Below are 144,179 nucleotides of genomic sequence, written 5' to 3'. Positions count from 1 at the left end.
GTTAGCATTGTGTGCCATTACGTGTAGCTTCATCCACAAAGTTACCCAACTTCACGGTGACCATCGCGTCGATCACGTCGTAGAAGCACTTTGTTAAGTGAGCTAACAGCAGTTAGCCACATCGCTAACTGAGTAAGCTTCTCAAACGAGTCCTGTGGACGGAGGGGCTAAGTAGCTAGCCGTGGAGACGAGCTCGGCTAACCTTAGCAGGCTACATTTGTTTCTTTATGGCTAGACAAAACTTAAACAAGCTGGTTCATTTACCGGTGGTCTTCCTAAAGCGGGTCGCTGTCCCGATCCATTGATTGCAGCTTGTTGTGGAGTTGAGTAAAGGTTGTTTATCTGAGGCTCTGATAAACATACATTGGAGGTCTGAGTGATGTTGCAAGGCGGAGGGGTGGTTATTATTTGGAAATAAGTTGTGTTGGATAAAGCGGGGTTAAGTCGATCTGAGAGGGTTGTTAAAATGATATTATTGTCCAGAGCAGAGCTTCCGACCCCCGCTAAAAACACTTTGTCCGGAGCCGAGGAGATCCCTCTTCTCATCTTGGTAGGACTCGGGTAACCCTTCTGCCTCCGTTCTTTTAAACACGTTTCACAGCTAATCGGCTGCAAAAATATAAAAAATAATCAGACCGAAGTTCAGATGGGAATCTGATTTATCGGCTGTTAATGCGTATTTTTCGATAGGCAATTGCATTTAGGCAGATGCAACGGATTATAAAGTAGCTCAACTCTCGACTCCTCCGTCTAGAAATGGCTTCAGGAAACGGACTGATGAATGAAGGGATACGGTTTACGCGCTCAAGAGCTCCCGCGAAACTCAGATTTCCCGGGAGTTTTTCAAAAATAATGTACAGGTCGAACGCGATTGGCCGTTCAGAGCCGCAACACCGCCTTTATTGATGCAGCTCTGGCCAATGGCGGCCAAGCGTTCACCGCGCCACGTGTTCATTGGGTGGTTGTAAACAGGCCGCGTCACTCTGGTCACGCGTGTGTGTTTCTGACAGCTCGGTAGATGGTGCCCTAAACTAACTTTACACCACAAGGAGATGATATGATGTGTGGGTTGTGTGTCACTCCGATGGTCACTGATATAACATACATGAAATATCATTGACTTTTAAAAGTCATCACATTTTTCCCTTTCTGAATTGGTTCTATGTGGCCAATATGTTAACATCTTTCGTGTGTGTGCGTGTGCGTGCGTGTGTGCGTTTATGTGTGTCTGTGGGTGTCTGTGTGACTGTGTGTTATCTCGTTGACAGGATGAACCACACATACATTACTCTGACCCCCAGACCATCATGTGCAGCCTATGACTGAAGTGTCTGTTAAACCCGGGAACGCGATTCAAAATTGAGTTGTGCTACATCATCGTATCTCTGCGGTCCTGACTCCCATTTTCTAAGAGTGAGCTCCACGTTTTCGGTCATTTGGATGAAGGTTTGACTATGGGCGGGGAGGGCGCCGGTAGATCAAACGGAGAGATCCGGTCAGAGTGGCGGCCTGAACGACCACTGAGAGCCGAGGCGCGGACAGAGAGAGCGAGATCGAGGGAAACAGAGTGAGAGAGGGCTCCAGAGTACCACAGTCACTTAAAGGACGGTTTCACTTGTCCCCTTGGCGCCTCTGACAACCTCCTGCACAAATAAATTAATTAAACGATACGACACCCAATGTAGACGGATTCAAAGTAATATCTATAGGGGCTGAATGAAGCGATAAGCAAAGGTGGGTACCGTTTATTATCACTCAACTCAACCGTGGAGTGTTTTTGAGGAGAGGATGCAGGATGGGCGACCGGGTGGACGCGGCGTTTAAGACTACTGGATCAAAGCTGCTCCTGCCTGTCAGTGAATTCTTCGGGTTTCCTCTCGATCAAGTGGGTATCTGTTTCTACTTTTCTTTTGCTAGCAACAAAAGTGTGGAAAACTTCCTCCTGCCCTCGTGTTTTTGTAAAAATGCAGTCATTTTGAGCCAGCTCTGCTTCAGATCACTGTTATTACCAACAACTTGTGCTTCAGGTCTGCTTCTGATACTAAATTGTGATAATCTCTCAGCCACCCGCCCATGGATCTAATTCAATTGGAAAATCTGCGCCCTAACACTTTACATTTAAAGAAAAGCCCAACATCATATCTCTCCAGCCCTGGCTAAGAGAAGGGGGGTCAACACCCTGACCATTTTTCATTCGTCAGCCTAAACTTTTTTATTTTCCTAAATCCATACAGGTCAACTTTTTAGCCTGTCAGGTGTTTGCTCTTGCGGCTGCCTTCTGGTTCCGTCTCTACCTCGGGCCCCGCCACGCCAGTCCCCTGCTCAGGCATGCCGTGGCTATACTGTTTGGCGTTGCCTTTGTCATCTTCTGCTTTGGCTGGTGAGTTGTTTCTTATTAGACCACAGCAAGGTGACTAGGCGACCTAAAACCAAACTATTGTCATAATTAAATTCTTCTAAATCCAAAACAGAAATTGTAAAATTGTGTGTGTGTTTCTGTGTGTGTGCTTCTGTGACTGTGCGTGGTGCTGCATGCGTGTCCCTCCCTCCAGGTATTCAGTCCATATAGTAATCCTCGTTATGCTGAGCTACACGGTCATCATCACATCGGACATCAGTAACGTACACCGGTAAGATCTTGTGAATGAAGTGGTGAATGTAGGAAAACCACACGTGGCACAGAGCACGGCCGTCTTCCAGTGGAACTAATTTGACAGGCATGAAGGCCATAACGTCTGCATGACTGGGACAGAGGAGAAGATGTTGTCTGGTTGAGTTCATACTGGTTCATTGAGTCTCAAAGGGCCCACTTTCCGTTGAAATCTATTTTAGAGATGGTGTTCGGGGCTGCTATCATGCCTAGCAGTGCATATAGTGTAATATCAAAGTTTTAATTTAAGTGGTAGTCAGCACAAAGTGAAGGACAATCTAAACAGAAATAATTCTTGAGCTTAGACCAATCCAATCTGAGCCGGCGGTTACAATTAAACCAATGCAATGTCTTCATGTGAAGGATATCTTTATTTGTGTGTAAGTACATCACCCATGAGTCGTTCTTTTAAATATCTTCACTCACATCTCCCTGAGGGCTGCCTTTGTGCCTTTGGTCGAAAGTGGGTTCGTGACGCCAAAAGGTGCAGTCCCCGAACAAAGAAAAAGATCCAGCCAGTGATAGCCAGACTTTCTATCTGTGGTTCCCATTTTCTTTCTCATGTTTTGTATCCGTTTAATCTTGTGTCAAATAGTATTATGTTTTAAAGTACGCATGTGTGTATGTGTGCTGAGACATTTTCAGCACCTTCAACGTATTTAAAGGGTCAGCCATGCAAGTCAGTGGTAAGGCGTCTTGAAGCTAATGCTGGGAGGAACTGGGGAATGGACCAAGATAACACTCAGCATTACGCCTGCTGATCTGTTTACACTGTCTAGTCGCTACAGAAATTAACACTAATTCATCCAAAAAATGTAATCTTCAGTTTCATATCTGCATAAATAATTCAGTTTCCATGCACAAGGGAATGACTTGATGAGCAGTTAAATATTTGTGAGTAAATAATTTGTATTTTGTCGATCATTCCTAGGATACAACATTCTCACATCTTGGAATTTAACTGACTGATATTTTAACATTTTTAAGACTTGAGGATTGGTTCCTTGTTCAAATGAATACATTTTACAATTAAGATACAGTGTTTTACTGGTAAATCTGAGCATTCATAACCTTACTAGCACAGAACTAATACATATAAATATCTATGAATTGATTGAGTCCAATGTTGTTTACTCCACATAGGTATTCACTGGTGTTGTCCATGGGCTATCTGACTGTGTGCCAAATCAGCAGAGTCTTCATCTACAACTATGGGATATTGTCCACAGACTTCTCTGGGTAAGAAGATGCACTAAGTCACACACTTCTGAAATCCTTGTCGTGTCTTTCATTTCATGTCCTATTTGCCATCTCGGCACATCCCTGCGCATTAGTCCCCTGAAACTTTCAGGACAGTTTCTCTGTTGTCTCTTGATGTCTCTGGACATGTTCCCTGTCCGCTCGCACAGGCACAGTGGTTTGGGTCAGTCAAACAAGTCCACGTTGCTGCAGCTGCTTAACTATGACTTGACTTTTCATAGCAACACTGAAGTAAATGTTGTTGTGTTCTATAACGTTGGTGACTATATAGGCATCTGCAGTTTGGCTCTCTGCGGGGCAGTTTACCTATTTTGGTGCTAGGGTTTGATGTCTGTGCACTTTGACCCCTGTGGATGAACGTAGTGACTGTTATAGTTTATCACAGAGCAACAGATAACTCAGGCTAGGCAATGATTGTATTTGTTCCACTTTGGTTGTGTTGAGAAGATTTGACAGATTCCTCGACTTATGTCATCAATATACAAAGCAGTGGATGGATATCCGTTAAATATCCACGCGGTTCCCTCACTGATATAGTAATGCACACACACTGATTAAGCTAATAATTAGGTAAAAATAATTCACTATTGCTCTGGACCTACACGTAGAAATTAGATAATCCTTTTTACTGTTACGAAGCGTGCAAGAAGAACAGTGACCAGCAGATGTAAATGTTGGCATCACAACATGACTCTCTTTATTGGGCTGACAGCACAAGGTCTCTGCTGTTGAAAAGGTGGCCCTCCTATTGGCTCCCAGTGCAGGACTCTCGTGACCAGCGAGGCAGCCGTTCTCAATATCCTCAGCACAGATGACAATTCAATACATTTAAGCATCACATGTTACCGGCACACAGTGGACAGTGGTCAGCTGATCCGGCACACAATTATACGACATACCATGCTATAACCGGGAGTGTTTCAGGTTGTTAGCATGTTAACAAGGAGGAATGTTACTAGTGTTCATCGCACACTTCACGACAAATTCTCACTTCAAGTCAAACAACTTTTTTTTCTTTTCTGGGGGGAAAATCGATGCAGCATGTAACCGAAATTGTCACCGGCGGCGACAATTTCAAACAAGTTTTCAATGCTGATGTTTGTTCCTTCCCGTTCAACAAACCAGCCTTTTTGAACCCAGTCCACCAAGAGACTGCGTAGCGGCAGCAAGAGTAAAAGCCCAGACTGCAGAGCGGGGCAGACCGTCACTGATGCGTCTGCCAAGCCCTTCAGTGACCTGGCACTACCAGCCACACTGCCTGCCTCACTCCGGCTGCTCCTTCGTCTGCACAAAAGCTCTAGCACACTGCCCTCTTTGTGAGTGTGTTTGTGCGTGCGTGTGTGTGCGTTGAGTGCACGTGTGAGTGTGTGTGCATGTGTGTGTGTGTTCGTGCTTGTGCGATAGAGGCAGGAAGGGGACAGATAAACAGATTGTACGATAACATATATGCCAGGGTGCTCATATTAACCAGATTCCCAAGATGGAAGAGACCATTCAGTGGAGGGAGAATATAGATGGGAATAGATCAGGGGATAGTGTAGTGGACAGGGTTGTGTGTTCAGGGTGTGGTACCTGGGTCAGGGCCCTGTTTTCTGCAGCCTACCTGTAGAAATCCTTCAGTACGCTCCCTAACTTCCACCTGTTCCGAAATGACACGCATCTGAATAAAGACACCTTTAGAAGCAAGTGTCTGCTAAGTAGGGACTTTGTAGTTGACGACTTGTATAGGGAAAAGTAGAGTTGCTGAAAGAAAAAACGATGGTCTCCTATTGCTGCTTTAAAACAGTGGAAGAACTGAATGAAGGAGGCAAAATAGGGAAAAACATTGCATTGCTTCATCGTCCATTGGTCAGCCAATGAGGATCCAAGGATGCTCTTGTGACAAAATTAGACTTTAAATGTATCTCTAAAGTGTGATGGCAAACAAGCTCCAATAGTGGGGAAGGGGGAATTTCACTATCTTTCGATTCAAATCTGTTTTTACCAATCATGTGGCTGGTGATAATTGATTGGTTGATTGGGAAACACGAGCTTGGCCTGAAGTAAACTGTGAAAAGGCAAAAAAGGCCTTGCAGTTTCTGGTGTCAGCCCCAGACTCTATGCCGTCTCCCTCATAGAGTTCTGCTATAACATTGTAGGAGTGCTGGAGGCGAGATTATTAGAGTGGTAATACTTGAATAATTCATGGTTATAAGTAATATACAACTTTTCCTTTTCCTTCAGGCCTCTTATGATAGTCACCCAGAAGATCACCACTCTGGCTTTCCAGTTGCATGATGGTAACCCACACGCGCACACACACACACACACACACACACACACACACACACACACACACACACACACACACACACACACACACACACACACACACACACATACACATACACACACCCACACACATATACGTACACATACACATACACACACACACACGCACGCATACACACACACACAGCCACACACACACACACATACACACACACATACACACACACACACACACACAAAAACATACACACACACACACACACACAAAAACATAGACACATACACAGACACACACAGACACACACATACACACACGTGCGTGCGGCTACTTAAAATTCATCAAGTGGCTGCTCATCTCAAATGCTAAAAGAGAGACATTTAACTAGCCCCCCTCGTTTATGTTGTGATTCTATGTAATCTTATGGGTTTATGGTTATGGTTAGACGTTTCGTGAACTATGTAACACTATTCAATAACGTCAGAAGGAACATTTGCGAGGCCCTACAAAACTGTATCAGGAAAGAAATTCCCTGAATTTCTCGCAGGGAACGTAATGTTGTCTACCTGATGACCTTATCATGTTCTTGATCTAATTTGTTGACCGAAATTGCTATTTTCTGGGGGAAAAAACTAAACTTTACTTGGGATAACATCAGTTTATTAATCCTGTGAGGGAAAGTCAATAAAAAAATGAAATCACATGAAGGAAAGCAGCCAGGGAAATGATAAGAATGCCAAAGAGAAACATCTTAGAAAAGAGAACATGATGAATGATGACTACACTGCCCATGTCTTACAGGTATTGGCAAGAAGCCAGAAGAACTAACCTTGGATCAGAAGCGACTGGCTCTAATGTATGTATACCTCTTCCTTGATCCACCTCTGATTACTTTAGGATGAGGTCATTTCAAGTATAAGTCATTTTATATGAGATTCCCTCTATGCATTCCCTCAATGCAATGCATCAAGTCACGGATACAGTCTCAAGGGGCTACACAGGCCACATTTAAAGCCAGTTAAATAACAGTTTGTTTTTACTCATTTTTTTCTAAGCCCCAATGTCATGGAGAAGGAGATGCAGCTTTGGTGGCTAACTTGCATTTTTTAAGCAACAAATGCAAAAACATATGAAGTGAACCTGGAAAATAACCTTTGCATCTTTGCATCGCTTATGTTGTATCCATCATGCCATGCCATGCTAAGACTGACTACACCGTATTTCCAATTATTACAGCTCCGAAAAAGTTGATACTACAAACTGTAGAACTCATTCATTCATTCATTTTCTAGGCAATTATAAGAATTCCCAAATCCCTCCCCAATTAACTTGTAAATGGTACATGTCTTGAAATCAAACATGATTTGAAATTGGCAATTTTTTCTCATTTATTCTCTTCTTCATTTACATAATCCCTGTCCTGCGACCGTCCCATGTTTCCCTGCAGCCAGCGGCCGTCTCTGGTGGAGTACCTGAGCTACAACCTGAACTTCCTCAGCGTGCTGGTGGGGCCCTGCAGCAACTACCAGGACTACGTGGACTTCATAGAGGGCCGACACATCCACAGGAGGCTCAGGCAGCAGGCCGAGGGGGCGGGCAACGGCCACCTCAACGGCTCCGACAAGAGCCCCGACCTCTCCCCTCTGGTACGGACGACGGTGCTCTGGAGACCAGTCAATTCTCATTTTGAATTCAAGAGTGATTGAAGCAGCTTGCAGCTTTTGGAGACCAGAGCTGCAAGCTGCTTCAATCACTCTTGAATTCAAAATCGGAAATTGACCCAGAAAAAGTTTGAGCGCCCGGTGCATTGCGCCTGGAAACCTTGTTGACAACTCTGGTCCCTTGTTGTAGTAGTTTTGGCCTGACCGTTGGAAAAGCTGAGTGTTGCCTGTTTACAGCATATTTTGATTATTGATGTGGTGGTAAGTAGGGCATATGATGTAAAATGAAATTCAATATTTTTGGAAGTGGGACATTTCGATAAAAACTGTTTAAAATGTGTTCGATAAGACCCCTACTGAATTGATAGTATTTAACACGAATGCATTTGGTGTGATCCTAAATCAACATCGTCTACTAATCTGCTTGGCACATTCATCGATCACTATCCTTACACAGTCCGCTATCTTTTTTCATTCACTAGAAATAGACCAAATTAAATGTTAACCAAACATAAAAAAACAAAAAAGAGTTTCATGAAGACGGCGAGTTGCTCATGGTTATACAGAGACACAGGGCCGATGACCCCTCCCTCCCTCCAGGGGGCAGTGTGTTCCAAGCTGCTGCTGTGCGGCGGCTGCATGCTCTTCTTCCTCACCGTCACCCGCTCGCTGCCCATCATGCACAACGTGGACACCCACTTCATCGGCCACGCCCCCTTCCTCACCAGACTCGTCTACGCCTTCTTCTCAATACAGGCGGCCAGGCCCAAGTTCTACTTCGCCTGGACGCTAGGTAAAGGCACGGTAGTGTTACCCTGGGTCAAACACTTTTTCGTTGCGTTGCGATGCGAGAGGTTTCTATGTGTGACATTTTGTCGTCTTGTTCTGCTAAATAGACGAACACATCACCCAACATTAGTAAATGGATTAGTTTGTTAAGATATTTTGGGGTTTGGTTGTTATATTAGCCACTACAGCTATTCTAGTCGACTTGTAGTCACAAGTAGAAAGTCGTACAGGAAAGGCAATAGAATCGCTGGATGTTTTAAAATGCACAGTTTTAGGCCTGCCTATACATCAAGGAAGGAAATGATGCCTGAAAGATTAGAAATGTCTCTTGACTCAATGGTTAGCCAATTTGCAAAGAACCACTAGGGGTGCAACACAAGGCAGTTTTCCGTCCCTCCTTTAATGGAAAAAATTAGTCCCACTTATAACATTGACATAAGTAGATAGATAGATATATACTTTATTAATCCCGGGGGAAATTAAATTCAAAAGTAGTCTCATCTTCTAAATAATGCATGTATTGTCTACCTAGATTTGACGATATTTCGACTGCATGTTCCTTTAAGTTATCTTCAGACAAGTACATCGCACAATTTGTGTTAATTGCATCACATTTAATTTGAACAATACCCCACCACCATAACGTATTCACGCATTTAACTGGCATGACATGAGTATTGATTGGCAACCTAAAATGTCTATCATTAATACCTCCTTTAAAACTGAAATCCTATTTTACCCTAATTTACAAAGTGGCTGCTGCTTTTCTGGGGTGTTTCTCCTTCAGTTAGCGACCTATTTCTTTTATGCCTTTAGCCGATGCCATCAACAATGCGGCAGGGTACGGTTTCAAGGGGATGGATGCCAACGGAAAGCCTTCCTGGGACCTGATCTGCAATCTCAACATCTGGGGAATTGAGGTATGTGGGCAGAAACCAGTTCATGTCCGAACTCCTCTTTAGAAAATGCAGTCACACCCAAAACAAACACCCAAAACAAAATGTTAAAATATATTGTCATAATCTTGCAATGATCTTTGGCGCATACGATGTTTCATTTTCGTCAACTGGCAGTTTGAAATGTTGGAATAACATTATTGTTCTTCCAGGGTAGCATTTTAAGGTGCTTATAAGACACTATTGGATAAAATCCCAAACCTTCTTCAGCGAATATCTCGAGGAGACATTTACACATATCCTTGTAACCCTCATTAAATTGTTTTTCAGACCGCTACAAGCTTTAAGACATTCATAGACAACTGGAATATTCAAACCGGAGTCTGGCTCAAATCGTAAGTCATATTTTGGTTAAAGGTCATCATGCACTGTTTAGAAGTTGTAATTACAGTGATTGTGCATTGAGAAGTATTTTGTTTTTGTTTGTCGTTGGCCTCTTGTTGAATGAAGGTGAAATTGCTCTGTGTCGTGGGTTCCCTCTTCAGATTTAACACCTCTCCCTTGCTCTACACCCTCTGCATGCTTGTATTATCCTTTATATCTAGGGTATACTAGGGATACCTGTACCTCTGAGTCTGAAATGAACAAAATGGGGCCATTTGTAATTTGGTGGTCCATATATGAGCCAAATATCTGATGTCATTTCTAAAATAATAAAGGGACATATTTACGTTTTGCCTATTTAAATGATGGTAACATCCTCAATGGTTTAACCTATGCATTGGTAACCTTCATTACTTGTTGTAATGTGTTGACCTGCACTGTCCTGATAACAATTGTAGAGAATTAAGTTATAAATACATTTTTGGTCCACCACTTCATTCAGTCAGTGAGTTATTGGTGCAAACTGAAACGCCGCCTAGCGTCTAGAACCAGGTCAGGGTCTGACCTGGTAAGGAACATGCCCCTCCCTTACACAAAACCCCCCAGCCAATCACCAGACTCCCTGCCCTCCTCTCTCTCCCTAGTGTGTGCTACGACCGAGCTCCTCACCATCCCATGGCGATGACCTTTGTCCTTTCGGCGCTGTGGCACGGAGTGTATCCCGGGTACTACTTCACCTTCATCACGGCCATCCCCATCACCGCAGCCGCGAGGGCCGTGAGTGGACGCGCTCGAGTTGAAGGATGATCAAACGCAGAATAAATGCACGTAGTCGGTGTGACAAGGCACTGTCTGGGTTTTCAGTTCCACAATGACAGGTGTTGGTTTTTGGTGGTCATGTGTTCATGTGTGTGTCTGCATCGGACGGTTTGTTTCAAATATTAAAGTGATCACAGGTAGCATAATAATCGCAGTGTTTAATTAGTTAGTAACTGGCTCACGTAACTAAAACAAATGAGTTGTTGGTCCTGATCTTTCCGTTTGCCATCTTCCCTCCCTTCCCTCCCTCCCTCCCTCCCTTCCCTCCCATCTCTCCCTCCCTCCCTCCCTCCCTCCCATGCCCTCCCTCTGTCGCCGTCTCAGGTGCGCCGGTGTGTCCGGCACCACTTCCTGTGCTCCAGAGGTGTGAAGCGGCTCTATGACATCACGACCTGGGCGGCCACCCAGCTAGCCATCTGCTACACCGTCATGCCCTTCCTACTGCTGGCAGTGGAGCCCACCGTGGTGTATTACAGGTCCGCTGCTGGGAGCGCAGGGACGCGGAGCTCAGCTGGGATTTCATGTTTCGTGCTTGGACCTCATTTGTTGTTCCTTATGTTTGTTGTTTTTTTGGCGTATGGGGAAATCTTCCTGCTACTTGAGCTTAGAGCTTCATTAACCCTGAATCAATTTTACGTTTTGACTTGGGATAGTTTTTATATGCATAGCCAAAGAAAACAAGTCTATTTAAATGTACTACTTAATTTTCTGGAGAAAAGGATGACGAAGAAAGTTTGTTTCATGCTGGCAGCACTTTTCCCTCCCTATTTTTCCTCAAGTACAGCCGGTCTCCATCTGCCTCTCTTCCAGGTCCATGTTCTTCCACGTCCACCTCATCAGCATGCTGGTGGCGATCGCCCTGCATTCAAAACACGCACCGGCCCCCAGACCACCACCCTCTTCCTCCAGCGCCCCCTCCCCCCTATCACCCGACCGGCCCCACTGCCAGGACCCTCATTCAAACAACAACCTCAAGGCAGAATGAACCCCCCCACCCACCACAACCAACCACCACCACCACCACTGCCCCCACCACTGCCCCTCTCTGCCTCCCCAAACAGGGACCCCAGAGGTCCCCTCTTGGCAAACACAAACCCCTTCCCCATGAGAACTTGGGGAAGAAGAAGGGCTCTTCTGTGACCCGACACCACTGGGGAATGTGCTTGGGAAGCATCGCTGTAACCATTACTTGAAATGACGGAAATGTTAAGAATGGCAGACGTTGCAGTCTGATAGTAGGGATTCCAGCTTGAGTGCTTCGAATGTGCCACTAATGTGCCACAAATGTTCGTCCGGGAGCACACGCCGGCTCTGTTTCCCAGCATCCTCTTGGGGTTGAGCTTACCGATGGCGTTAAGGGTCCAGCTTTTTTTTCCAAATATGGTGCGTTTTGTTCACATAAAGGAAGGGCGAATTCACCTACAATACCACTTTTGTTACGGTTGACGTCTATGCCAAGGGCCAGTCTGTTGTAGTACATTTCCTACTGTAGTCCATCCTAAGTGAACTCCTTTCATTTTGTAGTCCATCCTAGCTCCTGTCCATTTCTGCTGCCAATCCATATTGCAGTCAATTTTCTACTGTAGTCCATAACTTACTATAGTCCATTCCCTACTTTAGTCCATTCCTATTGTAGTTCATCCATATTGGAGTAAATTCCCTCCTGTAGTCCATTCCCTCCTGTAGTCCATTCCCTCCTGTAGTCCATTCCCTCCTGTAGTCCATTCCCTCCTGTAGTCCATTCCGTACTGTAGTCCATTCCGTACTGTAGTACTGTAGTAGGAAATGGACTACAGTACATCGCTCTACATGCCAGCCCATTCGAAAGGACAATGGGACAATGCGAAGACCTCTCTCTACTGCTGCTACTTGCTCTTCTATGAGTTGGGCGCTACACAGAATAGTGTCTGACATTAACTTATGAATACACAATGGTACGCACACACACACACGCACGCACACACACACACACACACCACAACACACCATGAACTCAAAAGACCATACACCCGGGCGAGTGCATGCATAAATTGCTCCTGCCAACAACAAAAACAAAAACACACACAGAGAAAGACACACACACACATGCTTTGTGCGACTGAACAAAAAGGACTTGCACAGAAGAGGGAGACGAGGCTGTTTGTCTGCCTCCACTCGCCCCGGGTGTGCGTTTGAGTCCTCCGGGTGTGAGCTAGTCCAGCACACCCGTCCCTCGACTCCCCCCCCCCACAGCAGACTCTCCCGGCTCAAGCCTCCCAGACTACTAACAGCCGCCCCTTATAGACCTCTGAGGCTCCGGTTCCCTCGGTCAAATGTCCCTGGGAAATAACATGGGGTTTTTGAATGATCGTACGTAACAAACTCTGTAGGTGGCGAAGAAGTAAAAGCTGCGTCGCGTTTGACCGAGGGAACCGGAGCCTCGGAGGCGGGACTTATTCCTCAGAGGTGCATAAAGAGACACTCCTGCCTCCCATTGGCTGTGGCCTCTGGCGGCTAGGGGTCAGTCACCAGGTTAACACAGGTGTATCTCATCATATAATTATTCAATATACCGCATCTTATTAATTAGCGGTGTGTTCCCACCAAGTGAGCTGGCCAATCACCAGCAGAAACTAGTGAAGAAGCTGCATGTTGTTCAACTTAATGGAAAAAAATAGGGGTGGAATGGTTCACAAAATTCACGGTTCGGTTCATATCACGGTTTTGGGGCCATGGTTTTTCGCTGTGCCTAAATCTTTTTTTGACAGATACAACAAACCCATGAGTTGTTAATACACTCCTGGTTCAGCCAACTAACAGCTGATTGCTGATGAGGGTTCTCAGTGTAACTGTGGGTGTAATCTGGTGTGTGGATAAGAGAAGGAAAGGAGAGGACAGCGCACGCTCTCTGAGGAAGGGATTGAATGCCACCATGGTTATTAATGATAGAAAATCATGTTTTAAAACTCAGAAGACTACAGTAGAGTTAATGAGACGGACTGCAAACTGATGCTTGTGCCAATCAGGAGCGCTATGACCTCCGCTCAAATTAGGTTACAAGACGTTGTAACCTAATGTTACAACGTTACAAGAAACTATACACGTGTTTATTGTTTGACGGAATGCTACGTGTCAAATGCGTCATATAAAAAACGAGGAAAAATTGAAATGTTGTCAGTGACCAGCACTGGATCATTTGATAGGATGTATGTTTTAAGCTCAGAGATGCATACTCGTCTGCACACAATATGGTTTGAAATGTTTGTTGAGTGGTTCAGCTTAGTGTCCGGAACATTGAGCTTTGTGTTTATGAGTTGGTGACGAACTGTGAGTGAACAGAACCATTCAACAGGGCCTTGACTAATAACTGATGCGAGTTTTCAGGATATGCAGCTATTTTAACTGAACACCTTTTTTTTGAAAATTGAAGATTAATATTTTTGTATGTTCATGCTGATAGGTTTAATACGAATGTGGATTTAAATGTTTAGAGCTGTATCTAATGATGTCTAATAAAGTTGAATATGTTCATCAAAATCAAATTGTCCTCGAGGCCCCCGAGGGCCAAAGAGTCCTCCACGATGGGAGATGAAAAAATGCAAAAATAAAAGGAAAAATGCTTGCTCTTGATAATTATTGAATCATTTCGATAATTAGCAGGTGTTATGGCGCGTTTCACATTGCTGGGAATTAGGGGGAAAACATTTTCTAAATAAATAAATAATGTTTTTCTAACTACAAGCTAGCTAAAAGGTTAAATTCGATTTTAAACCGTTTTGTTCCCTACAGTATAGGAATATATGAATGTCTAACTAACTGAATATATAAATAACTAACTTAATATGCTTCTAACCTGGAACTAAAGTCGACAAGAGTTTATGGGGACATTTTTTGGAAAATATATTTTAGCTTGGTCTTATCCAAGGTTGACAAATATCCAAAGATTAGTGTGAAGCTTGGGGTCGCAAGCGCACACTGAGGGCATTTATACATTAATTTCTGTACTTGAAGTAAAGAACAGCTATTCCTATGTTTCATAACCACTTATTCTAACCCCCACCATGAGAAATGACCATAGGAATTAAAACCTTTTGGCCACCAGAGGGATCAGCGACCTGATCAATGATCACCACTGACCACCAGGTCTGGGACTTTTTGACCAAGACCTTGACAGGCGGTCCCACAGAACAGTATTTTAAAAAAAACAATCAAAACAAGACCATAGGTTTAGAAATTGTATTCCAGAACCCCCAACAGTATTGATTTATAAAATGTGGTATTTTGTATGTTATTGTAATGTACTTTTTATCTGTTGATTGTGAATCGACTGCATTGGTTATGTTCAAGCAACCCAAAACAAATTGTATTTAGGCCTATTGGTTCAAATTAGAATCTGACCAAATTATATTTCTTATTCGTTTTTATTGGGGGGCAGCAGGTGGGGCCCATGGGTAGTATAGCACCGGGGCCCTTAATGGCCTACATATGCCGCTGTCAACTTGCCACAACTTATGTCAACGAAAGGCGATTGACGTGCTCCGCGTAATTTAGCTTACGTCCAAAATGACTGTGGGCCGATCGGAAAACTAGGGCTGAAACTCACAGTGGTACAGCACGGTACTTTGGGTGTAGACTGCTCTGTCTGTTGGCAGCCAGACTTTTCATTTCACTGTATACTTGTATGCATGTGACAAATAAAATAAATGAAAACTCTTGAATCAAGGTCAAGTTACAAAGCCTTTTGCACATTTCTAACAGAGCCTGGGGCATCATTCATTAAACTATATGCAGGGTTATAATATATAAAAAAATAAAGCATGATATTATCCACTGGTCTTTTCGACTTGTAGGAATGGTGTCGAGGGGCAGTCGGACAAAATGTAGGAAACCTTCAACAACTAGTAGTAGATGTCCAGAGATGTCCAACGTGAAGCCTGAAGGGCTCCAACTTGACAGGGGGTACATTTTTATGTTAAATACATTATTAAACAATCAATATTTCTTTCCCTGGCACAATCTGTCCTCCACATAATCCAGCCTTGTCAATTATGAGCACAACCTATTCACATAGACGTTTGGTTTAGAATGGATTATTCAGAAAATAGTCAAGTCCTTGTATCACAAGGTCAAAACTGAGAAGAGCACGCACAGCAGATCAGTAATTACGGGCTCATCCAACTAATAGGCACAGTTTAATTAATAAAATCAGTGTGGCTTTACTGGCTTATGACGACTAAACTGCAAAGCTTCACAATAAGGGTACACTTATCCATCATTGATTACCATTTTTTAACGCTGTGATAATCATTATTATATTACTTTGGTTTTGAGTTAACCCTCACCCTATTAATACAAGTATATATAATACCTTCGTTAACATGGAAACCATACCTTAGTTAACATGAACAGCAATAGTAAACACAAACACCATGAGTTAACTGTGAGTTAAATGTAAGTTAATTCTTATGGCATTAAATAAAGTCAGTTAAGGGTTAACACATGATGGACCCTTATTGTAAACTTGAGTAGAAATGTAACTACATAACCATCGTTATATGTGCAATAAATGGTCAAAAAAATCCATTAAATAGGGAAGGCCTGGGAATCAGGGAAATAAATGGTGTCATAGGCCTAGTCCACTCTGACCCATACATTAGACCAAGCATTTGGCTTTTCTCAAACCAATGTAGGGCACTGAAATAACATGAAGGCTACAGCCATTGAGGAAGGACCAGAGTTTTAAATAGATCATTTTTATGGTCATAAAATATTTGAACTCCCCAATTCAAAAATACATCTCAAAGACTTTCTGGCAAGGCTTGTTTTATTTCACAAATAGGTGCCCTTTTAAATACATTCATTGCTCTCAGTAATAATTGGGCTCTATGCTCCATTGTGGTGCAAACTAATCCAGTATGGCCCAAGCTGAATTCCCCTGTCTGCTATCCGTCGCAAGGACTCCATCTGTTGGTGCAGAGTTCACACTTTACCCTGAAGCTAATGGAGAGCAAGTGTCTAACAAGACCTGTTTGGCTTCACAAACAACACTGCTCTTCTTGAGGCTTAAAACAAACATGATCACCTGTAGAAAGTCTGCCTTGTTCTTAGCCGTCTCTAGGACTGCTTTTCAGGACTATGTCGCTTGTGTTGGTCTCAAAGCATGTGGGAGCGCGAGCATGTGCATGGCTCTGTCCTTCACTGGTGCTTATCTGTGTTGCCATTCCTCGTGTTTTTAATTGTTTATGTTATCTGACTTTTTAGGTCTTTGATCATTCAGCAGCAGTCATTCAGAAGGACAAGGGAGATTTTTAGAGGACCAGGAAAAAGAGTTTAGGAGACTTATTTAACTCTGGGTGACTTATCCCAGTGTTTCTAATACATTGAGCAGGGGCTGTTTCACGTTGTGAGCCTCTGAACTAGGCACTGAACTAGGAAGATGACTGATTATGTAGCCACCAATGCATCATGGGAAAAGATTCCAGCAAAGTCTAGTTTTAAAAACATGTTTTGGGACACACACATCATGGTCCATAATCAGGTCAGCTGACAAGATCAGTGTAAAACTCACTTTTGTCTCTTAAACACACAGGGAATGTTTTACAAAATAGACAAAAGGTCTTCGATTTTGTTTTAAATCTTTATTACAAACGATATACATGCACCATATAGTTCAGGGGGATTAGATGGAAGAGGCCTAACTAGTCATTAATTCATGTTCCTCCTTCATTTATCATAGTGGATGTTCATCAACACCCAGGTCCTCAATAAATACCTTGTAACATCATGACTCTCTAAATGTAAATAAATATGTTTTTTTCGCACATGTGCAGTGAGTATAGTATAGTTAAGCAGTGTATAGCTGGAGACCCCTCGGTCCTTCATGGGGGAGGACATGCAGGTAGACTCCAGAGCATCTCAGATTCCCCTCAGTGAGGAATCAAGACGACAATCAAACATGAAATGATTATCTGCTTTATAAAGTGGATCTTGAGAACACTAGATCAAACTAGAACTGAACAAAACAAGACCTTTAATCCCGTACAAGACTTAAACATATTGAATATATTAAACGATTTAACGCTTAAAGAAACAAATGAAGGCAGAGATCCTTAACCTAACGTGTTTATATATTTATGGGAGCATGAGGGATCATCGACATGTAAGCCTTGTATGCGACTTGTACGTTCAAGACGGCTCCAATCTTTAAGGTAGGACATTTGCGTATAATTTTAGACGTTGGGTATCGTAGGAAGAATACAATTGTGTTATACTATCTGCCAACAAACGATTTGATCTAAAATGAAAGTTTGTTTTGGACTGATGTACAGCCTATCTCTAGGCAATGACCGCCTCTGAGTTCTAGGTTGTATTGTTCTCCATGATGCCAATCAAACATAATAAATAAAACATTTGGAAAATGAACGAGTTGTTTTGAGCGCATCGTTGTTTATGAAGCGCTGTGCAGTCAACAGAGCTGTACTTCCAACATGACCCCTGTGTTTATCTCTTCCAGTTTATTACCTTATCCAGTAAGCCAGGATATCCCAAAAAAAAAAAAAACGGTAAACACGATTGTGCTCATAAAGTACTGTTGTATTAGTGCCACCATTTTAACTTGCCATTTTAGACGCAAACTACACCCTCCTGTTCAGCCTCCTGAAGAGAAGCATGGGAATTTGGAGCGCGGCCATACAAGCACTTCTTAATAAATGTCAGAGGGAGCAGGCTCCAGCCGTGTTAATCCCTCGTGTCTTCAAACACCTGCTGCCCCCACACTCGTTATTGCTTGGCAACAATTCATACTCTTAAGTTGTCCCCCCTTCGGTTTTGCTTTTCCATCACTTTCAAAACATATTTTTATTCTGCCATACCTCTGAATGTTTGATTTCATATGCAAGGGAGGCTGTATTGTATAACAGTGCCAGTCATGCACATCATTCACTTCATGTCATTTAAGATCAAATATCATGTTTTAAAAAGTATAACACAGTATGGCCAAATGACAAACACATCAAAATCACTGAATAGAATAAATAAATGCATAAAAGCCTTTGTTTGATAAAGTTTGATCAGGAATCATCCAAGCAGACATTAGTCTAGTTATCACTCTTCAAATAGGGCAGCAATGTTTGGTCCTGTTCAAGAGGTTGTAAAGGAAGCAGACATGCTTGGTATGTCGTTGTACTGTTTTTTAAGTTATTACAAAGATGGGTGCATAGTATCGATATGCAAAATAAATACTACCTGCTTCCGAGTCCTCTCTTTCAGTGAGTTGAGGTTCACAAGATGCAGAAGAGGTAACAACGGTGTGTAGCGAGATGAATAAAAGAGTCACACACCATGGTCTATGGACCCATGTCACAATGTGTTGTCATGCTGTGCTTTTGTCCAGTTAACTCTGGTGTCAGGATGAACAGTCTCAAAATAATAGTCTTTGTTCAGTCAATTCATCTTTGAAAATTAATTTCTTTTTTCTTTGAGAATTATATCAGCCCTTTTTTTTTTTCCTTCCGCCGGGCTTCATATAAGATCTTGCTTAACACTTTTCCAAATGGATATATGTGGTTGTACATGTTTAAGGATTCTATCCCACAATAAAAAAAAAGTTTGAAAAGCCACCGGTGACTATGAGCTAACTCTACGTGTGGAATGGATTCAGAGGTCTCTAGGCAGTAGAGACGGGAGGAGATACGTTTGTTCTTTTTTTATGATGATGATGATGATGATCAGGATTACTCCACAACCCCCAGGTGATGAAGGTCAGAGCCCGCGGTAAAAGTCCACCTGCCGCAGAGTAGCAGCAGTTGTCCGGGGAGCCATCAGTCCGAGAGGGAAGGGTGACGCCATGCATGAGTCCCACTCGTATTACAAATCTCTTATCCAAGAATCAAACCTCTCTCGTGGAATATCTCCGTCAATATCTCCGATTATATGTTTCTTTTTTCCAGCAATCCATCTCGGGGCAGGATCCATCGATCCCAGACAAAAATGACCGTATAATGACAAAATGAAAAAATAAAATGAAATAGTAATACGTCTCTTGTGCAGGCACGAAACCTCATTATTTGCCGACTTCTGCGAGAACCAGGGTTTGTGTCTCCGCGATGCCCGCCTTCGCTGCCTCCTCCCTCGCTGCTGCCTCCTCCCTCGCTGCTGCCTCCTCCCTCGCTGCTGCCTCCTCCTCCTTCTTCTTCTTCTTCTTCTCGTCGTCCTTGAAGAAGAGGAGGGGGAACATGCCCAGGATGCAGCCGATGCCCACGCCGATGCCCTTACCCTGAACAGGTGGAGAGGGGTCCACACCACGTTAGATAAGATAAGATAAGATACTTTATTTGTCAGACAGGTCAGACATTTTTTATGTCACACACCACAAACAGAAAACAGAAAAACACAAACACATAGAAGACATAAACATAAAAGTCCCTTCACCTTCTCCTTGATCTAGAGCAGGGGTCAGCAACCTTTTCAACATCCAGTGCCAGTTTGACATTTTCTCGTTAATGAGTGTGCCTTAAGCAACAATATATTAAATATTAAGATGATTTATGACCAAAAACATTTCCAGAAGATCTGGAATTGTTTTATTTCCATATAGTCCACAATCATGCATCCACATTTTAAATGTTTTTTTTGTTGTTATATTTGCTACATGGGCTTACAAATAATAATTACACATGTCCCATCTTAAAACACCACTTTCAGAAAGTCATTCAAAAACATATTTGCACTGTGAGTAATGTAAAAAACAAGAATAGATGAGAATATTGGAACCATCCCCATCAATATCTTTAAGACCTGTACAGCTTTGCAAACCAATGTGAAGGCGATGCATACAGGCCACTTGCAACAATATTTTAAATATTTTCTTCTCAATTTATCCCATTTCAGAACACTGCTTTCAGTGTAATCATATTTGCACTGGGAGGAAATGCCAAAAACAGAATAAAGTGCAAAATAAATCTGTAGTAATAATTATGCTGCCGTATTGTGCGGTGAATAATAATAATAATAAAATACAATTTAAAAAATTTGTTTTTTTATGTGTGTCAATGATTATGCTGCCATGTGCCAGTGGTGGCACTCGTGCCTAGGGTCGCCGACCCCTGATCTAGAGGTTGATTCAGTGTTGAGCATGTGGATTGATTGATGCACAAAAGAGTGTTTCAGGTTGATCTTGTTAGGACGGTAGGACAGATACAAGCTGCCTTTAAAGGGTTCCTTCACAGTGGCCCTGAGTTAGGACGGTAGGACAGATACAAGCTGCCTTTAAAGGGTTCCTTCACAGTGGCCCTGAGTTAGGACGGTAGGACAGATACAAGCTGCCTTTAAAGGGTTCCTTCACAGTGGCCCTGAGTTAGGACGGTAGGACAGATACAAGCTGCCTTTAAAGGGTTCCTTCACAGTGGCCCTGAGTTAGGACGGTAGGACAGATACAAGCTGCCTTTAAAGGGTTCCTTCACAGTGGCCCTGAGTTAGAGACGGTAGGACAGATACAAGCTGCCTTTAAAGGGTTCCTTCACAGTGGCCCTGCGTTAGAGACGGTAGGACAGATACAAGCTGCCTTTAAAGGGTTCCTTCACAGTGGCCCTGAGTTAGAGACGGTAGGACAGATACAAGCTGCCTTTAAAGGGTTCCTTCACAGTGGCCCTGAGTTAGGACGGTAGGACAGATACAAGCTGCCTTTAAAGGGTTCCTTCACAGTGGCCCTGAGTTAGAGACGGTAGGACAGATACAAGCTGCCTTTAAAGGGTTCCTTCACAGTGGCCCTGAGTTAGGACGGTAGGACGGATACAAGCTGCCTTTAAAGGGTTCCTTCACAGTGGCCCTGAGTTAGGACGGTAGGACGGATACAAGCTGCCTTTAAAGGGTTCCTTCACAGTGGCCCTGAGTTAGGACGGTAGGACAGATACAAGCTGCCTTTAAAGGGTTCCTTCACAGTGGCCCTGAGTTAGGACGGTAGGACAGATACAAGCTGCCTTTAAAGGGTTCCTTCACAGTGGCCCTGAGTTAGGACGGTAGGACAGATACAAGCTGCCTTTAAAGGGTTCCTTCACAGTGGCCCTGAGTTAGAGACGGTAGGACAGATACAAGCTGCCTTTAAAGGGTTCCTTCACAGTGGCCCTGCGTTAGGACGGTAGGACAGATACAAGCTGCCTTTAAAGGGTTCCTTCACAGTGGCCCTGAGTTAGGACGGTAGGACAGATACAAGCTGCCTTTAAAGGGTTCCTTCACAGTGGCCCTGCGTTAGGACGGGGAACTGTGGCAAAGGTACAAGCTGCGCTTGATGGGTTTCTGCACCTACGCTCGACGTCGCTAGTGTCAAACTAAAGGTGTTCTAAATTTTGGTTGCACCACCATAACTTAAGATGTAACGTTACTAGTAGTGCATAAATTGTACCAGTGTCGCTTTTAATGACGTTTAGATAATTTCAAGCCAATCATTGACAGCTAACAATGTAAACAGGAAATACCGGCAAGTTTCCACCTTATCCGAGTGAAGACGCGTTAGCACCCAAATGAGAGGGCAAACGAAACAGCTTCAGTAATTTATTCTTTAAAATTTGCTTGGACTGTATAGGCGTGAGGTTAAGCTATTTGATGGCGGATTTTATAATAAATAAATAAATAAAATATTCCGCCCGGCAAAACCGAAATCGCGCATATAATTCAACATCATCATAATAAAGATCGATACGGTCACGGACAATCCGTTCCCGGCGCAAACCGCGTTGAAACTCCTCTTCCCATTGCTCAAAACGAATAGCCCTCTTTACCCTGCCTTAGTGTTGAAATCTTTTTACGTTTTTTTCTTTTAACGGTTCCTATCGTTAGTATGGAACTTACACCAGCTAGAGGGGAGGTGTAAAAGATAAGTTATAACTTAGTGTTACGTTGAAACTATCTGCTTGGTGCAACTGCTATTTTTTTAGTAGAGTGTAAAGTCGAACGTTTGGGTGATTAACGTTCAACGTAGCCTAAGTGGGACCTTACGTTCTGCTGGTGCAACCAGCTGCTGCCATCTAAAGTTGGAAATTAAGTGTGCTAAAGAGAACAAGGCATTGGTGCATTGGCTGCATATCTAATGTGACTATCGATATAGTGTGCTTCATTTAGTTTGTCTTTTTCAATCATATGTTTAAGAGATTAAACTTAAACAGATGACATCTATTAATTGGTACTCACGTTAAGAGCTTTTTTTTTTCCCATTAGTTATCTACTGGCAGCTTTTCAAAATGATTCATGAAGTATACTTTTACAAGAACACAGCCATGAGTTAATATTAACTTCAATTACAATCCAGAACTGCATGTATAGGAACAGTTCATATCATGTTGCGGATCCTAATTAAACCAGCTGAATGTACACTGTAGCACTAGCAAAGTCACACCATGTAAGAAATGTAAGCTCTCCTTTTCTGGCATAATGAACACCTGGTTACAGGGCACTGTTATGTGGCTGCCCTGATTCTGTCCAAAATGCTGTGACTTATTTTGATGTTTAAAATGCGTTGCACTCGTTTAATATACTCTTCACATTAGTTTCAGTTGCTGTAAAATATCAGAACCCACTGCCGTTTGATCCTAGTACGTGTTGCTTGCAATGCAATACAAGCATTTCAGGACCTTTAATGACTTCCACTGTTGTGATTGTCCACTGATCTGATGTCCATCTGAAGGACATCAGATGGTTCTCATTTAACGGAGAATACCATGAGTCGAATTTGAGTGTTTTCCCCAAAAAATATAGGTTTTTAGTTGTATGAATTATACTCTTTGTGTTTATTTGTAAGTAAACATTTCATTGATTTGTGCTGTTTGTGAGTGTATCTTGTATTTTCTCAGTGAAACTTGCTGTTTACATTTTTATTTATTTAAATGTACCCAGGAGACATTAAACGCAGTGGCTAGTGACCTCACATGGAACTGAGCCAATCAGAAGGAGCCTGCACCAACAATGCGGTTGGAGCTGCCCCAGATGTTTATCAACTTTAGTTAGGAGGGGGGGTTATTTTAAGGGGACTTTGCGACACTCATGACTGTCACTGCACCCCCCTTCTGAACCCCATCCTGTAACATTAATCTATTCTCTCACATATTGTTTTCCATTTGTTCCTCTTTATACTTTGAACTCTGCCAGCTATTTTATTCACCATTTTTGTATTTTATTATGCCCTACATTTGATCAATTAAATGATTCATTACTTTATAAATAGATTTTGAACTCATATTCACTGATAGACTTCATTTTATATTGATTCGAATAAGCCGAATAAACCTTGGGGAATGACATTGAGGAAAAAAGAAAAGTATTAAAAAAATCGATATCATGAGAAGAAAACGACAACAACCTAGAAATGTACCAGAAAATCAACAACATCAAACAAGCACTCGACTTGAGAGGGAAAACCGAAAAGAGCAGGAGCTCAGAGCTCAAAGACTCACTGCGTGAGAGCTGACTCTCGTCTGCCACATGTCTGCCTGCTTGGGGTTGAGGTCTGGGATCTGCATGCCCAGCCGACAGGCCAGCACCTCCACGTAGCCTGCCAGGCTAGGGAGACCAGAGACACACACAGGAGGGGAGGGAGTAGAGAGTGATTAATGAGGGAATGTGTGCTGAGATATAACACGCCAAAACCGTCACTTCTCCACACCGAAGGCGAAGAAGAAGAACCTTGAGCGTACACATCAATCATACTGTGGATAGACTCAATAGATACAAACAATTTCATAAAACGGATGATATTTACAGTAATAGAATATAATGTACTATAAAAATAATATGAGTGTTTCTCTAACTGGCTGATGTTTAGGTATTAAAGTGCCTCTACGACAAACACATAATATTAAACCTTAAGCATACACACATCAGTCAAACTGTGGATAAACTCAATAGATACAAACAATCTGTATTTAAAAAATGTGAGGTTTGCGATAGACTACAGCATAATGTCGTAAAATGGCTGACATTTACAGTAATAGAATATAATGTACCATTATAATAATAACACAAGTGCTTCTCTGGCTGAATGCCTAACGCAGAAACACAAAATATACTCAAATTGTCATTTGTGAGGCAGGCACAATCCCTCAAATGAACACACACACACACACACACACACACACACACACACACACACACACACACACACACACACACACACACACACACACACACACACACACACACACACACACACACACACACACACACACACACACACACACACACACACAATTACATTTCAGAGCGCCGCAAACTAAAAGCAGCAATCGGAACGGAGACGCCGGCACCAACAGCTGGTCCACTTGTGGCCCGTGCCTGTGGGGCTGACATTTTGAATGCCGACGTTCTAAACAGCGTGACGTCCTTCCCCGCGGCGCACAAGGCCCCCCGAGTTAACAATCAGGGGCCTCACTGACAACCCAACACCCAGGCGCCCTCATGAATATTGATATCGGAGAATAGATGCCGTCTCCCGTCCCCCCCCAACCCCCAGCATCTGAGACGGATACAGCGGGATTTGCATGCACGCATCAAAAGGGGTGGAGAAACGTCCATCAAGGGTGTTATTGTAGACTTTTGCTGTTACTTTATACAGACGTGTGTGCATAGAGGTTATAAAAAAATCCACCATTAGACAACGAGTAGAGAAAACAATCGTAGATCAGCTTGCACTGTCTGAGTAGTATTGAGGCCGTGTGGTTCGTCTGCACGGATAAACACAAGCCTCACGCATTTAAACAGATGAGTGTGCTGAACGGAAATGTAATTAGGTTCCAAGAAACCCTCTCCGATCCGTCTATCAGGAACCGATAGGGTATATGTCTGCGTTGTTACTGGGTGTTCAGTGTTGAGTCAGCTGGACCTCTGAGGAGTACTAGGAGGGGTCTCTCCCCCCTACAGAGCCACTGGGGTGTGTCATTAATGTCTGGCTTAGCGCCCAAGGTGGAGGGGACGATATCTTTATTAGATCTCTACCCACAACCGCATCGTTACTATACTGCATTACCATACAGTACACACAGTCCTCGATCATACAACAACCATGCCAGTACCATACCTCTACCACACAACCACAAACCATTCCGCAACCACACTTCAACAACACTACCATACCTCAATCACACACCAGTCCATAACCCCACCACAATCACACCACTATAGCACAACCACTAACCATACCGCAACAACACTACAATCACAGCACTACCATACCTCAATCACAGAACCCCAACACAACAACATAACAACAATAATCCATGCCAGGACATCACAAACATACCACAATTCCTAACCAACAAGATAGTGTTTGTCGGTAAGCACACACATGCTGTTGATCATTTCCCCATGATTAAAAGGAAGGCCGTTATCATTATTATTTCATGGGCTGTAATTAGGTATGCTGGAGTGTTAGTACTTGAGCACCCTCACACAGACAATGGTTAACGGTGTTGGGCACAGCATAACGTAGAGCAATGTTAAGGTGGAAAAACAGCGGGCTAGCCGACACACACATTAAAAGATGAAATATTATAATGGACGCAATTGCAGGGGAATATACTTGCTTACTTTCCCACGGATTGGTGTCTATACAAGCCGCCCCCTGTGGGGAGATCATAATGGATTGTTGGACCCATGTTCAAATATTGTGTTGGCTCTCGGTGTGGATATTAACTCTGATTGTTGTATAGCGGAGGGAGGGAGTGAGGACGGGCTCACAGATATAAAACTTTATCATCACTGGAGAAGGCTGCTGGCTCACTCATTGTGATGATGCTGAATCAGACACACACACGCGCACACACACACACACACACACACACACACACACACACAGAGACACAGGTGTGCGTGCGATATGGACACACACACTGTTTTCATAAACTCACTCTCACACACACTAACACATTCTGACACACACACACACACACACACACACACACACACACACACACACACACACACACGCATACACACACACACACACAGGCATACACACACACACACACATGCACACACACACACACACACACACACACACACACACACACACACACACACACACACACACACACACAATCACCAAAGAGACACACACACACACACACACACAAACTCACACGTAATTTGCAGAACACAGTGTGAGGCCCAACCGTGGCTTTGATACATTTCGCCCAATATCTCAGAAACCCGAAGCTGAGAGCAGACAAAAGTATTGACTCAAATTCCATCTCCTAACTTATGAGCGGTTAGATGTCGGGTGGGTTTTGCTTGACGCATCGTACAGATTTAAAATGCTGCAGTTTGAGGCTTGATATTGAAGACGGTGGGACTCATTTATTGCGGTTTGGCATCAGTGGTCAGCATGATCACTTCATGGTGTAGAAGGTAGTGTGTGCACCTTTATCCATGTACGTGTATATATATGTAAAATGTTCCCCAGGTTTACTACTGGTTTAGTCTCAATAAAATGAATATTGCATGATGGAATTACATGGAACACATATGGAACGCATAATGTATCGTTCTTCAGTAGTTGTTTTTGTGTCACTGTGCGTCTGTTTGGCCTGTGCTGCGTGTGTCTGATCTGTGCTTGTATTACATGTGTCGGTGTAGTTAGTTTGAGTGTGTGTGGGTGTGCAGGCACGCTTCAGACTTAATTATTCACTGCGACCGGTTAACCGTAAAGTTATTCAGGGTTTTATTTAGCTAACGCTATTTCACATCTATTTTTGGCAAATTAGCATTTCGACGAGCGTGTCTTAAATATCGTGAACTAGAGCGTCAACGAGGAGAGATCCATTAGTTAGACAGTTGCTCAGACGAACCAGCAGGGGGCAGTGTGGTGTATTATGCTTCATTACGAGACGGACTTAAGAATATAAAAGGCCATGACGTCGCGTCATCCATCCATCTTCTCAACCTGCACGTCTCTCGAGGTTACAGGGTGGTCAGGGGCATGGGGAGGGGGACGACAAGAACAACGATGACATTTAGAAACAGCGCCATGAGATGTCCATTTTCCGGCTTGTCACAGCTGTGGCCCACTAATTAACGGGCACACCCAAGTGCTTGTTTTTTACCTTGAAGCTCACGCGGGAGTCGAGTGGAGACGGAGGGTTTTCCAGCGTCCCGGCATTTACGCGCACAAAATGCTTCAGTTCATGTAGAAAAGTTTGCATCAGTACGATAGATAGTTTTTTAACAATTGTTTTTATAGAATATATTTTTCAAACGTAAGTTATATTAAACAAATATTAAAAAAGTAGTGTTTTGGTAAAACATTTTTTTAAGAGTCCATCAAACACAAACAAAAAAACGGACAGATGAGTTAAATTAAATGCCAGAGCATCGTCAAATTTATGCAAACCACAGAAGTGGAACAAATGATGGTCTGGGAGGAATCTGGTCTCTGGAGCTCCAGGTGGCTCTCATGGCTAGAGTCTCCTCGTCTTGGCGCTCCTCTAATCTAGTCCAGCCTCCAAGGACTCTGGTTCACCTGGGGATCTGCAGTCTGACATGATGGATCGGCCCCACACCATCCACAGTCATCAAGAGGCACAGCCCTGCATACCGATGAGTAGTGGGTAGTGGGTCCACTTCAGGCCTTCAGGCCCTCTTTATGTTTTACTGTTCAGTATTTATGACCATTCTTATCCTTAAACACAAATTGTTGTCGTTTTCAATTTGAGGTTGGCATGATGAATAATTCATCAATTGTGGTGGGTGAGAGACTTTGATACTCCCTCTGGCCTTGCACACTAACGCAGACAGACAGACAGACAGACAGACAGACAGACAGACAGACAGACAGACAGACAGACACAGACACAGACACACGGACACACACACACAAACACAAACACGCACACTTGAGCTGAGGAGCCACATTCATCCAGCAAATTGCGGTGGATGAAGAGACTCCTACGTACTGGTCGTGGGAAGGACTGGCCTAATGGACCTCCATCCAGCCTGAGTGCCACTCAACAAGCCCCTTCGGATTTATACCGCAAGGGCGACCCAGAATGGGTCTGTTTGTGTCGGCCTGTAGGTCTAGGTGTAGGGCTGTCTGTCTGAAGGTATCTCTGTGGTTAGAGTGTGTGTGCGTGTCTTACCCCAGTCCTGCAAGATCCGACACCAAGTTACCCAGGGCAGCGGCTACAGAGAGAGAGAGAGAGAGAGAGAGAGAGAGAGAGAGAGAGCCAGAGAGAGAACGTCTGAAATAATCAAAATTCAAGAAAAACCCATAAAACATCCTTCAAATTATCTGTTAATTTCTTACCAATACTCAATCAACAAGAGCTCAAAGTGTTCCTGGAAAGCTCTGCATGTCTGAAAGCATCCATAACTCCAAGCAGTCTAAGTGGCACAGTTTGTGGCACAGATGCTGTGGTCAAAGAGTGATGTACAGATCCTCTAACCTGACCCTTTGAGCAGAATCTAGCATTGGCCTCCTGGGATACGGATAGCTTCAATGCTAATAAAGCTCCTCCAGCCATGGGGTAGCTAATGGAGGAGGTTAGCTCGGTTGTGCGGTCTGGAGCTAACCTCCAGCCCACCAGGCCGTGTGTGAAGTCATTGGAGAGAGACACAGAGGGAAGGGAGGAATAAAAACGTGGAGAAAATCCCCACTCAGAGTACCGAGTGTCTGAATACTTTTTGACTGGTGTAGAATCGTTAGCGAACAGGTGCATCTTCTTTATCTACGCCCCCGAAGGCTTAGTAAAAACGACATCCTACCTCTGGGAATTAGAGTGAATAATTCAAAGAATAAAATGAGAGCAAAGACACACCGGGCGGTATCTCTTGGCTCATATCCTTCTCTCTCCTAAACACACACAACACCCACACCCAATGAAATGTACTAATTGGAATGCAGATGAGTTCTAGCAGCAGACGCAGTCCTCTCTCTGTCTGTCTGTCTCTGTCTCGTGGTCTGTCTGTCTCTGTCTCGTTGTCTGACCCAGGTAGTCCTGTTTCTTTTCCCCGTCGTGGACTCGTGAATCCCCCGGCAGCTGCTGTTACTTGGTTTGTGATTTCAAGAAAAAACATTTCATCTTTGTCGGGTATCAGTGGAGCTAAACACTTACTGGCTGCTGATAAAAGCTGAAAAATAAAGACTTCGATTCTGAAATGAAAGTGTAAAATCGGATAGAAGTGTGCATTTTTGGATTAAAAAACATCCATCATGTACGCTGTGAATAGTTAAGAAAAGAAAAACACATAACTGCAAAGGCACAACCACATTCAATACATCACTACATCATCCGGTAGTGAGTGGGCGAGATCTATTGGACCGATAACCTATAGCCGGAGAGCTTTGTGACTTCACTGTGTTTTCGCACCAGTAATCACCTTTCCAGCCGGCCAGGGCTTGAGGCTTGAGGGCTTTGACTCAGCGGCTTGTCTGATTCAATACAAACCTACAACTAGCCGAGCAAAACACTGACACACAAACACAAACACACTTTGAGGAGTAATGGGAGTGTCTCATGACAGTTTGCCAGAGTGAACGGTGGGACATTTAACGTGGTTAGATGACTCCATCACTCACACTAATCAAACGGTGAGCGCAAGGGAGAGAACAAGACGGAGACAGAGCTACCTCCATCCTTCTCCTGCCTTTCCTGTTAAACAACACAGGGTTGGAGGAAGGTTGGCCTTTATGTGAGAAAAACCTCAGCCACAAATAACTAAACCGGGCAGATAACACAAACACTTAAGAGTTGTTTGTCGACCGGATGGATTGGATTGTGTTTGTTGCTGCCCAGTAAAAAAGAAATTCATAATACTATAAATAACAGTCTGTCTTCAAAAATGGTGGTGCATTTCTATTGCTCATTATAACCGAGAGCTGCCAGGGACAATATGTAAAGGGTTATGCAAACACATTGGATCCCTTGTCAGCCTGGTTCTAGATTGAAACACAAAATCAACTTAATATAATAAGAGTAAATGAGCTTTAGTAACAGCACATTATCTTTGCACCAAATACATTTTGTAATTTGATCGTACAATGAGGCGGTGAGGACATGATTGGGTCAAACCAGGCGAGAGGGTCTGTGTGTGTGTGTGTGTGTGCTTGTGTGTGTGTGTGCTTGTGTGTGTGTGTGTGTGTGTGTGTGTGTGTGTGTGTGTGTGTGTGTGTGTGTGTGTGTGTGTGTGTGTGTGTGCGTGTGCGTGTGTGGGTCTGTGTGTGTGTGTGTGTGTGTGTGTGTGTGCCTGTTATCTTTGCACCATAGGCTGTGAGGACATGATCAGGTCAAACCAGGGGAGTGGGTCTGTGTGTGGTTGTGTATGTTTTTGTTTGTGTATGTATGTCTCTGTGTGTTTGCGTGTGTGTGCGTTTGCGTGCGTGTGTGACCTGCAGGAGGCACAGAACCCAATTGCCGTTGAATGTTTTCAAAGGAAGAGATTTCCCCTTCATGCCTCACTCTGCTCATTTTGTTTTCCATCACCCATTCATTGTTCATCTTCTCGACCATCCGACCGTATATCTCCCATCACTGGCTTTATTTATGAAAGGTAGTGAAGAAAATATAAAGGCCATCATTTCCTGAAATGTCCCCTAACAACTCTCTACTCAATGCCAACATATTAACCTTGAGGCCAGTCAGGATTGTTCTCTGATCTTCCCTCCCCCTTCGTTAACTCCCTGATGAGGCAATACGCTGTAGATTAGTCCTTCCTCGATGGCCTAAAGGCCCGCTATTCAACGAACATCAGTGCAGTTGCTATATTTCGGTATATGGCTGCTGGTTAAGACCGTCCATCGCTGCGGGACTGTGTGACTGAATGATTACACAGTTCAGTTGTACTTATTTTCTGCTGAAAAAGCCAACCGTCAGCAGATAGTTTTCCCTATGTGTGTTCTGGCTTCATGGTTTTGGTCATTCGGCAAGACAAATGGACAAAAACCTCCAAAACAGACTTAGATGATGTGAATCCGGATTTCACCACCTTTCGATTTTATAACTAGCAATACAGGGATTGGATATATTAAATCCCATAAACCATAGGGGATGACATTCCATAACCTCAAGCCACGCGCAAACTAATGTATGCATGAGATGGAGATGAAAATAAATTGTAAATCCATGCAGCTGATCTGGAGGAACCAGGACAGATTTAAAGACTTAAAGGTTCCTAGCAAGAACCCACTGAAAATCTTCAACGGTTTTTGACCAACGTTTTCTACCACCACTCGTTTGTCGGATCCAATAACTGAGCGCTCAGTCCAAAAACGTTGGCTCTCCTCCGTTATTGAACCCTGACCATAAGCCTCCACTGGCAATAATCCTCCATACCTGCCTTATTGTTAACCTAGGACCTATCACAACCATGCCATTCAAACGCTCATCTTTAAACCCATCCCCCTCTGTAGGTCAGCTCTACCGCTGGAGAGTAGGAATGCAGAACACACAATGTAAAGGATTGCAGATCGGGAATTGAAGTCTTAAATGATTGCCCTCTCGGTTCAATGGCGTATTCAATCAGTGGTGGTGGGAGTCACAGCTCCGAAAAAACCCTGATGTAAAATGTGTTGGTGTTTGTGCCCCAGAGCACATCATGTCTGTGTGACTGACTGGCTGTAAGCTATCGCTAAAGAATGGAGTCAATAATCCACTTACTCTGAATTCTATATTTTCTATATTTCTCCACCGCAATAAAAGAAACCAATCAGATAACTCTGTGAGATAGTGTGTGTGATTACAGTCGTCTAATTATTTTCCACGAACAAATTGTCCACTGGGCCTAAAAAAATTCCTGCAGATATTTCTATTAAAAAAAGACTATAGACCACTCTTTCACCACTTAAACTCACTTCATGTCAAACGCCCAAGGGTGTACTGCAGTTGAATGCTACTGCGTACCCTTAAGAAGGATTCATTGACAATAACATTATGAATATAATGTAATAGGGTATTATGCATGAGGTTATCTTACCTGCCATAGTTGAAATGCCAAGGATCACTCCAATAGACAGCTCAATCTGAGTGCCCTGGGGAAATACAACAAAGGGACAGTTAATTTGACACGCAAACATTCTCTCTTACACACACACACACACACACACACACACACACACACACACACACACATACACAAACAGGCACACACACCCACGCACGCACGCACGCACACACGCATGCACGCACACACACACACGCACACACACACATACAGACTTATTGAGATCACATTGGCTTCATTGAAATGCGGTTCATTCTATGATATCTAAATATATTGTTTCATTAAAATGGATTCTGTTTGTTTTACTGCTACATTCTTCAACGGTGTCACACCGGGATCACCCCTTACTATGTCTGGGCACCAAGAAGACGACGGCATTCAAAATAAGAGACTGCAATCGACATCTGGCATCGTTAGGCTTCCTATTCCGTTCCGATGTGCACTTGGAATCACAACAGGTCTCCCTAAGTGCTCTGAGCAGACAGACTCGTACCCACAATCTGGAAATCATGCGTTAACTAGGTTCTGCCCCAGTTCTGCTGTGGTACCGGGGGCCCTTCTCCAATGGGCCCACCTGCACCCCATTCAGTTCTACTTAGGATGAAATTCAATTGGAAGTGTCTTCAAAAATGTGAGACCACAATTCTAGCTCTATAGTGCACATTACCTGCGCATGAAAAATGATTGTATTTTTATTTGCGAAGCTAAATCCCAAGGTGCATAGCTGTTCATTCATTGTCATTTGTCATCCAATAGAGAGGGTCTGGTACTTACAGGTTATTTATGCAAAGGAAACATCCCAGGGTGACATTTTACGTTGAGCAGACGCTTTTATCCAGTTACAGACTTACAACGCTTCATATACCGATAGCGGAGTCAACCATGGAAGGCCACAACCAGCTCTTCGGGAACAATTAGGGTGAGGTGTCTTGCTCAGGGACACCTCAGCACTCAGCTGGGAGAAGCCGGAGATTGGACTAGCAACCTTCCGGTTACAAGCCAACGCGCTCTACCTCCGGGGCTAAGCCATAATCCAATCGATAAGCTTGTGTATGTTGCCAATACACGTCACACCGATAGATTTACGGCACATGATTAGTGTCCACATTCCCCCTATACTGACTGACCAGTTCGAACACAGCCAGGATCGTTCTAATTGTCATGGTTACTGCTACTGCTTCTGTGTCCACTGAGCCCAAACACCTTCATAAGTAGTTGATCAAACATTATAGATAAATAACTAGGTGTGTGTATGTGTATTTGTTTGTGTGTATGTGTATGTGTGTGTCTGTGTGTGTCTAAGTGTATGTTTGTGTGTGGGTGTGTGTGTGTGCGTGTGTGTGTGTGCGTGTGTGTTTAATCCGTACTGTTCTCGACCTACTCATCTGCTTCGCCGCAACAAGTGTGTATCGCGTCGTTATAAACTGATTAATTTGCCAGATTAATTGCCCAATGCTTGCTGATATGTTATGCTAATTAGGTTCCCACCCGGGGTACATGAAACGTGATTTGACAAACAGCTATGTGGGGATTGTTTGTCAGTGAGGTTGATTTGTGTTTCGGCGGAACTCAGCAGACAATGGGGTTTATTGGGGTCTCAGAAGAAAAATACACAAGGAGCCTAATGGAGAAAGAAGGGCTGAGTAATCCTAACGAGAGGTTCACTGAGAGAAATAAAGAGACAGCTCTGTGTGCAGATGAAGAAGGCGGTGGGCGTGCCGACATAATGAGAGGCACGGGGGGTAAGAGATAAAACTAAATGAGCAGAGGGAAGAAGACAAAAGACGCCAGTCTTTTTGTTCTCTAAATGGCTCCGAGCTTCCTGTGTCACGCTTTTGAGTCGCCGGTGAACACCGAGGTACTGAGCTGAATGGGACGGGGGACGGGGGCTGAGAGCACATCAGGAGTTGAGATACTTACAGCCACAATCATGATGGCATTGTCCAGGAATCCAAAGCCCACGAAGGGGATTGCATTGTGCAGCAGAACTGGAATAAAAAGGTCAAGCACATTGAAATCCATTTAGAAATAGCATTGCAATATATAGTTATGAATATGCATAAAAGCTGTATTGAATGTCAAAACAGTACAGGAGAAGAAGTCACAGCAGGTAAACATATTGTGGATTTTTGGTGATGGTAACCATGGCAACAGAGGAGGGACGTTGCCCTTGTGTCGGTTGAACGGAAAATGTCTCTGGGAGAACTTGATTAATTTAGTCTCTAGAGAAGTTCCTGTTCAGGAAAGTTAACAGGATGAGGTCATCAGTAGGTGATTCTCTCTCTCTCTCTCTCTCTCTCTCTCTCTCTCTCTCTCTCTCTCTCTCTCTCTCTCTCTCTCTCTGTCTCTATCTTTTATCTCTCTCTCTCTCTCTCTCTCTCTCTCCCTCCCTCTCCCTCTCTCTCTCTCTCTCTCTCTCTCTCTCTCTCTCTCTCTCTCTCTCTCTCTCTCTCTCTCTCTCTCTCTCTCTCTCTCTCTCTCTCTCTCTCTCTCTCTCTCTTCTCTCTCTCTCACTCTCTCTGGAAAACTGAATTAGAGATGTCTGTGTGAAGGAGCGATAACTGAAAAGTCTGAAAACAAACAAAGGGTATTGTAAACTTTTGGGAAAGTGATCTAATCATCTCAAAAGTTAAACACATCACAAAGAGATGTGTTCATGTCAGAAGTGTGTGTGTGCTTGTGATTGGATTGTTGATGCCGATAACAACACAAGCAGCTTATGCACTGCAGCTCATAAAGTTGTGTTTCAGTTGTTCATCACTCACAATGAATAATTTGTGAAAGTGTTGCTTACAACTGGTGGAAGGCATTAAAATATCATTACAGACACCAAGATCATTCAAGCTTGTAGAAGCCTGAAAAAAAGTTGACAGTTAATACTGGGGGCAAATCAATTTGTGAAAGTAAACCAAGTTAAATTTAATGAATCAAGTGGACAGCTTGGCTACACCAAGAAATAATATATGAGCCTTGGCAAAATGTAAGGGAACCTCAAGTTGAACCATGAAATAAGTAAAAACAAAAACAGGAACAAAAACTTTAGCAATAGTTATTTTAATGGAGTTTACAGAGGCAACAATGGCTTGATTATATGAAAGATCAGGATGTGTTCAATGTGAAGGATGCTGTTGCCTATCCTCAAAGAAAAGCCAATATTAAGATGAACGTAAACATTTCCTAACATTATTTACACTTTTTGTAACTCTACTATTTAACATGTAGTTTCAACACTAAATAATACATAAAACCACAAATGACAACCAACACTGCAGAGCTCCTGAAAAGGTTGGGGGGTGAGCATACACACAAACAAGCAGCATAGCAGGAGCCATCACACACAACAAACCGTCTTCACCAAAACAGGTGCCAACAACATCTGTCTCTTACCGTATCTCAACTGGGCCCGGGTTGGTGGCGCTACCTCCAGCTGGCCTGAAAAATGGGGAGAGAGCGCGAGAGAGAGAGAGAGAGGGAGAGAGAGAGAGAGAGAGAGAGAGAGAGAGAGAGAGGGGGGGGGGGGGAGAGAGGGAGAGGGAGAGAGAGAGAGAGGGGGGGGGGGAGAGAGTGAGAGAGAGAGGGAGAGAGAGGTAGAGGGAGGGAGAGAGAGGAAGAGAGAGATATGGAGAGAGGAAGAGAGAGAGAGAGAGAGAGAGAGAGAGAGAGAGGGGGATAGAGGGAGTGAGGAAGAGAGGAAGAGAGGGAGGGAGGGAGAGGCAGAGAGAGAGAGGATCCATTAAAAACCTTGGTGTCACCTGTTCTGTTGAGGTTGTCTGTGTGTCAGCGGGGGGTTGGGAGGAAAGTCAACTTAAATGTCACTTTTAACAACCCAGTCCTGAAATGGCAAAGCCGAAGACTCAGGGGTCTACTTGAAAGCGAGAGAGGTATAAAGCTAAGGAAAGAGAAAAGAGAGAGAGATAAAGAGCAAGAGAGAGCGAGAGCGAGAGCGAGAGAGAGAGAGAGAGAGAGCGAGAGAGAGAGAGAGAGAGAGAGAGAGAGGATCAAGGTTTGAGCCCTTTTCCCTCCATCCTTGTTCCCCAAAAAGCCCAAAGAAGAAGCCTGTATCATGCCCGTATAAACCCCGCTAGCCTTCCCTCCCTACTGACCTATCCAACGGTCTGAGAGTTCAGCTTCACAGTGTAAGGGAGAATCAACATCAAAGGATCAAAAAGCAGCGTCAGTGTGAGTGTGTATGGACGCGTTTGTGTGTAAGACACGTGCATGTCGTCGATACATGCTTAAGACGTCCTTACGCGCTTACGCGGCTGTTCATACACACTTACAAAGTGTGTATGAACGCATAAGGGCGAAAGGACACCTTAAGTATGTATCGACAACATGTACGTGTCTTTGAACGCTTAAGTGTGTAAGGATGGGTCAGTGTATTATCACATCTCAAGTGTGTATCGACTTGTGAGTTTGTATGGATGCAAGCGTTCGAGAACTTAAGCATTAAGTCGACTGAACGGGTACAAAGAAAGCGTGTGAGAGAGAACGAGGGAAAGAGAGAGTGAATGACTGAAAGGTCGTCGCGCCTGCAGCATCTCGCCACAGAACAATGTCACTAAATTCACCTAGAGCTACTGACAGAGTAGAATCTCAAAAATATAAATATGACCATATATGGTATATGTGGAAAAATCGAGAAAAGCGCGTAGCAAAAGCCTAAAACCCCTTTTTCCCAAATCCATGAGTGTATTCCACCTCGGGATTGCAGCTGAGCTACAATTTTACAGATATTGATGTGCCGGGGGGGGGGGGGGGTATATCACATTTTCAAGCTTATTAGCTTTACCCATCCCTCAGGGGGTAGCTCCTAAACTGGGCAGTCGTATTGGTCTGAAGTAGTAGAACCAAGCCTCATCTCGCTGACGTCATAACGTGGGGGGGGGGGGGATCAACTTCTTTTCTGATGAAAACACATCATCAATCATCACCGTGGACACGCAACGGACTGATTTGTAAAGGTCAGCGTTGAGGGCTCCTTCGTGATGCGAGCGGACATGAAGACGAACGACGGGGGGGGGGGGGGGGGGGTCGAGGACACAGACACACAACACATGTATCTCCATTAACCTTTACAGGACGCAGGGATTCAATTTGAGGAGAAGTCTCGGGGGGCTGGTCCGGTGAAGTTCGGGAGGGGATACAGAGCAGAAGGAACGCTGTCAGAGTTAAGGGGAGAGTGATCTATGGAGTGGGGAGGAGTCGATTGAATCACGGCCACTAGCCCTTGATGAAGTGAAGTAGGGGATGGACACTCCCTGGAGTACCTGGCCCTCACACTTAACCCCAGGGTCTGACGGCCTTCCACTGAGATTAAGTGCTCGAGGCGGAAGGCAGAATTGAGCCGGTACCCGATTAATCTTTTTCTTTCAGAACTTTTAACCAAAGTTAAGGTTATAAAGTTTTGTAAGACTTTCGTCCTCAGATTCCAGCAGTTTGCTGGAAGAGGTGGACTAAAGTGACCCCTAGACTGAGGATTACAGATGGTGGCTCAGCATGAATCGGTTTAATACAGTCTATGACATGAATCTGTGTATATTTTTGTTGTACTGTATCTCTGTATGGTTTGCGCTGCACGCAAATTACGCAAATTACTAAACGCGAATAAAATCCTGATACTTCACGATATAATATATAACCCTGCTGGGATATTATTACACCACAGGGAAGGGGAGCAACGCAGTGTCATCTGCATGAGTGGTGGCGTGACCGCCGTCGTATTAGCGCGGATAAGGTCGTCATTACACGGCTGAGTGAATGTCGAACCTCTATGGAAGTCTGCCCCGGTCCGCAGAGGACACAGCGAAATACTGCTGACTGCTGTGCACACACAAACAGGCTGCATAGCACATAAACAAAACACACCACACAGTGTTTTGATATTTCTTGAGTAAAGGCTTGACCTTTGTGGGACATTTTTAAAGTACGTTTATTGTAACTGATGATGTTTACAAGTTGCCCTCTGTGATTTAGCATTATTATTTTGCAAAGACTTTTCTATAGACTTTAACATTTTTTTTTTTACAGCCCCCTAGTAGATGGGACTGGTTGAAAGATTAGGTGTAGCAATAATGCTGAAACATTGAGTCGAATCTGCAGTGAATGGGAAGCATTTGTTGGCTAATTAGTCTCTCCAAAACACTAAAAGAAGTGCATTAATGTCCATGAATGCTTTGGTACGTGAGCAGGGGGACATTCTAGTCCCCCAGTACAGCTCCTGTGGGAGTCTAAGAAGCAGGGTACCCTTGCAGTTTGACTGAAACAAGAAGTTGTTCCGTTTTCACATTATGGGCCTATTTCTGTTTACGCCATAAAATGCATAAAAGATGCATGCAGGAGGGTTTTGTCCACTTCTGTGTACACATGGAGGCGGTTAAGACTGCAAACACATTATGTACTTTCAACATGGTCTCTCTTGATTTGTTTAAAATTGTGTTGTATAGATATGAATTTCTTTGAGTGAACTGCAGTCTGCTATAGCTCAGTCTAGCAGTTGGTTCTATGTAATTAACGGCCAGATTGAATCTAGTGCTCTGGAAATGATTTCAAATTCAGCACCGTTACAAGTTACATCCTTCGGAGAGACCGTTGATGGTTGAATTAAATAAAGTAAAGAAATTACAAGTCTATTATACAGAGAAGCCGAGACACTTCCCTGCTTGTGGCTCCGCTCTTATATTCATTTGAATAACCTTTAGACATATTTTAAAATATATCCACTGTTTGTCCTGAACAGCCTGGGGCCACTTGCTTATGACCATGGCATCTAAGGACTACTACGCTCACTGAAGCATGCAAGGCAAAAACACAACGCAAGCGATGGAAAATGTGATATTAATATTTGATAACGTCAGAGCAGACATCATGGGGGGGGTACTTCTAAACCTTAGAGCCATTTTGATCGGACTCCATCGACGTATATTCACAAGTTCTGAGTGAATATGGCAGATAAAGTCCCCCAGTAAAACCACTCTCACACATTCTCTCCAAACTGGTTCCAGCACTGCAGGGTGATGGCTACCAGCTAAGCGGGAACCAGTAGGGTAGAGTGTTTAACTTCAGAACAGCCAAATGATTTTTCTCAGCAAAGAGAAAAGAACCTTCGAGGTTTTCTTTTATATTATCTCGAAAAAGAAACCAAGCACAGCGTCAAAAAAGAGGATCTCTGAGCTTACAGTTCATTGTTTGTTTCACTTGGACTAGCAGTGTTTGGTCAGCGTTCAGTGTCAGTGGGGAGCTACACTCCAGGCCTGCGCGACAGAAAGCATTTGGAAACAGAAGGAGACTGGTGATCACAAACCACAATACCATCTGGTTGCTATGGAAACTACGCCGACCAGAGAAACACTCTAAATCACAGGGTCACACATTAATTAATCCCCTCGAGAGGTGATTTAGACATCTTGTTGTCTGGGGATCATTCCTAGTCGTACAACCTTAGGTTTGATGTCCAAATCCACGACTTTGAAAGCTGTTTTCACACACTTACACTGAATTTAAATGCTGCTCATTGTTTTTTTGGGAATTGGCACTTGGTACTCACTCTGCAAATCAGTGTTTCGTCACGACGTTATGTGACATGATTATGGCAATCCGACTTAAATTGAACCACAAACCTACACTTTTTTAAATCAAGAGATGGTAACAATGATACAGAACCACATTGCAATTTGTGACAATTCGATAAACAGATCTGTATTCAAGCACCAAAAAGGGCAACACATTTATCATATGTTCCACTAATTTAGCTAATTTCCATCAGCCAGTGCCAGCACTTAGTGGTGGACACACCAACTTTATCAATTTTAGAATGAGAGAGTCTGGCCTACTTTCTCGCCACAGAGGGCCTAGTGGTTCATAAATCACCCTGGCCCAGAATATCTCTGCTTCACCTCTTCCTCAGCACCATGCCACAGGACACATGCTGGTGAGTCCCTGGCTAATCTCTGTTTTTTAATTAAAATCCATTTGAGGTAAAACATGGGAGTGAACAGTTGGATCTCTGCTTTTTTCCTCTCTCTGGCTGCCACGTTCTCTTAGAGAGCGACCATAACGGCAGCTGCCATGGACGGATGCTATTCCCGTTTCCGGCAGAAACGATTTGTACAGAGTATTGATTTCCTTGTGTCCCAACCACCACTCGCTCCCCCCTCCCCCCATCCCCGGTCAGGGGAAAGAGGAAAGAACAGAAATGGCATGAGGAGACACTAAAGAGATGTTGGCCCCTGAGGACACTGATAGAAGTTTGATATAATATGTTTTAATATATGATTTGGTTGTAAGGGCTTATGATGAAGAATATGTGACCATATACACACATATTCATCCATATACCATACATCCGTACATCCACACACGCACACACACACACACACACACACACACACACACACACACACACACACACACACACACACACACACACACACACACACACACACACACACACACACACACACACACACACACAAACAAACATTGCTGGAAAACGGAAACACGAATTAATCCTAGGCCACATGCTACCGCGTGTCGATCCCAAAATAAGAATTTTGACTGATATTGAGGCTTACCTCTCCTGACGCATTAAGCAAGCCAGATGGCTTTTAAGAGGACCGTATCTAGAGGATCGTCCCTGGGACTTTCTTTTGGATTTCACATTAATAAGTATGCCACGCCTCATTTAGAAAATGGCATGTGTGCCGAGAAGGGCTTTGGGGTTTTCTGCTTCTTGATTAGAGTTCACTTTACTATAATTTCCTCTCATTTCGTATGGTGACATTTCGTTTTATGTGATAACTAAATCATAGAGCCCTAATGCTAACACTTGGTGTCACTTTTTAAATAAATGTATGATGTGTAATTCTCCAGGCTTTTATATTTCTTTTTGATCACACAGATTATTAATATTTTTTTCAGAGGGAATAAATTAAATGTGCAACCTTCTACTGACTACTACAGACTATGGGAAGGGTAAAGCTTAATGGGGGGGGGGTCAATATTTTACGATGGAAATACTTCCCCAAACTTCTAAATGCAAATTTCTCGCTCAGCAATCCGTTTTGTCTACTCGGCTTCGTACTGCCAAATGGAAAAATGATTTCTGCAATCCCGCGGCACTTGATGGCACAAGACCTATAGCTGCCAAACACATTTTAGATCGTCATTTTATGGAACCATACTGCAATGTAGCACCATAAAGTGTCCAGTACATATATGTGTCTTATGAATATGAAATATAGACTCAAGCAAGCGTCAAATCCCTCGAGGCAATATTGATTTTTACTCGAAATGATGGACACACATTTTCCCCTGATCTCCCTACATTGCATAGACGAAGTAGTGTTCAGCTTTACTCAGGGGAATATATTCAAAGCATCTCGGAATACCACTGATTTGATTTGATCATTCTGCTGTGTACAACCAGCCCTGAATATAAATAACGATACCCGACTCGCCTCCCCCCGAAGGCAATTTCAAACTCTGAAACACAAAAAAGATTCTTTACCAACTCCTCAATTAGGTTTTCCACAAAGACAATGTAAAGCGCCAGACCCCGTGACCCCTCGAAGCACGCAGACGGATAGTGTATCGCACTGCTCCGGCAATTAAGCCAAGCATTTTATTCATGTTGGGAGAGCGAACAGACTGGCAGGGAGAAAGAGAAAGAGCAATCCCCCAAGTACTAATTAGGCTTGCATGCCGGAGTCTGAAAGCAGAACAAAACACACAGAAATGATTCCCCATGAACCATCCCTCCAGTGATCGGCTAACCAAAGAGGAAGCGAGAGAGGGAGGGAAGGTACGAGGAGGAAGAAGGATTGGTTTCCTAATCTCGCGCCTGAGGAACTCTTAAGAAAGCTGCAGAATTTTTAAGAACGCTTTAATAGGGTTTGATAAGATAAAAGAAAATTCAAGGCATTAATATTTAACTTGGGTGAAGTAGGAGATTTACTGGTTGCTTTTAACATTTTAAGACACCAATTTCACACACTTCACGAGATAACGCACATTAGCGGACAAGCGAGCTATAAGGGTTGCACATAGTGACGTCCCAACGCAGTGACCGCCTCCATCTTGGAGGTATAGGTTTAGGTATGTATGGTATTATTTGACATTATGGACTGATATTGTTGCATTTGAAACTGCCAATTTATTTCAGCCGAGACATGCAGTAACAACGTTTCGATCAGCCAGGGTTACGGTATACTTTTATTTTGGATTTTGCATCCCTGCAACCCTCCGGAGTATTGACATCAAGCAAGTGAGCTAAAAATAATCTCTCATTACAAAAGCAAAGGGAAATGGGCAAAGTGTCGCGGGTTTAAAGGTCAGCGATGGAGGCACCATGTTCTTGTTATTGGTAATGTTATTTGAGTTGGATTTCACAATGGACTAAAATCCAAAAATGAGTATGGAGACAGTCGTAGAGAAAGATTTTAATATAATCAAAAATACTTTGCCTGTGGTCAAAAAGGCCCCATTTAAACTTGGGAAAACAAAACGCCAAAAGCTAGAATACTCATTACGCATACGGTAAGTACTGGTGTAGACTCAGTCCCAGTCTAAATCTAACTTCTCCGAAGTACACACCACACGGGTGAGTCAAATGGGCCAATAAACCCAGGGGGAATTACTTGAAATTACTTCAAAAATTAATAACACCAAAACTTGTGACACACTGGAACCAAAAAAAGTCACATACTCTTGAAAAGAGTATGAAGTATATTGCCACTTTCCTTAAAACAATCGGGGGAAAAACGAATATGTATTTTACACAGATAAGCAAAGAAAAGCCTCTATTGGGTTTTGAACCCGGAACCTGCAGTGAGGTAAACAGTTAGTGGGGTGCCACCATGGCGGAGTGCTTTATCATCCAACAGCTGCCATTTCTAACGCAGTCGCTCCATGGAGCCCAAAAAAAGATGCTGTAAGCTCAACACATCCGGCTGTAGCGCTACAGGCGTCACCTGACCACAGTCACCAAACTCATTACTCCCTCCATCTGTCAGTCTGAGCTTTCCACTGCGACTGATAAACATTCCTGCTTTCAAACCGTGCCTGGTTTCAGCCCAAATGGATATCGCTGCCAATACTTCATCTCGGACGAAAGGAGCTTCTTTTGTTGTGCCATTTTTCCTTTATCATTGATTTACTTTTTATTTTTATGTGTCTTGAAACGCCATTAAATGTGGAATCATCGATACACAACAACCAGACATAGGACATTGATACCCTTGAGTTACATAATAGTTACCATTTACTTTATATGATACATATAAAACCATATACCCTTGACATAAATGCACAATTCCTTGGTGTAGCTTAGTGTAGCTTAATACCAGTGTAGTTTAGCAACAATATTTATTGCTAATAGCTTTATTTAATGCTAGCCTCATAAAATCAATGCTACCTAAGTGTCAAATAGGGTCAGTTACACATTAAAATACCCCATGTTAATCCTACACAACCTTCACTTGGATAATGATTTAAGACTTTTTCTTCGACAGCATGACCGATGCCTTTTTCCATTCATCCAGGTAACAGGAGACCTCATAAGACCTTGATTAATGAAACGTTCCACAGCATCGCCTGGTTTAAGTCTGATTTAGTTATATTCCTGTTCCTTGTTGTTGGAAGATCGACTGACCATCTGTTGCCGGCCAGATTACATTAAAGTGTGCGTCTGATGTACCAAGACCAAGAAATCAGGATGACATAGGTTACACAGGTTCTATTAGCAATATTAACATCAACACCACCTGTTGTTATATGACAAATCAAAGGAGAGATACACACAGTAGTGCCACTGGTAGACTCTGTGGGTTCTTTTGAGGACGCAGACTCCAGTGAGAATGTGGACCTCAAATCAAGAGCGAAGAGGAGACAAACGTTTCTTGGTCAGTCTTAAAGAGGGCAATAAATTGTATGGTGCTGTCTTGAGACACTTAAGGGAAGAACGGAATAAGGTCAAAAAGATGAGTTGACTCTCACCCTTTTTCTCACCTGTTTTTCTCTGCTCTCAGGCGTGCAATTTCCTTACCCTGGCTTAATTTAAAAAAAATTGTTTTAACAATAAGCTTTCAACATTTCTAACCCTGACCCTTTTGTTCGAGCAGGCTGAGGGGAAAGCAATCAAGAGTAGCCAATAACCGCATGGTTCTATACTGAGCTCCTGACATCAATGTTTCACGATAAATTAAAGCTTCATTATGGATTGAGAGCAAAATGTTGTGCATTAAAGGTCCCTCGGCATATGTCCAACTACTACACTGCATCCTTTTACACATGCACATGCCCACCCACACACACACACACACATACGCACGCTCGCACCCACGCACACAAACATACTCACGCATGCGTCGTCAGGATTTGCAATGAATACTTTAAGGGATTTGTACATCAGTTTGAAAATAACTGTCGTTGAATTTGCAAATAAGGTAGGAAATGCCTCTCAAAAGAATAACAAAAAACATATCGCTACATCATCCAACATAACGAGAGCGCATAATTTATTTAAGGATTGAAAAAGTCATTCTACAAGCCACTCAACTTCTCATCCATCAATTTAGGTTCTGACGCAGTGTACCTTATGGTGGTGATGTGAAAACTCTTAGGAAAGACAGACTGAAGCTGTGGGTGTTAAATCCATTTTAGTGGTTGCTGACAGCAGCTTTTATAGTTCTGATTTGCAGCAGTCATAGAAAAATGCTAGCTTGAGCTTGTTCCTGGAATCATTGTGCTTTTCTTACTTCCGAGGAGATCCGAGATTAAACCGATCTGGGAAAGAATGCTTAAACACTCACTAGAACTATCGAATAATGACTTCAGTTCAGATGATTTTACATTTAACCTTTAAGTTAATTTCTCGTGACCAAAACTTTCACTTCTGCTTACGCCAATAATAATTTGACTTCATAAATCTATGAGTCGCCATTAGAGGATATTCAGGAATATATTTGTCCTGTCAGCGTTTTCACTTGAGATCATGAGTCATATGATATCGTTGAACGGTCTCTGCATCCCGTGATTGGAAGTCGGCCAATCGATGGGTGTAAACGGTCTGGAAAACGTAATGGGGATGCCCTGTGTGACCGCGCTCAAGGTATTAGCAACTCATCCCCCTTTCAGTGACCTTCAGAGAGCAGGCACTTTTCTTTTTAAACAGTCCACCTTCCCTCATTATTCAGCCTCATGTCTCCTCTGCGGCCCCTCTCTCCCTCCCCCCTCCCTCCCCACCAATGGCGTTCAAGCAGGGCTCTTTTCACGCCTACACCTCCCCCTGTGCGACGGTGAAGTCGCTTTGTCATTGACAGCATACCTCCCCGGTCCCCGAGGTGTCCATTAAAAATACGGGACGGCGCGGTTGAAGAAGACGAGGATGACACCGATTCCATCGTTATTGCCATTATCTAACCAGTCTTAGTGACGCTTCTCTTCACTGTAATTGCAGCTGAAAAGTAGCCGCAAAGGAGCATAGTGGCAGCTTCCCACAGCCTTTTAGTCATCTCTCTGCATGTCCTTTCGGTTGGAAGGCAGTCATTAGGAGAGCCTCAGCACACATTTGGAAGGCATCAACGATCAGCCTGGCTTTCAGAGCGCTCTCCATCGCCTATCTCCAGGGTGCATCCATTCATTCCTCAACAGCTCTTGAGAAAGCTGTTTTCTTTTTCATTTCGCCCTATTTTTGTTCTCGTGGAATCCCTTCCACTGATGCCACCGGCCCAGACGTCTTTGGCTGGTTCTCATCATAGAACCATGCAAAAGCAATGATCGAATGCCCTGCCTCAACTTCGAACACATTTTATTTCCAGCTACAAGCCACTCTGTATTAGAGCCGTTCATTGGAGCATGCTGAGTTATAACGTCCCAATAAATAAATTTGTTACTGAACCTGTTTTAGTGTGTGCATTTTAGTGTGTAGTGTGTGCAACTGGTTGAGTGTGCCAAACCCAGATTTTTTTGTAAAGTGAATGGATAAAGAATGAGCTCAGAGGTTTTGCTGTAACGTAAATGAGCGGGGTAATTAAAATGTATTTTTCTGTGTTATGCTGCCTTTAAAGTCGAAATGTGTAACATTTTAACTAGCTCGTAGCTCATAATAATTACCTGGACTTGGATTTAGTCAATGCTGATGGAAAGGGATTCTAATAATGTGATCAATAAAATTCCATCGTATAGCTGCTTTATTCTAAATCTTAAAAAGGCTGGCCAGCCAGTAGCTCTTTCAATAAATACAAGAATCTTCCTATTGACACGCCCTAAACTGCTCCCATTTATGCAACCCAGCCAGTCGAGTTGCAACCGTTCACATCACACAGTCTCACAGCTACTTAGTGGACACTGCTGTTTAGGTGTGAATTCTGAAAATCTCCCGACTATTAACTGGGAGGGGCTCATCTTACACATTGCGACTTTAAAATGATTGTAACATGCATTTGAAGGTCTCCTGTGTTAACCTATGCCATTGTATGTTGAGTGTGGTTCCCTGAAGCAACAGAGCTTGGTGAGGCTTCACTCTGTGCTGTGGCTTCAAATGGGTCCAGTGAGGAGGAACGGGGTCAATAGGTCACTCATACACTAGGTATGGGTGCGGGGAAATGTATTCATGTTGGTATCAGGATTCTGTCGTTCCAAAATCCTTGCATCATTAGGTTGACTAACAAATGTACAGAATGTCAGTGTAATCTTAGTTAAACATATTAATGGTGCGGTTCTTCCGTGGGCGTTAGAGCGCATTCGCCTATAGCTGATTCTCATCAAGTACATACTGTTCGGTTTGTCCACTTTCATAGAGAAAACAATGGCAGACAACGACAGACACATAGAATCCCAACCCACAAGTTACACCCAAAGCTCAAACCTCTGAAAACATAAAATTGCACCGCAATTTCTTTTTAATTGTGTCACAATATTTACAGAACCATGATTAATTTAGTACCTCTAATACTACTATTTCCATGAACTAGGCTGTCAGCTAACTAGCCAGTGTGAGGACAAAGCTGTCGACCCGTAGCCATTAAGTCAGAGGAAACATAATTCCATGAGGGACCTCACAAGGTGAGTGCGTCAGCAATATGCAGAGGAGATACAGCACACACACACACACACACACACACACACACACACACACACACACACACACACACACACACACACACACACACACACACACACACACACACACACACACACACACACACACACACTAACCGTGAAGAGAGATAGGGGGGGAACAGACTGTCCTTTCAGTTATATTTCACTGTCACCTTGTCAATCATCAGCAACGTAGATGCTGCAATCTTTGACACAAGAGAATAGATTGCTTTAAGTTTGACACAACACAACATGAACGCAACCGTGTTCAAAAGATTATTCCTGACTTAAATGACACCCGGTTCTGTGCGGCGTCTGTGATCACCACCTTCTGTGAATAAGATGACGAATAAATCTACTTATTCGAGGCAAGACGGCTTGAAAAATGAAAGCTGGATTTTGTTATTCATCACAGATTCCTGGGACTTTTTCCAAAGTTATTCCAACGGCACACTTAGTGATATTTATTCATGTTCTGTCAATTTTGGCCTCCATCCTCATTAATATATTCCGGTTTGATTCTATGTTTGCTTTGGTGGCGCTTCTCTAACCTTGATATTAACAGAATATGATGAGAATCAAAACAGGACAGCCCAAAGCATCTGTTCAGGAGCGTACCATCTGGCCACCGTCTCGCTCTGAAAAGTAATAACGTCCGGCGAGGATCGCGTACCCCGACATGGATGATTCAAAAACGTCTCGATGTGACGATGAGTCATGCTGCATTTTCCGGATGATTCTCAGCTAATCCCCCATTATGTACTAACGAGGACTGGGGACAATCATTAATCTTCTGATTGAATGTCCTGTCAGCAGAAAGAGAAGAAGAAGAAGAAGAAGAAGAAGAAGAAGAAGAAGAAGAAGAAGAAGAAGAAGAAGAAGAAGAAGAAGAAGAAGAAGAAGAAGGAGGAGGAGGAGGAGGAGGAGGAGGAGGAGGAGGAGGAGGAGGAGGAGGAGGAGGAGGAGGAGGAGGAGGAGAAGAAGAAGAAGAGAATTGATTCCTGTGGATCAAGAGAAAAATGACAGAATGGGGTATAGGATGGGGATGGGACTGGGACCCATCCGTATGTGTTGCCATGGTAACCCGTTATGAAGCAATAAGTCATTCCCCTTAAATCGACCAGTGCAAAACAAACTCTTCTGAAGAGTCCTCTCAATAAAACAAATACGGTTTTGTACCATTATGAACTATGAATATTTAAACGACAATCATTATGTGCCATGATCATATCCATCATCATCAAATCTCTAACTTCCTGGATAGAACCGTCCCAGCCTTCTGTCTTCGAGTACACACACTGGTCCATACTATTACACCAAACTAATCATCCATACTATAACACTCATGCATACAGTTTGTACCATTTGTTATGTTTTATATGGGCCTATGTCTGCCCACCCAGCCCTGTTTATCTCTCCTGGAAGGAAGATTAATCTCTTGAGTATGAAAATACTCTTCTAGGCAGTCAAAGCAAAACTTGAGTCGGACCATCTATTACAGCGGACATCAAACCACGATCAATTCCATGTTTGTCGGCATGACATCCTTCATCTAAGGGCTGCTGCTGCTGTGGGCCAGAACATGGTGTGGGCAGATCAACACCGTATTTAATCTATAATTCTCAGTCCCCATACTGCTCCCCCTTCATAACACACTAAATCATGTGCAATGACCATTGACCATCCACATTTAATCATGTGTGTCCCTTTGCAATGTTCTAGTTGTTGTGTGGTTCATGTATCCCCACTAGAGAGATTATGTCCTGAGATGAATGTATCTTGTGAGAGGAGTTAACACAGATTTTTGCCAGGCTTCTGAAGGTATGCAGACTTTCTTTGTTTGAGACTGCAGACGATAGAATACTGCATTGTTTTTACTAGTCGTCCTATCCACCACGAATAGAACAAATGTCCGTACCGAATGTGCAACCATAACACAGGTGAGTGCCCACACACACACACACACACACAGACACGCCACACACAAACACACACACAACAAACAGTCGCCACACACAAAAACACACACACATACAAATGCACACATACAGACACACAGAAGCACATACACAGACAATCAGACACACCACAGACACAGACAGACACACGTACATACACACACAAACAGACACACGCACACACACTAACACACACAAACACACACTAACACACACACTAACACAACACACTAGCACACACACCTCACACTCCCAAAGTAGCTTGCTGCCGAGAAAAGGGATATTTTGGATCACATGTTCTTTTGGCTGATGTGACTTTTTGCTTATCTCGCTGCTCTGTTTGTACGCCACTTCCATAACAACCAAGACCTTCACTTCCAGGGTGGAAATAATTGCCCTAGGTCAAAGGTCAATAATAAAGCACCATAATTGCTCAAAATGGATAATGAAGGGAAGATTTGGAATAAACTCAGACAAGCATGGACCCATATAATCACATGTAGGCTTCGACAAAGAAAAAAAGGGCGAAGTCTTACTTTAAGGCCAGGTTAAGACCCCATGTGAGTAAGGCATTCCAGTGGGAGACAATGCTCATGGAATGTGTGGTGGGTCGCAGTGCTTGCCATTTAGTGCGTTCCACACCCACATTAACGGGCGTGGCACCAGAGACACGTGTATCGAGTATGGAACTTGAGTACTGTACCATGTGCATTTCTGAGATGAGTGTTACAAGGGATTCATGTTGAACCAGGGCTTGACTCACCCTTGTATAGGGTGAAGGGTGTATTCACAAGTTATGCTGAGAACAGTGAGGATAAGCTGAAAGCTGCAAACCAAAATATCTGTGTTTTGGTTAATTAGCAACAGGAAACTTAAGTACAATGGCCAATAGTAGCGGGAAATACAGATTTATCCCAGAATGTTGTATATTGGCACTGGCATGCTTACAGACCCATAATTAATTACCTTTGTGAGCTACACTTGTCAAAGGCAGTTGTACATCAATGATAAATGGGAATTTCGTAGGGTGCATCAAATCTGATCAGCATCTGAAAGAATCTGTGGAAGCGTATATGCAAGGGATAGCAGGTAACAAGCCACTGAATAATTCACACTATTTATTAGTATACAAAGTATATATACATACAGTATGTTTATGAAAGACAAACAATCCTAGAACCAACTGTATTTTATTGGTTTCATTATGCCATGTTATTTTCTCGTCCAAAGCGACTACATGTCGTAATGTTCCCTGTTCTAGAGGAGGACCAGAGTCTATGAATGTTATGACTTAGACTTCCATTGGTGTCATGCAGGTCCACCTGAGGACACACAGAACACAGCGCCGGCTTGCATCACCCAGCTGTCATGAGACTGAAACTGACTCGAACAGAGCGGCATTGTGGGGCTACACAGAGTCCCAATCTTTGGTGTCTTTTGATGTCTAATAACAGCAGTTCTTCCTTTACAGTAATGAAGACAGGAATTATTCATTATATGCTTGTGTGTGTGTGTGTGTGTGTGTGTGTGTGTGTGTGTGTGTGTGTGTGTGTGTGTGTGTGTGTGTGTGTGCATGCGTGTGTGTGAATGTGTGCAGATGTGTGTATTTGCACTGAGACTCTGAGTGTGTACTCGCATGTATGAATACTCAGTACCTATCCTATTCTTTTTCTTCTTCCGTCAGTGGAAGTGAAATGCACATCATCTTCCTGCGCAGGCTTCTGTCAAACCAAACCATCCCAGATAACGAGGACCATTCCCTGGGAAAACGAGAGCAGGGCCTTCGCTATGAAAAACCCGTGAAAATCCTCTGTATATTTTCACAGTATTCTTCATCACTCTCCCCTCTCTTACATAATACCATACGCTATGCCTTTTCTCCCAATTATCGATGTCTCAAAATGTACCATTCTATCCCGTCTTTTTAATGTGCTGCACAGTTATGGGAAACAAACCCTGAAACCAATGCCTTTGCAAGTCATCCACACACACTCTGTGTAATGTGTTCATCATTCTAGTTAGCCTTGCTGCCGCTAATTATCAATTGTGTTAATCAACACTTTGTCACGAGCCAATAAGCAGACAAAATCAACCAGTTAAGTGATTCAGGTGCTATTCTTGCTCGAAAGCAAAGAACTCACAAGCTATTTTGCTGTAATATTATCTGGTGAAACTAGTGGTATGAGACAGAGGCTGAAAACTATTTTGGAAATTGTGTGACGGTCCAACGGCATGGGCCGGATAGCTGACCTATGGATAATACATCATCTATCTGCAAAATACTGAGTATATACTTCTTAACTATCCATCTGAAAGAGTAGAGAGGTGAAGTTGTACACACGGTTATCGTCACTTCATCCCACTCACAGAAACACGTTTTCTAATGAAGAGAGAATACCTTCCTTTTGAACCCAAACCCTGAGTCCCCTTGTAAAATGGATCCCATTAGACACCTCGAAGGTTAAACGTCTTCTCTTGACCTGCTCATTAAGCGCTGATGCCATTCTCCACTAATTGAACCTGAAGTGACGGGGAACTTAGAAGGGGCTGGCGGCCAGCGGACACTCCAAATAAAAGACTACATCCAATTTAAGATAACCATTAGATGACTTGTCGTCTCTGTAGCCTTGATAAAAGACACGGTTTCTCAGCAGTACGTTTGCAACTTTTTCAAACACCCGTTTAGATTTTCTAAAACCGGGGCGCAACGCGGGAAAGAAACGCCTCAAAGAACTGTGAAGTGATGAATGCTGGGCATCCATGGCCCGAGTCAGTGGTGCTTGCTGGTATTCACAATAGGTGCAAATGGCCCCGGGTGGAAACATGATAGCCAGCAGAGCACAAACTGTTTAGTATGAGGCTGCACTTTCTGAGGCTGCTGCTGCTTTTAACCCTCGGCCATTCCTCTCTCTGAGAGCCAAGTGCTGTGTACTGCAGGACCGCCGTAGCCAGGGTCTCATGGTTCAGGGAGGGGGGCGATTCACTCAACACCTGCGAGGGCAAAAGGGGGCTGAAGAGTCCGTGCCGTGAAGAGTCGAATCAGGCCACTGTTGCTAATGCACTAACACAATCCTATCCCTGCTGCAGTACCGTAGTTGCGTTACAAACAGTACAGGGCATGGCATTAAATGGCTAAAAAAAGCCGAAGTGCATAGGAAACGACAATGAAAAGTGAGTACGGATATAAGATCTTTCCCAATGTTATTCCCAGATGGACAGTTATGAATGACGCATTCGAATTATTATATAGAACCTGTCAAAAATCCCTGGTTCAATATAAATATTGTATTTTATCACAATATTAGAATTCATTGTATTATATTACAATATATTATTGCATTGTATTATTGCATTATAAATAAAACTTAATCAATCAATTAAATAGAGGAACCGAATATGATCAAACTCAGGGGAAGAGAAATGGTAGTTCTGGGCAATGTGAATCAGACTGGCTCTGTGGGGTGGAAACATCGCGTGACCATGAGTCAGAAGTTCTGTGTTTTCATTTCATAACCCGGTCAAAGAACTCCATCCCGTGGAATTCTTAGCCCCCTAAAAAAAACGTAAGTTTACTTTTTCTACCAAGCTGATTCCAAAGTAGCAACCAATAAATAACATAATAATATTAAATTCACCATAACACACCATACATACCTTGCGCGATGGCCATGGACTCGAACCGGTGTAGTTCTCGCAGCAGAACGTTGCGCTCTGACGGGTGAAGGCTATAAATAAACTCTTTGGCGCTCTGCGGTGAGTTCAGGGGCTCCATGGGCTCCTTCAGAGGATGGGTCCCCAGGTGGCGACTCTGCACGGACGACGCCGACACCAGCGCGCATGGCGGCGGCGGCGGAGCGGCAGCCGAGCGGTCCGGAGTGGTGTGGATGCAGCGGGCAGTCCTCACAAGCCCGCTGCCTGACGCAGGCGAGAGAGCCGACCGCAGTAGAACTCTGTGCAGACAGGGCAGCATTTCCGAGGGAATGGATTAGCCAGGCGCCGAGCAATAACCTAGGAGGAAAGGGAACGAAGACGGGAAGAATGGATTACTAATCGACCACAACGCTGGTGGATGTCCCGTTCACGGTCGATGGGTTCATGGCTGATGCATGTCCACATCACCAGGTCAGGTAGAAACACAATATGTCGCCCCGGATGGGTGATACTGAAGGGTTATTTCAGGACAAATCCTCAGGCCTTGTAAACCGAGAAAGAAGACTATAACCCATTTACAATTTGTTCAAATTGCGGCTTAGTTGAGCCCCGATATGAACAAAGCGGGCTAAAAACTATCGGTGTGGCGGTGTGATGCCTGTCAAAAGCAATGGCAAGTTGTCGTAGGACGCACCTTAGTTGATGCTGTGCCGTCCCGTCCAGATGTCCAACGGTAACCTTCGCAGTGCGTCGCTGATCCGCTGCATGCGTTTGAGTTCAGCTGCTCTATGACTCTGGGAGAAATATCAGCTGGCAAATCGCTGCGATGGATTGAACAGCAATGCCATTTTCCAAAGGAATACACACATAAAGCGTTACCTCTACAGCAGCTCCAGAGGATGGGGGAGGTGGGACACTAGTGGATCCCGAGCCGAGCCTACTGTACAACCCCAGGCTTGTTGTCCAATCAGAGCGCTCGTGTCATCCCTGCGTCATCGTGACGTTGATGTAAAACGTACTGACCTACTGACGGATGATCATCACCGTGTACCGTGTTTTTTTGCCAACAGTATATTGTCAAGGCACATCACATCGAGTAATATACATCGTCAAACGTGGAGGAGCAACGTATCTACATAGGTCCTCAAGGGAAATTTAGTTAACTTTTGGTTTGACCTAAAACCCTGTCAGCGCTTTAGATAAATAATAACCTCGGGATGCTCAGAAAGAGGGTAATTTGCTTGAGAATGGGCGGCACTTTCAGTTATATGGGTGAGGTACGAGATAGGGGCGGGACTTCCGGTTGGGGAATATCCGTTTTCGTTTCTGATGTGTCCTAAAACTCCATATTTATTGTCCCTTTCGTCTTCGTTGTTGTTGTTTACGGTTTTTGTTATTTGTGGGTTCTGACACGTTGTTATCCTTCTCACTCCACGTCCCGGCAAGGTAGCTGTTAACTGGGGTACACAGCTCACAGGAAGTTAGGTACACAGCTCGTAGGAATCAAGTTATCCCGAGATAACCGGGAAAACCCTACAATGCAGGATCCCGTCCAAGCGTAACTACATCCTCCGCTCTCTTAACATCCCGGAGAGAAAGATTATACCCTGTGGATTTCCATGTTTGGACACTTGAGCTCTTCAAGAAAACCACACGCACTCATTATTTCTTAAAGCTCATTTCTGAAATGAATACGTTGAAGTAAGTTAGTCCTTACTACTGTGGGTATAGGTAGGGTAAGTAGGCTAGGGTGTAGCAGCATATAGCCTACTATTATACAGGCGTGCCACGCAACCATCTGTATTTACATGTAGGCTTTCCGTGCAAAGCAGGTGTTTTTTCGCCAACTCGACAGATAGAAAGATTATGACGTCAGGTCTAAGGGCTGTTGAGACGTCATCACCCCTATCACACACTACAGACCAACCCATTCCATCCGCGTCATTTTATTGCCACCTCATAGAGAACGTATTTATTTAAATTATTCATTGGTGCTGCCTCGAGCGGGTCCTAGTGGGCAAAATAAAACATTACATTTTAGGAAAGCCATCTTACACCTCCAAGGCTCATCCATATACTGCATCCATTAATTATGTCTATAGGCTACACGGTGTAGTCCTCGACCGTCCTAGACCGTATCAAATACATTAACTGTCTACCCATATGAATGCACATTAATACACTAACACACAGGCCCACACACATAAAACACTCCTAAATATGAAAAGGTGGAATCCTCAGGGAACAATTAAACCTGAGGTGCGACTAAGCCTGCTTCAGACCATAGATTAAAAGGCCCCGTCCATACGGAGCCGATCTTTTGGTGTAACCGCATTCTTCTGCGTTTCAGCCGACCGTCCAGACGGAGCCGGCGAATCTGGTGCCCGGAACCGCACATTTCTTAAACCACCCTCGGAGTTGGTTTCAAATCTATCCGGACCTATGCGGTTTCGTTTCCCCCAGCAACTCTGACGTCCCCCAGCTGGGGGACGTAATGGTTGCGTTGAATTATTTATTAATTATTTTTATTGTATTCTTTTTGTAGTTTTAAATAAAGCCCCTTGATAAGTTGAATTACTAACTGTAAATTAAAAAAGTATTTCTGCTCAATTTAAAAGGTTGAATCTCCTCGTCACTGAATGACAGCGCGCAGGCTGTATGCGCGCAGGCTTGATGCGCTCCACTTTTTTCTGTGGAGAACCAGCGCCTTGAATATTTAGCCTACTACAGCGTATCTACAGGTCAATGCGGTTTCGGAATGACTCCAGCTTCTTTACGGAGAAATTCCTGAACCGCATAAAACGAAACCGGATCGTTTTCGCCCGTTTCGGCTCCGTCTGGACGGGGCGTGAATTGAATCTTTGGTCTGAACTGGGCTTTACTACAACCTCTCTTGCATGTCAATCAGTTTCTACCAAGCGTCCTCTGGGCTCTAAGGTCAAAGGTCAGACGAGGAGGCGAAAGAGCCGACACCACCTCTATAGACCTGCAGACTCATGTCACACCAGCCCCTCTTTGGTGGCCCAGATAGCGTGTTGTGTTGGTCCTTCTTTGTCAGTGCCATGAGCTCCTGACGTGACTACGTATCTATCACAAATATCTATTCAATTTTTGCGCACATATCGTATCAAATAGAGAGAACGACCATCAACTTTGGTGTAGGATTTTTATTACATCACTCTTAGGCAATAAAGCATTCGAGTCATTAGGTCATTCATTATATTGCCGATTCATTTTTGGGAACATCCGGGATGTAGAAAAAAATAATAGTCTCATTGTGAAAACAGAAAGTATAAGAAAGGGGCTATACCCTAAAAGCCAAACCCTTATCTCGTATGTTATGTGCATCATGAACACAAATCATTGAAATGTTGGACACCAGGAAGACTTAAGGTCAAGTAATTCAATTGCGATTAAAAAAAAGCTCTAAAACGAACTATAGCTTAACCAATTGTTTGCATACATCACTGCTGCCCTCTAGGGGCGATCAAGGCAAAACATAAAATTTGAGCTAAAACAATATTTGTTCATTTGAATTTGATCCCATAGAGCCGATCCTGGAAAATTATCAATATTTCCTCTCCCTTGTTCAGCTACACTGTGTGATCCTTTCGTTATGTCAGTAGACAAACTAAATCTCATGAATTATAAAATAGGTGGTATATAAAGTAAACAAAAACATTGTGTGAGGTCACGGTAGGCCTATATTGACTAAATCGTAAAAATTGCACTAAAAGTACTTTTATGACTTAAAGTATGCAAAGCTCAAGTAGGCCCTCGGAGCTCTAGGACCCTAGGCCTACTCTCATATAAATGAACCATTCATTAATTATCGTCAGCATAGTTATCTGTGCCATTTTCTTACAAAAAATAAGAGAGATATTTGGAAAAAAAAACTGGAGTAAAATCCTATGATTTGACTCCACCGATCAGTTTGTGAACGGTCTGCGCCACTGCGCCAAACAGGTGGCGTTTCTTCGGGACGTCTGAGTAGAGGGGCTTCTGGTTGCCTACACTCCTCGTCCTCGACGTCATGACGAAGGGACACCGGCGGCGAGGTGTGTGGACGGTGTGGACGTGCAGCGTCCACACCCACCCAATATGTCCATGGTCCACCCACGCAAACTTTTTTCAGACGTTGATTTTGATGGCCGTGACCAAGAGAGTGTTAGTCTTCTCTTCTCGGACACTTATAGCATAACGCCAGATATACAACACATTATAACACTCGTACACAACGACGGTACTAGAAAAGTATTACAGAGTTTCCGCATTCCCGCCCACACCCCTCTTTCTAAGAACTCAAATGCTCAAAATGATTTTTTTTTAATCACCAGTTGAAACAGCTGTTTCCCTTTTACACTTTAACGCCTGCGCTGAAGCGCATTTATTTAAAGGCCACTGCTGACCAGGCGTGTGTGGCTTTGGGAGCTGAACACTGCCCTCTAGTGGTGAATATCGATTGTGTATCATTGGAAAAGAGCGGGAATGAAACTTTCTCATTATAGTGGTGGTGCTTGATTAGGGTACCGGATAGGAAACCGTGATTACGGTTAGGATGAGCTGTAGGGCAGGCTATATGCTCAAATAGAGATGGTATATTTATGTTTGAGGTAAAGTCAATGACTATATTGGCACTTACCATTGTAGTTATAGCAATGGTATAGAAAAGGTCGTTATTTGCCTAGAGGGCCATATAAACCCACATTTTCAAAGTCATCGAAAGGAATCGACTCCCATTCCCATAGTATACTTTGATACATAAGTATAACTGGTGTCTCTATTTGTATACATACATGTACAATGGAAACACGGTGAACTATTCAGACTGTTTTTCGCAACAGTTCAATATACATGACAGACATAACAGCAGAAGGTTGTCCTGGTAACCGGTCAGTCTGCAGGTGAAGAAGGCATTGCCATCAGACTCTCCCCTTTCAAAACAGTCTAAATATACACCCACCAGCTGCTGCTGCCTGCCACAGTTTTAGTGTGTGTGTGTGTGTGTGTGTGTGTGTGTGTGTGTGTGTGTGTGTGTGTGTGTGTGTGTGTGTGTGTGTGTGTGTGTGTGTGTGTGTGTGTGTGTGTGTGTGTGTGTGTGTGTGTGTGTGTGTGTGTGTGTGCGTGTGTATGTAGGCATGCATGATTTCCAATGTGTGCAGCCTAGAGCCTTGTGCAAAAGGATTAGCAGGAGTCAAATGTGGATAGTGAGAGGGGATCACAGTAAACACATCTTTTCTTTTCCTGTAGCCGATGGCTAGTAGCCAATCGATATAGCCAATGGCTAGTAGCTAATCTATTTAGTCGTTGCAAACGTTTTTTAAACATTATTTTATTTCTTGTAAAGAATGTCAAGTATGAGATTTGGCATTGTAGAATAGATGATTCAATTTGATTGATAAAAAAAATAATTATAAATAAAATGAAGAACAGATACACTTAAACATCTCGTAATGATCAGTGTCAGTGAAAATGGGATTTTGCATGAATTTCATCAAATAGACTGGGGATCATACTACACAATACCATATACTTATTTTCTATTATTATACAGTTTATGTTTACTTTTTTAAAAATTCCCACCATTGTATGTGTGTGTGTGTGTGTGTGTGTGTGTGTGTGTGTGTGTGTGTGTCGGTGCCTGTGTGAGCATGATGGCTCTATAACAATGTTTGAACCACATCCAGTCGACAAAAATAGAAAATTGGGAGATATGGTTTTAATCACACTCTTCATAATAAAGCTAAAAATAACTTTCCAGGAATTTTTGTTGCTGTTTTTGAGTGACATTTGCCTGTTAACTGCTTTACTAAATGTTATGTGTCAATGAAAGTTAGATTTCACAAAATAAGAGTTATTGACATAATTTGCCATAATAATATTATTGAATAGTATTGAATTGTAATATATTTATTAAATATATGGCATACAACATTTCCATTTCCATCTATCCATATGCATCAATACATTGAGCGGATAATTTAACCTCATTGATTTTAAAGAATTGACTATAATCAACGAAGGCCATTCCAATTGATAAATACTGATACTACTCTTTCCTACCGTCACATTCGTATTTTCAATGTTGTTTTTAATTTCATGTTTTACACTTTCCTATTCAAAATGTAAAGGTCAGGCAAAAACATCGCAACCTTGACTTTGTGGGTAGGGGGGTGGGGGGGGGGGGGGTGGACAAGACCCCAACCATAACCCCCACGTGATTTGTTCTCCACAGGAAAAGCTGGAACTAAAGGTGGACCTGGGGTGATGGCAGCTCCGATTTCAAGAAACCATTGCAGCAAATATACTTTGGCCAAATGTCACGCGCTTCAAAGTGCGGCGTAGACCTCAGACTCCTCGACTCCTGGTCTTAAAGCTGGGGTCATTTTGTACGGCTTCCTTTGATTTAGCAGTGAATACTCAATACCTTCAAGACTTCTTATTTATATAGCATTGTTATTATTGCAAATAATAGCGTTATTGTTATCAATGCTTGGATCAGTCGGTTAAATATCAGAATTACTGTAATATTTCAGTCGTCCTAGTTGGACGGCTGGTATGATTCCATGATAATATTCACAGTAATAATTATCTGGTATTTGCATAATACATAATAATATTATTAATATGAATCATAATACAGTTCATTATTTGCATAATAATATATGGGCGTGGCAGTAGTATATATATATATATATGAAGGTGATTTTAAACTTCTTTGACTTGATATACCATTGTTGACTGCACATCCACAGCACCTGAGAATCAAAAGGCTGTGCAAAGCGACTTTGTCCTTTTTATATATATATATATATATATATATTTATATATATAGAAAAATGTAGTGCCATTCAGAATAATACAGAATGGTATCCAGCCAACATGTTGCATACAGTAACATATTCAAACCATGTATTCATGTTTATCAGAAAGAACACAAAAACCAACAATAACAACAACAACAACAGCAACCAGCCGCAGCCAGTCCCAGCCACTTAACCCGTTGCGGGGAAAGTGTGTTTCCTGAAGTGGCTCGCTGCTCGCCGTGTGACGCGGCTTATCTGTCTGGCTGTTCATAGGTGCTTCTATTTTTACTGCCGCTCCACCAGTGGGAAGGGGAAGGGGAGGGCAGCCTGACACACCAGCACCAAGGCAGGGCCGGTCTTACGTACTTCAAGTGTGCTGCGCTCGCACACTTTCTATCAACATAAAGACCAAAAAAACCTGATGTATTCTGGTTCATTACTGGCATACTTTCCATGATGGGTGTGGGGGAGTGGTGGTGGTGGGGGAGTGTTCGGGGGGGGGGGAGAGAGAGATCCAAGGCAGTGTCAAGGACCTGCTCCTCTTAATCCTTCATTTAAGGAGAGGAAAATAAAGGAAGAGAGGCGATGAAGGAGGGGAAAAGGGAGAAGCCTGCGCGTGCTCCACAAGTGGAAAAGTGTGTGTGTGTGTGTTTGTGTGTTTGTGTGTGTGTGTGTGTGTGTGTGTGTGTGTGTGTGTGTGTGTGTGCGCTGGGGGGGGGGGGAGAAGGAAAAAAAAAAGCAATAGAGGGTGGCTCCACTGTCTATGAAGAGGAGGAACAGTAGGGTGTTCTGTTGGTGACAGGACTGTCAGGGTCAGATGGCCGCTCAGCCTAATTAGAGCAGCTCAGGGAAGATCCTCAGCTTAGTGCTCTACGGCTAGGAGCGGGAACACACAGGCATACATACGCCCACACACACACGCGCACACACACACACACACACACACACACACACGCACGCACGCACGTACGCAGGGCCGGCCGCGGGAGAGGCCGCCCATAGGCCCGCTCCGGGCTCCCAGTGATTAGAGCAGCTCAGCTCTACAGGAATAGGAGGAGGGTTCGCAGTTCAGCGCCACAACCGACGCAGCACCACGCTGAATATGTATAAATATACACCGGTCCGCACCAATTAGCTTTACTACTGCTGTAGTAGGGATTGTTGGGATCCGCCGTGCCAGAAAAGGGAGGACACTACAAGCCAAAAGGGATTGACCTCAGCTAAAAACAACACTTGAAGTTTTTGAGTTCTTCTTATGATTGTTTTTTTCTTTTATATGCTGGACTGTATTTTTGAATAGCACCAGGGGACGTTCCTGACGGAGGTCTGAGGGGAACACGACTATTGAGGTGTTGATTTCAAGTAAGTAAAAAGAAAGTTCATGTTCATGCCGGAGCCAGACGAAAGCAGAAGTTGCCAGTTGCTTCTGTGAAGCCATTTGCATGAAATTGAGCTTAGAGAAGCTTTTGTGTTTGTTGTTTGTTTCACTTCGCAGTGGCGGACGCAGTAAACAGACACAGACACAGCACTTGGCAGTTGTGGTGGGGTACTTTTGCTTCAGCTGGTTCAATAATAGCTCAGGGCATGGCGCTGGTGGCAGGCTAATAGAACTGTAGAGGCCATGGAGGTTGTTTGGAAGTAAGTTGAGTTAACCTTTGTAGTAATCTGCTGTAACTCGTGAAAACCTTCTAGTTGTAAAACTGTGTTCAAATAGCAATTTTCTTCTCTGTAAACACACCATAGAGGTGAGAAGTCCAGAGGTGTAATTCATTGTTGTTGTTATGGTATTTTTTACTATTTTTTTTTTCTAATTTACTAACTAATGCAACAGAGAATTCCAAGGCAGTATAGAAGCAGCTATAAATACATTGAGGAAAGAGAGTTGGCCTATAGTTGCCGACCCAAGTACAACAGACAGTTTTACAGTTGTTAGTAAACCAGGCATTTATCTGCTGGGGACACCACTGCTGCTATGGCAATTTCATGTAAACGGACAGTAAAAAGGATTCCCCCTGTTCAGGAACCATTCTGCCCGGTGAGGTAAGAAAAATATGATTTAAGACAGCTATAAAAGGTTGTTGATGTTGATAAGGCGCGGCTATATGTGTCTGTATGTGTTCGGGGGGAATCCTTATGTGTAGTTTGTAATCAAACATATAATGAACTATATCCTTTGTATTCAAGGTCAATAATGGTAAGAAACAAAATAAAACATACAAGAAATGAGAAGCTCAATCATACTGTTTCCATTGTGATACAGGAAAAGCTCAACAAAACAATCTTGCTGTAAAGTGAATCCGTTTGTTCACCTGAATGCTGTCGGTACTTTCCGGTGTTAGGAATCCAGAGATCAAGGGCAAAAGAAAACTGCCTTGCATATTTGAAAGATGAGGTGGTTTTTAGATTGAAGCAAACTCAAGAAAGGTTGAATAGTGTCTCTTTACATCATTAGTAATCCTAACAATGTTTGCTGTATTGTGAGATCAGTCTGAAAATAATTGTATCATTTTAGCTTTATTGATGAACAAGCTTCTTAAGTCACATCCAACATCACAGCCAGCCCCCTAACTAATTTGTAATGCAGATTACTTCAATTGTCATTTTTCATAAGCCATTTACACGGATAACATTACTGTAATCAGTAATGTTTGGAGGATTATGCCATGTGGTTTATAGTTCATCATCAGTAATTGTAGCCAGAACAACTCAGGGAGGAAAGACCTGAGATCTGCACAGCCTCGGCTAAAGCACAAACAAAACATGTCGGAGACCTTCAATGTTTAGAGAACTACCTTTATAGTAGTTCTCTTTATTTTAAAAAGAATTGTAAACCACAATGAGGAACATCATCTTCCTTTGCTGTCGTTGCCTGCTCTTAATAGCATGTCATCTGCATTTAGCTTGATTTTCTTAACTAGATTTCTTCCTTTCTTAACTGTTACATTAATGTAACAGTGCTGTTTTTGCTGTGTCCATCGGGTTACTTACTGACACAATGTGCATACTTTTTTGCAAATTATAAACTCATGATTGAAAACCTTGTTTTAGCAGGTCATTGGGATCTCATTTCATGTAAGGAACTATGGTTAACCACTATGAACACTTGATGGCAGATCAAAAGATGGACCAACTGGTAACTGGTTAAGCAACTTCCCCCATCACAAACGGAGATTAGAAAAGAATGGTACAGTGCTACTGCTTATGTTTTGTCTACTTTAAACTGTTGCACGCACAAAATAGCATGTTGTGAACTGCCTTTTATTTTCATATGATGTGATAACAGGGAAGTGATGATCAAGTCAGGGGTAAATAGTAACATCCCTGAACTGTAAGATGCAAATGCAAAAAAATGGTTTCCCCCTTGAAACATCCGTGAAGATGTTCTAGCGCATGTGTAATTGTGAACAATTAAGGAACCAGAAAGTTTAGTTCTAAAGATTCTTGCTCCATAAACCCAAAATGTACCCTTACCAAATAGCTTGTCTTGTTGATACGATTTGAGAGTTGCCAATAGAGAGAGAGAGAGAGAGCAGAAAAGAGCAAAATAGTTTTACTAAAAACTACGAAATGGTCCTGCTTTGCTCCCTCCCGTTGTATGTTTGAAGTGTAGCACTTCACCCACTTTTACCTGACAGACGGTTACACAATTTCTAACACATTACGCTCAAATAACCTCTTACAAATGTAACCTACAGCAACTTTAGGATAGGTTTGTTTATGTTTGGTTGTTAACTGAAAGGTTTTGTATTGGTTGGGTGACAGGCGAGAGGCCCCGTATGGGCCCCTCGGCCAGCTTTCAGCATTGGGGTCCCCACCCCCACGCTGGCCCAAGGTCCTCAAATCAATCCGCTTGGATCATCTGCACGTCGCAGAGTGATTTGACTAAGTGATTTGACATAGAGGATCAGATTGCAATCTTTTAATTGCAGCGATCACAATAGGCTGCAGCTGCAACATAAATATATATGTATAGCATCACAGTTTCACAGTTCCCGGAAGCCGCTGACATGCTTGTCCCCTGTATGCTTGTCATACATGTCATCATGTATGCTCAGAGCTGTTTGTATGCAGACTATGGTTCACACAGCCTGAAGCTTGGGAAATAAGCCATGCTGGTTCGACTGGCTTAGACAGGTGCAGGCATCGTACGTTGCAGCTTGGTTCCCCTGCAGGAAAAACTTGGTCAAGTTTCTCACTCAACACTGGTCCCTTTCGATACACTCACCAAAAGCATTCAACACTCACTCTGCAAATCCCTCCAAGTGATCGATGGCCCGCTCAGTTAAGCTTTTTCTTCTGCCCCTTCAGATTTGCTGGTTGATGGCGTTTTTGCGGCAGAGCGGTGACTACTGCCACGCCCAACACATTTGAGAGGAACGTGCGATGAAACTTCAGCCGGCGTCTCTGACGTCCTGAACACCTCTCAGCGGTTTCCTTTAGCTTCAGAGACAGCCGACCCATGGGGTAACCAGTGGATACTAGCCCTCTAGAAGATAACAGGAAAGAAACAAAGCGAGAGAGAGGAAAAACTGAACTTCGGTGCCGAGCACGACATATAGTGTGTAGAAAGGAGTAAGGACCGGACCTGAACTCAACCCAGCTGATGGGGTAAAAACTGTTTTGGACACACCAACGGAACAACAGAACTGGGAAGGTTTCAATAACTGTATAGGAGACTACAGAGCGCATGCGGGAAGTTTGAAATCGCCCGGAGAACTGATATCCAATCACCTGGTCTGGGAGTGGAAACGAGAGCTGCTTGCTGGTTAAAGCCAAAGGTGAGATGTCACATACTAGGAGTCAGTAGACTAATATTAGGGTACTCTTGCCAACATCTTTGCAATCTATAATGGGCAAAGAAAAACCATGATGTGATAGAGAAATTTTTTAATTAAACGAGGAAAGAAATTAATTTGACAGGGTATGTTTAGCTGGCTTCTACAACATCTCATGTGATCATGCCAGGGGTTGCTGTTAACGCTGACGTTTTTATTTGACGCTGGGTCAGGGGCAAACGGGTGATTTCTAAAGGTCAGAGGTCATCCTCGGAGGTCACAGATCCCAATGGCTAACATGATTCGTCCGGCTCCTGTGGAGCTCTGCCACAAGAACATGAGGTTCCTCATCACTCACAACCCCACAGACAGCACGCTAACGTCTTTTATAGAGGTATGTGTGCGCGCGGGAGATACAAAATCTGCTTTGACGTCATGTGGCCACACACTAAATCAATTGAGCATCTGAGAAAGGGTTTGGCCGGATGCCTCAAAGGAAAAAGGCCTGCTTCATCACAATGTGGAGCAGTATATTAACAACATTGAACAGCATCAATGTTTTAATCTTTTTCTTTTATATATATCTTTTTTATGACAAATAGCTCTGCAGTTGCTCTGGTCAGCAGAACAGACTGAATGAATGAACTAGGATCCTTATTCAACTGCCCTAGAACCACCTTTTGGTGGTTCATCCTCAGCATAAGGTCATCCATCCAAGAGGACAGAAAAACATTGTCAGTTTTGGTTGTTTGATCAGCAAGAGGAAACATAAAGAACAACTCTAACCACAGAAACTGTTTGGTTGCTCAATCGTGTTGGTTTCTGGTTGGCCCGATGTGTGCCAGCGACAATCCAGCTATCTTTAAATCGTACTGTCTCGTAATGGGATAGTGTCTGTGTTTTGGATGATGCCAGTACCGTAAATACATACCTACGTATCTTATTATTTCCCAATAGGACCTGAAGCGGTTTGACGCAACAACAGTGGTTCGAGTGTGTGAGGTAACCTACGACAAAGCCCCGCTGGAGAAAGATGGAATCACAGTGGTGGTGAGGATGCAATCCTCTTCCCTGAGTCTTTGTTTTCAACAGGGGTCTTTATCTCAAGGCCACCTTTATTGCTGAAAATAGAAAAAAAAATTATGTTAAACAGATAACATTCATTAAGGTATATCCGCATGTTCCCTTTTATGTCTGAGGAGAACAGACTTCATGTTCCTCTCGTCTCTCTCAGGATTGGCCATTTGATGATGGTGCTGCACCCCCCAGTAAGCTGGTTGAAGATTGGTTGAACCTGTTGAAGAAGAAATTTCAGGAGGATCCAGGATCCTGTGTGGCTGTTCATTGCGTAGCCGGACTGGGCAGGTGAGATATGCAAAAACACACTCTCACACACACAAGCACTCTGCTGGACTACTATGTATCCCCACATCACGACTCACTACAATGGGTGCCCGGTCATTCAGCTGTTCAGCACCCAGGCTCTGGAACTCCCTCCCCCCACACATAAAACAGTCAGACACCATTACAACCTTCAAGTCACAACTCAAAACTCACCTGTTCAAACTCGCACACAACGTCTAACTGATCACTGTTTTGATTGTTTGTTTGTTTTGTTTTGTCTTGTTTTTGTTTTATTTATTTTTTATTCATTATGTTTATTTATTAATTTTTTCCACAATGTCTTTTTTTTTTTTTTAACGATTTATGATGACTATATGCTCTGTAAGGTGACCTTGGGTGTCTTGAAAGGCGCCTCTAAATTAAATGTATTATTATTATTATTATATACACGCACAATAAACATATTTTCAAGAGCATTACAGAAATTAGATTAGATTCTAATTATATATGTATGTTTGTGTATGCGTTTGCGTGCGTGTGCGCGTGTGTGCGTCCATATGTCCATGTGTGTGTGCATAGGGCTCCTGTCCTGGTGGCTCTGGCTCTGATAGAGAGTGGGATGAAGTATGAAGATGCCATTCAGCTCATCAGACAGTAGGGCTTTTACCATAACACATAACAAAACCATAACATTGCACATAACATAACATCGTCTTTTTATTCTTTCTATTCTCTCCCTAAATGTCTTCCTAATTGTCTTATGTCAAAGCACTTTGTAAACTATTGTTCTTAAAGGTGCTATATAAATAAAGATATTATTATTTTTATTATATTGCAATCACGACACATTTAAAGACATAACTGGCCCCACAATTCCGTATCATTAGTATCATTAAACTAGCCTGTGCATCTTAATTCATCTAGAATTACTATTTTTAAAATCTTAGCGAGAAAATGTAACACAACCCTTATACTAAAACATAACCCTTTCATATCATCTGTTTTTTAAACTAGTTCATAGTGAAGGACATTATCATTCATCATTTCACACACATGTCTGATTGTGTTAAAGAGGTCCCTTTTTAATCCCTTCAAACATTATACAATGTAATTATATCTTTATGATCTAGTATATTCAGATGCGGACTCTGGCCAGATGGAAACGGATATCGTCAAATTCTAAACATAGGAATCTCATAATCACGTGCGATAACAACTACTGACAAGCAACGATAAGCATTTGAGCCTTTTCTATGTGTGTATGATGTTTAAGTGAACTTTAAGAAGCAACGGTTTTGTAGGGGGTTTTGATAGTTGTGTTGTAATTATTGGTTGATGACAACCCATGACAACATTTGAATGAGATTGCAGAACGTCTGAATCATGAGTTATAAATGCTAGGGTAACTCCAAATAACCAGATAATCAGTCTTTGAAGCACAGAATTTAGCAAGAAAATAATTGTTGGTCTGAAAGGAAAATCTAATATCCAGGAAAATGTAGTATTCTATTTTTGCCTTTTCTTTGCGTCTGCTGTTTTGTTACAAACGCCTAACTGAGACTAGGAATTTATATTTTTTTAAACACCAAATACAGTGGTTCATATACATTTTAGACATTTACAACACAGGCACATCAACCAATATTTATTTTTTGGGGAAAAAGATTTATCAATGCCATTCTAACATATGATGTATATATGTGTTTTTCCTAGGAAACGTCGTGGAGCCATCAACAGTAAACAGCTGACCTACCTGGAGAAATATCGGTCAAAACATAGACTACGCTTCAAAGACTCTCATTCTCCAAAGAACAAGTGTTGCACCATGTAAAATAAAACACACACACTGGCACATGCTCTCTCAGACACACACACACACACACACACACACACACACACACACACACACACACACACACACACACACACACACACACACACACACACACACACACACACACACACACACACACACACACACACACACACACACACACACGTTTTGCACTATGAAGGACAAAAGCACTTTTTGCTACTTCATCACAAATGAAGTCCTCCTTAGCCTTCCTTGATATTCTTTTAAACAACCTCGAAGTTAATTTGGAGATCTTTCAATGCACAGATGAATAGCTTTGTCATGGGATCTCAGAGCTTGTTTCTAATGACTTCATGTATTTGAGATGTTTTTCACAACAGATATGCTTTGTTTGATGGGTTAGCATGGAGAGAGACGGGAAAGATGGGAGCAAGAGAGTGTTAGCGTGATGTTTTCACAGATGTTTCGCGTTTTCTTTCTGTTTTATTCAACTTTGTGGTGAGAATAGTGACACCAGATCAAATTACTTTTATATTAAACTAGCCCTATTTCGTGGTTCAAAGGTGAACCGTGAAAATTTCTATTTTCCATTTGATAGTCCTTTGAAGTCTAAATGGCTTTATCAACCTTGATCAAATATGATCCCTTTATTATGCGCTTTGGCCTTGGTTAACACCCAGATTCACTTGGTTCAAACAAAACACATCCAGTTCCACGATTTTATTAGATGCATCTGATTAGATGCGTCCACTGGATTCATATTTCCCCCAAACACTGAACTCATTCCTGTTATTCAAGAGCAACGTACCATCCAACCTCCGAGACGGCACTTTCTCAGGGGAAACACTGGTGCAAAAGCTCTTTCTAATTAGTTTAAATTGGTGATGAGTGATTGTACTCGCCTCTTTGAGCTAATGGCTAACCCAGGAATTACAAAACCTTGGTTTGGCGCTGTCAAATCTCCTCTATCCCATCATGAGAATGATGTACCGTTTACATGTACTGAACAATACTGAAAAACAAACCACCACGACTAGAGACAAGACGGTATGGTCATATGGTCCTTTAGTACCTGACAAGTCAAGTACCTATTCTGTGCATCAGCCAGGGGTTGTTTTACATATAAACTCCTTGGTGTGAAAAACTTAAGACACATATTACAAAAGAATGTAACCTAAATAACCTAAACCATGGTTATTTTACGCATACGATTTATGGTCAATTGAGTAGAAGATTGATTTAAAAATGTGTGTATGTGTGGGTGAGTGTGTATGTGTGTATATGTGAAAGAGTTGTATGTGCGTGTGTTTGTGCATGTGTGTATGCGTCTGCTTGTGTGTTTGTGTATAAGGATTGTGTGTGTGTGTGTGTGTGTGTGTGTGTGTGTGTGTGTGTGTGTGTGTGTGTGTGTGTGTGTGTGTGTGAAAAGAGTAACTACGCATTTGAAAGTCATGTGTTCTTTTGTTGGGTTTTGTTTTTAACGCATGTTTTTAAAGCAAACATTTTCATGTATCCTAAAAGGAAAAGTCATTGGCTTTGTTTTTAAAGTGGCGACTGATGACTAAAGCTTTGTTTTCACATCACAATTGGTCTAGCATGTTCTTAGCATGTAGCATTAGCCCTGATATGACTGTTAACTCGATAAGTGTACCTAAGGAGTAGTTACTCTTTAATGTTTGTTGCTCTAAATTGTTTGGAGAGTTACAATAGGTGGCTGCTTTTCCAAGCTGGCCAGCTGTTAAGAAATTATAATATCTGTTGTCGCTTTTCTCAGAATCCAATTAAAAGAGTAATATATCTGTACATTCTTTAAATAATAAAATGATTTAATTATTTATCTTTTGATGTCCATTAAAGACATTGGAAATCGAAAAATTGTTGTTGAGTCACATTACTCTCAAGGCAAATCCAGTTACGATGGAATTTGATTTTTCCACACATCAGCACTTCCAAGTTATCCACTAGGCCTGTTTAATTGAATAAAAATGTCTCTGATCAAAAGCATCCCGGATCTTAATTTCCTGCTTGCTGTTTATAAATGAAAAGCCTCACCCATGGGAATGTATTCCCTGTGTCTGAGAGTTCTTCTGCTAATAAAGAACTATTGCCAAATTAAACCGATTGACCTGCCCAGGGAAACACTGGTGTATAAATGGTTCCGTTAAAAAGAAAAAACGTTTTACCTACCGCATGCCTCTTCTTCTTGTAACCTTGTTTGTTGGATAAACAATATGCTATGATTATTTTGAAAATATAAGTAGCTCCCTAATAAAAAAGATATATAGCCTATTGCCTGCCCTAGGCTATACATTAAAAATGTTTTTTTTATTTTTATTTTTTATTTAAATAGATAATTATACATTTCAATTCAAAGGAAAAAGTATTACGGAAGGAATTCACCATTTAATCCTCTAATAGTCGACCCCAGTTATCAAGGAGCACATTCTAACCAAACGCCTACACGTTTCCCTCTACTGCCGCTGGGTCTCAGCTGTGTTCCAGTGTGTTGATGCGGGGTGGACATCCTACCACAGCGAGCAGTGACGGCAAAAACCCAACAGCGAATCCTTGCCCCGTTTCCGCTCTACAGAGGAACTTCTTTCGCAGATTCGCCAGAAATGTTCACCTATGTAATGAAAATCAAGTCTTCCGTCTTCATATAATCATGCATTTATAATCATGTGAATAAATGCTGTGTTTTGCATACGAATGCGATTTTACTTCAGAATAATGGAGGAACCCAAAGCAGGTAGGAATGGAGACGAGCTCATTAAACTCGAATATGTTTGCGCGGTCTTCATGTTAGCGGGGTTCACACCATAAACAAACGATGCTGACACCGTGGGGCCTGCATGCGCACTACTCAGCTCAATGGTCATTGTATGGTCACCGGGATGTTCTTGGTGCCACACTTCGACACCCTATCTCGTCTTGCTGAATGGGTCGGCTCTATGTGTAAAGCCGTAATGATTATTTAAATGCACAGCTTAACCTTTTAGGAGTTGCTACAACAGATAAGACCCAGTCATTGTTAATGGGCAATACCGTGAACCCTGGGGAACATCCACATGTCGTCTGTCAATTTGTGAATATGTTGAACGTGGGTCGAACAAAACCATTTAGGTCTCAGTAGTCACTTACTTGAAAATCTGGCACATATTGCTTTCAACACAATTGAAGTGTACATATTATAAATACTATTTATTAATATACTGTATATTTGTTAATAATTATGATTGGCATCCAGGTAAATCGACCAAATATAATATTTCAGCATAAATAAATATATATATATCATGCCTATTTTATCAGTCAATGGAATAATGTTGCCAGTGCCGAGGTACAGTCTGAGTATGGATCATGTGATATTGTTATATGATCCACCAACCAAACTAGACCAGTTGACTGAATGTATTATTGGTCCGCGTCCACGTGTCCAACTTCCACTCCTGTCTGCAGTGAAAAGTCAAGGCTTGAACCAAAATGTAATCACAATATCGATATGATATCTTCACATTTGGTTCTCCGATTTCCTAGTATCATCCAATTTTCTCAGAGTCTGTAAATCCTTCTCTCTGGTCTCTCTCTCCAGGTTGTTTATGTTAGGGTTAGGTTATGTTTGTGTGAGCTCTTCTCTCCTCTGGTCTCTCTCTCCAGATGGTTCTATGTTTGTGTGACCTCTCCTCTCTGGTCTCTCTCTCTCCAGATGTTTCTGTTTGTTTAACCGCTCCTCTCTAGTCTCTCTCTCCAGATGGTTCTATGTGTAACCTCTCCTCTCCTCTGGTCTCTCTCTACAGATGGTTCTATGTTTATGTAACCCCCTCTCCCTTACGGTCTCTCCCCCCAGATGGTTCTATGTTAATGTAACCCCCTCTCCCTTACGGTCTCTCCCCCCAGATGGTTCTATGTGTAACCTCTCCTCTCCTCTGGTCTCTCCCCAGGTGGTTCTATGTGTAACCTCTCCTCTCCTCTGGTCTCTCTCCCCAGATGCTTCTATGTTCATGTGCCGGTTGTGTAACATCTTCTCTCCGAGCCGGGCTCAGCTGCTGGTGCACTGCTCCCAGCTCCATCCCCAGCACCAGCCGGCCGGTGACATCCTCGTGTCGCTGCAGCCCCTGGCCGGCCCTGAGGTGGCTCAGGCCGGCCCTGAGAAGCCTCAGGCCGGCCCTGAGAAGCCTCAGGCCGGCCCTGAGAAGCCTCAGGCCGGCCCCGAGGAGCCTCCAACTGGTTAGTAGGGATCTTAGAAAGGACTGAGTGGGAGGACAATTCATACACACACTAGATGGTTTCATATTGGATGATTTGGTTTATTTTCGTTCTCGTCAGTTCATCAAACCTTTAAACCTCCGCTCTTGATAAAACATGCAAAAAGATCATTTCCGAAAACACAAAAATAATTCTTCACCTGCTAGCATTATTGAGGTCAGATTTCATCTTCGACTAATAATGTTGTAGTTAGTATTTGGAATTGTGCTTAACTAGTAGTGTACAAAAATGGAGCTAATAAATCTGTACCGCCAAGTTGTCTTCATCTCAGTCGTCTTTTATCTCGAGCAATTTACACTCATCTTATTCGTGACACAAACTCACTTTTCACTCATTGAGGCATTTTGATTTGAACGATTGTGTTCACTGGGGCGCCCCGGTGGCTCAACGGGCAGAGCGTGTAGCATTAAGGCCCAGTCCGGATCCCAGCGACCCGGGTTCGATCCCTGCCCAGGGACCTTAGCTACATGGCTTCCCCTCTATCTCCCACACCTTCCTGTCTATCTCACTCCTCAATAAAAAAGGATAAAACCTTCAAAAATAAAATCGTTCAATTGTTGTGTTGGTCTACAGTTAAACCTGCGAAGCGAAAGCGGGGACGACCGAAAGGCTCCACGAAGAAGAGCCTGTTGGAGAGTTCTGAAGGACAGGCTGGCCCTGACCTTCTCCCATCAGAGACCTGGTACGGGAGGGAACAGGAGGCCAGGCCGGGGGAAAAGGAGAGTCAAGGTTGGTCCAATGCAAGAGGGTTCACTACCGAAGGCTGTCTCCAGTATTCGTATTTATGTTATAGAATATTATAGTCTTGTAATTCACGATGACCTTACACTTAGAAAAGTACACATTTTTATCAGCAACGGAATTTAATCTGAAAATATGCTTTCTCCGTCCCCCTTCTTTTAAATATCTATAATTGACCTTCCTATATTGTTTCCATTTTCCCCTTTCTTTTATGTAACACCCTTTGGTGTACCATTGGTTTGACGGTCGCAGGGGAGTGCCATGGGACCACCGCCAGCTTGGAGTGCAGCAAATGCAGTCGGTCGTTCAGCAACAGAAGGCAGATCCTCAAACACATCTGCCTGAAAGAAGACAAGGATGCAGACGAAGAGGATGGGGAGGAGGACAATGGGAATGGTGAGTGGGGTGGGGGGGGGGGGGGGGGGTGAAAAGTGCAAGAAGAACAACATGTTCTGCATCAAAAGAGTTATCGCCATGGAAAAATAATGCTACCCTACATGGTAATCTGTGTTTGTTTCAGTGACCAGTGACCTTATGCACACAGTCGAATAGATGATTACACTCGAAAATACAGTGGGAATAATTTGAAACTACTTTCTAACTGCCAATACAAATACAATCTATTGCATTTTATGAAAGGCATACATTTTGATCCAGGGAAAAGACTATAATGCTAATTCAACGTTTCGGTTCTTTTAGTACAGTGGTATTCACTATTCTTTTCAGGAGAGCCGCAGTCGACAGGAAAGCCATTTTTACCCCAAAGTATCAAAACCTATAAATCCAGTCAAACATGAGTATGCCTGGTTATTAATATGTCATCCCTGAAGCAGTATTTCCCACAGAATTGTGTGAAACTGTGGAAGGAACCCAGTCCTTAGGGGGCATGCTCCCCCAATCTGGTGCACTTTGAGAGGAGAATTAAGACTTGTGTGACTGTGTACTATTTTCTGGAATAATGTGGAGACACTGGCTCATATAACATAGAAGCTATTGAAGAATAAGTTATTACTTTTTCTTAAAATATTTGTACAAAATTAATGAATTAAATATTATCAATCAAAACGAGTGTGTTCATAGAATACCCCCTTTCAATACATTTATATTACCATTCAATGTAAAATGCATCAATCTGGTGCAGCCACATTATTTTTTTACAGGTTTTATGTTATCCATCTGCTTGTTTTGATTTTTCTTTTTAAATATCTGTGTTCACTGCATGATCATATCACTGTATATTTTCACTGCCATGCAAGCCACAAATAGAGGCTTGGCGAGCCGCATACGGCTTGTGAGCCGCGCAATGAGTAACGCTGCTTTAGTAGATGGGGCCAAGATCCAGAGAACCAGTCGAAAAGGTCGGACGCAGGCCTATGACAGAACCTTCACCCACCAAGAAGGTGTTCCCGCTGGCTGGAACAAAAAGTCTGTGATCAGCGTTGTCCTGACGGAACATGAAACCCTCGCAGGTCAGTCCAGGGAGAACTTGCCTCTGTTAAACAATGACAAGGGGTTCAACTGGGTCTTGATTTGATAGATTATCTTGTCATGATAAAGTTGTGCTTCTGCAGATGCTACGAAGATGGTACCGGTAGAGTCTGCTACAGCAGAGGCAGATTCTTCGGCCTCCAACCCTCAGGTCAGTTTAAAGGGAAGACAAATCAAAGGAATTGTGTGATTTGTTGACACATTGGTTGTTGACACAAGAAAAATGGACAAGCTGGCTGCAAGTTCATTGGACGTGCTTCAAATTAGGGTTTTATCACACATTTCAAGAGATTTCTAACTTAAATTTTTAGAAAGAATGTATATTAAAATGATTTTACCAAGGTTAATTATCAGATACATTCTCTTGTTTCTAGTCTGTATCTTCTCAAATAAAGTACTTATTTCTTATTTAGACGGTTATTTTCTGCAGTGTGTTCCAAAAAGAATTATTTATAGTACAGCACAGCTTTCTGGAAGTATTATGATTAGATTATTAGAGGTATCTTATCTAATGCACCTTAACTTACTTGTACTGTGTACTAGTATCAACCCCTGGACACGGGCTGTGCTAACAGTATGTTTCTATTGTAACGTTTCAGCATGGTGGGAAGCCTGAGGGGACCGAAGCCCCCAGCGTCGCTGCAGCTGGCCCAGATAACCCAGAGTCCCAACCCACAGAGACGAGGTCATTTACCTCTACAAGTCACACACTCCCCTGTCTCAATCCCCTGTCTTAATTCTTCGCCCTTTCAAAAGACACAAATGTATTTAGAATGAGTCTCAAACTCAAATTTGTTAATTTGTTATTTTGTTTTTGATCTTAGCACGGACCTTGACCCTGCATCCAACACAGCCTACAACCAAGGCTTTCAGGAATACTCCATTAAGCAAGTTAGTACCAGGTAATACAAGATCACCAACTCACCATACACATTGCTTTTACCCATTTGTTAGATCCAATATTGCATGCTGTGAAGCATTTGAATTGGGTTGTAGAGCAATATCCAATTGGGTTATTATTTACCATTAAAACATTTATAAAAATTGTAATACATTCATTATTATTTGATGAAGTGGTGTGCTGTTACTCTATTTCTATGAAGTTAGGCATTGACCATCGGACCACAAAACATGACGCTACCACTAATACAGTGTTGTATGATGTATCCCCCCCCCCCCCCCCCCCCCCCCCCCCCTCCTCCAAGTCTTGTTGAAAGCCAGCTGAAGATCTTCACCTGTGAGTTCTGCAATAAGATCTTTAAGTTCAGGCACTCTCTGGTGGCTCACCTCCGGACCCACACCCAGGAGAAGCCCTTCCAGTGTCCACACTGCAGCTACGCCTCAGCTATCAAAGGTAACGCCGCCCCAAGCTACGCGTACTCTTCTCTTTACAACTGCTCCCGCTGTATGAAATAATAACCAATTGGCTCTTATAAAGACAGGAAAACAATGTCCACTATGTATAACGTCACCACTGGAAAATCATTATTATTAATATAATCATTATTGATAAGAATTGAGAAAATTAACCAGGATTTGTAAATGTGATTTGCAATAGCTGTTCATTTTTTTGTGCTCAAGCCAACTTGAACGTCCACCTGCGGAAACACACGGGGGAGAAGTTCAGCTGCCCTCACTGTCCGTTCATCTCCCTCAGTCCTGGCCACTTAAAGGTGACATTGTATATATTATTTTATGCATTATTTTCTATTGTACGACAATGTTTATATGTGAAGCACTTTGAGTCTGCCTTGTGTATGAAAAGTGCTATATAAATAAAGTTGCCTTGCCTATATGCTGTATGTGTCTGCCTTCATAGCTAATGGCCAGGGAAAGCTGAGCATCATCAGCATAAGATGATGAAGCAGGAAGCTTGGCAGTACTGGCCTGGTGCGTCCTCGGATGGGACCCCATAGGTTGCTGGTGGAGGTGTTGGAGAGCCACTAGGGGGCGCTCATTCCTCAGGCCTATGTTATATCCCAGATCTCCCAGGACAAAGACCTGGAGCATAGGGGACATTCCATAAGAACGCTAAAGATCCCTTGGCACGCATCTCAAGAGAAGGGGGGGGGGGCAAAATCCCCAACCTGGGGCCCCTAATCATCCCCTGGTCTCTGATGGGATAGTTTGATTCCTCACCTCTCCACTGGTAGTGGAGGAGGTCTTCCATCCCACACTCTCACCATGGACGAATGAATGAATTAATCAGAACCGCACAATAAATTACAGCGGTAGATGGTTTCTGGGTTTGACCGGGGCGACCCTCTTTCTCTCCGGGCCCCAGGTCCACGTGGAGCGGGTCCACCTGAAGGTGAAGCAGCACTGTGAGTTCTGCCAGAAGAAGTACTCTGACGTGAAGAACCTGCTGAGGCACATGGAGCAGCGGCACAACACGAAGGAGCCGGCCGTACAGCAGAGCTACCAGCAGCTCAGGTGGAGCCCTGTGGTCTTGTATACTAGTGGTTTACATTCAATTAAATCGATTGGGAAGTGTTGATATACATGTTGGATTTATAACATGAAACTAATTACATGTAATTTGAGAATTATATTATTAATAATATGTATATATTTTTTAATGTATCTTCAATCAATTTTAGTTGAATAGTTGAATTGCGTCTATTGTGTCTATTGTGTCTATTAAGTTAAAATGTTACCTTGTATGTTAAAAAATAATTAAATGCAATGAATGTCAACTTTGGAGGTAATTGATCAAAAAGTCCATCAGAACGGGTAGACGAGGGAATGCTGTTAATCAATGAAGATACGAACATGTTAAGCTGACCCACATGTCCTCCGATCGACCCCAGGCTGAAGACGCGACAGGGCCAGAGGCAGCTCCTCTACCACTGCCCCACCTGCAACCGGCGCTTCAAGAACCAGCTGCAGCGGGAGCGCCACCTGCTGGTGCACGGGCCCCAGCGGCCCTTCGGCTGCCTGCTCTGCGACTACGCCGCCACCAAGATGTCGGCCCTCGGCGCCCACGTGCGGAAGCACCTGTTCCTGTACGTGTGCGGCCGCTGCGGCGTGACGTGCACGAGCTCCCAGCGGCTGAGGGCCCACCTGAAGGAGCGGCACCCGGACGCCGAGCCCGAGCAGGCCTTCGTCGACTGCATCAACGGCAGCTACTGCCTGATGCAGCCGGGGGACGACGCCTGGAGGGAGGGCCCGGACGAGGGGGCCGCAGGGGGCCGTCGGGGAGGGGAGGGCGGGGCCGTCGGGGAGGAGGAGGAGGGGGGGGACCGACCGGAGCCCGCGGAGGAGGGGGGGGACCGACCTGTGGAAGACGGTGGAACGCTGGCCAGGAAGGACGGGGGGGAGGTCAGGGTGGAGCCGATGGAGGAGGAAGGAGCCGAAGGAGGCGGGGACGACCCTCAGAGCGGGGGGACGGCGGCAGGGGGAGGTGGAGCGAGGGGGCAGGGTGAGGTGGAAGCGAGGGGGGAGAACGGAGAGGCGGTGATCGTTGAGGGGAAGAGTTTCCCGTCGGATTACAAAGAGGCCGTCGGCCAGAAGGGGTCAGTAGAGGACACCGCTGAAGAGGACATCGCTGAAGAGGACATCACAGTAGAGGACACCACCGTAGAGGACACCGATGTAGGGGACATCCCTGTAGAGGACACCGCTACAGAGAACATCACTGTAGAGGACACCGCTACAGAGAACATCACTGTAGAGGACACCGCTACAGAGAACATTACTGTAGAGGACACCGCTACAGAGAACATCACTGTAGAGGACACCGCTACAGAGAACATTACTGTAGAGGACACCGCTACAGAGAACATTACTGTAGAGGACACCGCTACAGAGAACATCACTGTAGAGGACACCGCTACAGAGAACATCACTGTAGAGGACACCGCTACAGAGAACATCACTGTAGAGGACACCGCTACAGAGAACATCACTGTAGAGGAAATCGCAGCAGAGGACGTGGATGAGAAGCTTCCGGGTGGCTCAGCCCCAAAGGAGGGAGTGGATGGGGACTCCTCTCAGCCTGGTGCTGATGAAACCCCCGCACTCGTGTCCGTCAGCGGAACTGCACGTGAAAACCCGAAGACCCAGCCAGACGGAGCTGACGAAAACCCAGGCTCGACATTCATCGAAACCGATGGGAGTACAGCCGTCGAATCGTCTGGTCATCCTGTTCCACCCTCGGCCCGACCGGCACAGACGACCGCATCTACAGACACGCCTGATTCGGAAAGCAGCCCCAAAGATCTGTCCCCTGAGGATTCAAACAACGACGGAGGAAAAGATGGCTCTGAATCTCGTTCGGAAACGGTCAGTAGATCAATGCCATTTGAGATTGTTGTTGTCGTGGCTGAAATCAGTATCAGTATTTATTGAGCCACGTTGAGTTCACTTCTCTTTGTCAAGCGAGCCCAATGTACATGTACTAGCAGTGTCCGAAAATATCTGTTGCCTTGGGTTCGATCGGGGATAGACAGGCAGTATCTCGGCATTTAAACGGCATGTTCTATAAGGTTGCACAAGATTATCTTTGCTTTTTGGATTCTTTGATTGCATGCATCATGAGTTCCGTGTTATTGATGATCTTCTAATAGGAACCCGAGGCCCAAGAGCAGAACGCCTTCCAGAAGGTTTTGGCGTCCCTCAACAAAACCCAGCTCAACATGGAGTTGTTCAAGCGGCTCCGCAAGATATACGGAGACCTGGAGTGTCAGTACTGTGGTGAGTACAGTCCCGTTTCATCTCGTCCATCCTCTTCTACTGTAGCCTTTCTTTAAATGGGTAGTATAAGCCAAAGTCACTCTTTTCATTGGAAAGGGTTCTGTTTGGGTCTCAAAGTGTTGGTTAACATATTTTTTTAATACATCTATTTATAAAGTTATTAGACTAGGGGATATTCTCTATGTAATTAAGGAAGTCTGCTCCTTCTGGCTAAAAATACTTTCCAAGATTTGTGGTTTTCTATCGGCTGCACACCCTGGCTCCAGCGGGTGTGACGTGCGTTCTGTCGGTTCAGGAAACTGCAGTGCAATTTCCAATAAAGGAGAACTCAGAGTTGGGCTAAAGATGAATTAGAACTACGACCACTGAGCTGTTGAGATACACTTCCCGCCAATCTCTGTGCGTCCGTCCGTCTGTCCGCTGTTGCTCCGCAGGAAAGCTCTTCTGGTACCAGGTGCACTATAACCTCCACGTGCGCACGCACACCAAGGAGCACGTGCACTACTGCAGCCAGTGCGACTACTCGTCCATCACAAAGAGCTGCCTGAAACGCCACGTGGTGCAGAAGCACAGCGGCCTGCTGCTGGCCTGCCCCAGCCCCGGCTGCAGATACACCTCCCCCGACAAGTACAAACTGCAGTCCCACCTGAGGACGCACCAGGAGCAGGTAACGGTCCCCCCCCCCCCCCCCTCCCCCGCACCCAGGTTATAGCCACTACCCCTAACCACCACTCAATACGCACGACACACTAGGAACTCTTTGTTAGCTTGCTTGCATCAAAAGAGTCCAAATGGACTGTAAAAATACGCAGAGAATTTACGATGTTAACGGTGATGTAAATGTAACACCGACTATTGTTTCCAGGTGAAGGCCTGTCCTGTTTGCAATCAGAACTTCCCAGAATACAGACTGATGCACCACATCCGAAACACACATCCCGGTAAGAGAAGACAAGTCGTGCCAACACCACAACAGCTGCCAGAGGAGCAGATCCTCCCCAGTGATGGAGTCAATGTGGTCAAATAACGACTGCTGTTTCTTTTTTTACTCTTGTCATTATGATGTTATGAGGAAGTTTAGCGCATTTTATTCACATGGTAGGAGCGTGGGAAGGCACTATGTCCTCTTGATACAGGAAGCAGCTCTTTTAGAAGAATGAAAGACTAATTTGTGTGTGTGTGTGTGTGTGTGTGTGTGTGTGTGTGTGTGTGTGTGTGTGTGTGTGTGTGTGTGTGTGTGTGTGTGTGTGTGTGTGTGTGTGTGTGTGTTGTATCTCCTCTGCGTATTGCTGACACACTCACCTTGTGAGGTCCCTCATGGAATTATGTTTCCTCTAACTTAATGGCTACGGGTCGACAGCTTTGTCCTCGCACTGGCTAGTTAGCTGACAACCTAGTTCATGGAAATAGTAGTAAATATTGTAAATATTGTGACACAATTAAAAAGAAATTGCGGTGCAATTTTATGTTTTCAGAGGCTTGAGCTGTGGGTGTAACTTGTGGGTTGGGATTGTGTGTGTGTGTGTGTGTGTGTGTGTGTGTGTGTGTGTGTGTGTGTGTGTGTGTGTGTGCGTGTGCGTGTGTGCGTGCGCGCATAAGACACCGTACCCCAGCAGGGCACCGGGTTGATGGTGAAGCGGGCAGAGAAGTGTCCTTACTGTGACTCCTACTTCCTCAAGAACAGCAGTGACCTCCAGCAACACATCTGGGCACACGAAGGTGACCACACACACACACACACACACACACACACACACACACACACACACACACACACACACACACACACACACACACACACACACACACACACACACACACACACACACACACACACACACACACACACACACACACACACACACACACGACGGTGACCACACACACACACGACGGTGACCACACACACACACGACGGTGACCACACACACACGACGGTGACCACACACACACAAAGAGAAAACACACCAGACACACATCTGGTCTGTCTGCATAACTACCTTTCGTCCCATGGTTGAAACCTTACTCAATATTTCATAGTTTGACCAGCAGAATTTTTAGGTGAAACTGTGATTGACGGTCCGGTCTTCATCACCCAGTACCTCCAGCAAGTCCCTTTCTCCTATGAACACACACAACTTATCCCAGTGCCCTTGTTCCCGTGTGCGTGCAGGCCTGAAGCCCTTCCACTGCACGGTGTGTGAGTACGCCAGCCGCAGTAAGAGCAACCTGAAGGCCCACATGAACCGCCACAGCAGCGAGAGGAGCCACCTCTGTGACCTGTGTGGCAAGAAGTTCAAGTCCAAGGTGACTCTGAAGAGCCACCGGCTCAGCCACAGCGCAGAGGGTGAGTGGCTGTGGGGGGGGGGGGGGGGGGGGGGGGGATGATATAGGTTGTTATACGAACGTGCTTGTCTATGGTTTTTGATTGATTGATTAGATTTATATCAACCATATCAATAAAAACCTAACAAATCAAAAATACAAAAACGAAATGAAAAGCATGAAAAAAATCAATGAATAAAAACCATGTTCAAATTGTTTCATAAATAAGAAAAATGAAATTAAAATTCTTTACATGTATTCTATTGGTATGCCTGAAAAGGAGTAGGAAGAAGTATAAAACATATTTAATCCTATCCCTTCACCACAGCTCAATAATTAATATTTATTAAATTAACTTCCTGTGCTCCTTATGTTTGATTTATGTAGCACTAAGTACTCAGACACCTTACATAATGACAATAGCAATACAGGAGTAAAACAAACACACAAGCAAAATATCTTTAAAAAGTCACAAAACATTCAAAGTATAGAAATTAGTTTGTGGATGATGAAGCATTTTCAACAGTTTTGTTTACCGTAATTCTTTTTTTTATTGAACACCAAATGTGTATCTCAGTGCAGCATTGGCTAATTATTCAAAATGGTCCTCATTTTATGACGGCGTCTCTCTCTTTCTGTTGTGTGAGCAGGGAAGCGCTTCCATTGTTCAGAATGTGAGTATACGTCCGTGTCCAAACCTGCCCTACTCAGACACATGGAGCAGCATGCTGGATTTAAGGTACACACACACACACACACACACACACACACACACACACACACACACACACACACACACACACACACACACACACACACACACACACACACACACCCCTTTCTTATACTCGCATAAACAAGTTTACTCAGGTGCACCTCTAAAGATTTTGGGGATTCTAATGTTTCCTGTATGTTCAGTGGAGTGTTTTTTTTTTCCATTTAAAAATTATATAAAATAAAATATATATACATTAGAAAAAAAATATAAGTGTTTAGTTCATCGTCGAAAACGTCCTTTTAAAAGAAAACTGAACCCTGAAACCACACATTCTAGATGAACGGTGATCCCATTCACAGGGTCTAACCTTTAACTCAAAAACCCTGTTGTGTTCCCCCAGCCGTTCCGCTGCGCCCACTGCCCGTACTCCTGTAACATCTCCGGGCCTCTGAAGAGACACTACAGCCGCAAGCACCCCGACCAGGAGTACCACAACGCAGGCCCCGGCCTCCCCAACGCAGACTCCCTGGAGCTCCAAGGTACCCCCTCCATACCTGTCGTGTGTTCAGTCAGAGAAAAGGCGTGATCAGGCCCCTTCTGAATCACTACTGCTGACTGAAGAATCAAGGCTTATATATATATATATATATATATGTATATATGTATATATATGTGTGTGTGTGTGTGTGTGTGTGTGTGTGTGTGTGTGTGTGTGTGTGTGTGTGTGTGTGTGTGTGTGTGTGTGTGTGTGTGTGTGTGTGTATATATATATATATATATATATATATATATATATATATATATATATATATATATATATATACCCTGTATGTTTAGGCGGTATAAAGTGTGTGAACCTTGTGTGTGTGTATAGGTGGTATAAAGTGTGTGTACCATGTGTGTGTATAGGTGGTATAAAGTGTCCCGTCTGCGAGTTTGTCTACGGCACCAAGTGGGAGCTGAACCGACACCTGAAGAACAAACACAACCTCAAACTGATGGAGGGGCCCGGGTCCTGGGAGGTACACACACACACACACACACACACACACACACACACACACACACACACACACACACACACACACACACACACACACACACACACACACACACACACACACACACACATACACACACACACACACACACACACACACACACACACACACACACACACACAGAGAGAGAGAGATGGACACAACCATGCACTGGTAGATTTGGTTACTAGGTTAAACATTGCAGCTATTGTCTTCACACAGCTGCTGTTCTTCTGTCAAACAACCTGACAATGCACGGTGTAAACATACGTTTATGATGTCACTAAGTCAGAGGGAATCTATATTCCGACATCAGCGGTGAGTTATCGTGTGTGTGTGCGTGAGCAAACATGTTTGTGTGTGTTGCTCCCGCTACGCGTAGGTGATGGAGACGGTGGAGGAGCAGTACGTGTCTGTCGGCGAGGAGGAACAGCAGACGGAGACGGTGGTGACAGCATCCCTGCCGGGGGACGCCCACGGTAAACAATACGAGACTTCATCCGTCCGTAGCGAGGCATGCTTTGGTCTTTCTATTCATAGCAGAAAATTCCTTGACTTAAGCTAAATACCTGCATATTCAAGGCTATTGTTGATAGTGTTGCCACATCATTCATGTGTTTGATTGGCCCCCCCCAGACAGACCAAAAGGGCTTTTACGTCTGGACAGAACTTTAGCTACTAGTTGCTGGGACCTGTTCTTGATGGAATATATCTATATCTATCAATCAATAGAGTTTAACTGATTTTTGTTCCATCTCCCTTTTTATCATTATTAGGTGCATTCTTTCAATTATCTGTGTGTGGCTCTCCTTTCACTCGTTAGCTAGACTTGTATCTTGTTCTCATTGTTTTGGTGTTGTCCAGTGTTGTGTTACAGTGTACCGAAGTGTTGCTTGTGTTGTTTGTGTTTTTAGGCCAGGTGAACATCCTCCAGCAGATCATCGAGCTCAGTTCAGAGAATCACAATGCAGTGGCTTCTGTGGTTACCATGGCGCCAGGCACCTTGACGATGGTAGAGCAGGTAAGGAATCACTGCTTTACTATTATGGGATGAATTGAACTCTTAATCCAAATTAAAATTGCAAAAGAATCTCAACAGAAATGAACTGAAAATGTTTGGGTCGGAATACCTGTACTATTTCACGTGTGCATTACAATAATGGAGACATAAAACAGATCTATATTCACATTTCTTTGGGTGTATACCTCTTCCTGTCCTATAGCCATTCTAAGATGCGCTGAGATAGTCATATGGCTGTTTCGTGCCAAACCCCTTTTCAGAAGCCTTACATTTAGACAAAACACAACTGTGATTTTTTGACTCATGAATTATATTATATCCTTTATTTAACCAGGTTAGTCTCATTGAGATTAAAATCTATTTTACAAGAGAGACCGGCCAAGATGGACAGCAGTTCAGTTACAACATAAAACCCAAGACAAAACACAAGTTCACTAAGTGCAATTGTGAAAATACATTAAGATTATTGTCTAAACATTAGCATTTTCAAATGGAGTCCAACGTCAAACTCTTGAACGATTGAATGAACTCTACACGAGCGTGAGTACCTGAATGTCCTCGCTGCAGGTGGCGGATGAGCCGGAGGGCAGAGGGCCCATGAACCAGCTGATGCTGGAGGGAGAGGGAGACCCCAACAGCAATCAGTTGATGGTGGTGGAGGAGACGGAGGGGCTGGACGCTCTGACGGTCTTCACCTCCCAGGGGGATGGCACTCACCACTACATCGTCTACGTGCAGGAGCAGACCGTTGAGATCGATTAGTGCCATATGCGTACCAGGAGAGTGGCCAGCGATGTAAACACTGGTTCTGTTGGGCTGCACTCTAATATCGATTTTGTCAAAGGGGGAGGGGGGGACAAGAATGTTAACGATATAACATTTTTGTCATAAAAGCAGAGTCAAATAACTTGTGTGAAATCATGTGGAATGTCATGTATTTATCAACATGGGATATATTTTTTTAATAAAACCACATTCATAAATGTATGCTGTAGCGTCACATAAATACTTCATGAAGTGGGGTGGGTGAACAACCATTTTTTTTCAAGCGATTTGGCGGGTCAAAATTAAAAAATGTAATCGCCTAATAATTCGTGAAATCATGAAAATCTGTCTGTGTGCAATCGTGCATGCAATCAATCACACGAAGTCAACCAATCCTCGCGATATTACGCAAGCTTTCGACCGTCAAGCAGTTCGATGATTCCGCGTCGATTACTTTGTTTTGTACAGAGGTAGACATGACTAGAAGATACCTAAACCAATGAGGGGAGTCGCGATCGGAACCGACTTACGATTTGACCTTTGCTTTGTATGAACATACTGAAGGCTATGATCGTTCGGTCCAGTGTCAGATGCTGTACACCGGTCAGCCGGCAGTACATCGGGGTTCATGTCGGCTGGGCAGGGCGATGGAGGGAGGCAGCCGGTACCAACAGCTCTTCTACCCAAACCGATTCTCATCCACGAACCATCCACACTTCAGCCGTATGCCAAAACAAAAACGTGCTTAAAAAGCTCATCAACAAGTCCTTAACCAAGTAGGTTTTAAGGAAAGATTATTCATGAATTGTAAATAATGTTTTATTCAGTTTTGCTGCAAAGTTTCAGTTTATCGATCCTTTTACATCAGTTGTATGGGAGATATAACTTTAAATATAGCACATGCATTACCCTGTATAATATAACCTAGACTGTACTATCTATACAGTGTTACTGAATTAGATCATCAATTGGCATTGTTAATAAATATCCTGCACTTTAAGTAATACAATGTCCACCTACATGTGTGAGGGTAAGCTGAGGTACAATGCCCAGCCCGTGTGTGTATATACGGATACATGTGTCCTTACTAAATGTGTGCTTTATCTGAAAGGAAGAAGACTTGGTACGAGACTCCACCACCGGTCAGTCACAACACAACACAAAGAACAATATCAGACATATAGCTCTTTGTTAAAGTCCTAAAAATGTCCTTAATGCATTGCGCATATACATTCAATTGTTTAAGAAAAAGGATGTACAATTTAAACAGCAGGTCGTCATTCAACTGAGCTAAAGCCTCCATTAGCAGATATATGGATTGGAAAGGAGAGGCTAAAATGTCTTCCCGTCCCCGTAGAAACCTTCCCCTCTGAACCTGCCCAGCAGGAAGGACCACGAGGACAGTCACCGCTGCAAGATCCTCAACACTATCCTGTATAAAGCTGTGACGGACCTGCTCACATCAGCAGAGGTAGCTCTTATGCATTCATTCATTACAAACCATCACTTATGAAACACTTCCCTTTGTTTGAGTTCACTTCTTGTTGACTCGAACCTGACAAATTCAGGATTTTTGGGTCCCATACAAACATTTTCAAGTAATGTCAATCGATATCTAGATTTAACTTTGGCTACAGCTACTGTTGGTGATGATAATGTTTGTATGCCATAGTGGGACCATATTTGTATGATAAGCAATGACTTTCCAACAATTTCAATTATGTCTACCAATATCTGACCATACTATTTAGATTAAATGAGAGCAATTTTTATTTAACCTTTATTTTTCCAGATAAAACATTAAGAACAGTTTCTTATTTACAATATTGATCTGGTCCAAGAGGCCAGAGGCCAGGCAATTCATCATTAAACTTCATTATTCATTTTCCGTATACATTTCTTCCTGATCTCAGCTAGGCAGTGAACTGCATACCTTCAGCCCAGAAATAACCAAGGTAAATATATACATATCTCATGCACCTGTCTATGTAATATAGTCTCTGTTTAAAGGTAACCATAACTCCAAACGAGTCGGGTCTAAGGGAAATACTTTTGTTTAAATAACTAAACGTCATGTCTAGGAGCCTTTATGTTTGCATGTGCAAATTGCAATCTCTGATTGGAGCTTATCTGTTCTGTTTTGGATGTAGGTTTCCCTTGCGCGAGACTTCTCCAACTGCCGTGTGTTCTGGAGAACCAGCCGAGACGCCCAGAGAGACGAGCTGATTCAGAGAACCTTGGAGAAGAACGCAGCGCCGATCAGGTGAGGAACGCCAGGCTCTGACCCAACACTGAGTACACCGACGAGGCTGTCGGGTCACAGGTTTTGGTATGATCCTCGTCTCTGTGCTGACCTTTTATGCAGGTTATACAAAAAAATTATACATAATTCACAGTGTTAGTATTCTGATGATAAAATGTGCATCAGATATACCTGATTTTAAAGCAATATCTGTGTTTTGGTGATTTCTGTTTAATTATTCATACGTATGTTGGTCATGACTCTTTCTTTTATTTTTCATCTGTCTAGGTATCTGATCATGTCCCAGCAAATTATGGGTGGGGTTCCTCCTATTGTGTTTCTCAGGGACAAACAGCTTGCTGCTCTTGATGAGGTACTTTCTATTTATTGTGTTGACAGTTTCACAATGTGTTTTTTTTTTACGTATGATTTAGCCACTAAGTTAAATTTTCACTGAATAAAACGTTTTGTTTGTAGATGGTTGGCCTTCCATTATATGTATAACGGAAAATGTACTCATGAATCCTTAATACAAATATAAAGTCAAACGAGAATAACTACTGTTTACATCCAATAGGCATTGATTTGTTCCCCATTGACCCATTACTTACCCAACAAAATGCCAGTTACTGAGTCCAAGTAAATTCCAAGCAATATTGACATCCAACAATGCATTAGTTATCGTGTCAAACACCTCTTCTCAGTTTACAGAGCAGTTCCACTATCTCAACGGTAGATTAACGTTCCAGTAGTGTAGTGTGGGTCACATTCGGTTCAATATAGATAGGATATTAATCGGATTAACTTTGTGTTGGTAGGTGGATATGCTGCTCAAACATGCTGACTTTGGTCCGGATCAGCCAGAAGAGAGGTGCTTTACATCTTACCTACATATTGCATACATATTACCTACATATTGCATGATAACTGTCCATGGTAATCATTTTGTTAAAGATATTCACCTCTAGGTTTGCTAAGGATAACTCTCCAAATAAGGACATTGTTGATCAGGACAGTTATTCACTACAAATCTTTTGATTATTAAATGATCAAAATCTCATCAACATTCTGTTTTTAACCTTAAAGATGGCAGAAAACTGTCGTAATTGTAGTGCGTCTTTGCCTCTTTTGTGATCAACCTTTCCCGTACCTGCACTACTGATCCAGCGTCCTCTTTCTTTGTGACCCATGCAGGATAACGGTTGCAGAGGAAGCGGGTCCCGTCTCACACTCGGCTCGGCCGGCGCTGTACGGCATCGACCACGGGCTGCTGAACAAGCAGATCACTGACTGGTGCCATCAGTCCAAAACGGAAGCGCACAGCCAGTCCCACGAACTTCAACAGGTAGAAAAAAACTAATCTGCTCTTAAATGCAATCGGTGCTGTTGCCTCTGTAACGGTTTGGATTCGTAGATTTTATTCAACCAAATAATTGTAACATGCACGGTACTCACAATGTCAGCCTGGCATGTCTATCCTGTAGCTCAGTGTTGCTGACTTACAGGGTTAACATGCCAGGCTGACATTGTGAGTACTGTGCACTAGTCACAAATGTTGTTGTTTTTCTTCTTTAAAATGTGGCCAACCGTTAAACAGCTACTCTGATCAAGTGTGGTGCACTAACTATGCATGTAACACCGCAGCATGATTAAACACGGTATGTTTTGGTGTGTGCTCTCAGGAGCAGCTGTTTGCTATCGAAGAGCACAAGAGACAACAGATCATCAGGAAGAGGAAGAGGAAGGCGCGGCCACGGGACGATGACATCTCTCCCCGGGACTTCCTACTCGCTCAGCAAGACATGGCCACGCCCCGAGGGCGGGGTCAGAAACCAAAAGAGGAGGAGCCAGAGGAGAGCAGCGCCTTCAGGGAGGAGGAGGCCCATCTACGAGAACTCGCTTCCCTGGAGGAAAACAAGAGCTCATAACAGACGAATCACAGCCCAGCGACGTTTCAAGTCGTATAGACCTCTGAAGAATAAGTCCCGCCTCCGAGGCTCCGGTTCCCTCGGTCAAATGTCTATTGGACTTATTCTTCAGAGGTCTGATGGTAAAAACGATGAACTGCAATAGTATGTTTGAATGCATTTGCCTTATGGTTAAATAAACAATGAGTGTTGTAAGTTATCGTCATGGGATCACTATTGTGGCTGTAAAGGGCTTCCAGTTTTAGTAAGAATAATTGCGATGCGTACCGCATTATCACACTTTAATGCACAGGCTTTGATTGGTCTAGCAACATTTTGAATCTCATTGGCCATGGATGGCAAAATATAGATTTGTATTATTCTTATAACTTGTGTTTTGTCGATCATCTGACATAATACACAGGTATTTAAGTGAGTGTGAGGATAGCCAAATGGTTGGCCCTGCTTCTTATATCAGAATAGTGGGTGGGGTCTAGCTCAAACAAGGTGTTTGAGCACCTTTTAAAGGTTGTACTCATGGATGTTTAATTTAAAACAGCCTTTTAAGTGAGTGTTAAGATTGATTTTGAAAAACAAAAAAAACTTACTCTAGCAAGTACATTATGTATTCCAAACAGGACCACAACGATGATGGGGGAAACAAAGATACTCAATGTGAAAATTTCAGTTTTATTTTTCAAAGTAAAAAAAAATATCAAGTTGCATTTGACAGCAATTATATATGTGTTTTGTAGCTTGTTACTACAAAGTGAGACTGACCGATTTGTTGTGATGTGCAATGTATTACCATTTATGTCCTGCAGAATTTGATGTGATCAAAGACAGCATGAAACAAAAGTGCAACAAGAGAGAACAGAACAATAGAGTAACTCCTTAAAAACAACACACCACACTACAGCCCCGTTAAAAATACTAGACCATGCGCTTCACTTCAGAAACAACCAAAAGCGTCAACAGTGTTGAGCCTACAGCAGAAAAGCACTAACTGTACGCTTACGCTTACTGTAGACTCTGGTGGTTTAAAAACATAAAAAGCCAGCGTCCTGTGGCACTAATGACTGGATGTACTGGTAGTGTTTTTTTGGTAGAGTCCAATCTAGTCCTGCCTTCCTTCCACAGTGTGCAGAGACACACAGAAGAAAAAGGTGTCAATAATCCAAGTCTACGATCAGGAAGGCAATGTGTGTGGTTTTTATTGTGAATTTGGACAGCATTCTTCCTTCAAATTAATTGTGTGCTTCTAACGTTTAAGTTAGTTTAGTGAGCAACCTTTCCCTGCTAGGTTAGGTAAGGTTAACCTATGCGGTATTAATGTTCCACCTACAAATAGGAGAATCCAGCATCACTGTTTAAACTGGCCTACTTTTGGCCTACTTGTGTACCAACCAATCAGCGTCCGTTATTATCAGCCACACCCCCAATTAAAACCCAAAAGTTTTGTCCTACTTTTCTAGAACAATGCCCAACTTCAGCTCATAGACATGTGACGGAAGCCAACATAGCCGACTTCCATTGTTGCCCGGGTGGACTGAGCCCACCCTTCAGTTTGATTGGCCTATGGTGGTCCTTGTCCCTCCCCCAAGAGATATATTTTGTTGTTTGGTTGGCTGTTTTTCGCTCAAATGTTTCTCTTCACATATACAATTCCCTCATCATCCTTTACCCAATGTAAAATGGAATGGTGTATACCGTAATATATATTGTGAGGAGATAACCAAAATAATGAATGGACAAAAAAGACGGTGAAAAAGGTAAAAAGAACAAAGATAGAAAATACTTTATATCCAAAATAAAATATGTGGGAAGGTGGATGCTTTACCTTTTATTAAAGGTACTTCATTTAAGTTGGCGTTTAATAACTTTATATAATTTGGATGCTGAAGCTACCTATTTTGGGATGTGGCCCACGCCATTGCTCTGGGCAAACAAGCCTCAACATGCACATTCAGCAGAAATCTTCCTGAAAATAAAATAAAGAATACGTACCCATTTAGTGTGGTTCACCGGTGAAACCTAGGTGAGGGTTTCTATGTAGTGACCCAACAAGCGACTTTCCTGATGGACAGACACTACTGCCATACATACATTGACTTTTTTCCCGTTTCCTATTGTTAAGCATGTTTGCTTTAATGCGTTTTATCGATGCACCTTTTCATGTTATCCCATCACAATAACCCAGCAAAAGAAGAAAAAAACGTGGCAGTGAATCCCAAACTCACTGCCTTCACTCACCCCTCCCCACTGCAAATGTACCACGATTCAGTCACGCAGAATCAACAACAGGAACGCTTGGTTTTCAGCTGGTTTAGCACTGTTGTCCACTAGGGTCCCGCCAGACTTCTACTCCAAGTACCGTTTTGGCTTCAGAGGTTTTCAATATACAAGTACGTTGGCGTGAAGACAGTGAAACCGTTTGCATCATGTATGAATGGTTTAGTGTCCTTCCTTAGGGGGTTGCTGAATGGGCCCCTCAGGGCTGTTCCGCTGACTCTGGCCCCCCCGGCACAGTTCTGTCAGGATCCTCTTTTTTGCATTGGAGAGAGCCAGGGTGGGTTAGGGGTTCGGCATAGGGGTGGTCCCCAAAGGGCCCCACAATCTCTACGGGGTCCGGGGGCTCCTGTTTGCATTCGACCAGCGTTGGCGTCTGGGTGTCCTTGCTCGCCCGTGGACCTAGACCCGTGGAGAGAGAGGAACGAGGGGCTCAGATAAGCAGCTGGGCGTTCTGATTGGTCGATTGCCAGAATGATTCATTCAACCCCAAAGCGAGTCAAACAACGCAGCAGTCCAATCTGACTTATTTTCTGTACGTTTGTTTGGCTCTGTCTTAGTCCAAAAAATATATTGATCCTTTTTTTTTTTTTTTTTTTTACTTCAAAAAATAGAAAAGTTACTAACTTCTATTTTGTATGATGAAAAAGTCCAATGCCTTGATTATCTTTTTTAGAACATACATTATATATTTTTTGCAATTTTGTGTGGAAAACATGGTTGAAAAGTGGGGCTAATCAGCCTATCAACAAACAGCTTAGAGTGGACTTATCAGGCAAGCAGCAGAGGGGTAAGGAACAACACAAATCACTAATCAACCCAATCCCCTGCTCCTCTACCCGTTAAGAAGAAGCAGTGGACGCCATTTGTCCTCCACATCTCAAGTGAGAAGCAGTACCTTGGCTGGTCTGACCGTGCGGTATGACCAGGTTGTGTTTGACCGCCTTGAGGTGAGAGCTGTCGAAGCCCAGCAGCACGCGGAGCCCGCGCCGCCGACAGTCCTCCCGGCACCTCCTCCTCTTGGAGCTGAAGATGGACGTCACCTCCGGCTGGCTCAGCTTCAGCCGGAGGACCAGGAACTAACGGGGGGGGGGACCCAGAGACGGTCGTCATGACGAGCAGGAGGACGTTCAAGTTATACCAGTTTATGTTTGCAAACGACGAGGCAATGCCACACAGACACACACACACACCTCTATTTCCTTGCGTGTAGGGTAGGGCGTCTTGTGGAAGTATTTGTTCAGGAAGAGTTTCCTCTCCGACAGGGGTCTCTGTGCTAAGCCGGCGGGGATCTCCGTCGGGGAGTCGACGTAGGGCTCAGGACCGGGCGGGGCCTCCAAGCCCTCCCTACAGCGGGAGACACAGCAGTCAGGTCCTGGGCTCGATGGAGTTAAGCTTTTTTTATAAAAAGGACAATTTAACTGACGACCAACAAACAAAGGTAATAGGGTCGCTAGATTATGAAAAAAAAAATAATCATAATCCCGATTAATTCGGTCAATATTGAAATCACGATTATTCATATCATTATTTTTGAGGTTGAAAACACAACGCATTTATTTCGCATTTCTCTTATAAAAACGCTTTGCCATTCCTATAAAACATTTAATAATTAAAAGAAACATAGAAAAAATTAAAAAAAAGAAAAAGATTTTTTCGGCCCAAAAATCCAAGTCACTGCCCACGTCTGATCACCGGCCCGGCCCTTAAAGGTACAGTACCTGGCCGTGGCCACGCCCCTTCTGGAGGCCGCCCTGCCGCCGGCGGAGCCGGGGTCGGGGTTGAGCCGCCGCTCCGCCTCCTTGGCGCTGTGGGGCGCGCAGCGGCAGCGCTGCACGTGGATGGAGATGGTGCGCGCGCTGGACGGCTCCATGTACACGCCCAGGCAGTACACGCACTTGAAGGCGGGCGTCTTGAGGATGGCGTGGATGGCGTGCATGACGTGGTGCCGCCGCCGCAGATGCTGCACGTCGGCCGCCGGGCCCCGGGGCCGCAGGTCCGTGCAGAAGGGGCAGGAGGGCTGGCCGTTGGCCGGCGCCCCGGGGGCCTTGGTGAGCCTCTCCGTCAGCTGGAGGTGCATGACCTGGGGGGGGGGGGGGGGGGGGGCAAGATAACTTTATTTATACAGCACTATTCATACACAAGGGTAGGGCTGGGCGATACGGCCTAAAAATAAAATCTGTTTTATTTCAAACCAAACCCGATTATAGATTTTTTAATCGATTTCTTTTTTCGATCCACCCAATGCCGGGACGATGAAGACCCCCCCGCCGCCGCCGCCGGCACCACCCACCTCCAGGTCCGTGTCCTTGTGCACCAGCGCCAGGTGCAGCTCCGGGCAGCCCAGCAGGTCCTTGGGCACCTTGAGGCTGACGATGGGCTTCGGGGACAGCAGGCGGCTGTCCTTGGTCACCAGCAGCCGGTGGTTCTTCCACAGCTGGTCGCGGTTGACGGCGGCGGCCAGGCCGTGGGCCTCGTCGCAGTGGCTCACCAGCTGGCGGAAGGTGTAGAACACCAGAGGGCACAGGAGGCACTTCATGCCGTGGAGGAGATGCAGATGCAGCCCGTGGTCGGGGAAGACGCTCTTACAGAGCAGGCACTCCAGGACACCGGACGCACTCCACGTCTGCACACGCCGGGGGGAGGAGAAGACGGGGTCAAGGGTTGGGTTGATTTACAGGGGTTTGACTTCAGCAGGGAGACCATCATTTCCAACCTAGAGGTTTTTTTTTTGTAGTTCAAGACATTGCTCATGCTAGGTTTGTAAAGGAACGTTGGCTTTGATTCATGAATGGATCTTTTAGCATTTATTTATTGCCATCTTAAACAAGACTATTTACAAGCAAAGCATTGGCGCCTCAAAGTTTGACGTGCGAGCTACAGAGTAGTCTACTGGCCTGGTTTGGAATGGGGCCGACACAATGTGTGATGCGAAGCGAATGGAGGATTGTGAACCATTGCAACCGTAAAACTTGCATCGCAACTTTAAAATCGACATGAAGGGATTCCATGTTGGTGTTCCGCAGGTTAAATCATCAATGAAATGATCAAATCAATCTTGTAAAACATCGATCATGCAAACCTCGGACGGCCTTTGTGGAATGACAAAGAACAAATAGAAAAATCAATGCCCTTACCACAAACTGACTCTTCGCCCCCAGTGCCTTGCCCTTGGGGGACGACACAGTGCCCCGATTGGACCTTAACCGCGGCAGAATGGTGTTGGCTTTTGGGACCCCCGTGGGTGTGGACCCCTCCGTCCGCTGGGTCTGCGCTGTGCTGAGGTTGGCCTTAGGGACGGACGGCGCAGTTGCCTTCCCCGTGGGTGCGGACACAGCCGCCCGCTTGGCCGGGACCTGACCGGGATTGGCTCGCGGGACGGGCGGCGACGACGGTACCTTCCCCGCGGGCGAGGAGAGCGCCGCCCTGTTGGTCGGCGCCGCGCTGGGGTTGGCCGGTGCGACGGGCGGCGCCTGTGGAGGAACGTTGACCAACACCGGAGGCTTGGCCACGCCGGACTGAACGGGGACGGCCATCTGCACGGCGGCCAGGGTGTAGGTGGGCATGCCGTTGACCTGGGAAAGGGCATTGAAATCCTCAGTTTGCACTCTGGTGCTGCTCCCGTGCCTCAAAAGGTCACATATTATACCACCGGGTGTGAGTATGATTAGCCTCTAAAAGCCATCTTGAAAGGCAGCCTCTTCTGACATCCCATGTGGGCGTGTCCACCTAGATGTGTGCTGGATAGAGCAGTCTACCAGTGCACTGTAGCAAACGTTGCTCATCTATCCGTTATACATCTAGGTGGACACGAGGGCTGGGTAAAAATTCATTCATGATTCATCAATGCACTGCAATTTATTTGTTCTCGATTCAATTTCGATTCAGAATTTTTTGAAATAGATTATTTCCATAAAAAATTTAAATAAATGTACATGCCCTTTTACATTTGTCCATATTATGATTATTACTTTTATGCTGCAAGATTAGGTCAGGAACAATACTACAAAATGGTGTATTCCTTTTTGCTACTTAAAGCCCAATGAAATGGTTAATTCATTTTGAAATTGTTAATACTAAATAATATTTAGGTATTTTTGTCATCTGCACGTATTATTGAATCGATATCGAAGAAATTGGATCAATATCAAATCGAATTGAGGTACCTGGCAATACCCAGCCCTAGTGGACACGCCCTCGTTGGATGTCAGATGACGCCGATTTTCAAAACGGCTTGTAACGGCTCACTCTAATCACACTCGCACCTGGTTGTATAAACGTCACCTTTAAGAGGTTGAATGTGTTAAATCTACAGTGAATTGGACCACAGTTTTGTTTATGGGTGTAGTTGCATGGCCTACCTTGTTGCCAGTGGGTATGAGCCTCACAGACTGGGAGGACTGTAAGGACAGACCTTGGTTCAACATCAGGGACTGGCCAGGGCCCATCTGGAGGAGCAATGAGTCAGTAATACTTATTTTAAACGGCATTCACAAAAGGCAACGAAAACATGATATCGAGTGAGCCAAACGCAAGCGCACAGGGCCTTGTCTTGTTTGAAAAGTGCTGAAAAAGTGCTCTTGTTAATAAAGTGTAATGTTGTAATTATAAAGCATTTAGGGGTGGGGTCTTCAAAATGAGCATCAAATAAGTATGGAAAAAAAATACTCTTATGCCTGCAGCTCTATACTATACACTACAATACAGTTCTATGGTATGCCGTTAACATAATGGGGAAGAAGATGAGATGATCCCGGATGATCCGAAGTGTCCTCCATGCCTCATTTAAACTGCACAAAAAGAAAGGAACAACAGTAAAGAACAGGGGTGGGCCATTCTCACCTTGTTGCCGGTGGCTATGAAGCCCAGAGTTGGGTGCGAGGAAAGAAGCGTCCCCCCTTGCTGTTGGGACTGTATAGACAACCCTTGGTTCAACATCATGGGACGAACAGAACCCACCTGGGAACAACAAGAGGAGTCAATTAAACCACATGAGGTTTCCTTTTAAAGGGGCTGATATCATGCTTTTTCGACTTTTCCCTTTGCTTTAGACCGTTATATGACATATGTGTACATGTTTAACGTCTGCTAAGCTAGAAAAATCAAAGTCAGAGCCAGGGGGAGTGTTCGTGCATTAAACAGTGCAGAAGTCACGCCTCTCGGCTACCCGCAATGTTTACAACTTCTCGGGGGTCTGAATTAATTGTCACACTCAAAGCATTCAACCAATCACAACAGAGTGAGCGTGCTGACCTATCACAGCAGTCGGGAGGGGGGCCTTAAAGCAACACGATACAAAACAAGTCTTTTGAAAGACGCTGAAATTGGTTTGCAGAAATGAACGGTGTGAGGATAATAAGGGGTATTTTTTAACATACAGCCATGTAACCCTATTCTCGTAATCACGAATACAATTATTTATATGGTATGGGATCTTTAAGACATTAAAAGGAATAGGTCATAATTAGATATTATCGGCGGATATTAGGCATTTTCCAAACTATCGGTATCGGGTGATTAATTCATATTTTAAAAAATATATATATCATTTTTTTTGGGATTATTGTGTATTTATTCAAAGGAATTTGAGTTTCATATCTTAAGTTTGTATTTTTGGACATTTTATTTATCAGAACTTAAATAAATGTTGATTTTGACTTTTCTGTTGTGACAATAAAATAAAGTTTATTTTTAAACTGCATCACCTTATTATTTTAGTGAGGACCCAAAAATAACCAATTTTAGGTAAATCTGTTTATGTATTGTTACACGTTTCTGGAATTCTTTTTTAAATATACCGGCCGATATATCGGATTTTTAAATCACCAAATATTTGTGAACCTGAATGGATTAGAACGTAATAAGAACGTTGTACTAACCTGGCCTCCGATCAGCAGCGACTGGTTGGGCGCCATGGCAGCAAAGGAGTTGGTATTGCTGGGGGCGAGGACCACGGACGGGCCCAGGGTCTTCCCCTGGGTCAGCACCATGGCCTGGCCTCCTGCCGCCTTCCCGTCAGACAGGAGGGTCTGAGGGGCGCTGGCGCCTGCCGTCGTGGCTTTCCCCTGCGTTAGAACCATCTGCTGGCCCGATGAGGTGGTCACCTGTTCCCACAACCAATACAGCAGGAGCACAATTAGAAGAATTCTGTGGACAACACAGATATAAAACATTCCTAGGAAAGAACCTTGCCCTGCAATACTTTGGTTACATCAGGAACCTAACCTCACAGAAGTAACTCAAACGGGAGGGCCATCTACAGAGCACGCAAATAGATAGATAGATCGATCCTTTTAATAATCCTTTACAATAAATGACAGTGCCACTGCAGCTTCAAGACAGACATAACACCACACACTTCCTCAGATAGCTTCCATACCTAAAAAAGTGCAAAGTTATTTTTGTGCATTGTAAAACTTTATAGCAGCTGGTATACAAGACTTCATGCATCTATCAGTCAAATGCTTGAATAGGTGAGACACCTCACAGTCATTTAATTCTTAGCAGGAAGCCGCCACCCAAATCATAGTTTGCTGGACTGGTTAAGAGCAGTTGAGGAGAAAAACATTCTCAGTTGCGTAGACGAATAAAGCTATAAAAAAGGTAGTGGTGAAGAACAAACAAATGGCCCCACCTGCATCTCTATCTGGCCCCCCCGTCCTTGGCTGAAGAGCAGCGGTTGGCCCGGAGAACCGACAGAGCCCATCTTCGTGCCCAGGTTGAGGGTGAGACCCGCGGGCAGCAGCACCTGCTGGGTCTGGCCTGGGCTGGAGCCCGTCATCGTCATGGTCAAAGGAATCTGACGCACAGGGCAGGACAAACAGACACATTTACATTTAGCAGACGCTATATTCAAAGTTTCTAGTAGCTACACATGTCAGAAGTAAAAGAAACAACAATATATCTGTCGGTACGGTAGGGATGTTCATAGAAACAAGTGCCAGAACTTGTGCTGCTATCCATTTGGATGTACGAAGTGGTAAAGTAGCAAATCTCCCAGCTTTCTTGCAGCATTTCACTGAGGCACGTCATAGTAAAATAGAGCGAGCAGAGCTGTACAACTTGCAAAGAAGATGGCTGGGTCCATAGTTTATGGGGGTTGAGATGTATTTTCATTGCTGCTTTAATCCGGTCACCAATTTATGCATTGCACGGCCATGCAATAAGTGCGTACATTAAGTGCCAGGACGTATACCATACAATAAGTGCAACAGAGGGTTGTCTTTAGGAGAGTTAAGGAGGAGAATGGGCGCTGAGGGGGTAGGGGGGGAGGCTGTGCAGAGTCCAGGTGAACTCAAACTAGATGTGTGACTGATAGATGAGCAACATTTGCTACAGTCCACTGGGTAGGCTGGTAGACTGATCTATCCAGCACACATCTAGGTGGACACGCCCACGTGTGTGATGCCACTAAAACACAGAAAAAGGCAGATTTCCAAAGGGCTTGTAATAGGTAATATCGAACTTTGATCGCGATTTCGGTTTAGCGTCAAACGATCACAAAATTAACATAATCGAGTTTTTCGATATATATATATTTTTTTTATTATTAATGTTTTATAGAAAGTGCAGAAAAGCTGGATACATATCAGGATATTATTTTAGATTGAAACATTTTCTTTTTGACCGTTCTCAGTTGCAACGCTTTTTTTGGGAAAGACCTGCTGAATAAATACAACATGTTTTCAAACCCCAAAATAATCGTTTGAATAATCATGATTTAAATATTGACCAAAATAATGATTATGATTTTTCCCATAATCGGTCAGCCCTAGCTTGTAATGGCTAATCAGACTCACACCTGGTGGCATAACACCCCTTAAAAAAACACCATAGAACACAAACAAGGGGAGCCCCCACCGGGTGGGGTGCCTACCTGGTTGCCCTGCGCTCCCGACGACATCACGAAGCTGACGGGTTTGTTCGAACACGACGGCTGGCCGGGGACGCCGCGCACCGCAACGCCGGACGCCGCTTTCTGATTGGCCACCAGAACCTGGGGCGCCCCGCCGCCGGCCGAGCACACCAGAGAGGTGGGCTGGGAGTGAGAGGCCACCAGGACCGCCTTCTTTGGGGGCGCAGACTTCCCGTTGACGGGGGGGAGGTTCATGCCTTTGGCAACCAGCGAGACCACCTGCTGGAGGGCCCGGGGAGCCAGGTGGGGCAGCTCTGAAGCCTGGGGCAGGAGAGGGGTAAGCAGGGGCAAACAGAAACCAAAACTGTTTAACAGAAAGAAAAAAAATAAACTAAGACAGAACTGTTCAGCCTTTGGACAATTCCTGTTTCATGTTTTATGTTTTGAGCTTTATGTTTTTGTGCCCTTTTATCTATTTACATACGTATATTTGGTTACACATATGGTTTTGCACTTCTTTTTATGCTTTTACATCTAATGTTTTTCATTTAAATCGAATGTTTTTTTATATAACTGCATCTTTCACTTCCTTTTATCTTTGCTAAGCACATGGAGTTGTCGTTCTGTGGGCTATACAAAATAAACTTCACTTGACTTAATGATATGGAAGGAATCTCTGTTGCATGGATGGATGGATGGATGAATGAATTAATGAATGGATGAATGAATGAATGAATGAATGTATGCATGTCCTCAATTTCCTCGAGAACCGTTCATCCGATCGACTCCACACTGGGCGGGTGTATTGCTGAGGACCCAAGGACGTGGGTCAGGGGTTGATGTGGAACGAGTGCACCGCTCCATTACTCCTCACAGTAAGAGATTCAAATGAGGCCATGGAGGCGTTTTATCTCCTGCTTCGGTCTGGTGTGTTCATCTTCATGCCATTATATTTATGATAGGAAGTGGATCAACAGAATTTTTCAGTGAAAACATATGTACAGAAGGAATATTACTTTTTAGTTTCCTAATTGATCCTTTCATGTTATTTGGACCATCCAAAGCTAAAATCGTAGTTTAGAAGCTAACACAATTGACAATAATTTGCATCACAATGTCTAAATGTATTTAAACCTCTTCATCACGTATATAGTGAGGAGCAACTACTGGCCTACCGAGTAAATCAACATCAAAATACAACTCTTTTTTTAATCAGTTTTTTTTTCTATAATGTTAATATTACAATTCCAAACATGTCTGAAGTTATCGGTAGGGGATGTGACGATTCACTCCGCTCACGATTCAATACGATACATGATATTTGGTTCACGATTCGATATTATAAGGATATTTTCAACAAAACTTGAATGAAGAAAATGTATGACTGAAAAAATATTCTCGTTTATATTAAATACACAAAATATGCAAAACAATGCCATTTGCCTTATGTTCCCATTGCTTATGAGATTTTAAAGAAGATGTGTTATATTAACATGGTATAGACCAGGGGTCTCAAACTCGCGGCCCGGGGACCAACTGAGGCCCGCGGGATGAAATATTGTGGCCCCCTACTTGACATTAATGTTTAATGTTAGTGCGGCCTGCGCGTTTTTGTCAAACGCACATTTTTGCTGAGACGCTTGCCACACTTTATCACTTGTGATAGGATGACCAGATGTCCTGGTTTTGCCTGGACAGTCCCAATTTTGAGTTACGTGTCCTGAGTCCCGACAAAAGCCAAAGGACGCTAAAATGTCCCGGTTTCCACCAACCACTATGAAATGTCCCCCGACTCTACCTCCAGCGGCCCCTAAGTAAATTGAGTTTGAGACCACTGGTATAGACTAATCATCTTGTCATAATGGCAATAAACATAACGTTTTTTCTTAGTCTATTAATTTTTAAGTGCAAACCTAAGTCCATAAATAAAGTATGAAAAGGAAAAAACATATACATTATACCGCAGACCATTTTTTCGTCTCAAAGACGCATTTCGTCACGTTTTAATAACGCGACATTTCGTGGCACGAAAATATCGTCACACCCCTTTTAATCAATCACTCCCTTTAGTACCTTACTGCCGGCGGGGGCGATCTTGGCCACGCTGCAGTGCTCCACCAGCAGGGGCTTGATGTGGGCCTGGAGCTCCTGGTGCTTGGTCGAGCTCAGCAGGTGGTACAGGAGGTGCTCCGAGGTCTCCGCCGGCATCTTGCACACGCAGCAGGAAAACTTGGACTGTTTTACCGTGGTCCAAGTTTCATTGCTGCCTGGGCTTTCTGGGAGGGAAAGGACAAGATAACAAAAGGATGTCAGTTGAAAGATGTAAAACACTGGGATAAGACAGTGTTGCGACAAAGTTCAGGCAGAGTTTGTGTCGCACGGATGAGTTTTTAATAACCTCGGGGTCATTGGGAATAGGTAATGTAACAGTTTTACATTGTATATCACACATAATGTAAAAATCGTTTTACATTGTGTGATATAATAATGTAAAATTAGTAAATACATATAGTAAATACATACATATAATGTAAATACATATGGGTAACCCCCCCCCCCCCAAGTTGTTTTGTCACTGTGAACGTGGGCATCACGTGGGCATCACGCCCACGTTCACAGTGATGTTTCACGGTCTAAACAACAGTATCTCTCCTGCTCCCACCAGCTCTTTCCAAACAAGCCCTCCCCATGACTGGATTACCTGCTCAGGTAGGCAGTAAGCGTGGGCGGAGTCAAGAGGGAGACAACATCAGTACCCGCATCCCCAGCCACACCCCGTGACACACATAGAGTCAGGCCTCAACACAATCATTCCACGCAAAAGAAATACAAATAAATAAACGGCTCCAACAGACAGGTCCGCTAAAAGCAGATCCCGTCAATATTGAAATCCCGATTAATCAAATGATTATTTTTGAGTTTGAAAACAGGATGCATTTATTCAGCGTTTCTGCCCCAAAAAGCAGTTTGTAACTGAGAACTTTCCCTTAAAAAATATTTTTAAAAATGTTCAAATGGAGAATTTTGAAATAGAAAATAGTGTACAAAGTATGTATCCAGCTGTTCTTGCAATTTCTATAAAGCATTTAATGAATAAAAAATAAATACAAAAAGATTTACATATATAAATAAATTGTTTCAACTCGATTATACTAGTTTGGAGATTGTTTGACGCAAAAAACGAGAACGTGGTCAAAATGCGATTAACTGCACAGCCCTATGAGATGTGGCTACCGTTTGGCGCAGGCTTGGCCCTCTTCTTCAGAGTGGTGACCTGGCAGCTGTAGTAGCGCTGCAGCAGGGCCTTGCAGTGAGTGAGCAGGACGTGTTTCCTCATCACGTACAGCAGGCTGTCATGATAACCGCAGGCGGCACACGAGTACTTATCGCCGCCCGGACCCACCGTGGTGACACGCACGCCGGCCTGACGGAGCACATTCACAAAATACACATCAGATGGGACACACACACACAGTTGGGGATGGCTGTGTCAATGCAACATCAATGCTTTGCTATAAGGCTTTTTCCTTTCATGGGAGTCTTTTTATTATAAGTTAGAAATAAAAATTGTTCAGGCCGGCTGCACGAGAAATAGGAAGTCAGGCACTGCTCTAAACAGCATCATGCCATTATTGAACATAATAATTAATTTTTAAGCAATAATGGTGGCTGATAGCTGTAATAGACGAACTAAACATAGATGAACTATGACGAGAGTAAATTAATTACTTGTATGAATTAAATTGAAATTTCAAAATATTAATTCAAGATTACAATTTATGAGACACCGGCCAAGTGAGGCATTTGAAAATGGGCGACCCTAACCTAATATTCCACGTGAAACAGCCCACCTGTGTAACAGAGACCGGCATTCTCGCCAGGGTCTTGGTGACTTTGTTGCCCGTGTTGCCGTTGCTGCTGCCCGCCGGCGCCGCTTGTGGCTGCGCGTGGAACAGCTTGGCGTGTTTCGAGAGGAGGTCGGGCCGGCATATGTAGGCGCACGCGGGGCACGGCGAGAGGGAGGCCAGGTCCCCCTCCTCGTCGTGGCATCGCTGGACGTGGTTCCGGAAGGTCTGCCAGGAGCGGCAGGAGAACCAGCAGAGGGAGCAGCACAGGGGCTGGGTACGGTAGCACCACTGGAGCAGCGGGGAGCGGGGTACACGACATGGGATAAGAGTCAGTGGAACTGAACGGAGAGCCCTTTGATTATTCACTGAACGGTATCGAATTAGTTTAAAGGGGATATATTATACCACCAGGTGTGAGTGTGATTAGTGTCACAAGTAGGCGTGTCCACCTAGATGTGTGCTGGAAAGATGAGCGTCGTTTGCTACAGTCCACTCGGTAGGCTGGGAGACTGATCTATCCAGCGTGAATCTGGGTGGACACGCCCACTTGAGATGTCAGAAGAGGCAGATTTTCAAAACAGCTTGTAACGGCTAATTACACTCACACCTGGTGGTATAATATGTCACCTTTAAAGTAGACAATACTTTAAAGGTCAATAAAACAGAATGGATATTACTATGATGGTTCCATTACTTTTAGGTAGATGAAATAGGATAAGATTCTATAGAAGTGAATGGTGTTTCTTTGATTAGTCTATAATATTGCGATAGTGATTTTTGCTCACCTTTTTCCTCTTGGTCTGGTAACAGTCTGTGAGGTCGTTCCATTCTGTGTTCTCATAGCACTGCTCACCATTGTCACCACTCTTATCCTCCTGGGGAAGTATAGAAGGCAATTGTAGAGGGAGCAAAACTGTTTGGAAGAAAATGGCAATATCCATCTTTACAATCGGCCCATCCAAAATCAGGGTGTCTGTGGCAACAGGGCAACCACAGATGTCCCCGTTTCCCTGGCAACATCCTCTAGCCCCTCCTGGTGGCTCCTGAGACGGCTACGGGCCTAAGAGGAGGTAGAATCCCTCCGGTGTATCTTGCATCTGCCCCGGGGCTCATCTGAGTCGACTGACTAACGATTTTTATTCCCGTTTTGAAAAACATGATTTTTCTAGCAATATCTCTCTCCTTAGACAGTCCCTCTCTTCTGATGGTGATATTGTCATCAGTCAGGAATGTGTTAGAGATCTTCTAAAACGTGTAAACATCAGGAAGGCCCCTGGTCCAGATCACATCTGTGGGCGCACGCTGCATTACTGTGCTGACCAGCTTAGTAGTGTCCTTCACCATATCTTTCAGAGATCACTTGATTCTAATCAAATCCCCGCTATCTGGAAAACATCCACTGTGATACCTGTCCCAAAGATCACTAATCCAAGGCAACTTAATGATTTTAGACCAGTTGCGCTAACATCATTAATAATGAAAATCTTAGAGAAAATTTTAAAAAACCTTGTTTTATCTATTGTGGATGAAAAACTTGATCCACTTCAATTTGCTTACCAGTCAGGGAGAGGTGTTGAGGACGCAAAGCTTTTAATACTCAATAACTTGTACAAACATTTAGAAAAGCCTCAAGCCCATGTCAGGCTCTTGTTCGCAGACTTTTCATCGGCATTCAACACGATGCAGCCGCATCTTTTAATAGATAGGTTGCTATATGATTTTAAATTACCTCATCAGATTGTGTTATGGATTTTGGACTTCTTGACTGACAGAGTGCAGAGAGTGTCTGTAAATGGCAGTTTCTCAGATTCTCTAATTATGTCCACAGGCTCGCCACAAGGGTGTGTCCTTTCGCCCTTACTCTTTATTATGTATACTGACGGATGCAGGAGCAGTCAGGAGGGCAGCAGCTATTTGGTCAAATTTTCTGACGATACCGCGTTATTGTCCCTTCTCCAAGGCTCAGAATCAGACCACGGGAATGCTCTCACTGATTTTATTTCTTGGTGTGATGATAACTTCTTGGACTTAAATGTTTCTAAAACCAAGGAACTGATCATTGATTTTAGACGGAACAGGAATACAGCCAAAGAGTGTATCATACATAAGGAAAGTGTGGAAATAGTAACATCTTATAAATATCTGGGAACTATTTTCGATGATCACCTTAAGTTTGATGTAAACACTGAGGCTATTGTGAAGCGAGGGCAACAGAGAATTCACCTTCTCCGCAAACTAAATTCCTTTTCTGTAAGTCCTGTCATCCTCTGTCGTTTTTATCAATCTTTTATTGAGTCTCCAGAGCTTTTCTTTTATTTGCTGGTTTCACAGCCTCACAGTAAAAGACAGAAACAGCCTGAACAGTATTGTCAACATCTGTTCTAAGATCACCGGAGTTAAACAAAGGGACTTGAATTATTTTTGCAATCGGCAAATCATTAAGAAAGCAGCAGGTATTTTGGCTTCTTCTGGTCATGCTCTTAAAAGTGAATTCTCTCTATTGCCAACAGGGCGTCGCTACGCTTTACCTGCTTGCAGAACAAACCGCCATTCCAAGTCGTTCATCCCCTCTGCAATTCGACTACTAAATGCTCCGTAGTTGTGTATGTGTATTTGTTGTTTGTATGTTACTGTGTCTGTATGCAAGCTGCTCAAACAAATTGCCCCTAGTGGGATAAATAAAGTTGTATTGTATTGTATTGTATTGTATTGAGGCTCCTTTAGGGAAGCCTAACATAAGCCTGCATCACTTCCATCCCCATAACCATCCCCCTTTCAGAAGGGAGTCGTGTGCGGTGACGTGCTTCCGGAGGTGCACTCATGTGTAGATGTGTTTTACATTTTTTTACATAATTGTTCAATAATTTGCAAACGTCTTCATTCAGTTGTTACAAACAAAGGTTTGTATTTTATGTGAGGAACCTACCTTTAGGAAGTCTTGGCAAGAATCCAGTCCTATGTCAGTCAGTATTTCTTTGACCCTCTTCCTGGAAGTTCTGATTCTGTCGAGCCTCTGAACTGGAACCTGGTACATATCTGTATGGAAAGAGATGCCATAGCAGTGAGCACATCTGGCCTGTTTCAACAGGCTCCAGAGACAGTGACTCCACCACTTTCAATGGTGAGATGTTATGGTTTCAAACAATGGGCAACAGACATTGAAGATTTGTATAGGGTTATGGGTACTATTTTGTAGATCCGTTAATCAAAATGATTTACGAAAACTAAATTCAATGCAAGTTTCACCAAGAGACCAGATGTTAGAGAAAACCGGTTTAGTATTAGCCTAGAAATCTAGACGCCTCTAGCGGCAGCAAATTCAATTTGCAGCCAGGGAGGTCTCGCCTTCTGTCGTTGTTTTTCGGTGCTGGAAACAGAAAATGTGTCAAGCCAATCAGATCGTGAGGGGCGGAATCGAGCCGAATGACGACAGAGCTGCGACGGTTCCGTGTTAGAGGTAAACAATAATGGCTGCTGCTGCTGGCGAACAGCTGTCTTTTGACTCGGCTTTGGCCGCGACTCTCAAGACTTGAAGTTATCATTTTCTTTGAGAAATGAACAAAGAACTGCACTGAAGTCTTTCCTGGAAAAGAAAGATATATTCAGAGTTTTGCCGACCGGATACGGTAAAAGTTTCGTCGTTGGTCTCCATTCTCTCAATCCACCATTCGCAACACTTCCCCATGGAAATTTCCGTCGCTCTGACTACGTCACCTTCTTCGACGCTCTGATTGGTTGTAGCGCTATCCTATTGCGTGCAGAGGGAACTTGAAAGACAACCGTTTATCCCGCCCACACTGCCACCGTACGAGACCAGACCCAATATCTTTCCGATATGGGTCTGGCTTGCCAGGCTAGGTTAGTATAGTGAATTGAGAATATTTCTGAATATAGATGTTGGATTTGAATTGTATTGCTTCTGTTCAAATGTTATAATTTATAGAGGTTTGGAGACTGTTTTAGTCTAAGAGTCTGCAGATGTTCGTTGTTATGTTGATTGATACTTTCTTCTTTAGGGGACCGAGGAATGATTAAAGGCACCCAGTGTAACTTTCTGTAAACATTCAATGAAAAATAAACATTCTGAAACTTACTACGTGTAAAAAAGACTAGAAATTGAATGTTTATTTTTAAGCCTCGAAAGTTGCACTGGGTGCCTTTAAGAACTTGCTTTAAATCATTCTAAAGATTCATTCCAAAATGTCCAGACTATGATGTTTAAAATAACTTATTTATTATTACATTACCTATTCCCAATGACAAAGACCTTAATCTGACATCAGAGGAAACACTTGGTACATAACCCAAATTGAATAACCGTTCCAAAAATCAGCAATAACCCTTTAAAAACTTAAGGTCTCAGAAGTCTATATTTTATAGGGTTTTCAGTGATGGGTTCAACCATATGTCTGCTTGGTAGCATAGCTAGCTAGCTAGCCACCTAAACATACTCAACATAGGCCTGGGCGATATGGCCTAAAAAATAATTCCCTGATTTTTTCACCAAAAATCCAATTTAAATCGATTTACATAAAAATGCATTATGGGACGCCCTGCCATTGTAAACAGTGTAACCTGTAACATAATATAAAATGTAAAATATATAAAATATTTCTGTAAACATAAAATATTACTATTGATAAGAGGTAGTTCTGATAAAGTGCCAACATAACATTCAAACTTTCAACACGTGTTCATTAATATACAGTGTTTTGCAAACGGTAATTAACTTAAAAAAGGGAGTAGTAACAGGAGAAGAATGAGAAAAACACACACGCAGCTCTTTCCTTCACTCGTCGTCTGTATTGAATGAGGAAGAGGAGTGCGACCCCCTACTGGAGCCCCGAGGCATTACCAACAGATCGACGAATTATTAAACCACACAGATATATTTCAAATTAATTATGTTTACCTCAAAATAGATTATACATGTATGAATAAATTGTTGTATACAACTTGCCACACTCGTCACACTGTCATGTTTGTGTATCACCTTGGTAATTGCGCGCTCTGTGCGGTGGGAGGGCTGAGCCCATTCCGAACTACGGGAGCTGAGAGGGAGGCGTTGGCGGATGTTGAAGAAAAAAACGATTTTCATTTAAACAAGTCGACGTGAGCTACACACTCGAGTTAATCGATAACATCGGTTTATCGCCTATCCCTAACTCAACAGAGGAAAAAACAGAAAATTGTGTATTGTTTGCAAGTCTGGAACGTACAGGAACATTTTAGTCCTTCACTCCTGAAGTCAGAAGCAGAAGTTCTAATATGTTTATCTCCAATGATGTGCTGAATCAGATTTCGCCTTGCAGTTGTTTTCAGATACCTCAAAAGTTGTGTTTGAGTTGAAGAAAAACAAAAAATATTACATTATGTTTCTAAAAAGCTGCTTCTGATCCACCCTGATTATAGCGTAGAACGATAAAGACAAGGCCAATGTTTAGCTGCAGGACTCCTGGGCCCCGTTTCCCGATATCGATGGATCTTCGCTCGTAAGATCATTCTCTCGATGGATCTTTCGAACCATCGATAATTTCTTTGGAGCGTTTCCCGAAACTCATCTTAACGTGAACTATGGAGTTAGAATCATGCCAAAACCCCGCACATGCGCAAAACGTGTTTTGCTCACGCATAACGATTCACACGCACACAAAACGTGTTTTACTCACGCACAATGATTCACACACACGCTCAGTGTGGTTCCCAAATACAAAACATCATTCACAAACTAATGCATTTTGCTTCAGAAACAAATACAGTATGTTTTACACAAAGTACAAAAAAAAATCCTTCAAGTACACAAAACAATTCTACAAGTACGGAACACTGAAAGCTGCGCGTGGATCGGAAGGCATTGGCGCACGGATCAGCAAGGCGGAATATTAGTGCCAAAAGTCACGTGACAAACAAATGTCCTGTGATTCACACTACACAACAGCAGGTGGCGCTGTTGAGTCCGTTTAAGGCCACCAGGACGATATTTTTTTCTCCCCAAAATCTTTATTTGATGCCGGCCAACCGTGTGTGGATTCTATGGAAAGCCAAGAAGGCCACAAACTGGCCCTAGAATGGCGCGGTAAAAGTGCTAAACCGCACGGAATCCGTGCGGTTTAGCAGGAACAACGCCACCTGTTGTTGTGTAGTGTGAATCACAGGACATTTGTTTGTCACGTGACTTTTGGCACTAATTTTCCGTCTTGCTGATCCCCGGCTGATCCGTGCGCAAATGCCTTCCGATCCACGCGCAGCTTTCAGTGTTCCGTACTTGTAGAATTGTTTTGTGTACTTGAAGGATTTTTTTTTGTACTTTGTGTAAAACATACTGTATTTGTTTCTGAAGCAAAATGCATTAGTTTGTAAATGATGTTTTGTATTTGCAAACCACACTGAGCGTGTGTGTGAATCATTGTGCGTGAGTAAAACACGTTTTGTGTGTGTGTGAATCGTTATGCGTGAGCAAAACACGTTTTGCGTGTGTGCGGGGTTTTGGCATGATTCTAACTCCATAGTGAACGCGCATTCGCTGCACTCACGACGATCGTAGGATTGTACCCGTCTACTGACATGGTGCTGAAACGGGCTATGACGCAGGGGGAGACGCAGGAATGTCGGAGGAAAATGGGGTTAAAAAGGGTTAAAATATCTCCCCATCAAGGCCAACCGCAGAGTAGCCTACGAAAAGAATAGATTGCAATAATATGAATGCTTAAGATATTAAAACACAATTGATTAAGCCTAGGCCGACATATATATCAGTCCTAATCCTGAGCGCACGATCGGGAGGTGGAAGTTGCGCTTTAGATGCCTTCACAAGTCCAGCGGAGGGCTCCAGTTTTCGCCGGCCAAGTCATGCGCTGTGATATGTGTGACAGCTATGTTGCACAACATTGCAGCTAAGGCTGGGGTAGCTTTGGTTGAATCGGAGGACATTGAGGACGATGACGACGAGGAAGATCGGTGTGAGGACGGCCTCCCTCATAACTACGCGGCTGGTTTTCATGCACGTCGAAGAGTGATTGAGACTTTTTTTAACCCCCTCCACCCTCCCACGTCACTAAACATTCCCGTCACCGTGACCAATCCCCACCATATCCCAGCCTTTTGCCTGCTCCTTTGCATTTATTTTTATTTTTTTATAATTAATAATTTTTAATTTTTGTACATTATTTTAGGCTACGTTTTATGAGTAGCCTATGTCAGTCTGCACAAATCCCCCCCACTTTCTCTCACACATTTTAAGTGCCCTGCCTGCTCAAACATTTCCTGGACTGTCTCTCTCAAACTAAGAACATAAAGGCCCACATTAGGCTCAGACGCACGTGATACACCATTACCAATGTGTTATAATAAAACGCATCCAATACTAGGAATGTCCGCTGGTTACGCCACTGAGGCTTATAGTAGGCTAACGAGGCTCTTAGCGTCCTACGAGTACCCTGGAGCACTCGTTAGCTACGAGCGTTTTCAAGACGTTCGTTACCAAAGATGCTTTCAGGAAACGGGGCCCTGGAACAGAATTTGATTAGTATAGCCCTCCTAGCTATGGTCAGACCATGAAGAATTGATGATTGGTAATAGTTTGCTGTTTTTCTTTTGTTTTAAAGGCCCACTATGCAACTTTTTTAGCCAAAATTACATTAAGTATGCAGGTTGAGAGTTATGCTGATGGTTCTGCATCCATTTCTGGGTCGATTGGTGGGTGTGTCATTTACCCATGTCGCCTCTCCAGTGAAAAAGCGCATATGCAACTTGCTCTGTTCGGACCGACACAATCCGGATGTGACGCAGCGGAAGTATCCTCGAAAATGTAGTCAGATTGTAGTTTCGAAAATGCTTTACGGCACAGACACACACCCAAACATGGCACCGGCTAGATATAAACAGCCAGTTGCGAGGCAATTGTTGCATTCATCATGGATCAATCGACTGATAAGGGACCCAAGAGGCGACCGTCGGTGGAACAAAAGAAGAATGGACCAGAAAAGAGATCAGACACGAGTGAAAGGGGAACTATGCAACTTTTTTGGCTTGATTTACCTTAATATAACAGGCTAAAAGTCATTGCGATGGTTCTATTATACATTTTTGTTCGATTGTTCGTTGTTTCGACTCACCCTTGCGCATCTTGGCGGAGAAAAGGAATATGTTTCCGCCGGCGACCCGCCGCCCACTCTCGCGGGAGTCTTGGGTCTCGCGAAGTAACGAATTGCTTTACAGCACAGACCCCCAAACACGGAACCGGCTCAATATAAACACAAGTCACTAAGGGATTGTTATATTCATCATAGATCAGCCGACTAAAAAGAGACAGAGAAACCCAATGTCGGAGGAACAGAAGAAGAGAAAAGGGAGACTGACCGGCAGAGAGGCCAGACACGAGTAAACGTTGGGCAAGCTTTTCAGGAATAGCGTGAACTGAAAGAAAAAGAAGACTGCAAATCAGACGCCGACTCGGCCGTGTTGCTTTTGAAATTGAAAGTACCCTTGGGTGGCCTTTGTCTTCGTGGTATTCTTGATGTTGATAGTCGCTGTACAAATGTGTTTGCTCAACCATTTTGTTGTGAGCCCTGTAAAAATTGTTTTCTCGACCGTTTTGTTGTGAGCCCTGTATGTTTCTAGCTTGCTTGGTTGCAACCATATAAACACCTTTGTTTCCATGGGTGTTTTGCTGTTCGTCTGTCTCGTCCCCCAGATACAGACTGAATCCCCGAATCCAGGTTCTTGTTTATTTAGATTATTATGTTGGCCAAACCTCTTACACTGATTGTTCTGTTCAACCTAAGATAAAACAATTATAATCTAGGATATAAATTCTCCCCGTCAACTATAAAAAAGGATGGATTTATGTTTATTGCAATACAAATACACCCTTTTAAAAATGTATAACCTTGCCTACACTTTATGAACATCTACTTCGGACATGGCTCCACGCATTCGCCGGCTTCTTTGAAAACAAATGCACAAGGCTCGCGTAGAAGCGCATGGGGAAGGGTCGTCAACTAGTTGTTACGACAGTGTTGTGAAATATCTACTACGAAGCTGTAGGGGGCGCTGTGTAGAGAAATGTGCGTGCCAAAACCAAGAAAACAGCGAAGAAATGCCCGAAGTTGCATAGTGGGCCTTTAAAGCTATACTGTACGATGTGAGAGAGCTAGCATGATTTGAAATTAGCTTCTCTTCGGAGTTCCGTTTAACTCCTCCCCCACCCTTCAGGACTCCCTGCCCCAACCCCTCGACACAGAGCCGTGCACGAGCGCTAATGCTGCTTACGGCTTACTTCAACGGCAACCATTGCGTCACTTTTCAGGCCATTCAACTCCCTCAGCTGTCGCCATCGCTGAAAAGCGAATCCAATATTTATTCTCGTTTTTCCTCGAGCATTCTCCAACTTTTTTTTTGTTGCTGCCTTTTCATTTTCTGTCTTTCCTTTTCTTGCCTTTTTAAAAGGATGAACCGGGGCAAGTAACGGTGGCAGTGGTAACTTCTGTTTTTTTTCTTCCATCGTGTTAACGTTGTAGGCTCACTAGGTCTAGTCCACTGTCATGAACTACCATGATAACAACGCTTTCTTTGCCCTCCGTGAACACGCTCAGGCCGGCTCAGGCTCGTACACAGAGGGGAGAGAACGCGCAGGCTTGTGATTGGTTCTTTATGCCCTGTTTACACCTACCCGATAGTGGGCCCCGATGGTGCCCGATGGCTAAATCAGCAGCTATCGTTATAACATCGGCAAATAGCGTGGTTGCATCGGGAAACACCGTTACTCTTCCCGGGAACATCGTTAGACAACGGGAAGAAACGGGAAGAAATGCTCAATGATCGGGCAACAACGGGCAACATCGGCAAAGAACGAACATGTTTGTTAAAGGTCCCATGACATGCTATTTTATGTATTCTTTAATATAGGTATTAGTGGGCAACTAACACAGTATTCAAAGACGTTCCCTAAATTCAGCCGTGGTGCAGAGTTACAGCCACTCCGAGCCAGTCGCACATTGAGCTTCCCCCAAATGCGCTGTTTCGGTGGGCGTGTCAAGGAGGAGGGTGGGGGTGTGGCCCTGAGCAGCTTGCAGCCACCATGCGCTCTGTTTACAGTGGATGTATCGCAATGGCGAGCCGCACACAGCCTTTAGCCGTGTTCTGTAAATATTCTAGAACACACGGGAGTCCTGGAGCTCTATATCTAAATATGATCATATAGCCTACACAGATATCTATATCATATAATATATATTATCACGGCCAAAAGCTGTGTGAGCCGATATTCTGAATCTCAAACGACCGCGTTGGGTTCTCCGACGTTCCTGGTTCTTCAACGTCCACATCAATGTGAATACACACACTGTAACGCAAGTGTTTCTTGTCGGTTCTTTGACGTGTCTTGTATTTCCACAACGAGACTGTCGTGGGGGTTATCTGAGCCATGGTTGAGAAGGAATTGGGGGAAAGGAACTTTGATTTGACTCGCTGAAGTAGCCTACATGAACTGCGACATGCCGCCGGTTGCCGCGAGGCACCATCGCCCGGCAGCGGGCAGCCGGCAGCAGGCAGCGCGCGGTTCAGTCGACTTCAGGTTGATGTGAAAGTGGAAGAACCAGAGACGTCGCAGAACCCGACAAAGTCGTTTGTGATTCATAATATCGTCTGGAGGCGCACACAATATGTTATATGATATAGATATCTATGTATATGATATTATTTAGATATAGAGCTCCAGGACTGTAACGCAAGTGTTGTACACTTCCTTGTTATTTGGATAACCGTTCTGCTGTTGGTGTGACGTCGGACTCTCGTATCTGGTATTTCTACAACGAGACTCGTATTGGGGGTTATCTCAGCCAAGGTTGAGAATGAATTGGGGGAAGGAACTTTGGCTTTGACTCCCTCAAGAACATGAACCACGACAAGGAGGAGAAAGGGATCTTTGCCGGGCAGCGCTTATGCACCTCCGCCGGTGGTCCCTCAGCGGGGCTCAAGCGGGAGACATTCGCCGCCAACAATCCCTTTCTCCTCCATGTCGTGGTTCATGTTCTTGAGGGAGTCAAAGCCAAAGTTCCTTCCCCCCAATTCATTCTCAACCTTGGCTGAGATAACCCCCAATACGAGTCTCGTTGTAGAAATACCAGACGTGTTATGCGCCATCACACCAACAGCAGAACGGTTATCCAAATAACAAGGAAGTGTACAACACTTGCGTTACAGTCCTGGAGCTCTATATCTAAATAATATCATATGATACATAGATATCTATATCATATAACATATTGTGTGCGCCTCCAGACGATATTATGAATCACAAACGACTTTGTCGGGTTCTGCGACGTCTCTGGTTCTTCCACATCAACCTGAAGTCGACTGAACCGCGCGCTGCCTGCGGCCGGCTGCCTGCTGCCGGGCGATGGTGCCTCGCGGCAACCGGCGGCATGTCGCAGTTCATGTACTTCAGCGAGTCAAACCAAAGTTCCTTTCCCCCAATTCCTTCTCAACCATGGCTTAGATAACCCCCGCGACAGTCTCGTTGTGGAAATACAAGACACGTCAAAGAACCGACAAGAAACACTTGCGTTACAGTGTGTGTATTCACACACACACATACACACACACACACACACACATGTGGCGCTCGCACGGTCGAGTCTCATTGGCGGGCCAACGTCTCTGGGCGGGCCAGGCAGAGTAAGGGGAGGAGCTGAGATTCCTCATGACGTCATGAGCACAGATTTCCAAATCAGCGCGCTTGAGCCTCCGTTTTTTCCAAAGGCGAGCAGAACAGCTAGTGCTCGTTTTACACCAAACGCAAGTTTTAGCCACTGGGGGACCATAGGCAGGCTAGGGGAACTCATATTTATGTTAGAAAACCTCATAAATTGAGATTTTCATGTCATGGGACCTTTAATTTTGGGTCTATCGGGGTAGAATCGGTTACCAGGTGTTGCTATGGGCTAATCGGCTATAATCGGGAATAGAACGGGAGTACAACGTAAGACATCGCAAATCGTTCGGGAATTTTCCTGGGCACATCGGCTATATTCGTTAATCTTCCGCGCTTTATCGTCTTTATATCGGCAACCTCAACACACGAAAGACCCTCGAGAACCCTAGACAAATAACGATTGTGAGTGACCAGATTGTGTTAAGGAAGACCCTCAATCTGCCACTTGGGTATAAATAGGGGGTGATGGATGGATGTCCTACTTTTATAATTACAGGGTACTTCGCCCATTTAGAACCGGCGTTCTATTATTATAAAATCGCTATTGTAATATAAATAAATATATAAATAAATATCAGTCTAAACCAGTCTCCCCTTTGCCTTCTCCCGAAATGACGCCAAACGCGTCATTTGACGTGTTTGGCGTCATTCAAAATGACGTCAAATGACGCCAAACGCACTTCGGGTGTCTTCCCTGGCATACATCGTTATGTTATCATTATAACATCGGGTATGTGTAAATGCTACCCCGATAAATTGACCCGATCATACATTTTTAGCCCGATGTCACCCGAATCACCCCGACTTCCACATCGGTGGTCCATCGGCCATTAGCGGCCATTAGCGGGATGGTGTAAACGGGGCATTAGATTCGGGTACAATGTCTCCGATTGGTAAGCATTTTAACAGGTTTATAGCAGATACATAATTCGTTTTTTTTCCGCTTCTTTTTCATTGCCCATAAGTTATTTATTGCTGTCAGGATGTATAAACCAATTTCAACAACATATTAAAAAGTGCATATCACTGAAAATCGTACAATATGCCTTTAAGTATCATTTATCATCGTGTTATTTTTTGGTCATTATTGTTATGCACCTTTAGATAATTGAAGGTCTGGCACCTTTATACAGTAGGTCTGTATTAATATTTAAAAACTCTTAATAATAATAGCGTTAAATATCATTAATTAAAGCATTGTACATTGCCATAAGGTGCCAGGATACGCTACATACAAAAGTATTTTACAAGTAAACGATCAGACAGACATTAGCATCGCTAATTAAAAAAACCAGCATGCAGGTGGCTAGCATTTTCTGTTTAGCATTTACTGGGTTCGGTTGTCCCTTTGACTGTTAAAGTCTGTCCAGTATCTGCATAGCTCTGCTAGCTAACCAAGCTGGGGGCTGCATTGTGACTGTGGTCCCGATCTCAAGGTTTCTCAAGAAATCACAAATGAGTCTCATATTACACTGAGCCTCGGCTCTTTGTTAGAGAAGCCCTCACGACATCACATCAGCGGACCAGAAGCAGCTCTATGCTGATCATCAAGAGGTGCATCAGTCACACATTTCCATTTACACACACACGGACGCACGCTTCTAGCTTCTTATCACACAACCTCAATAGAAATCCACCAAAATGCTTTGTGTGACTTAGATGAGCATATATCATGCTAATTCATAAGTGTCTATAAACACAACAGCAATAAACACACAGCTCTGATTCAAACCCATCCTCTGACAAGCTCTAAATCCCCTCAAACGAAAAGGACCCTGTCGGGGAACATCTCAACTTCTGACTCCTGCTTCACTTTCCTCCATCCTCAGATCAGGGCTCTTGGGGGCGTGCCGGTGGGGGGGGGGCAATCTTAATATATATTGTGAGCTTAACAATTGCGTTCGGTGTAGTCACACACCCATGTCACACAAATAAACACTTTGCGTGAGCAGGTTACTGGCTTTTGATCGTGTCATTGTCATACACACATCACCGTTTGTGTCAACACAAGCTTTACCTCCACCCGGCAGAACAAACGCAGCTACCTGGGGCTAGCCTGATCTTCACTAAACCAGATCTGAACCCGGGTCCTCCTGGGGCTAAACGTGGATATTATGTCGCTGGATAACGAGCATGAAACTACAACGGCTGATCAGTCGGGCGGACCTACGAGCTAGCGAGCGTAGCCGAATAGCGCCGAGTGCCATTCAACACAACTTTGCACCGGGTTCCCGGTACAAAGTATGGTAGGTTAGTGCGTAACATGACGGTCTCGGAGACAAGAAGCGGGTTGTCCGTCGCCCACCTGGTCGTGCGTGTTGATGTCTCTCTGTCTGGAGGAGGCTGGAGGGCAGCGCTACTTGTACCGGGGCCGGCGTGCCCGTGCGTCCTCCTTCACCAATCCGGCGCGAGGGCTAGGACTTCGGCGTCACTCGGGCGCGCTCACGAAATTGTTACCCGAACAGATGCAGGTCCCCGGAAGCCACTTCTCTTATCATTACTACCGCTAATCTGCCTTGTATAGACGCGCCGCATCGAACTTAACTTATTCGAATACTAACCATGCCCCCCTTTTTGTTCATTCCTGCCAATAACACAACTCTATTGCGAGGGAACATGGCGGACAGGAAGTGGGGAAGTGACGTCAGAGTCATTGCCTAGACTGTCTGGTTAAGAGACCAATCAGAGGCTTGGGGGCTGGTTTCAAAGGGAGATTGACACCGGTGATGAGCAAGTTTGAAACATCCAGGTGTGATGGAGGCAGCACACCTGTTGCACCAACATCTGCCAACACAACACCTGTACAGATGTGTCACCATGGTGATTGGGAGGGTGTGGCTTGTTTGGCTTGAGAATGGGGAGGAGTGATGTGCTAAGGATCAAGGGGAACTGAAAGAAAATAAGGGAATGAGGAGGCATCAGTTGGATGTCTTTAATGTAAGATATTGATAGTCTTGTAGCAAAGAGCTCAAGGCAGCAGGAGCACATGAGAGCTTACACACTGGTCAACCAGCGAACCCAGGCTTTGAGCTGGCATCTTATTTTTTTAGTCTTGTTTCTGTCTGCACATACAGTCGAGATCTGATTGAACAAAGTGTAAACATTTTTTTTATCACAATTAAGCAAGTACAATTAAGTATTTCATTATAAGTCATTCAGAACATATTAATGTCTATGGGAATAATTCATCATACATATATGGTTCATATTAAGATAATTACTTTAAATTATTTTTTATTACTTGGAAGCATACGTTTAAGTCTAAATTAATCATGATTATAAGATATGTCCTGCAATGTACCTTTGAAAAGCTTTGCTCTATGGTGTCCCTATTATAATTAATGGATCATTTACCACAGGATTTTTTATAAATTAATGGCATACATAATAATACTAACGATTCGACTACGACTAAAGTATTAACACATTTAGCTGATACGAGGGGATTTACAATAGAGGTGAAGAAGAATAAATTATAACATTTCTAAAAACATCTGGGTAAATACAGATTAGGTATGGAAATCTATTCAACAGATTAAGATGCGATTCCTAGATAATTCACATAGATTATATGTACTTTATAACATCATTATTACTACAGTACTGATAAGATGTCTGTTGCTTTTAATGATAAAAAGGTATCAGCCTCTCCAGTGGCTTTCCAGAGGATCAGACTATGACCTCATTAGGGGGTGTGTCCCCAGCCAATGCTGCAAGCGCATTGGCCACCATTTGCTTAATCATGAGACAGGTCGTCTCCAATGTGTGAGTCCCCATGTGGGGTAGCACAATGACATTAGGAAGAGATAACAGGGGATGGCCTCTGAAATGTCACACACACACACACACACACACACACACACACACACACACACACACACACACACACACACACACGTTAAGTTGCTATTACAATAGTGTATAGGAATGATCTCTTCTTTTAGCTTTTAATAAATAAGTACTTCAACAAAAACTGCATGGAAAGAATCCAACAACCAAATAGCATCAAACATCAGACTCCAAAAAGTTTGACCTTAGTGTTTGACCTCTGTTACTGTACTGCGCGGTTATTAAGCCGATGTCTAAATAACATATAATTGCAAGGCAATACTGCAGTTACAAATGCAAGTGATAGTGAAGTCTTTTGGGAGTTTTGTTTAATTCATTTTTTATCAATTATTATAGATTTTTGTTCATGTATTCTTTATTGATGCCTTTAATTGGCCGTATTCATCTAACCTACATATTATATAACATTAACGTAGGGGTTAATGTAAATTCAATTGCACTGCAGAATAGGTCCCACACTATGATCATTCTCTAGGTGAAACAATGGCCGTTTCATCACAGTGTTTGTGCGTGCGTTTACCTGGGCAGCGGTTCAGGGTAGGTCACATCTAGCGCTGCAGCCTGGATTACTTTGTTCTGAAGAGCTTCAACAAGGGCCTCCTGATCCACCACTTTCCCTACAAACAAACACGGGAATATTGGGATGCAGTGGAGCATGATCGAATGGCGTGATTCTATCCACTGGAGCAATTTATTGCTTTGTTGTATGCTTTGTATTCTACATTCAAACACATTTGTTGCAGGGGTTACTGACTGGGAAACCCTGAGAGAATAAGGGAACACGAAATGAGGGAGTGGCACAGGAAATGCATAGTTTTACTTATACGTCTCACTCTACATGTGGCCCAGTGGGTGACAACGCAAAGCAAGCAATTCTTACAGAAATACGGTGAGCAAAGTATGTGTCTGTGATAGCCTGATATTCTCACATGTGCTCACAGACTTTTGTTTGATCAGTGTAACCTGTGCCGCAAATAATTTGACTTATTAAAAGCACTGTATGCTTTTTGCTCCACTTCCATCCACCGACAGAATAAATTGGGTTAGGGTAAGCAATTAAAAAAAAAAAAATAATCACACTGACGCCAACATCCCTCTCCAGAAGAAGATGAAGTCGTAGAGGGGACTCCACAAGAGCGCTATGTGAAAAGGAAGGTTAAATACCGGTAAGCCTTAAAAATGTTGGCGTCTATCAACGAGAAGCGATAGGACACATGGCAAATTTCTTTGCGCTGAGGCTTTTTCTCACACTACCTATATCCAACCTCGAGGGAGAGGACATTTCAACTGAACGATGTCCATGAATAAAAACCTTTGAAAAGGCTTTCAGCGCTCACCTTTTTGGCCTTGATCACAGCGAAGATAAAAGAGTCAAGAATGACGGTAAGAACCATTACATTTGTTTGTCCATTAAGCATTATTGTGTGTTGTGATCGTCTATTTTGTGGAGGAGTTTATTTAATATGTTTACATAACATGTGTATTGCATCACTGTTGTGTGATGTTATTGGTCAATAATAATATGTTATAGTGTGGACACCAACCTCGGCTGATGTTGATCAGGGTGGCGCTGGATTTCATAGCTGAAAGCTGCTCTCTTCCAATCAAATGTGTGGACGCTGCGGTTAGATTAACCAACACCACAACGTAATCAGACATAGCTAATAGATCATTGAGTACAGGGCAGTACTCTGCCCCCACCTTCTGCTCCTCCTCCACTGGCCTGTGGGAGTCAATATTTACAGTCAGATACATAATCCATTTTAATAAGTCGCCCGTCAAACTTAGTAAAATGTTAGCAACGTAACTCAGCCGCAGCTAGGCTCATTCCTTTCAGCAGAGGCAGCCAAGAATGAGCCAATAAGTACCACTATAACTTGAATCACTAATGAGGGAGTCTGCTGGTTGGAGCTCATTAAAAAGGTTAAAGCAACAATACCTTGAAAGGAAAATGAGAATTCCTAGCGGTGCAAAAATGCTGTAAATGTCAGATTATTTCTAGTACAGCATTCACTCATTCTGTCAATTGTTATGTTCTACTCTTTAGAACATTAACATATGCAAGGAGAAGGTCCTTTGACTTGAGATTGGACCTTATACCTGCGTGTCCGGTTGTGGTAGTATATCTTCATGTCGAAGCCTTGTGCTCTTTTGGCCACCATCTTTCCGATGTTACCCATTCCAACAATTCCTAGTGTTTTGTTGCTGATGTCTTTTCCAAGGTGAATCTCACCGATATCCTCCCCTTCCTCGTGATCCCGAGAAAAGGAATCCCCTAATTGAGAAGTGTTTTAAAAACAGAAAGCAATTGCTGTCAGTTCATTATTAATACATTACTTTTGGTAAATGTTTTTTGAGTCCAAGTAAAAACAACCACCAGTTTCCTTAAATCACTGATATATCTAACTAAACCTGGTTTCCACAACAGAAAGCCAAAATAGTTTCTTTGCAAATTGATGCAATGGAATGAACTGAAAATCATTGGCCAAGTTATACAAAAAAGAATGGCTTCCATTCCAACCAGCGTACAATATAAAAGGTTGTACACAAAGATGGTTGGAAAGCCAAAATAGCTACGCAGCAATCACTAGAAGCACAGATTCATACATTTTAAAGTCTCTTAACCTGGAATTACAAGAACTATTTTTGATTCCATCTGCCAAGTGTCAAATAATTCAATGCACTGTATTCGTGCTGTGCAATTAATCAAATTTCGATCGTGATTTCTATTTTTTTTTTATCAGCTGGAGCTAGATACATATATGTACATTCTTTTCTATTTGAACATTTGAACATTTTTAATGGGACATTTCTCAGAAGTTCTCAGTTACAAAGTCTTTTTTTAGAGATAAATGCTGAATAATGCATCATGTTTTCAAACTCAAAAATATTTGTTTGAGTGATCCTGATTTCAATATTGACCAAAATAATCGTGATTATGATTTTTTCCATAATCAAGCAGCCCTACCCTGTATGATGTTCCTGGCAGATGCCAACATTAGCCCCATGGCTAGGTCGGCTGTAGGTTTGCACACAACATCAGGAGTGTTTGTCACTTTAACCCCAAAACTGTTAATTAGGGGGATGTCCAAATGATCCACTCCCACACCTCCATTCACTACAACCTGGAGACAAAGGGAGAACAAAATTAAACAAAAATGTTTAAATCTAAATAAATAAATAATAATAAAGAGATTCTGATTCTGATCTCAAGGATCATAGTTTGGGTTTAGTAATGTTGATTGTAAAGATGCAGGAACGACTAAGAAAAACAATAATAAATATGAGCGTAAACATGCCTTTGTAAATCATTTCAACAAACAATGACTTAAGGAAAAGTATGTGTACAGTGTGTTAGCCAATAATCCATGTGGCCAGTCCGATACCTTCAAATTAGGAAGTCCTTGTAGGAATGAACTGTTGATGTAGGTAGAACAGCCCCACACCAGAATTGCCTGGATCTTTTGCTTGACCTCTGGTTGGCTTGCCATCTTCTCGAAATCGATCACAGTAAAATGATCCTCTACCAAAGATGAGAGTGAACTGTAGATGGCTTCTGGTCTGCCAAACTTTCTCGTTAGGACATAGGGTTTCTCCATCTAGAATATATTTGCATTATCAATTATATCATTATTGATTGTATATTATTTATGTAGTCAATTTCTCAATTCCTGTGAGATTAGCTACTAAATGGCAAAAGATATACACTTTTATAAAAATAGTTTAGAGGCAATTGAATGCCTAAACTTAATGCCAAACATGAAGACCACACTTTGATACTATGGATCATGCATGATGAATAGTTTGACACGATTACAGGTTCTTTATTATTGTTTTGCCTTAATTTATGGAAAAGAGGTACACGGTCCATTTCACAATTAAAGGCACCCAGTGCAACTTTCGAGGCTTAAAAATAAACATTCAATTTCTAGTCTTTTTTACACGTAGTAAGTTTCAATAACTCTATACCCTTACATACCGACATTTAAAGGTCCCATGACATGAAAATCTCAATTTATGAGGTTTTCTAACATAAATATGAGTTCCCCTAGGCTGCCTATGGTCCCCCAGTGGCTAAAACTTGCGTTTGGTGTAAAACGAGCACTAGCTGTTCTGCTCGCCTTTGAAAAAACGGAGGCTCAAGCGCGCTGATTTGGAAATCTGTGCTCATGACGTCATGAGGAATCTCAGCTCCTCCCCTTACTCTGCCTGGCCCGCCCAGAGACGTTGGCCCGCCAATGAGACTCGACCGTGCGAGCGCCACATGTGTGTGTGTGTGTGTGAATACACACACTGTAACGCAAGTGTTTCTTGTCGGTTCTTTGACGTGTCTTGTGTTTCCACAACGAGACTGTCGTGGGGGTTATCTGAGCCATGGTTGAGAAGGAATTGGGGGAAAGGAACTTTGGTTTGACTCGCTGAAGTACATGAACTGCGACATGCCGCCGGTTGCCGCGAGGCACCATCGCCCGGCAGCGGGCAGCCGGCAGCAGGCAGCCGGCAGCAGGCAGTTCAGTCGACTTCAGGTTGATGTGAAAGTGGAAGAACCAGAGACGTCGCAGAACCCGACAAAGTCGTTTGTGATTCATAATATCGTCTGGAGGCGCACACAATATGTTATATGATATAGATATCTAGGCTATGTATTATATGATATTATTTAGATATAGAGCTCCAGGACTGTAACGCAAGTGTTGTACACTTCCTTGTTATTTGGATAACCGTTCTGCTGTTGGTGTGATGGCGCATCACGTCGGACTCTCGTCTCTGGTATTTCTACAACGAGACTCGTATTGGGGGTTATCTCAGCCAAGGTTGAGAATGAATTGGGGGGAAGGAACTTTGGCTTTGACTCCCTCAAGACCATGAACCACGACAAGGAGGAGAAAGGGATCTTTGCCGGGCAGCGCTTATGCACCTCCGCCTCCGGTGGTGGTCCCTCAGCGGGGCTCAAGCGGGAGACATTCGCCGCCAACAATCCCTTTCTCCTCCATGTCGTGGTTCATGTTCTTGAGGGAGTCAAAGCCAAAGTTCCTTCCCCCCAATTCATTCTCAACCTTGGCTGAGATAACCCCCAATACGAGTCTCGTTGTAGAAATACCAGAGACGAGAGTCCGACGTGATGCGCCATCACACCAACAGCAGAACGGTTATCCAAATAACAAGGAAGTGTACAACACTTGCGTTACAGTCCTGGAGCTCTATATCTAAATAATATCATATGATACATAGATATCTATATCATATAACATATTGTGTGCGCCTCCAGACGATATTATGAATCACAAACGACTTTGTCGGGTTCTGCGACGTCTCTGGTTCTTCCACTTTCACATCAACCTGAAGTCGACTGAACCGCGCGCTGCCTGCTGCCGGCTGCCCGCTGCCGGGCGATGGTGCCTCGCGGCAACCGGCGGCATGTCGCAGTTCATGTACTTCAGCGAGTCAAACCAAAGTTCCTTTCCCCAAATTCCTTCTCAACCATGGCTCAGATAACCCCCACGACAGTCTCGTTGTGGAAATACAAGATAAGTCAAAGAACCAACAAGAAACACTTGCGTTACAGTGTGTGCATTCACATTGATGTGGACGTTGAAGAACCAGGAACGTCGGAGAACCCAACGCGGTCGTTTGAGATTCATAATATCGGCTCACACAGCTTTTGGCCGTGATAATATATATTATATGATATAGATATCTGTGTAGGCTATATGATAATATTTAGATATAGAGCTCCAGGACTCCCGTGTGTTCTAGAATATTTACGGAACACGGCTAAAGGGTGTGCGCCTCGCCATTGCGATACATCCACTGTAAACAGAGCGCATGGTGGCTGCAAGCTGCTCAGGGCCACACCCCCACCCTCCTCCTTGACACGCCCACCGAAACAGCGCATTTGGGGGAAGCTCAATGTGCGACTGGCTCGGAGTGGCTGTAACTGCACCACGGCTGAATTTAGGGAACGTCTTTGAATACTGTGTTAGTTGCCCACTAATACCTATATTAAAGAATGCATAAAATAGCATGTCATGGGACCTTTAAGCAGCAAAGATGAGACGTCGTTGTGTGGTGAGAACTGATACAAAATCGATAACAATGCCGCCATTTTCTTTATTTTTTGTAACCTACAATAAATAAAGCAGGCTTCCAGTCAATGGAAAAATGGCTTCTCCCCACCGGCGATTGTTGTTGTTTACGATTTTCTATCAGTTCTCACCACACAACGACGTCTCATCTTTGCTCCTTGAATGTCGATATGTAATGGTATGGAGTTATTGAAACTTACTACGTGTAAAAAAAGACTAGAAATTGAATGTTTATTTTTCATTGAATGTTTACATAAAGTTGCACTGGGTGCCTTTAAAAAGCCCCCCGTCGTCAACCAGTTTCAAGTATGACATCCAAACATTTTTGGTATCTTAATAGCTGTTGTGGTTTCTAACTCCTTATCTCCTCTTCTATGACATTTGAAATATTTTACTTAAACTATTTGAGCTATCGCAGTTCAAATTAAACTCCAAAAACAAAATAAACCTAACTAACTTACGTTTATCATGTTGTCAGTAATTGGACAGATAGGCCTATTTGTTTGATTAAATTATTTGATAGAGGGGAGAACACTTAAACTCAACGCTTTACAACCAATGTATGTCCGTCCGTCCCCCAGATCATAAACAAACTTAAAGCCCTTGATTGTGGGCTAACAAGACAATCCAATTGTTTTGGCAGATGGTTATAGTGTTGACTCATTCATGTCCTCCGAGTTTCGAGGTGCCCCTGAAGAAACCTCACCCTACCTGTTCCCGACGGGCTAGCTGTCGCCTGCATGGATGACACCGCCGACGGTGTGTGAAAGTGTTCATGAATGGGTGCATGAATGGGTGCATGAATGGGTGAGTGTAATCTAAACATTTGACAGGATTGCATACGGATTTTAATACACATTGTCAGCTCTATCATAAGAGTTAGTGCATGTCTTGCACATCAAATATCCCCCATCTTGAAGTCCCCCTAACTTCAAATCTCCTGAATGGCAACGAGCAGACTGGGTTTTGGTTCCTCAGATTCGCTAAAGGGACCTAAACATGACCCCACCGTCTCGCCATCCGCTACACTTCATACTAAACTCGACTGCATACGTTCAACTATTAAAGTAGGGTTTCAATTACTTTACCGTGGTGGAATACAAACGCGTCGCTATGTGCCCGGGATTCTTCAATCTTTGAATCAGCCGTATGCAAGTAAGGCCTGAGACGACGACTATGCCCTGCATGGTTTGAAGACGTGAGCCAGCGAGCACAGTGCGTCTCCCTGCTTTGGTTAATCAAACACAGAATCATCGATCAAAGGTCCAAACAAATGCATAAGCCATTATTCGGGTATGGGCGTACCCAAATACGCATACTTTTTTTTTTTTACTTGTAGTACGTAGTCGTAGGCCTACTGCAGCTACCCTTACAAAGTAAGTAGCCTACTGTTGCACACAGTATGGATACAATTGGGACATTACAGGTGGTTTAATTTAACTGATTAGCATACCTGTAACAAGAGAGGGGGGCTGGGCAGTCGTTATTTAAATCACCGTTGCGTTGCGCTGCTTTTTGACTTGGCTCATACATCTCGCTAGAAGAAACGCTATTTGAAAGTGTTTGACAACATAGTACTAGGTTGTTTTAATTGAAAAACGAGAAAAATCGCTCATCCTTGTATAGAATGAAGAGGTGCTTTACAAAAATGTATATAGTTTGCATCATTTTTTTTTTCTTTTTTAAAGCTCATAAAATAATTTGGGTCGCACATAAATTGACAGGGTCGGTCGGAAACCGGAACCGACATTTTTTTTTTTTTAGGCCTAGTAACCAACCACAAACTGTTCACAAGAAATCACAAATATATAGTACTTAACTTTGCCATTATCAGATTATTGGTGGCCAAGTGCCTCACTTTAGCGTCCTTCACCCATCCAGCCACTGCCACAGCATATTGGTAGCAATAGAGTGGCGAAGTCACGCCTCTTCCGGTAGGGCTCATGGGACCTATGAGATCGAAAAATATGAATGGGTGTCAATGGAGAGAAAATAATTATTTTCTGGTCCCGGTCTTTATATGCCCTGGATTACACATATGTTGTTTGTGGATTTAAAGGATAATTTTTCATGCAAAGAGTTCGACCGTTTATTGTGCAATTGTTCAGATAAAGGCTGTAGAGAAAACACAACGAGAAAGACTACACGGCTCGTATGTGACGTCACGCTCCCTGCGACTGGCGTGGAGAAGACCGACACTCTTCCCATCGGCATAACTGAAACTCTGCACGTGCCCCGACTTATAATCGTTTTCACCTCTTTCGATGCTTTTATCCTCCCCTTGGAAAAAGCGGTGAAGTGGGGCAGAGAGATCGCCATCTCTGTGCCGAGTTCCAAGGGCGGGTTTGGTCACGTGTATCATATGCGACGAGAGCAGCGAAGAGCTGTAGTTCACAAAGCGGCCTCACATAAAACCTAAAATTATCAAACTTCTTCACGAACATTTTTAGTTTTCTTTGCATGAAAAATTATCATTTAAATCCACAAACAACATATGTGTAATCCAGGGCATATAAAGACCGGGACCAGAAAATAATTATTTTCTCTCCATTGACACCCATTCATATTTTTCGATCTCATAGGTCCCATGAGCCCTACCGGAAGGGGCGTGACTTCGCCACTCTATAGAGTGGCGAAGTCACGCCCCTCAGCATCGAAAGAGGTGAAAACCATTATAAGTCGGGGCACGTGCAGAGTTTCAGTTATGCCGATGGGAAGATTGTCGGTCTTCTCCACGCCAGTCGCAGGGAGCGTGACGTCACATACGAGCCGTGTAGTCTTTCTCGTTGTGTTTTCTCTACAGCCTTTATCTGAACAATTGCACAATAAACGGTCGAACTCTTTGCATGAAAAATTATCCTTTAAATCCACAAACAACATATGTGTAATCCAGGGCATATAAAGACCGGGACCAGAAAATAATTATTTTCTCTCCATTGACACCCATTCATATTTTTCGATCTCATAGGTCCCATGAGCCTACCGGAAGGGGCGTGACTTCGCCACTCTATAGTAGGCCTCAGTGCTCTTGAACGCATTCAAGATATCTCCACTGTTTGGGGAGGGGTTGTGGACTAAATAAATATACATGTCATGAAGATTGATTTGAGGCAAGCGTGACGCCGATGCTATTGGACAAAAAAAAACTTGGGGTAACAAATAAGTATCGGAGCCTAAAATTATTAATTTTTTTTGCGAGATCGGGCGTGGAAATGGCGGCGTTCCAGAAAACGTGACGTAGATGAACGTAACTCTCTCCCACTCCCCGCACGCGAACCCAAACACCACGCCTCACACCACCTGACTATCTCCCATCATACCCTCCTGATGAAAAACTATTTAGATACTTTGTGGTATGGTCATCTCGGGCTAGGTATGACTCGGGAGAGTGATAAATGTTGAATGCGTGGTTTATTCTAGCAGAGACGCAAGGTAAACGAGCTTGCGTTCTGGATTCATTCATTGATATATGCCTACAATCTACCAGTGGTTTGAACACATAAGTATATCATATAAAATACAATTATATACGTTCATTAAAAATTACAAACATTGCAAATGATCGGTTGTGCATTAATTTTACAACATTGGATAGTGGCACTATCCCTTCCACCGGTAAACAAATGTTTGCGCGCCACCCGGCGCACTAAAGCCTCCGTTTGCTGGGCTGACCCTAAAAAAAACGATTCAACACAAACATAAATAGGTATACATAAATAATGTAAACTTGTGAGCGAGTAAATTGACATTGGTGACAGTGGTGTTTAACACCAGCTACGTCCATGCAAAATATAGCAACGTATCATTAAGTTGCAAAAACGTTTGAAAAGTGGCACAGGTCTTTAGGCTTGATTATTTGCATTAACATGATGAATCTATAAAAAGCAATACGGCACAAAATATTTCTGAAAACTAATATAACTTCACTTAATTTGAACGTGTACTGCGCTGCCATTTTCAAGAACCCGCCCAGTGAACGCAGAGGATTGTGGGTAGTTTTGGCTCGTCTAGGATGCAGCGATGCATCCTTGAAAAATCTCGGAATTCTCAAAAACAAAGGACGCAAAAATGGCGCGGCTTTCGAGTGTCCTCAACATTGGAACAGTGCTTGTCGGCGTTCTATGACGTAGCGTCCTTAAAAGGGCGGCCGTTGAGCATGCTTCCTTGACATTAGGAAACAGCCGTTCCCAAAGTGAAGGCTGCAGCCTTGCTAGGACCATGGGGCTAGGACGCGTCCTTGCTAGTCGCGTCCTATGGAGATGAGACTAGAGTGCTAGCTCGAGTGCTTCCTAGCGTTTGTAACGTTGGACTTTGGGAACGACTTGGTAGTGTGGAAGCGCTTCCGCTTCCGCTTTTTAATACTGCGTGTCCGCTTGTAAACCCATGTGCGCTTATGAATAAAACATGGCAGCAATCAAGCTGATCGATATTTATTTGACTTTTGTCTGTTATGAATGCGGTCATGTCTCCTTCGCATGGAGCCTCTTTGGGGAAGTCACAAAAGCTTTGTTGTGGTTGATCGAATTGTCTTTATTAAAAGGAAAATCCATTCAATTTTTATAAAACTAAGTGAAATTGTCTGAGAACTTAATTCATGCATCACATTTACAGTACGGTTGATTACTATTATGCAGGGGGAAAAAGACAAAGAAAGAGATGATAAACGTGTATATATTTGGATATATTATTTAACTGATCTGATTCATTCATTCATATATGCCTACAATCTATCAGTGCTTTGAACACATAAGTAGGCTATATCATATACAATACAATTATATACGTTCATTAAAAATTACAAACATTGCAAATGATCGGTTGTGCATTAATTTTACAACATTGGATAGTGGCACACTATCCCTTCCACCGGTAAACAAATGTTTGTGCGCCACCCTAAGGCGCACAAAAGCCTCCGTTTGCTGGGCTGACCCTAAAAAAAACGATTCAACACAAACATAAATAGGTATACATAAATAATGTAATCTTGTGAGCGAGTAAATTGACATTGGTGACAGTGGTGTTTAACACCAGCTACGTCCATGCAAAATATAGCAACGTATCATTAAGTTGCAAAAACGTTTGAAAAGTGGCAAAGGTCTTTAGGCTTGATTATTTGCATTAACATGATGAATCTATAAAAAGCAATACGGCACAAAATATTTCTGAAAACTAATATAACTTCACTCCGTTTGAACGTGTAGGCCTACTGCTCTGCCATTTTCAAGAACCCGCGAAGTGAACGCAGAGGATTCTGGGTAGTTTTGGCTCGTCAAGGATGCAGCGATGCATCCTTGAAAAATCTCGGAATTCTCAAAAACAAAGGACGCAAAAATGGCGCGGCTTTCGAGTGTCCTCAACATTGGAACAGTGCTTGTCGGCGTTCTATGACGTAGCGTCCTTAAAAGGGCGGCCGTTGAGCATGCTTCCTTGACATTGGGAAACAGCATCTCTCCTTCCCTCCAAGCATCGATTGCACCAATATAGTATACATCATAGTCACCTGCACCTGCATAATCACCTGCACCTGCACCAACTATTTGTTTCCTTTGCTGACGGGGATCTTGAAGCTATACAGGTGAAAGCAAGAAGAGACGTGTGGCCATCATAATACTGAATTAGTTAGAAGGATTTGATTAATTTAAGAACATCCGTTTATTTTCTGTCAATAACCTAAAATATCACAATTGGCATATTCCATTGAATAGGATATAACCGAACAGAGCACAATCCATGATGAACCAATAGCGTCCTGTCATGTGAAAAACCAAGCAGAAATAAAATACCGAAATACGAAACGTAGTGTTTTGGCATACTTTCAGATGCATATAGTCATTAAATAATTCATTAATATTCAAGTGTATTTATTTGTCTTATTATCTGTGCAATTGTTTTTTATGGGATATGTCATCTTTGGTCTTTACATGCTGTTGCTATAGAGTGGCGAAGTCACGCCCCTTCCGGTAGGGCTCATGGGACCTATGAGATCGAAAAATATGAATGGGTGTCAATGGAGAGAAAATAATTATTTTCTGGTCCCAGTCTTTATATGCCCTGGATTACACATATGTTGTTTGTGGATTTAAATGATAATTTTTCATGCAAAGAAAACTAAAAATGTTCGTGAAGAAGTTAGATTATTTTAGGTTTTATGTGAGGCCGCTTTGTGAACTACAGCTCTTCGCTGCTCTCAACGCATATGATATACGTCACCACACCCGCCCTTGGAACTCGGCACTGAGATGGCGATCTCTCTGCCCCACTTCAGCGCTTTTTCCAAGGGGAGGATAAAAGCATCGAAAGAGGTGAAAACCACGGGGCACGTGCAGAATTTCAGTGATGCCGATGGGAAGATTGTCGGTCTTCTCCACGCCAGTCGCAGGGAGCGTGACGTCACATACGAGCCGTGTAGTCTTTCTCGTTGTGTTTTCTCTACAGCCTTTATCTGAACAATTGCACAATAAACGGTCGAACTCTTTGCATGAAAAATTATCCTTTAAATCCACAAACAACATATGTGTAATCCAGGGCATATAAAGACCGGGACCAGAAAATAATTATTTTCTCTCCATTGACACCCATTCATATTTTTCGATCTCATAGGTCCCATGAGCCCTACCGGAAGGGGCGTGACTTCGCCACTCTATGGACATCAAGTAATACGTTACACCTTGTGGCCACCAGAGGGCTCACGTGCTCCATCTTTCTTTATGTAAACTACAACCTAAAATCAACGACAGTAGTTAATTTCGTTTTTGGACCAATTATCATAACCTGCTGTAGTCCGGTTCCGTATGGATATGGCTTCTGGGTCCGGACTCGGGCCGCGGGCCGCCTGTTAGTGATTTACACAATCTATCTTTTTTGTGATTACCTTAGTGATTCTATATATAACTAAGTAAGTTCCGCCAAATTTTTGGGGGAAATTGGATGACATCTACTGCAACATGGGTCTTATCCACAGATAGAACAAGGCGAAAGTTCCCAGTCTGAACTCTGAAAACTAGAGACTGGTGCGAGTGCAAGGTGCATGTGGCCTCGGGACGACACGCAAAACACAGAAACCGTAAAAGAATGGACCGCATGCCACAAGTTAATTCTAGACTCAGGGTGTGTATGCCTACCCTCCGGCTAGTCAGTGGTTCCAGTCATGCAGAGAGACCCAAAGACAGGTTGAAAGGAAAAATGGGAAGATTACGAAAAAAAGGAAGGACAAGAATATCAACAGACAAAGGGTGTGTGTGTGTGTGTGTGTGTGTGTGTGTGTGTGTGTGTGTGTGTGTGTGTGTGTGTGTGTGTGTGTGTGTGTGTGTGTGTGTGTGTGTGTGTGTGTGTGTGTGTGTGTGTGTGTGTGTGTGTGTGTGTGTGTGTGTGTGTGTAAAGCCCAGTCCTGTCATTACATTTCCTTGGTACAAACTCTGGTCTACGCTGGAATGTCTACACCACATGGAAACACACACACACACACACACACACACACACACACACACACACACACACACACACACACACACACACACACACACACACACACACACACACACACTAAACCTTTTCATGCTACACAACACATTGTAACTAGTACTCTTTTGTTGAATGGTTATGGAGTCATGTCAACACCATCAGGCCTGCAGAAAAGTAGATGTTATGACCCAGCCGTTAGGTCTGCTCTATTTATATACAGTATTTTGTCCCATTTGTTATAGATTCCACCCGTTAAAGTAGGCCTTCCTCATTGCTCAGAATCAGTTGGACATTCCCTGGCGAATAGGATCAAACACATTCCACTATTGTATGCCGTTTGGACTGATAACAATGGTATGTTTATTTAACCCATCTGGATCCTCATAGAGTTGACACTTTTTTTGTCAACATTATATTCATTTTTATCAGAAACCTCCATGATTTTATGACATTGTTTATAGCGTTCCTTCCCTTGAAAACAGTTAAAGATGAGTCAATGTTGATTGTTGAAATCGCTAGTTAAACATTTAGAATTTTTTCGTCTTATCTGTCTGCAACCACGATTCACAGTTGTAGTTTGTCCTTCAGTGAGGCTTTTTCCTTGTATTGTTACAAGAGTTAAACAAGGAGGGAAACGAAGGAAGCAGGACCAGAGAGGAGCTAGAAGAGAGGCGGTTGTTTGAGGAGTCAAGTGAGAGAGAGGCCCATCTGGGGGCCAATAGAAGACTGAAGGGCCCTTTGAGAGTCTGAGGCATGTGAGTTTATAAAACACTTGGGACTTTAAAACCACTTGGTCCAGATTAACTATACTCATAATGCAACAGTCAGACATGAACTTCAAAATCTGCTCTGCACACGAGTTAGAGGACAATTGACAGCGGAGCATCAAGTTTGGATTGCCTGATCGCAGTGGACTGTGTCAACACAGTTTCAGATATAGCATTGAATGTCGATTGTCACATAATTGATTGTCACTGAGGCTTACAACCTGAATGAATCACTGGAAGGGTTGACAAATTTGTTAGAATCAAATGGATAGATCCTAAACACAGATTAGACATAGTACAGATTAGAGGATACAATGGGTAAAACCAGGTTAAAAGTGTTGACCCACCCCCCAAATAAACACATTTCTTCACGTGTGACAATATATATATTCCCTTGATATCGTCAACAAAATGTGTTTCCATCACCTTCTCTTATCATGGTCCACAAGAACTCTGTAAAACCCCTTAAATGTTGAAGCCTGTCCTTGCAAAGCACTTCCCTCCGGTGCTGCCCCGAGGCAGCAAGTCTTTGCAAGCCTATTTCTGCAGCTATGGCTGGAAGTCCCTGACTTTGTATTTCAGTTCATCATCATTCATATCCACCAGTCAAAGTGGATGATTACATACCCGGTAATACCTAATTATAAAATCATTTTAACATGTAAACATTTTATAGGATTATTTTACTTGATACTCTGTTAGTTTCCCGAAAAACACGATGGACGAGGCGTTGGCTGACCAAGACGTCCAGCCGTCGTCATTTGTTGAGAATACTGGCTTTAGCACTCTGGTGAAATTAGCTGACCCGAGCTACATCAATCCTGGGAGGAAGGCCATCCGAGGTTTCTCAATTGTTTACGCAATAAAATTGGAACTGTGCAAACGATGGTACAAATTTGAAGCTGTATCCAACACAGAATACTTGTACAAACCCTTAAGCACAATTCCTTCGCATGAAACAAATAGCAATTCTAAATCACATTTATACACCACTTTTAAAAGTCGCATGATTTAGCTCCGTTTTACTTATCAAGCCTTGTTGGTTAAGACGATTACGTCGAGTAAGACAGGCCACACCCTCATCCGGGAGAGGAATAATTCCGACCTGGGTAAAATAAACTGATGATGATGATGACATAGAAAAAAAATTGTGGTCACAAAAATATTACAAATTTGACCTGGTCGTGCCACACCCTCCTGAATTCAATTTCCGAACCGACCACCGTTGAGCATGAACAGATAAGACTTGAGCGTATTGTCATTATCATCGTGTACAGCAGGAGCTGTGGCTGGGCAGAGAGTTGCCGGAGCACAGATCATTCACCGAGCAGTGAGATGCAAACGCATGATCCAACCAAGTACTGACGTTTTATTCCTCCCAGAGGATTGTATGTTTCAGCGGTAGCGTTTTTCCTCCACGTCCATTACTTACATCTACAATCTGCTTAAACCACACGTTACACAGTATCATGGTTCTACACAGACATCACGGGTGATTGTATTGATTGCTGCATAAAATACTGTCCTGGTGCTTAGCCTATTGACCCAAACACAGTTTCTTTGCCATTATCAGTTTTTATACAATGCTGACCTGGTATCCTCCCAAAACAAGTACATTTTCATTAGTAGGGAGAATAAATTGATTCCCTTGAAAGGTCAACAAAATGTATTTCCAGGCCTTGATGGGGCCTCAATAACTCTTAATAGAGCCTCATAAATGCGGAGGCCTCTCTGTGCAAAGAACAAACCTCTGGCGATGGCCTGAGGCAAGCCAATTTTTGGGGAGGCGGATCATACTAGTAAGGCCACAGCCTGCAGTGCCAACAGGAAAGTGTCTCTGGCACCTTAACGGTTGCTTTACATTTTTATTTAGCAGACGCTTTTATCCAAAAAGACTCACAACGGTCCGTACACTCCGACGGCAGAGTCAACCATGCAAGAAGACAGCCGGCTCATCCCGAACAGCTAGGGTGAGGTGCTCTTGCTCAGGGACACCTTGAACTGGCGATCGAACTAGCAACCTCCCGGTTACAAATCAACCTGTTCTACCTCTTGAGTTAAAACGACCCCTGCCGCTGATGGACTTTGTCGTTTTTCCTGGACACAAGCCTGCAGGCCAAATGAAATGGACCTCTACAGACCAACGCAGCATACCAACGTTGGTGCAACCGACTGACCCACAGTTGGGCCTCACGGCTAGTCCAACTGTTCTCCGCAGCGGCAAACATATCGCCACTGTCAGATTCGCAGCAGGGCGGGAGGCCAGCCTAATGCGGGACACATTAGCGCCAGACATCTTGGTTGTTAATGAGAATTCCTCAGCGGTCGCTCCCACATGTCGCTCCTTCGTCGTATTAAACCGGCCCCATATTAGATAATCTGTTGTGATTAGCCCGACCCAGGCCAGGTCTGCTGGCAATCTGTCTGAACGGAAGGGGGTGCAGAAGCATATGCCAAGAGCAAATAAAACACAAGCTTGCGCGGTCTGGCTCCCAAGTGAAATCGTCCAACTTTGAACAAAACAAAGGCTTCCAACACCCTCGTTTAACTCACTTGAAACGTGTGTGGAGGATGGGTGGTTTAAGCAGCCTCGCCTGTCCTGAGTCTGACTGATTGGAGTCTAGGGCTTGAGGCTGAGGCTGCACACCTGCTGTACATTAAGCAATCCCACACACACACGCAAACACGCAGCATGACGCAAACGCACACACACTGGAACCTTGAGAACATTTCCTATTATGTTCTGCATAAATGGCAATAAAAAGTATCCATTTCCTTATCCTTATCACTCACTCACTCACTCACTCACTCACTCACTCACTCACTCACTCACTCACTCACTCACTCACTCACTCACTCACTCACTCACTCACTCACTCTCACACACACACACACACACACACACACACACACACACACACACACACACACACACACACACACACACACACACACACACACACACACACAAAGAGCTCCTACATGGCAGCATCGATCCCCTTCTCATGCATCAGTTGTCTTTCAAACACTTCAATAAACATCGCCCCCCTGTGTCCCTGTTCTGGAGGAGCCCAGTAAAAGCTGGGTGGCGTGTAGCCATCTGTCTTGCTAGAATGGTACTAGCTGCCGGGCGTGCGGGTTCTTACACCCCCATTGGGCAAACCTTTTCACTCCCCTCCATGGGGGGAGTGATGTTTTGTTTTTCACAGACCGTAACATGCTACAACAGTAAAGGTTTAAAATCTACAAAATGATTGGGAATGAATGGAAATGTTGAAAAGCTCTGTTTGATGAAATAAAACATATAGATTTCTTTTTTTCATAAAACATTTATTCATAAACTATATACAATGAATGGTAAAACAATCAATATTTTTTAGCTAGAAAACAGATAGAAATATAGCAATCCCAAACATATCTCTCTGTAAAATATTTATTTGTATAGCGTTCACGATAAGTAGTATGATTACTTTCCCTTTGTAATGATTTGTACATTGACTGTGTGGTTGATATTTACATTGTGCCTGTTAACACCTGTTCACATCAGTAAGCAGGTTTACACTGCAGATTTTGGTTAAAAAAACATTCACACCACTTTAACATACTCTGGTCATGCACACACACACACACACACACACACACACACACACACACACACACACACACACACACACACACACACACACACACACACACACACACACACACACACACACACACACACACACACACACACACACTCTTAAAGTCATTAGTTCTACAATATGGCTCAACATTATACAAAAGAGAAATCTTGGCTTACTGAAACTCCCTCAGACATGGACATAACACTTTAGACATTGGAACATCTGAAATGCTTTCCTCTCCCATGGTAAAGTGCAAATAAAATATACTCTTCTTTCCTGCCCTCTCTTACAAAGAAGATGCCCTTTTTTGGTAATGGCTGATTGTATTGATTGCTGCATAAAATACTGTCCGGGTGCTTAGCCTATTGACCCATTTAAAGCTTCCAGTTTACTTTAGCATTTTAGCTTTTAAGCCCTCGTAAGCTCGTCAGAATGCGGTTCGCCTCTTGACGACCTTCCACCTTTGACGGTTGCTTACGCGCTGAGGCTCTGGATGGATGGACTGCAGTTGGTGTGACACTGTGTCCCCGTGGCTTTAGCCCACAGGTCCAGCTCCTCCGTTGAAGGCGTTGAATGCAGGAGCTCTACTCCGCAGGGCTCCTTGCGCATTAACACCGCTATTGACAAGCTCACTGCTGACCATCTGAACGTTCACACCCGAGTGCTCTTCGTTGAATCCTCCCGGCGCTGCGGCACCGGCGTCAAAAAAAAAAACCCTAATCCCGACGTCCTCATCCTAACGAAACCTCCTCTTTACTTCTCGTCGCTCACCGAACAGTCCAGGGGTTTGACGTCCTGTATCTCCATGATCTTGGCGTCCACCTGCAGCAGCCCCTCGACCGCCGACACCTTGAGCTCCTCCTCCTCCTCCCCGGGCACCTTCTCCTCGGACGAGGAGTTGCTACGGCTGGACAGGGTGTCCATCTCGTCCTCCACCACCGCCAGACGCTCCGCCATGCAGTGGGCGGTGAGCCGCGCCTCCGGGTCGTGGTCCCAGCACTCCTCGATGGTGCCGCAGATGGCCGCGATGCCCTGTGATGGGGGTGGAGGGGGTGGAGGGGGGGGGGGGGGGGGGAAGAAGGGAGGTGTTGGTACTGGGACTAGGGCTGTGCGATCAATCAAAGTTTGATCGCAATTTCGATGTTTGGTTCAAACGGTCTCCAAACTAATATTATCGAGTTGACATTATTTTCTATTTATTTTTAAGGGGAAATTTCAACGTTCTCAGATAGAAAGTGTTTTCTTTTTGGAGAGAAATGCTGATTAAACGCATCATGTTTTCAAACTCTAAAATAATCCTGATTTCAATATTGACCAAAATAATCGGGATTATGATTTTTCCAATAATCGAGCAGCCTAACTGTCTAACTGGGAATTCAGCGTACTGTACTGGAGTGGAATACAGGGGGCTACCCCATGCTGGGAAGGCCAGGGTGGTGGTGAGAGTGAGAGAGGAACAGAGTTCTGGTAAAGCGGCCTGGGTGGGAATCTGTGGGTTGGCCAGCAGTTGCTGATGTTGTTGTATTTGTTGCCAAAAAGCTCATATCATCTGCACCATATGCGTGTGTAAGAGGCGATGATATTAGACATTTAGTCTTGTTTATATGAGTCGGGGGGACAATATTGCTCAACTAAAACATGGATTGGGAAACTGATTTGAAACCGATGATCTTTCATAATCGTGGGAATGCGTGGGACGTGGGAAAAAGTGAGAAAACTAAACCTCTGATAGATAAGGGATGGTTTTAGTATGAGGTTTGTCTGAAATCATAACTACTTACTATGCAATAAAAAAGAGTATACAAAAAAAATCTTAATCCTTCAAATATATGGACACTAGAGTCTTGGAATACCCATAATGCATTTGGACCCAAGGACAAATGCCTTTACCGCGACTATTAAAGTCTATTAAAAACCATTACAACCGCAATATTTGTATTATTATTGCAATCATATACAACAAATATCCTTCTGTTTGTACACATATAACTCAGTGGGTTTGCGGCGTGTCGTCTTCATCAATTACGGCCGGCAGGTTGAATTCCGGGATTTCTTTTTTTACTTTTGGCTCACATACTAATAGCGTGGCAGAAAACAGTACACACTGTAAGCATGGGGAATACGGCACAAAGGTATGACACATATAACATATACTGGGTTTGAAGCGGCGTCGTCATCAATTACTGCCGCCAGCTTGAATTCTGTGGAAAATTCGTGGCTCACATGCTAATAGCGCGCCAGAAAACAGCACACACTGTAGCATGGTGTATACGATACAAAGGTTTCGATTCGGCCACTGGGTTCTCGTCTGTCTATTAATGCGTGTGTTGCCTGTAGTGGTTCCATGCGCAGCAGCAGAAGGAGCTGAGGTGTCTCATCTGTCTATGAATGCGTGTGTTGCCTGTAGTGGTTCCATGTGCAGCAGTAGAAGGAGCTGAGGTGTCTCACCGGGTGGCTGAGCCAGGAGTTGCAGATCTCGGGCCGGCCGCGGTCTCTCAGCACGTTGTCCTTCATGCTCTCCACGCAGGGGTGCTCTCGCACCTTGGAGCCAAACGGGGGCTCGTAGTCTTTCACCTCTGCAGACGCACACGCACACGCACACGCACACACACACACACACACACACACACACACACACACACACACACACACACACACACACACACACACACACACACACACAAGCACACACAGAACAAGGTTAGAAAAGGTTGTGGACACTACCTAAGGTATGAGGGATCATCGGCCATTTCACACAAGGAAACAACTTAGTCATCTTGACATCACATCTTTGTCCTCAGTTGTTTATGTTCGTGTCTCACAATGCTTTCCACGACAAAGGCAGCGCTCGATCTTTGGCACGTGACCAGCGTTTGTTTGTAAAAACAAGTGTTCAGTTGATACCAGCAACCGATGCCTCCCCTGGCCTGGGAGCGTTCAAAACACCAAACTCACCATGGGTCAGTTTTTCCTTTTTTTCTTTTTGAGTTGGGAAAACGCCTAAGGTAATAAGAGAAAGCTTGGAGTACTGAAACGCTAAAACATGAAAAAGAGAGTTCCGGGATTGTGTCCAGACCTCATGAAATTGAACTCACAACAGCTGTAGAGTTTGTCTGTAACCTTAAAGAGACGGCTCTCATACGACAGTAACGAAGAGGAATGAGATGCTAACAGCTGCACTTAAGCTGGGCGGCTTCGTGAAATGACATTGTTCTATCACAACCAAATTACATTGAAAATAACTTTAATGATTTACTCATTGAAATCCCGTCTCATTCATGTATTTATTGGTCGGGTAATGCCTAATACTTTTTAATGACCTAATGCTATTCTGTACTTCACAGAATACTGGTCTGTGATCCACAAACAATTTCTTCTTCTTCTCAATAACATCGCCAAATATAGTCTATCTAGAAAACATTTCCAGGAAGCCGCACATCCATCACTAATAGTATGGCATTATGGCACTAACAAAGACTCCCCTAAAAACATTTAAAAACATCTTTCTCCCAGCATTCCTGACATCCTGTGTGCCTGAACTTTGCCCCAATCTGCACCGCCGGGCCTTGTCTTTGACTCCCGATTTCATGACGTGTCAGAAATGTAATGTAATAAATCACACTTAGATGAAATAAATGATGCTTCTGGGGTCTCTGTTGCATGTGTGTCCTCCACCGCTCAGAGGAAGTGGGAAGGCCGGAGCAGAGTTCCACGGACAGGAAGTGAAGGGCCTTGTTTGGGACTGCGCAGAGAAGCTGACTCTGCAAGGCCCACGTTTCCTGTTTTTCCGGCAAGTGGAACCCGCCCACCCCTACAGTAGTCCAAAACGAGCCCCCCGCCCATCGATCCAAACAGACAACCGCACACACACATGCATACATACACAACCACGCACACATGCATACATACACACCCACGCAAACACACACCTTAAGACACTTACACAACCACACACACACACACACACACGCACACACACACAAACTGGCACACACAACCACGCACTCACACTCACACACTCAAACACACACACACACACACACACACACACACACACACACACACACACACACACACACACACACACACACACACACACACACACACACACACACACACACACACGCCAGGGAGTTTGAACGCAAGCTAGGCAGGGGGTGGTTTTCGTCCTCAACCTCTCGGCTGTTTGGGTTTCATGTCGAGTTCCAAATATCACCGATTTCAAACGGTGTCCGGGAGTCGACGCAGAGGCAGCACGGCGCGACGCCCCCCGGGAGAACGCGCTTCAAAACAGAGCGCTAAGAAAACAACGGTCTGTGTTTTATCAAACCGACGAGGGGGCATGAGAGAGTCATTATCACAATTACCCAGTTATGCGCTGCAGATTTTGTCGAACGGCCATTAAACCCCGCGGGTCGGTGATGCAATCGCCATCGTGTCCCCATTATTTGTGCTTATTTTTTCCCGTGAGCCCCGTTTTACAAACAAGCAACTCGAACCGAAGCAGAGCGAATAAGGGAAAGTGGGGAATTCCTCAAGCGGTCCGCTGAGGAAGTTGTTAAAACACTTGTTTACACCCTCCTCGGGGAGACTTGCAAGGCCTCCCTGCCCCAGTAGAGCTACGGGTCGGCCTCACACGCAGAGCTAGAACACATGTCACACGAGGCTGCACCTGGAGTCTCCTTCCCGCCGCTCTCCTCCCTCTTCCTCCTCCCCGGGGTGTGTGTTTCTACCGTCTGGGGCCCCGTGCATCCCAGCGCGGTCTCAGGGAAGGGAGGCCGGCTTTACGACAGCTTCCTTTCCAGATTATCTGTCTGGGTCTTGCGTCGCCCAGAGGTTGGCAGCGACCTTGCCGACGGGGGGGGGGGGAGGGGGGGGCGGGGGAGGGGTCGCCATGGCAACCCTGGTCGCCATGGCGCTCCGAGACCCCCACCTGCCTCGCGGGGCGGAGGAGGATTTTTCTTCAGTATTTTTTGTTTGCTTTGAAAAGGGAGCGGTCCGAGGAAGTGAGCTGGTCGACCGCGCACGTGAAGGGTGTGGGCCCAGCTGGAGAACGGGCCGAGCGTGTCCGACGCCTGGCCAAACAAACCCAGGGAACGACGGGGAAGGAACGGGGATTCAGAGGGTAGGGGATGTGAGGATAAGAGTAAAAAGAAGAAGGAAAATAAGGAAACGGTTGCGAAAAGCTGCAAAAAATATAATAAAAAAATTATTCTATAGTACGTACGTATTCTCGCGACAAGCAACGTACATGAATAGCATTTCCTTATTTATATTTTCAACGTCCGTTACGAGAAACCACACTCTTAAGTTTCAGGCGGGATTCCTGTGGCCGGGTCTGTGGACAGAGTCATTATGACATTGTTTAACTATAACCCTTTTGCCAACAGGGCTTTTTCTTTACGAGCTCCCGGTCAGAGTCAAGTTCATCCAGAGAGAGCGAGAGCGATAGATTGAGGTAGATAGATAGACAGGTAGAGAGCGGGAGAGACAGAGAGGTGAGAGAGAGAGAATAAAAGATGGATGGAGCTAGATGGAAAAGCCGATCTAGGATAAAGGTTGAGTGATGAGAGAGAGCGATAGCGAGACTAGTTTAAGTGCCGGGCGGGAAAGACCATAACTTTAACCACAAACCTGTCCGAGGCCGACAATATAACTCCATATAAAGAAAAACACTCACTGACTCATTGTGACTTCAAAGCAAAACAGCAGGGTCTCCAGATATAATCCTCTACTGTTACTGCCAGTTCCTGGAGTGCCAGAACACCTGTTGCTCCTCACCTAATACCCTCCCAAGAAATGTTGAACACTGTGCTGGGCCAATCATCTAGTCGTGTCTGGTTCCCTGCTCTCCTATCAATGGCAAGCAGCCAATCGGAGCCCATCCCAATGCCAGTCCAAAACGCAATGAGGATGGTCACATGTTTTGACACTGGGCACACCAACCTACAAACCCCACGATGCCCTGAGATACAACAGAATGACCCCAGAAGATTTAATTGAAATGATATAAACTTTAGCCATCACACAGGAAAAGGAGAGAGAGGAAGAGAGTGAAATGGGGGGGGGGGGGGAAATAAATTGGGAAGGAAGAGAGAGGGATGGAATGAGAAGGAGAGAGATGTACTATAACTGACCACAACAACAACAGGATAGGGTAGTATTTCAATCCAGGGCTCCCTCCCCTGTTGTTAGGGTGGAGCAGGGAAACTATAAGGAGGCAGACGCCACACACACATACACGTACTCTCACAGGCATACATACAAACACATGCACACACTGACACGCATACTCACACGCACACACACACAGACAGAAAACCCCCCCGAATCAGATCCAAAAAAGAAACAAAGACAGATCAGGGGCATCTGTCTCTCTCATTCATTCTCTCTTCCTGTTGCACACACACACACACACACACACACACACACACACACACACACACACACACACACACACACACACACACACACACACACACACACGCAAACACACACAGAGACACGCACACGCACGCACATGCACACACTTCTGATGGAATGTGACTGTCTGGTTTTTAAGGTCTAGCTAAGACGTGGCTTGGATGACAGAGCATAGATCCTCCTCCGCATCTTTGCTACGACTAGACTGTATTAACACGCACACACGCACGCACACACATCCACGCACACACACAAACAGACACACACACACGCACACACGCATTCACACACACACACACACACACACACACACACACACACACACACACACACACACACACACACACACACACACACACACACACACACACACACACACACACACACACACACACACACAAAGAGCAGTATCTACAAACAAATAACCAGAGACCATTGACCCTTCTGGAGATGCATGTGCACTCTCTCAGTCTCTGACCCTCTATCCGTCTATCTCTACATTTACATTTACATTTAGCAGACGCTTTTATCCAAAGCGACTTACAATCTCTCTCTTGCTCCTTGTCTCTCTCCCATGCTCCGTTGTCTCTCGCCTTGCTTCCCTGCCCATATAAGGGCACAAGTGGCTGAACTGAGATCGTCTCCGATCCAAATATCAGACATTCCACAGACTGCTGCTGCAGCAGACCTGGGCGCTGGAGGTGGGGATGGAGGTGGAGGTGGAGGTGGAGGAATGGAGGCCCATGCCTCTGTTCATGTTGGGCGCACACTACAGAATAATAAGCCCCCAAAAAAGGGGTTTCCTTAAACATTGAAAAACCAAAACAGCTAACAGCGTCTTCAACTATCTTTAGGTGAGCTCTACGTTTTTTTTTACATTTTTTGAATTGTCTGGTCTGGTGTGTGCCAGGCATAACCCTTCA

General features: G+C 43.7%; 9 protein-coding genes across 21 annotated transcripts in view; 4 read left to right on the top strand and 5 right to left on the bottom strand.

The window, feature by feature from the left end:
• LOC132467808 (transcription factor E2F3-like) overlaps positions 1–861 on the bottom strand; it is an 11,307-nt gene extending 10,446 nt beyond the window's left edge. Inside the window, exon 1 of the mRNA XM_060065372.1 lies at positions 265–861. Coding sequence (XP_059921355.1) covers positions 265–546 — 282 coding nt within the window. The 5' untranslated portion in view covers positions 547–861. The remainder of the gene's footprint in view (positions 1–264) is intronic.
• A 281-nt stretch (positions 862–1,142) lies between these two features.
• On the top strand, positions 1,143–12,155 carry mboat1 (membrane bound O-acyltransferase domain containing 1). The gene is made up of 13 exons (XM_060065371.1): positions 1,143–1,885; positions 2,235–2,380; positions 2,553–2,630; positions 3,794–3,889; positions 6,134–6,189; positions 6,981–7,035; positions 7,627–7,825; positions 8,441–8,633; positions 9,446–9,549; positions 9,856–9,920; positions 10,554–10,686; positions 11,053–11,204; positions 11,539–12,155. Exons 1-13 carry the CDS (start codon positions 1,796–1,798, stop codon positions 11,711–11,713), a joined length of 1,542 nt encoding a protein of 513 aa, XP_059921354.1. The 5' UTR covers positions 1,143–1,795; the 3' UTR covers positions 11,714–12,155.
• A 5,175-nt stretch (positions 12,156–17,330) lies between these two features.
• On the bottom strand, positions 17,331–54,348 carry LOC132467806 (transmembrane protein 65-like). Of its 2 annotated transcripts, XM_060065370.1 has the most exons (9): positions 54,085–54,348; positions 53,394–53,747; positions 36,070–36,114; positions 34,603–34,670; positions 32,656–32,710; positions 28,824–28,866; positions 24,150–24,255; positions 19,883–19,981; positions 17,331–19,846 (listed from the first exon to the last, which is right to left on the bottom strand). In XM_060065370.1, the coding sequence occupies exons 2-9, from the start codon at positions 53,707–53,709 to the stop codon at positions 19,769–19,771; spliced, it is 810 nt and encodes a 269-aa protein (XP_059921353.1). In that variant the 5' UTR covers positions 53,710–53,747; positions 54,085–54,348; the 3' UTR covers positions 17,331–19,768. The 2 variants fall into 2 exon arrangements, with proteins under 2 accessions (XP_059921353.1, XP_059921352.1); XM_060065369.1 differs by having other exon boundaries at positions 17,331–19,981; positions 54,085–54,346.
• A 6,669-nt stretch (positions 54,349–61,017) lies between these two features.
• On the top strand, positions 61,018–70,132 carry LOC132467804 (protein tyrosine phosphatase type IVA 3-like). 6 transcript variants are annotated; one of them, XM_060065364.1, is made up of 9 exons: positions 61,033–61,558; positions 61,692–61,834; positions 63,245–63,380; positions 64,505–64,974; positions 65,205–65,365; positions 65,929–66,021; positions 66,206–66,336; positions 66,895–66,969; positions 68,029–69,551. In XM_060065364.1, the coding sequence occupies exons 5-9, from the start codon at positions 65,261–65,263 to the stop codon at positions 68,144–68,146; spliced, it is 522 nt and encodes a 173-aa protein (XP_059921347.1). In that variant the 5' UTR covers positions 61,033–61,558; positions 61,692–61,834; positions 63,245–63,380; positions 64,505–64,974; positions 65,205–65,260; the 3' UTR covers positions 68,147–69,551. The 6 variants fall into 6 exon arrangements, with proteins under 6 accessions (XP_059921350.1, XP_059921347.1, XP_059921348.1 ...); XM_060065365.1 differs by lacking the exon at positions 61,692–61,834 and having other exon boundaries at positions 63,248–63,380; XM_060065363.1 differs by lacking the exon at positions 61,692–61,834.
• Positions 70,133–70,691: 559 nt separating this feature from the next.
• On the top strand, positions 70,692–85,318 carry LOC132467799 (zinc finger protein ZFAT-like). 5 transcript variants are annotated; one of them, XM_060065355.1, is made up of 24 exons: positions 71,485–71,616; positions 72,119–72,261; positions 72,304–72,358; positions 72,971–73,126; positions 73,391–73,534; positions 74,461–74,607; positions 74,710–74,777; positions 75,226–75,311; positions 75,451–75,528; positions 75,832–75,980; positions 76,208–76,299; positions 76,911–77,059; positions 77,437–78,910; positions 79,195–79,321; positions 79,756–79,988; positions 80,187–80,262; positions 80,921–81,040; positions 81,495–81,668; positions 82,297–82,385; positions 82,765–82,903; positions 83,274–83,386; positions 83,787–83,883; positions 84,319–84,425; positions 84,993–85,318. In XM_060065355.1, the coding sequence occupies exons 1-24, from the start codon at positions 71,541–71,543 to the stop codon at positions 85,185–85,187; spliced, it is 4,287 nt and encodes a 1,428-aa protein (XP_059921338.1). In that variant the 5' UTR covers positions 71,485–71,540; the 3' UTR covers positions 85,188–85,318. The 5 variants fall into 5 exon arrangements, with proteins under 5 accessions (XP_059921337.1, XP_059921339.1, XP_059921338.1 ...); XM_060065354.1 differs by lacking the exon at positions 71,485–71,616 and adding an exon at positions 70,692–70,880 and having other exon boundaries at positions 72,119–72,358; XM_060065356.1 differs by lacking the exon at positions 71,485–71,616 and adding an exon at positions 70,955–71,231 and having other exon boundaries at positions 72,119–72,358.
• Positions 85,319–85,573: 255 nt separating this feature from the next.
• Positions 85,574–89,555, top strand: rbfa (ribosome binding factor A). The gene is made up of 9 exons (XM_060065361.1): positions 85,574–85,966; positions 86,302–86,332; positions 86,548–86,661; positions 87,104–87,145; positions 87,341–87,453; positions 87,721–87,805; positions 88,251–88,303; positions 88,627–88,777; positions 89,115–89,555. The coding sequence occupies exons 1-9, from the start codon at positions 85,740–85,742 to the stop codon at positions 89,358–89,360; spliced, it is 1,062 nt and encodes a 353-aa protein (XP_059921344.1). The 5' UTR covers positions 85,574–85,739; the 3' UTR covers positions 89,361–89,555.
• Positions 89,556–90,008: 453 nt separating this feature from the next.
• LOC132467801 (activity-dependent neuroprotective protein 2a-like) lies at positions 90,009–117,697 on the bottom strand. The gene is made up of 17 exons (XM_060065357.1): positions 117,350–117,697; positions 106,258–106,367; positions 104,117–104,206; positions 103,335–103,619; positions 102,718–102,907; positions 101,557–101,759; positions 99,505–99,804; positions 98,263–98,427; positions 97,508–97,732; positions 96,471–96,587; positions 95,990–96,076; positions 94,766–95,203; positions 93,922–94,254; positions 93,350–93,711; positions 92,822–92,975; positions 92,527–92,707; positions 90,009–92,030 (listed from the first exon to the last, which is right to left on the bottom strand). Exons 2-17 carry the CDS (start codon positions 106,363–106,365, stop codon positions 91,831–91,833), a joined length of 3,438 nt encoding a protein of 1,145 aa, XP_059921340.1. The 5' UTR covers positions 106,366–106,367; positions 117,350–117,697; the 3' UTR covers positions 90,009–91,830.
• Positions 117,698–117,962: 265 nt separating this feature from the next.
• On the bottom strand, positions 117,963–126,234 carry zgc:136493 (uncharacterized protein LOC692276 homolog). Of its 3 annotated transcripts, none has more exons than XM_060065359.1 (7): positions 126,068–126,230; positions 122,280–122,492; positions 121,862–122,018; positions 120,994–121,168; positions 120,438–120,616; positions 119,414–119,510; positions 117,963–118,867 (listed from the first exon to the last, which is right to left on the bottom strand). In XM_060065359.1, the coding sequence occupies exons 1-7, from the start codon at positions 126,164–126,166 to the stop codon at positions 118,714–118,716; spliced, it is 1,074 nt and encodes a 357-aa protein (XP_059921342.1). In that variant the 5' UTR covers positions 126,167–126,230; the 3' UTR covers positions 117,963–118,713. The 3 variants fall into 3 exon arrangements, with proteins under 3 accessions (XP_059921342.1, XP_059921341.1, XP_059921343.1); XM_060065358.1 differs by having other exon boundaries at positions 126,063–126,204; XM_060065360.1 differs by lacking the exon at positions 122,280–122,492 and having other exon boundaries at positions 126,068–126,234.
• Positions 126,235–136,836: 10,602 nt separating this feature from the next.
• The window catches only part of LOC132467770 (TGF-beta receptor type-2-like), a 22,451-nt gene continuing 15,108 nt past the window's right edge, over positions 136,837–144,179 (bottom strand). The window contains 2 exon segments of the mRNA XM_060065319.1: positions 136,837–137,865; positions 139,282–139,409. Coding sequence (XP_059921302.1) covers positions 137,587–137,865; positions 139,282–139,409 — 407 coding nt within the window. The 3' untranslated portion in view covers positions 136,837–137,586.

The sequence above is a fragment of the Gadus macrocephalus genome, chromosome 11 (assembly GCF_031168955.1).
Source record: "Gadus macrocephalus chromosome 11, ASM3116895v1".
Lineage (NCBI taxonomy): Eukaryota > Metazoa > Chordata > Actinopteri > Gadiformes > Gadidae > Gadus > Gadus macrocephalus.
The sequence above is the reverse complement of the archived record's forward strand: the minus strand, read 5'-3'. Positions and strand labels throughout refer to the sequence as shown.

Coding starts and splice junctions, on each gene's coding strand:
- zgc:136493 (XM_060065359.1), bottom strand. CDS start 126,166: ATGCAGGGCATAGTCGTCGTCTCAGGCCTTACTTGCATACGGCTGATT. Junction 120,617..120,993: donor TACCACAACCGGACACGCAG/GTATAAGGTCCA, acceptor TGACTCCCACAG/GCCAGTGGAGGAGGAGCAGA. Junction 119,511..120,437: donor CCTGATCAACATCAGCCGAG/GTTGGTGTCCAC, acceptor GTTTGTTTGTAG/GGAAAGTGGTGGATCAGGAG.
- LOC132467799 (XM_060065352.1), top strand. CDS start 71,541: ATGTATTATTGGTCCGCGTCCACGTGTCCAACTTCCACTCCTGTCTGC. Junction 71,617..72,118: donor GTCAAGGCTTGAACCAAAAT/GTAATCACAATA, acceptor CTCTCTCCCCAG/ATGCTTCTATGTTCATGTGC. Junction 75,312..75,450: donor TCCCAACCCACAGAGACGAG/GTCATTTACCTC, acceptor TTTTGATCTTAG/CACGGACCTTGACCCTGCAT.
- rbfa (XM_060065361.1), top strand. CDS start 85,740: ATGAACATACTGAAGGCTATGATCGTTCGGTCCAGTGTCAGATGCTGT. Junction 87,806..88,250: donor AGCTTGCTGCTCTTGATGAG/GTACTTTCTATT, acceptor TTGTGTTGGTAG/GTGGATATGCTGCTCAAACA. Junction 88,304..88,626: donor CCGGATCAGCCAGAAGAGAG/GTGCTTTACATC, acceptor TGACCCATGCAG/GATAACGGTTGCAGAGGAAG.
- LOC132467804 (XM_060065362.1), top strand. CDS start 65,261: ATGGCTAACATGATTCGTCCGGCTCCTGTGGAGCTCTGCCACAAGAAC. Junction 66,337..66,894: donor TGCGTAGCCGGACTGGGCAG/GTGAGATATGCA, acceptor GTGTGTGCATAG/GGCTCCTGTCCTGGTGGCTC. Junction 66,970..68,028: donor GCCATTCAGCTCATCAGACA/GTAGGGCTTTTA, acceptor TGTTTTTCCTAG/GAAACGTCGTGGAGCCATCA.
- mboat1 (XM_060065371.1), top strand. CDS start 1,796: ATGGGCGACCGGGTGGACGCGGCGTTTAAGACTACTGGATCAAAGCTG. Junction 1,886..2,234: donor TCGGGTTTCCTCTCGATCAA/GTGGGTATCTGT, acceptor AAATCCATACAG/GTCAACTTTTTAGCCTGTCA. Junction 10,687..11,052: donor TCACCGCAGCCGCGAGGGCC/GTGAGTGGACGC, acceptor TCGCCGTCTCAG/GTGCGCCGGTGTGTCCGGCA.
- LOC132467806 (XM_060065369.1), bottom strand. CDS start 53,709: ATGCTGCCCTGTCTGCACAGAGTTCTACTGCGGTCGGCTCTCTCGCCT. Junction 32,711..34,602: donor ATGCCATCATGATTGTGGCT/GTAAGTATCTCA, acceptor GTATTTCCCCAG/GGCACTCAGATTGAGCTGTC. Junction 24,256..28,823: donor TCGGATCTTGCAGGACTGGG/GTAAGACACGCA, acceptor TGGTCTCCCTAG/CCTGGCAGGCTACGTGGAGG.
- LOC132467801 (XM_060065357.1), bottom strand. CDS start 106,365: ATGTACCAGGTTCCAGTTCAGAGGCTCGACAGAATCAGAACTTCCAGG. Junction 102,908..103,334: donor TGCCGGTCTCTGTTACACAG/GTGGGCTGTTTC, acceptor GTGCTCCGTCAG/GCCGGCGTGCGTGTCACCAC. Junction 94,255..94,765: donor GGGCGAAGAGTCAGTTTGTG/GTAAGGGCATTG, acceptor CGGCGTGTGCAG/ACGTGGAGTGCGTCCGGTGT.